Here is a 144,179-nt window from a genome sequence, read left to right as displayed (position 1 = left end):
TTATTTGCTTGTTTGAATCTTCACAACAAAAAGCTCAAAGTCTTAGTTGAGGCAACAATTCGACAGGGTTTTTGCTTAGCATATAATAGATAAATATTTACAAATGAGGCTCCTCCTTTTATAGGAAAGGAGTGGAGAGAAATGTGGGCATAGTTGACTAATTCAACTATAGAGTCCCACTTGACTACAACTACTGCATAAAATAAAAATGCATATGCAAGAAAATTTGTGTAGAAAGAAAAGATGCAACTACATGAAAACTACATAGTATCAATGACACTTAATTCTTTATTTCCCCCCCTCATTGATTTTCTGGAATTCCTCGAATCTTGCCAGTGTAGCTTGCATCTCAGATTTTTCTGGCCCTGAAGTCGCATTATAAATGACATGAACACGAGATATCGAATCTCTGACTTCTACATAAACTCTTTTATCTTTCTTCAAAACTGATGCAAGATCATCTAATTTGACTTGAATTTCAATCAACTTATTAAATGATACAAGAGAAAATTGATCATCTACTAACTGGTCGATCATGGTGAGGAATTCTTGTTTAATGGTCTCACTAGATAAAACATTATGTTCTGTATCAAATGACTGGCAATGTAATTGTGATATCCTTGATGACATATTTGTAATTGCATCAGTACATGCTTTCTTATCCTGATTCAGATCTTTTACCAGTATTTTCATTAGCTCATCCTTGTGTGCTAGTATTGATCGGATTTGGATGTACTCAACCCGAGTCAATACTACGTTGTTATCAACAAGGATGTCTACTCTATATTCTCTCATTTTATCGCAAAGCCCTAAATCTTTCTCAAGTTTAGTTATTTCTTGCGATAATAAAGATTTTACATCTTGAACCTGTACTTGTGCATTCTCAAAATCTATCTAAAGCTTGACTGTAGAGTCAATGAGATGTGACCCTTCTGAAGTCAAGCAATCGATCCATTATTCCATTACTTTGCCTCTTGTACCCAATCATTCTACTTTTTTAAGTGCTTCAGTGTCAATTGAAGAAACTATTTCCTGAACCTCTTGTGATGACTACGTAATTTTACAAAGAAATCTAGTCGGCTATTCACATTTATGTTTCCATTCAATCCTCTCATCCCTTTCCTGATCTAGTCTCTGCATGAGAGAATTGAAAGCAGTTTGAGAGTCTCGCTTAACACTCTCATGTGTTTCTACACCAAGTTCCATAGTCTGCATAACATAATCCATAGGTTGAATGTTGTCCTTGTCTTTATTTGAAGATGGCACCAAGACCTCATCATATTTCCCTTTTCTTACTGGATCAACCAATATTCTAGACCCAGTCTTGGGCTTCTCAGTGACTTTTTGCTTGATAAGACCTATTTGATCAAAATCAAAATCATCTGGTGAGATTACCTGCTTCTTTCTTTTGGCCGCCACAATATTCAACAATGGAGGAAGATCTGATTTTGTTGTTGGAGTTGTGGTACCAGTTTGCACAATCATAGATATTTGTATTGTGGCCTAGCTTGTAGTTGCAATAGGTTGGGATACTGGCGCAAGGGCAGTTGTATCGGCAACATTAAGACCTTGAGAAGAAGATGGTGTTTCCACAGTAGTAGAAACCAATGATGGAGCCGCTATAGTAACAACACTTGAAAAAGGTGGTGGAGATTCTACAGTAAAAATGCTTGAAGGAAGCATCATTGCCTTTTGTTGTTGAAAAATCTGTGACATTGCTTCTGTAAATTCTAAGATTGAAGATTCAATCATAAACACAGGTACATCATCAAAACTTGGAAGGATTGACAAAGACATAAATTCTTCATCATCTTTTCCAATGTCTAAGCCTTCATCATCTTGGTCCCGATCTTCTTCATCTGAATCAGACTCAATAGAATGAATGGTTACCTGAGTTGAAGTAGGTTCCTGTGTTGTTGTAGAAATGGTAGTAACTAACGGTGGAAGTGATTCCCCCACATCTTGCATTTCTTCTTCTTGTGGTATTTATCCCTCTTCTTGTCCTTTTTCTAGTTCTTGTAATGACGGTTCCTCAGAAACATCTTTTTGTGTAGCTTGAGATGAGGATTCTCCTTTCTTTGGCCCTTTGATAGTGAACTTGTATGTAGGTTTTTTCCCCTTTGACCTAGGAGATGAAATTAGTGGTAGCTCTTGTGGGTCCTATCTATTCTTATTTCTCATTTTTGGCATCTTACCCACATGACCTTCATCATGCTGCTCCTCACCAGAACTTGTAGGGAGTTGTTTTATCCTTATGTCTTTCTTTAGAGAGCATGCATTGGTATTTGCCATGATGGAGGCAAATCTCATAGAAATGGATTTGTTTTCCTTCCATGACTACTGAATAAGAGGAACAAGAGTATTAGCAATGTTGTTCTTGAAATAAATCGGATCCACAACATCATGAGTAGTATCCTCCCATGTATCTAGAATTTTGGCCAAATTCAAGTTTTCAATCTGCTCAAGTGTGAGATGACTGAAATCAAGTTTCCTCACATCTTCATGATCTCTACAATCTGCCCAAACATCCTCTAGCCGATGTACATGTACATAATTCCTATGGATCTTATTCTTCATTCCATGGAAATAAAAGTTATTGCAGGCTTTGAATCTTCTCATTGTCACCCTTTGCATTTCCTCCTCCATGTTCTTGGCTTTAGGAGTGGTTAGCACTGAATACCTGCCAATAGACTGGGAAGAGTTGAGACCATTCTTGTGTGAAGAGGACTTTCTCTCCTATGCATACACTAACTGATGACATAGCTTCATTACAATAATGTTATCAGATGGATACCTTGGTAGCATAAAAGGTTCACCAGTGAAGCAACCTACACAAATGTATGTGAATGTAGGAAATTGCAAGTAGACATATCCATACTCACAAACTTTGTTATATGCTACATCAGAAAGTCTCTTTTTCTGCAACTCTTTGTCAAATAAGCACTTCCATATAGCAAAGAAGGCATCATTGACCTTTGGGAAGTGACTTCTCTAATTATAAATGGTCAACTGAGAGTAATAATCCCATACTGGAGTTTTCCTTAAGTCACCATTTGTAGATAGTCCTGGAAATTGGCTCATGGAGGTGACTGGATACACAAGGTAGGAAGTCATTTAGATTTTTAAGGCGGTTCTGATTTCCTTCAACTGTTCGCAAATCGCATCACTGCTTTGCTCACCCTAGTCTATCTTGTCATTTCCTTTCTTGATGATATTCATATACCAACACATCCATGTTTGAAAGTAGTGAGAATCTGGAAGCCCTTTAACCCATGACAAGGTGACAATATCATTATACTCCTCAGTGAAATCACTCTTATGAAAGAGCTTTGGCTAACGAGATGTTGTGGAGTTTCTAGCAGTTTTTAAGAAAACATTATTGATTGTTTTCTTACACTTATCTTCATTTTCCTCATACCATTTATGTGCACTTGTCGGAGTGATATCCACAACTTCCTTTTTATAAGAACCTTTGAAAATACTATTAAAGTATTCACTATCAAGACATATGACTACATTCCCATCTACATATTTGATATGTCTAGTAGTAGGATCAAAGCGTTCTGTTGTCTTTAATACAAAGTCAAGATTATGAGCTACTACTAGGAAGGCGAGTCATCCTCGACATGGTCTCCTGAACTCTTTTCAGAAACTCCTCCATATCAACATACCCTATTTCGGTGTCCCGGATATGGTCCACATTAGATTTAATGGGGCTTTCTAGGAACATGTTCAAGTACTTATCATACTTGTACTTCATTTTCTTTCCCGTTAACTTGCTAGGAGAGGGCTTGGACATTTGCCCAAGGCTGTATTTTAACACCAAGGATAAGTGTTCAGAAAATCAACATCATTAGAGTTACATTCTTATTGATCAAACTAAAAATGAGAAGCCAAAAATTCCTAAGGATGAAAAACAACAATAAAATCAACAGGTCAGGTTTTAAAACCTGACCTGCACTAAGGAATATCAATCCTGCATATCAGGTTTTAAAACTTGATGTGCAGGATAAAACTAATGGATCAACATGTCAGGTTTTAAAATACGACATGTTTAGGGCATGACATGAATAGAAAGTCGAGAAATAATTCCCAACCTGCTCACGGGGTAGATCAACTTGCATGTCCAAAAATAAAACCCGACCTACGAGATTTGAGGGTAGGACTGGCATGTCGGGTTTTAAAACCCAACATGCATCTCATAATGAACATAAGGCATGTTGGGTTTTAAGACCTGACATGCCAATAAAACAAATCAATTGGTAGGTTGTGAAATAAAACCCGACTTGCCCATAGGGGTAAAACAAAACTTCATGTTAGAAGGGGGAAAAATAACAAGTCGGGATATAAATCCCAACCTGCCCCGAAAGTGTAGATCATTGCGTAGGTCGGGATTTATATCCCAACTTGCTAAGGGTAAAACATATCCAAGGGGCGTTGGGATTTAAAACCCAATGCTAAATCAAAAACCCTAATTGCAAAAAACAAACAAAAAATGGAGGAAAAATGCAAAGAGAAGCTTTGAACTTACCAAAAATCAGCCAAGAATCAGTGAAAACCAAAGAAGACGACAACCTAGGAATTAAATATGGAAAACATAAGATTTTCCGCATGCACTTAGCAAAAACCCGCACTTAGGAGCTTGAAAATTTAAATTAACAACTTAAAATGGCAAATTAAAACCTAAATTTGTATTTTAAAAGTTAATTTGAAGTGCAATTAATGCACTTAATGTTAACTGGTGCGCTATACAGGTCGGGAAATAAAAACCAACCTGCACTCAGAAGCTACCTGTAGGTGGGGAAATAAAATCTGATCAATAGCTAGATAGGAAGGATCTACAGGTTGGGTTTTAAAACTCGACCTGCACATAAGGCAAACCTATAGGTTGGGTTTTAAAACCTGACTTGACAGAAAATAACAACACGCTTGCACTTCAGGTTTTAAAAATTGATGTACAAGACAAAGACTCAAATATGCATTTCGGGTTTTAAAACCCGACCTACATAGAAAAGAGAAAATAAAACGCTAACTCTAGAAAGGTAAAAAGATGCTTAACTAAGACGCAAAAAGGGCATGACTTCTGAGGCAATTCGATCAATCTTGGAGTACGTGAGATATGAAATAGACAAGTTTCATAGGGGTTGTCTCACGATTCAGTCCAGTTAAAATCAATGACAACAACTGGCTCTGATTGGGGAATAGCTTTCATCAATTGAAGGTTGTAGAATCCAGAACTCCAAGTGTTGGAATCCAAGAACATTGTGAGGGGGGGGGGGGGTGAATCAATGTTCTATCGTAATGATTAATTTTAACTTTATTAAAATATGCATACACCAACTGGTATACTGGTACATCTAGAATTGAAAGAAGTAAAGCAACCAATAAGCCAATTACACAAATGAATATCGTAACACACAAAATTATATATGTAAAAACTCAAAGAGGAAAAACCACGGTGAGATTTGTTACCCACAATATCAATTCACTGACCATATGAAGAGATATTACAAAATATAGGGGCATGCACTTGCAGGAAGGCTTACAGCCTAGAGCACACTGCTCATTCACAAAAGGAGCCTCATTGACTACATACAAATCTAGACTACAATCCAGAGAAATGATTGAACTGCAAAGATAACATCTTCTATGCCTGAATATAGTTTCAGTTAAGCTCTGTCTGTTCCAGTCTGAAACCCTAAACCCTTACCAGAATTACCCCTTACATAAATATCTTGACATACATGATCTCTCTCACATGTTTCACATCTCCTTAACATTCCATAACCTTATACACTTTCCTATGATATCTCAAAATAATCTAACCAACTGACCTATATACCCTTTACAATTTATCATGCCTTATGTCGACTTAAAAAGATATTTACAATATGAATATACATGTCAGCTAGATAACATAAAACATGAATATCAAAAATAATTGCTGATGCCGGATCCAAAAGATGTCGGCCTCCAATACTGATAACCTGATTCTAAACCATGTCGACATGTATTTCTGGTAACCAAAGAAATCTATCCAACGTGTTGGTGCCGGTGAAGTGTCTGTGATGTGCCTGTCAGTACACAACTAAACTAAAATATGAAGTTGGAACAAGTTGCCTTGCTTCCATCAATGAAAACATATTGAAACCAATAAATTGACTGTCAATTTCCAACAATCTCCCCCTTTGGCATTAATGGCAACACTCATGTGAAAATGGATCATAGTTTCCAACTGCCAGTTCCATCTTGAGCCTGCTCCCCTTGAGCTGAATATCCTGAATATTTTCCACCTATACTCCCCCTAATATATACAACTCCCTCTTTTTCTTTTTCACATCAATATCTCTCCCCCTTTGACATCAATGCCATCAAAAATTCCAAAAATAATACCAAAAACTGGGATGAAGAATGAAAAATGTTGTACAATGAATATCCCAAAAGATACCTTACCAGAGCTGAATATATTTGAAATTTTTTGAATTGGCCTTCTCCAAAATCTTTAGATAAGTATCCCAACCAGATTTGAATGTGTCGGAAATAGATACAAGTCCATGTAGCATATGGGCAAATGACTCTTTCTCATTTAACTCTATTGGTGTGGGCTTACCAACCATATCTATACACTCCTTCTTATGTACACTTAATAATCCAACCAGGGACTCACCAAACCTCTAAGACTTCTGGCTCTTCTTATGATTTTGTCTTTTTCCCTCTCAAGAGTAAAAAATTGGGCTTCCAAAACCAAAATCTTACCATCAATGGATGTAGTCAATGAATTCAATCCATCAAAGGAATTGGCTATACCTGTAATCTCCTCCTGAATATCCTTAATCTTTTTATTTGACTCAGCTGTGAGCAGACCTATGTTATAACATACTCTATAGATATTTGTACACTGGCTTAAAAAATTATCTATCAATTTCAACTTATCATTGATTTCCTTTCTTTCAGACTTAATCATTTGATCAAATGTAGCTCTCTTAGCCTATGTGAATCTCTCCAGTGCTTCCTGGTTTGATATCTACTGTAAGGACTGAAAATCCTTAGAAATGTGTTTAGTGATTATCTTAAGCTTGCCGGATGGGCTCGCTTCATTTCCAAATTTACACTTTGGGAAAAGTATATATAAAACAATGATAGACTGATCAATAACACCTTTATCCATATATCCTTCCTTCATCATTTTCTATGCAGCCATCATCATAAGTTTAGTAGAACTCATCTCGGTTATGCTTTTCTTTTCAACTTGCGAGGTGTCAATTGATAACAATGATGGACTCACTACTAGTTCCCTGCTAGATTCCTCTTTCTTCTCCTCTGATGATTTAACCTTTATAGCTTCCTCACTTGCGCTGGTGGCTTCGCCACTTGGTGCAGTCTCAGTAACTGTCAGTGTCTCCCTAGGAACTTTATCCTCATCCTATACAATCTGATCCAGAGGACTGTTGTCCTCAACATTAGTAACCTATTCATTATCAACCTTTACACTCTCTGTATTTGCCAGTATCCGAAAATTTGTCTGTATATTTGTATCTACCAGGGGCTTAATTTTCACTATCTTAATGTTTTTCAAAATTGAGGGTGAAGTACCCATAATACCTTTACCCTTCCCTTCAACCGAAATGTTTGTAGTATCTATCTTAGATTCTGGTGAAGTATAAAAACCATGGTTATCTTCAAAGAACTTAACCCATGCCTTGTGGGTCTCCTTGATTATCTCATTGACGCTTCCTAACATAAGACTGATTATTCTATGCTTGCTGTTAAAGATTTTCCTATCTACAACTTTAAGTGTCTTATCCATCTCCTTTGGAGCAATAGAAACATAAACATATAACAACTCTTGAATCTTTATATGCTTGTCCTCTTGCATTGCTGATAGTCTTCCAACATCCAACATTTCATACAATTGTGTCAGTATTTGGTCTTCAATTTCTAACAGGGCTTTCTTATAAATATCCAAATTTAACAAATCTGCTTCCTCTACTTCTCTTTGTTCATCATTATCTAAATGTTCATAATAAAACTATACATTATTTAACATACCATCTTTGGTAATTTCATCAACTAACTTTGCACAAGTCTTTGGTGGAATAATAGTTACATTACCAGATTCAATTGCAAGATCAATGCCATCCTTCTTGTTCCTCCTTCTAGTACTGGATGGGGCTGAAGGTGTTTTTTTGGGTGCTTTCTTCCGTGCCGGTACCTTGACAGTAACTTTCCTAACCGGTTGCTGCTTAACCTCTACCTTAGTTTCTTCAGTTTTCTTCCTTATTACCCTTTTGAATGCCAGGGGTGTATCATCATCAGATGCAAACTCTGCTGCAATAGGCTCAATGAATATTTCTGGTTCTTTCCTCTTCCTGCCTTTCTTTGAAACAACATCAATCAATGCTTTAATGTCCTGCGAAACTTTTTCAACAAATTTACTTGCCTTTCCTTCCTGCTTCTCTCTCTTCTTCCGGTTGAACTTAGTTTTAACCTCTTGCTTCTTTTGTTTAGCAGTGCCAAAGGTTTTGACAGTTTCATCAATAGTTGCCTCAATTATCATTTGTGCATAAGCATCAAGGATATGTGCATCAACTTCATAACCCATTTCCTCAATCCAAATCTTCTGGGGTTTTACAACTTCCATCAAAGTTTCATCTTTCTTGACCATGAAGCATATGTTGGTTGAGCACTTCTTGATAATGTGGTTAGGTACCCTCATCCTAGAATTCATAGCCTTTTGAAATGCTTTAAAGTAACCCCACACTTTGTCATCTCTTTGACTACCCAATGTAGCAATAGACTATTTTAAGTGCCTGCCTACCAGGATATCGAATGCCCATTTTCTCTTCCCAAAACCCGGAGTCTCATTCATGAAAAATAGCATTAAACAGACAATTAGGCTACCATACTAGAAGGTTCCTTTCTTTTCTCCTTTAATCTTTCCTAGGTTAATCAATAATTCATCCAACATCCAACTACATAAATCTAACTTCTCATTCTCCCTCATACTTTTATGAGCTGTGTAAATGTAGGAGCTAGAAACAAAATTCAGTTGGTTTGATTGAGTTACCTTGTAACCAATTACCATGCTATCGAATTTGATATCTATGTCAGTGATAGTACTGATTCTCATTGATTGTTTGTCTGATGTTACGCTGGTAATCTTGTTAACCTGATCATTAGAAACTTTCTTCTCCGGACGTTATCCAACCTGCAGTAAATTGATGATTTCCCTGATGGTCTCCTTCATAATATTATATGGTCTATCCAACCAAATAAACTCTCCATGCACTCTACTCAAAACATACCTAACAATTTCATCTTCAAATTCTGGAATATCCAGAATGCTGGTAAACCCTAGATCAACAATATGTTGGTATTCAGGTTTGATCTTTCTAGAACCTCCCATTAACTCATTCATGTACATGCTCTTGATATCAGTCATTCCCAAATCCTCAATATGATAGTGAATATAGGCTCTTACATCTTTAACATACATGACTCCTTCCAGAACACGGGAAAAAGCGCCAACCAAATCATCTAGGGTAGCGACATGCGAATATCACTTGAAAATTGGCCTGGGACGGTCCTTGACCTCAACAACAATCGAATTTGCAACAAACATATGTATAGATGATGATCATGCTTCCTTGATTGAAGATAAATACCTATGAATCACTGCCAGTGAAAGACCCTAAAGACCTCTTCTAGTCGTTGGTGAAATCGCTCAAGACGATATCGATCATACTGATTTGCCTTAGACTTCCTCTGAATCACTCTGAATTGCTATGAATGAAAAGTGATCAGAAATGAAGTGAATTCGACCCTTTATCCTCCAAGAAACCCTAATCCATCATTGATGTTAATGACTTCTAGTGGAAGATACCAAATATCGATAAAACATCTCCATGCCAGATAAGCATCTCCAATGTCTAGAACATCTTCCAAAACCTCTTCCTGGTGCTTAAGCAGTATTATCATGAATTTTTCCTACCCCTAAGGCATCTTCCTCAGTTACCGGTTGAGCTTTCTGCCAGTGCAAGAGCAACCTCCTCTGTCATTTGAGTAACTAGAGCATTCCCATCTGTAGATTGATCTTCTGACTTCCTGACCCACCTATGGGTATGATCTTGCCAAATTTCATTAACCTTTTCCTTCCCTTTCTCATTTGATCCTCCATTACCAACTGGTGGATTTCTGCTTCTACATAATTTAGCAATATGTCCAACCTCATTACATGCATAACATGTAACATTGTTCTTTTGAATTGCTTTGCTAAAAAAAGTATAATTGCTAGAATTGCACTGATTAGCCATATATCCAAATTTTCCACATGCATAACATTTAACATTCATTCTACAATCTTCTGTCTTATGTCCATACTTATTAAATTTAAAACATTGACCGGGAGTAGAATCAGGGTTTTGATTTTCTCTATTTCTACATTGCCTAGCCATGTGACATAATCTACTACAAACAAAGCATCTACCATTAAATTTGTAAGCATTAAGCTACCTTACCAGTGCCTTCTGATTCTGATATTCATTTGCCGTACTAGAGCTCTGACCTTGTTCATATCCAAGTCCACTTGAATCTCCATTCTGCCTTTGTCTTTTCAATAACTCATCTAGCTGTGCTGAACTAATCTTGAATTTTTCTTTATACTCATTTGCAATAGTCAGATCATCTCTCAGAATTATCATTTGTCTTTCAAGCTCTTGTTCATTACTCTGGGATTGTAATAAATTAGTTCTCGACATATCATTCTCACGAACTAACCTACCACATTCTTCAAATTTGTTCTTCAGAGATACAACAAGATTTTCTTCCTTTTTCTTCCGGTCTTCAATCTTCTTAGACATTCTCATAGTTATTGTAGTGTCCACCCTTGATTTGACTTATTTTGACTAGAGTTGACTTTTATATTATGCTTGATAGACTTATCTAGACTATATTTTGATGATTTGGATGATGATTACTCATGTTCTTCAGTGACTTATGATTGATGTTAGACAATATTGGACATATGCTATTTTGATTATGTATATGGATGTTGGTACTATCATGATTGATCATGTGATTTGATGATATATGTACTCAATGGATTTTATATGCTCACTATGTGATGAATTATTCATAGATTAGATTTATCATGTTTTTGATGATGATTACGATTAAACTAACCCTACTTTATGTTTACATATGATGATATGTTTATGAGATGTGTTTGATTATTGTTTGACTGTCTTTGTAATAAAGATGACTCCACATCACTCATTGTGAGCGGGATGTGTCGTCATGATTCTCTATCATTTGCTTGTTCTATATATGTATATGTATATGTTGTATTGTCATTTTGTGGTTGCATGATTTTGCAGGTACCAGACATCGACTCCACCTGGCTTCATAGGCCTGAGCGTGTGTTTAGTTCCAATGGCTTATGTGGTTTGGAGATGGAATGAGTTTCCCCTCACATACTCTAGGTCTAAGTTGTTCATCGTGAGTAGTCAGCGTCTTGGCATAATTTGCCATGTCGGTTAGTAAGCTTGGTTCTTTGGTATTGTGAGTCCAGTTTATGCCAGTTGATTTACTTGATTATGTTAGAGTAATTATGTGGCTCTTGATGTGTGCTTTTATATTTGGTAATATTTATTTTTTATGTATTTAATTTATAAGTCCCGAATATTTAATTATTTGGTATTTACATTTATTTGATAATTAAAATTTATTGATTTTATGATTATTTTAATATTTGATAAGCTTTATTGTTGTTTAATATTTATTTAATATTTGCGATTTAATCTTTAATGGTATTTGACTATTTAATTATTTATTTGACTTTCTATGGTTTAATATTTATTTGATATCTTTTATTTATTTGGTTCCTTAATTTATTTTATTAACTTTTGGTTTATTTGATTTTAATTCCCTTTTGGATTAAATTTAGTTTCAGCTTATATTTATTTAATAGTTTGACTTTTATTCCTAAGTGGGGTGTATGAGCACAATAAATTAAATAAAGAAATAAAAACAATCCCACTTAGTTGAATAAGTATATTTTATTTACTTTACCTACCCTTCACTCTCATTGGTTAAATTCAAAATGGGTGAATAAATTATATTATATGGTGGGTTGGTAAAATATACTCCAAAATGGAATATTTTGCCGAAATTGAGGCTAGGGTTTTTGGATTATTGTTGCTTTTAATTTTCATCCCTGTGAGGTTTTTTCGGTTGGGTTGGCTATTCCCTAGAAATTTCTCCAGCAAGTTTTCTTCCTTGGTTTTGGATTTCTTCACTCTTGGTTTTGGCTGGATCTTGGTTGGATTTTGGTTTAGCTTATGGGAGCTCTTCTTTAGCTACAAACCATCACACAGGTTGCAGGTTGGAGGCCTCTCCATTGGTTTCTTGTTTTGCTTTCAAAGTTTTGAAACTTGTATGCTCCGTGTTTGATTTGGTTAAAAAAAGAGATTTGGTTTATGCATTCTCTTTAGTCTTCCTAGATTTGGAATGGGTAGCCATGGGATTCTAGATTCTTTGCTTGGTTTATAGTTTTGGAAATAATGCTTCCTGTGCATTGCCGTGAATGTTCAACATGAGGAATATCTTACAAATTTTGTATATGTCTTGTATAAAATATTTTAATAGATTTCTATCGTATATTAAGGAGATTTTAACCTGGTGGATGAGTTCTTATGGAGATTGTGAATCTGGGAGAGAGGAGAGTCTTTGTGAGCTTCCAATCTGGCTCTGTCGTAGAGGAGACTCACAGGACCTTTTCCCTTCTCATTTCACTCATCCTCTTGTGTATGGATGTTATTGTTATGTGGAATGTCCTTTTAAATGTATTTGAGTCATATATTATTCTTTCTATGTTTTAGATTCAAGGTTGTTGAGTATTGCCTCAGGTTTGTCAGTGCTGGAGATGTTCTTCATCCAAAAGTCTACTTTATTTTTTCAATTGGAGTTCCTTGGGTGAATTTTATTATTTTATTTTGTTTACATATTCTTATAGTTATTTTTGTGCCGATTCCAACGAGTATAAATACGTCATATTTGGCTGACTATATTTCGAGCATTTTTGATCCCGCACTTAAGCAGTTTTCTGCCGAAATTTACACTTTTTTTCGATGCACTAAAGGAATGATTGTATGCACTAAGATACTCACCCTACGCACTAAGAGATCACCCAGATGCGCTAAGATATTAGTCGTATGCACCATTATGTGTATTTTTAGGGTTTTCCTAGTTTGAAGTCTGTTTGATGTCAGTTGGATTTGGGGCCGTACTTGAGGCTTTTTGAGGGCATTTATGATGTTGTTTAATGTTGATTTATGATTGGTAATGTCTTCATATGATTTATTTTTAGTTTTATATGAATTTTAATCCATTTGAGTTGTTTGTGCTTCCTCTCTTATTGATGTGCCAAGAGAGAGATTGAGATTCTTTTGATTATGCGCCAGCAAGTGGATAGGCCTTGCTGAGATTATTTGATGTTTCATTTGAGATTTGATGGCATTTATTATGGCCTTGATATGTTTATTTGGTGAAGAGGCTCATTGATTTTTGGTTCTCATGATGTTAACTTTCACATGTTTCATGATTATGAGATGAGATTGTTATTTGCATATGGATTATTCGTGATTTAAGATTTATGTATGTTCTCAGATCTAATTATGATTCTAGAGCCTCTCGTGTTGTCATGTTTGAGACCATGTCAGGGGGGAGTGGGCTTCCTTGTGATGACTAGGGTCATGAGGGATAGGCTTGGATGAGGTTCCTTGTAAGGATGCATGAAGTCTAGACCACCAGGGTACATTGGAGTTTTCCGTGATATGTAAATAAGTGATAACCTAATAATTGATGGGTTGGGTAGTTAGATTAATTAATAAGATGATAAATTGATTTGTGCCTCATGACTTAGTCCTAGGGATGATGCTTTAGGATAAGCATGAGAAGGCCGTGAAGATGGTAATCTAATCTCCCTTAGTCTCTCATAGGTTGAGATGGCTCCACATGTCCATCAGGCTAGTGCCTTGTGTTATTGTGTTATTATGTTATGAGGATGGCATGTGATGACACCCCACTCCTACATGTGTTTACCCTTTATGATTTATGATTATTCTTATTGGATGCATTTATGTTTTGATGAGTTTTATGCCTCTGGGAGTTCATTCTTGTTGTATTGTGTAAGTTCTTGCTTGAGAGTCCTTGCGTGGTTAGTCTCCTTGGTTATAGGTGCCAGCTTAGGTTTAGAGTATGTGTTGGGACCTTGTGTCATCTCCTAGCACAGGGGTTGGTTTCTTTGGTTCCACATGGTGGAGAGTTTGGTACTTTTTAGCCATTGGGATGTTCTTTTGGATCCTTCTTGCATGGATGCAGATTCTTCTTCATGATGTACTATGGATGTACCTTATAGCAGATTTATGTAAGATAAAATGTATGTAATGTAATACTTTTGTATATCATAGATGGAATCTTGTAGTAGAAAGAGCTATGCTCATGATGTATTTAATGTACTTATATTTGTAGATGAATTGTAGATGCAAATTGGAATTAAGGCCTAGTTGTATTTTACTATTGTAGAGAGGTGATCTTATGAGTCATGGAAATGAATGGATTATAGTTGGAATATAATGAAATTGCATTATGGATTAGTTGTATTATCTCATGGGATGATTAGAGGCTAGTTAGAATGTTAAATAATCTTGAAAGAGGACTATTCATGGAGTAATAAATGAATATGTTATAGGATGTTAAATGGATTTAGTAAAAATGAATGATTCATATAGATGCATTGGTAGAAAGAAAATTATGCATATCATGGGATGTAAGTAATATTGTAGGTTGCATATCTCATGAGTAGATAATTATATTATGGTGCATTAATGAAGGTGAAATATACCTTTCACATGCGTAGTATGCTATTATGGAAATAAATTTAAGTAATGATGCTAAAGTACCCTAGGGAAAGATTAATGATGTTGTGTTATTTCCGCTTGCGTTAATTCATGAAATGAGTAATGATATATGTTCATATTGGTTAATTGATGAACAAATGTAAATAGACGGAGATGTTATGTGTTGCATTAGTTGTTATTAGATGTTAATTAATTTTTTTTTATCTCCATTTGTATATTATTGTTTAGTTTCTTTAGGGTATTTTTGCAGGTATTACAACTTGTTATCAGAGCCCATGTTCAACACTGGGTACTCTAGTTTTGATTGAGCCCATTGTGCATTTTAGAATTTGGCATGGGGTAGCCCAGCGGTTTTATTCCTACTATTTATTTTCTTGTTATTATTTTCTTAGATGTTTAGCTTATAGTCTCCTTTGCATTTTTCTTAGATAAGATGCCTGTTAGGGGTAGAGATCGTCGTTGTGCCAGTCGCATGGGTACTCGTAGGAACCCTTGCTCTGAGGTTTCTGAAGAGTTACACCATGAGGAACAAGAGCAGGAGTAGCCTAGAGATGATCTGATCTCACAGTTGGTGAACGTGATTCGGGAGCTTCTTGGTCTCCTAGGACCGAGACAAGAGGAGAACCATAAGGAGGGATCTCATCATTCAGAGCATCGGGAGAGAGAGCATTCACGTTCTCCTAGGAGGAGAATTAAGGTGGATCAAGAGGTGCTTGCAGCTAGTCACATTAGAGATCTGAATAGGACTCATCCTCCTACCTTTGATGGCTTAGGCAGTGGCATGGAGGCAGAGACATGGTTATTGGACTTAGGTAGGTATTTTTCTATGCACGAGTGTAGTAGTAACACCAAGGCGAGATGTGCGATTTTGCATCTTCATGATTTCGCGACGACATGGTGGAACATGGAGGAACAAAAGTTGCATTTGGACATAGCGACGATATCATGGGAGTTATTCTTGGAGCGGTTTCGTGCCAGATTTCTTTCACATCATTGGAGGTAGAGGAAGGCTGATGAGTTCCACAATTTGAGACAATAGAGGATGACTATGGAACAGTATGAGCGCAGATCCTTTGAGCTTAGACAATATGTTGGATATGCAAATGATGAGCCAATGTTGATTCAACACTTTGTTAGAGGTCTGAATGATCGTATTGGTGGAGAGGTTTAGATGTACGAACCTAAGACCTTAGAGGTAGCGGTGGAGAAGGCGAGACTAGCAGAGGAGAATCTTTCATTAGCATCAGGAGAAGCGGCTGGAGGACAGACAGTTAGTGCACCTATTACAAGATCTATGATGAGAGGACCACAACAGCAGTCTGTAGGATATGCTAGGAGCCATCCTTCTTCTTTTCATAGTGGTCAATAGTTTAAGAAGAGGTTCTCTTAGAGATAGAGCTTTTCTCGAGGTTCCAAATTTCAGGTTGATAGGAGTCACAATCATCAGCGTGATAGGAGACCTACTCCTTCCCAGCCAGCGCAGAGTTCATAGCCAACTTCTAGTAGAGGCAGTGTTCAACAGTCAAGTACAACATTAGGTAGCAGAGTGTTTGTCATGAGAGATTGCTTTGCATGTGGACAACCAGGTCACATTGCCGTTCATTGTCCTCAACGTACTTCTTAGATGTAAGGGTAGCAGAAGCCAACTACTTCTAAGCCTATAGTTGGAGATGCAGGGAGGTCTCATCGCATTTTTGCGGCGGTTGATAACAGTCAGGTTGAGCATCCGGCCACCATTGTAGAGACATCAGGTGTGATAGGTGGTATCTCTTGTTCAGTATTATTTGATTCTAGAGCATCAAACTCTTTTATTTCTCCTTTTCTAGTAGAGTGATGTGGGATTTCTACGGCAAAGCAAGACGATAGGTGGCAGGTAGAGTTAGCTATGAGATCCAAAGTGGTACTAGATTCCTTTGTGCTCAATTGTCCTTTAGTCTTAGGAGATTGCCAGACTCCTGTGGATCTTCGTGTTATGTCTTTGGAATCGTATGTTGTGGTTCTTGGTATGGATTGGCTTGGATCTCACCAAGCATAGATAGATTGTAGAGGTAAGAGAGTGCAGTGGAAGGATGATAGTGGGAAGAGTGTGGAGATTGTAGGTATTCAGAGACCTATCTCTCTTCGCATGATTTCTGCTATGCAGATGAAGAGGTGTGTGCGTAAGGGTTGCCAGTTGTTTGTGGTTAGAGTGAAGGATGTGGATGAGGGAGTTAGCTCAGAGGATTTATTGCAGAAGCATCCCATTCTTCAGGAGTTTGCAGATGTTTTTCCTAGTGAGATTCCAGGTATGCCCCCTTGGCGAGATATAGATTTCAGGATTGATTTGGCACCAGGATCTGAGCCTATTTCTAAAGCTCCCTATCGGATGACCACGCAGGAGTTGAATGAGTTGAGGGTTTAGTTGTAGGAGTTGTTGGTGAAGGGATTTATTCATCCTAGTGTGTCCCCTTAGGGTGCACCGTGCTATTTGTGAAGAAGAAGGACGGATCTCTTCGATTATGCATTGATTACAAACAGCTTAATAAGGTGTCGGTGAAGAACCGATATCCCTTGCCTCAAATAGATGATTTATTTGACCAAATTAAGGATGCCAAAATATTCTCTAAGATTGACCTTAAGTCTGGGTATCACCAGTTGAGGATTCAGGAGGCAGACATTCATCGCACAACTTTTCGTTCTAGATATGGTCATTATGAGTTCACAGTGGTACCTTTTGGTCTCATGAATGCACCTTCGGTTTTCATGAGCTTGATGAATGGTGTATTCAGGTTGTATTTGGACATATTTGTATTAGTATTTCTGGATGATATTTTGATTTACTCGAGATCGGTTGAGGAGCATGAGGATCATGTGAGGCGGGTTTTGCAGTGTCTTAGGGAGAATCAACTATATGCCAATTTGGCAAAGTGTGATTTCTTCCAGACAGAGGTGAGGTATCTTGGTCATGTGAATTCTGAAGAGGGTACCACAATTGATCCCTCGAAGATTCAGGTGATTGTTGATTGGCTAGCACCCACTAATGTGGGAGAGGTGCGTAGTTTCATGGGTTTAGCAGGATATTATTGCAGATATGTTTAGGATTTCTCCAGGATAGCTCATCCTATCACTTCTCTTTAGAGAAAAGGAAAGAAATTTGTTTGGACAGAGCAGTGTGAGATATATTTTCAGATCCTTAAGGAGCGTTTGACCAGTGCACCTATTCTAGCAGTGCCAAATCCTTTGGGAAATTTTGTGGTGTGCACAGATGCTTCTTTGGAGGGTCTAGGAGCAGTATTGATGTAGGATGGTCGTGTGATTGCATATGAGTCGCAGAAACTTAAGAATCATGAGCAGAACTATCCCACCCATGATCTTGAGTTGGCAACAGTGGTTCATGCTTTGGTTAGATGGAGGCAATTCCTTCTTGGGCATAGATTTGAGTGGCATAGTGATCACCACAGTTTGCAGTATATCTTCACGCAACCAAATTTGAATGCTAGACAAAGGCATTGGATGGAGTTCTTATGCGAGTATGAATTTGAGATGAGATATATTCAGGGTAAGGAGAATGTGGTAGCAGATGCATTGAGTCGCAAGAGGTATGAGATTTCAGCAATGTCTCTTAGTGTGGATTTGAGGAGCCGTATTCTTAGTGCCCTTTCTTCAGATGTATGGTATCAGGAGATTATTGCAGATGTTGCCATAGGTAGAGCTCTTGAGGGCAGATATGTAGGTTACTAAGTGGAATCAAATGGACTTCTTAGGCATTTGGGACGTATTTATGTTCCACCATCATACGGTCTTCAAGATTTGATCGTGTTAGAGGCACATCGTGCACCTTACTTAGCACATCCAGGTGTCAAGAAGATGCACAAGGATTTGAGATAGATATATCATTGGTCTGGCATGAGGAGAGATATTGCAAATTTTGTGGCATGTTGCCTAGAGTGTCAGCGAGTGAAGGCAGAGCATCAACATCCCGCGGGATTATTACAGTCACATTTGGTTCTAGGATGGAAATGGGATATTATATCTATGGATTTTATAGTTGGATTGCCCATGTCTTCATGCCATCATGATGCTATTATGGTCACTGTAGACACATTGACCAAAGTAGCACACTTTTCTCTGATTAGGTCTTTGTATACAACAATGATAGTAGCTCGAGTTTTCTTGGAAGGAGTTGTGAGGTTGCATGGTATTCCTCAGCGGATCATATCCGACCGTGATCCAGTGTTCACATCAGCATTTTGGATAGCTCTTCAGCATGATTTGGGTACACAGTTGAACTTTAGTTCAACTTATCACACCAAGACAGATGGGTAGATAGAGAGGGTGAAACATGTATTGGAGGATATGTTGAGGATGTACATGATGGATCAGTAGTCTCATTGGGAGGACTATCTCTATTTGGTTGAGTTTGCGTACAATAATGGTTACCATAGATCTATTGGTATGTCTCCTTATCAGGCATTATATGGTAAACCATGTCGCATGCCCTTGAGTTGGGATCGTTTAGAGGACAGAGTGCATATTGGATCAGAGATGTTATAGGATATGGAGGATCAGGTGGCTCGCATTAGAGAGCATTTGTTGGCCCCTCAGTATAGACAGAAGAAATATGCAGATGCTCATCAAGTGGACAGGCAATTTTCTATTGGTGATAGGGTATTTCTAGAGAGTTCGCCCATGAAAGAGTCTGATCTATTATGGAAAAGGCTCTAAGTTGGCGCCTCAGTTTGTTGGACCTTTCGAGATTCAGGAGCGGATTGGTCCTGTGGCTTATCGCCTTGCCTTGTCGCCTAGCTTGTCTCACATCCATGATGTTTTTCATGTTTCAGTTTTGAGGATGTATCATCTTGATATTTCACATGTGTTGGATTGGAATGCTTTGCTAGTCGAGGATGGAAAACTTTCTATGGAGCCCATGCGTATTCTTTAGCATAGAGAGATGTCACTCAGAGGCTGGAGCGTAGAGCAGGAAAGGGTCCAATGGGATCCAATTGATGATTCTTTGGCTACATGGGAGGATGCAGTGCAAATGAGAGAGCTATATCCCTATTTGTTCTCAGGCTTCTAGGAGTAAGCCTAGACAAAGGGAGGGAGGATGTAGTGTCCACCCTTGATTTGACTTATTTTGACTAGAGTTGACTTTTATATTATGTTTGATAGACTTATGTAGACTATATTTTGATGATTTGGATGATTATTACTCATGTTCTTCACTGACTTATGATTGATGTTAGACAATATTGGACATATGCTATTTTGATTATCTATATGGATGTTGGTACTATCATGATTGATCATGTGATTTGATGATATATGTACTCGATGGATTTATATGCTCACTATGTGATGGATTATTGATAGATTAGATTTATCATAGTTTTGATGATGATTACGATTACACTAATCCTACTTTATGTTTACATATGATGAGATGTTTATGAGATGTGTTTGACTATTGTTTGACTGTCTTCATGATAGAGACGACTCCACATCACTCATTGCGAGTGGGATGTGTCGTCGCGATTCTCTATCACTTGCTTGTTCTATATATGTATATGTATATGTTGTATTGTCGTTTTGTGGTTGCAATATTTTGCAGGTACTAGACATTGACTCCACCTGGCTTTACAGGTCCGAGCGTGTCTTTAGTTCCAATGGCTTATGTGGTTCGGAGATGGCATGCATTTCCCCTCACATACTCTAGGTCTAAGTTGTTCATCGTGAGTAGTCAGCGTCTTGGCATAATTCGTCATGTCAGTTAGTAAGCTTGGTTCTTTGGTATTGTGAGTCCATTTTATGCCAGTTGATTTACTTGAATACAATAGAGTAATTATGTGGCTCTTAATGTGTGCTTTTATATTTGGTAATGTTTATTTTTTATGTATTTAATTTATACGTCCTGAATATTTAATTATTTGGTATTTACATTTATTTGATAATTAACATTTATTGATTTTATGATTATTTTAATATTTGATAAGCTTTATTGTTGTTTAATATTTATTTAATATTTGCGATTTAATCTTTAATGGTATTTGACTATTTAATTATTTATTTGACTTTCTATGGTTTAATATTTATTTGATATCTTTTATTTATTTGGTTCCTTAATTTATTTTATTAACTTTTGGTTTATTTGATTTTAATTCCCTTTTGGATTAAATTTATTTTCAGCTTATATATATTTAATAGTTTGACTTTTATTCCTAAGTGGGGTGTATGAGCACAATAAATTAAATAAAGAAATAAAAACAATCCCACTTAGTTGAATACATATATTTTATTTACTTTACCGACCCTTCACTCTCATTGGTTAAATTCAAAATGGGTGAATAAATTATATTATATGATGGGTTGGTAAAATATACTCCAAAATGGAATATTTTGATTGGCCAAAATTGAGGATAGGGTTTTTGGATTATTGTTGCTTTTAATTTTCATCCACGTGAGGTTTTTTCGGTTGGGTTGGCTATTCCCTAGAAATTTCTCCAGCAAGTTTTCTTCCTTGGTTTTGGATTTCTTCACTCTTGGTTTTGGCTAGATCTTGGTTGGATTTTGGTTTGGCTTGTGGGAGCTCTTCTTTAGCTACAAACCATCACACAGGTTGTAGGTTGGAGGCCCCTCCATTGGTTTCTTGTTTTGCTTTCAAAGTTTTGAAACTTGTATGCTCCGTGTTTGATTTGGTTAAAAAAAGAGATTTGGTTTATGCATTCTCTTTAGTCTTCCTAGATTTGGAATGGGTAGCCATGGGATTCTAGATTCTTTGCTTGGTTTATAGTTTTGGAAATAATGCTTCTTATGCATTGCCATGAATGTTCAACATGAGGAATATCTTGCAGATTTTGTATATATCTTGTATGAATTATTTTAATAGATTTCTATCATATATTAAGGAGATTTTAACCTGGTAGATGAGTTCTTATGGAGATTGTGAATTTGGGAAAGAGGAGAGTCTTTGTGAGCTTCCAATCTGGCTCTGCCATAGAGGAGACTCACAGGACCTTTTCCCTTCTCATTTCACTCATCCTCTTATGTATGGATGTTATTGTTATGTGGAATGTCTTTTTAAATGTATTTGAGTCATATATTATTCTTTCTATGTTTTAGATTCAAGGTTGTTGAGTATTGCCTCAGGTTTGTCAGTGCTGGAGATGTTCTTCATCCAAAAGTCTCTTTATGTTTTCAATTGGAGTTCCTTGGGTGAATTTTTTAATTTTATTTTGTTCACATATTCTTATTTTTCTTTTCGTGTCGATTCCAACGAGTATAAATATGCCATATTTGGCTTATTATATTTCGAGCATTTTTGATCCCGCACTTAAGAAGTTATCTGCTGAAATTTACACTTTTTTTCTATGCGGTAAAGGAATGACTGTATGCGCTAAGATACTCACCCTACGCACTAAGAGATCACCCAGATGTGCTAAGATATCATTCGTATACGCCATTATGTGTATTTTTAGGGTTTTTGCTAGTTTGAAGTCTGTTTGATGTCAGTTGGATTTGGGGCTGTACCAAAGGCTTTTTGAGGGCATTTATGATGTTTAATGTTGATTTATGATTGGTAATGTCTTCATATGATTTATTTTTGAGTTTTGTATGAATTTTACTCCATTTTAGTTGTTTGTGATTCCTCTCTTGTTGATGCGCCAAGAGAGAGATTGAGATTCTTGTGATTATGCGCCAGCAAGTGGATAGGCCTTGCTGAGATTATTTGATGTTTCATTTGAGATTTGATGGCATTTATTATGGCCTTGATATGTTTATTTGGTGAAGAGGCTCATTGATTTTTGGTTCTCATGATGTTAACTTTCACATGTTTCATGATTATGAGATGAGATTGTTGTTTGCATATGGATTATTTGTGATTTCAGATTTATGTATGTTTTCAGATCTAATTATGATTCTAGAGTCTCTTGTGTTGTCATGTTTGAGACCATGTTAGGGGGGAGTGGGCTTCCTTGTGATGACCGGGGTCACAAGAGATAGGCTTGCATGAGGTTCCTTGTAAGGATGCATAAAGTCTAGACCACCAGAGCACATTGGAGTTTTCCGTGATATGTAAATAAGTGATAACCTAATAATTGATGGGTTGGGTAGTTAGATTAATTAAAAAGATGATAAATTGATTTGTGCCTCATGACTTATTTCTAGGGAGGATGTTTTAGGATAAGCATGAGAAGGCCGTGAAGATGGTAAGCTAATCTCCTTTAGTCTCTCATAGGTTGAGATGGCTCCACATGTCCATCAGGCTAGTGCCTTGTGTTATTGTGTTATTATGTTATGAGGATGGCATGTGATGACACTCCACTCCTACATGTGTTTCCCTTTTATGATTTATGATTATTCTTATTGGATGCATTTATGTTTTGATGAGTTTTATGCCTCTGGGAGTTCATTCTTGTTGTATTGTGTAAGTTCTTTCTTGAGAGTCCTTGCGTGGTTAGTCTCCTTGATTATAGGTGCCAGCTTAGGTTTAGAGTATGTGTTGGGACCTTGTGTCATCTCCTAGCATGGGGGCTGGTTCCTTTGGTTCCACATGGTCGAGAGGTTGGTGCTTTTTAGCCATTGGGATGTTCTTTTGGATTCTTCTTCATGATGTACTATGGATGTACCTTATAGCATATTTATGTAAGATAAAATTAATGTAATGTAATACTTTTGTATATCATAGATGGAATCTTGTAGTAGAAAGAGCTATGTTCATGATGTATTTAATGTACTTATATTTGTAGATGAATTGTAGATGCAAATTGGAATTAAGGCCTAGTTGTATTGTACTATTGTAGAGAGGTGATCTTATGAGTCATGGAAATGAATGGATTATAGTTGGAATAGAATGGAATTGCGTTATGGATTAGTTGTATTATCTCAGGGGATGATTAGAGGCTAGTTAGAATGTTAAATAATCTTGAAAGAGGAATGTTCATGGAGTAATAAATGAATATGTTATAGGATATTAAATGGATTTAGTAAACATGAATGATTCATATAGATGCATTGGTAGAAAGAAAATTATGCATATCATGGGAAGTAAGTAATGTTGTAGGTTGCATATCTCATGAGTAGATAATTATATTATGATGCATTAATGAAGGTGAAATATACCTTTCACATGCGTAGTATGCTATTGTGGAAATAAATTTAAGTAATGATTCTATAGTACCCTAGGGAAAGATTAATGATGTTGTGTTATTTCTGCTTGCGTTAATTCATGAAATGAGTAATGATATATGTTCATATTGGTTAATTGATGAACAAATGTAAATAGATGGAGATGTTATGTGTTGCATTAGTTGTTATTAGATGTTACTTTTTTTTTAATCTCCATTTGTATATTATTGTTTAGTTTCTTTAGGGTATTTTGGCGGCCATTACAATTATAGCTTGCATTTCATTTTTCATGACCATGTTCTTCTGACTCAACTTTAGATATCTTTCAATAAGTGCATCTTTCTCATCGTTGTCCTTATTTTGAAAAAGTTCCTTCCTCTTGGCCTGAACAAATGACAATTTCTCTTGTAGGACTATAATGGGGAATTCAATTCATCTTGTAGCTTCAAGTTCTTCATCCTTTTAGTATCATAATCTTCAAGTGCCACCTCAAGTTGCTTTTCCAAACTCATATCCATGGATTCCGGATTTAGGATCTTCCTCAAGCTGTTAAATTTCCTCCAAGGTACAAGGCTCTGATACCAATTGTTGGAATCCAAGAACACTGAGAGGGGGGGGGTGAATCAGTGTTCTACTATAATAATTAATTTTAACCTTATTAAAAGATGCATACACCAACTGATATACTGGTACATATAGAATTGAAAGAAGTAAATCAACCAATAAGCCAATCACACAAATGAATATCATAACACACAAAACTATACATGGAAAAACTCAAAGAGGAAAAACCACGATGGGATTTGTGACCCACAATATCAATTCATTGGCCATATGAAGAGATATTACAAAATATAGGGGCTTGCACTTACAGGAAGACTTACAGCCTAGAGCACACTGCTCATTCACAAAAGGAGCCTCACTGACTACATACAAATCTAGACTACAATCCGGAGAAATGATTGAACTGCAAAGATATCATCTTCTATGTCTGAATACAGTTTTGGTTAAGCTCTGTTTGCTCTGGTTTGAAACCTTAAACCCTTACCAGAATACCCCTTACATAAATATCCTCACATACATGATCTCTCTCATACATTTTGCATCTCCTTTACATTCCATAACCTTACACACTTTCCTATGATATCTCAAAATTATCTAACCAAATGACCTATATACCCTTTACAATTTATCATGCCTTATGTCGGCTTACACAAATATTTAAAATATGAATATACATGTCGGCTAGATAACATACAACATGAATATAAAAAACAATTGCTGATGCGGGATCCAAAATATGTTGGCCTGCAATATTGATAACCTGATTCTAAACCATGTCATCCTGTATTGCCGGTAACCAAAGAAATCTATCCAACCTGCCTGTGTCGGTGTTGGTGCCGGTGAAATGTCTATGATGTGCCTGCTGGGCTATAGAGTCAGGCGACAAAAGATGATGCAAAAGGACATATGTACAAAAACTTACACATTTACATAAAATTTACACAACTCCTCATTGAGTGAAAATCTTGAGGTGTTATCCACTATGAGGAAGTGAGTACGGAGTTCTGTCAGTATATGCAAGCAAATAACTATGCTCCCCACAAACTTGGTGAATGGTGAAGGGACCGGTCCATAGAGAGTCAAATTTCCTATGCATTCCTTTTGGTTCTCTCCTCTTGTCCCAAATCAAGACTTGATCACCTACATTGAACTCACGAGATGTTGCCTTCTTGTCAAATAACACCTTCACCTGACTTTGATGAGAAAAAAAAATGATCTACCACCTTAGCCCTTACTTCTTCCAATTGAGAAAGAAACATGATCCGCTTATCAAGCGAACTTTGGTAGGTCTCATCTTCAATAGGCTTGGCAAGCTTCAAAGCTGGAAGTTCCAATGTGATAGGAATTTTAACATTTGTCCCATACAAAATTTGAAAGGGAGACAAACCGATTGCCCTCTTAGGTGTGATGTGATCTGCCCAAAGCACATCAAAAAGAGCTTTGTGCGAAGTCCTTTGTTTTTCATCAACAAGCTTCTTGATAATGATAACCAAGATCTTGATGCTTGATTTAGCCTGACCATTTCCTTGTGGATAATAGTTAGATGAATGTGAAAGGGTAATACCATGATCAAAACAAAATTAAATGATCTCATAAGATAAAAAGCAAGAAGCATTATTAGTGACAATCTTACAAGGAACACCAAACCTTGAAATAATGTTCTCTTTCAAGATTTGACATACCATAGCTAAAGTAGCTTTCTTTGTGGGAATTGCCTCCACCCATTTGGTGAAGTAATTTATCATAGTGAGTATATACATATGACCTGCACTGGATGATGGATTCATTGGTCCAACAAAATCCAACCCCCACTACCGAAAAGGCTATTCAATTACTATCGGCTTGAGAGGTAAAGCATCCAGCTTAGGCTTACCAGCAAACTACTGACATTGCTCACATTTTCAGACCCAATTGTATGCATCCTTAAACAAGGTTGGCCAATAGTATCTTGCACATAATATTTTATGTATCGTGACAAGAGTTGAAAAGTGCCCTCCACAAGTCAAATCATGGAATGCTTCAAGTAGTCTAATTTGCTGTTCCTTATCAATGCAAAAATTTCTATCTATGCGTTTCTTATACAACCGATTGTCCCAAAGGACAAAGTTTACTGCTTTAAGCTTCAAAGTATACTTTTCATTGCATGAAAAATGTGAAGGATACTCACCATATGAGCAGAAATACACTAAATGAGAATACCACTCATTAGTGGTGCTGATAAACAAAACTTTGGGAAGATCCTCAATCATGCCTTCATTCTCAAGCACTATTTATTCATTAGACTTATTATCAAGAATTAACTAACATAAACCTTTACCATGAACCAACTTAGTAGGATTTATCTCCATGTCATATTCCTGAATTTTTTCAACCTAGTTGCCTCTTTTGGTTCCAAATTCCTACTGTGTTAGAATAGACTTGACAACAATATCAAGAACAAGAGCAATGACATGAGCATTGATAATTTAAAATCTAAAATATTTTACTGCTTTTACTACTGTAAAGGCATGCTTCTCCATTACAAAGAATTTTAGCTCACGAGTTTTCAAAGGGTAACTCATAAAAGCGATGTGTCTCTCAATACCTTCATTTTTTTTCTGCATCAATATAGTTGAACAAGTGTGATCTGATGCATAACTGTACATTATGAACTACTTTGTACAATCTAGACATACCAAGATCGAAGAATGAGCAATATCGTCCTTAATTTCATTAAAATCTTTCTTCCCTATAGAATTCCATTTGAAAAGAGATTTTCCTTTCATCATGTCAACTATGTGATGAGTCTGTTCGGAAAAGTCTGGAATGAACCTTCACTAAAAGTTAACTTTATCGAAGAAGGAATGCACAACAGTTTTACTTGCAGGCAAGGAAAGCCTACTGTTAGAGTATTCGGGTATTTACTTGATTCATTAAACATTATTTGTTTAATTATTTAAGTTCCCTTTATCTCTTTTACACTTAAGCTAACTTTAGGTGCATATAATTAATTATTTTAATTAATTATTATGTGCAAACCTAGGTTTTCCCTTTTAGGGTTTCTTGACCTATTAAAGGTTGAGTTCTTTCTTTTCATTGTATGAAGAAGGATTATTATTGACAATACATTTTGGATATTATTGAGCTCTCATCTTTTAGAGCATATTTTTCCTGTGTATTCTTTCCTTATGTGATTTGCTTCATTGCTTCTCCTTGTAACAGGTTTTTCAGCTTGCAGAGATTATTTGGGCTCCTGTGGTGTTGTATTTTCTCAACTCCTATATGGTATCAGAGCTTCAGATCTGTAGCTACCTATTCTTGTTTTGAGAATTTTGCTTTGGAAGTAGATCTGGGGTTTCAAGAATTTTTTATGTACTTACGGTTTGACCTTTTTTTCTGAACACTTTGGGCCTAAACGGACCTCACCATCGTGCTCAGAAGGCCCAAAAACCCCTATGGTCATATAAAATTTGACCTATTTTGGTTCCTGAGCCTCTGGGAGTATTTTTTTTCTCAGATCTAGGTCGTACGGCCCTGGCACACAGTTCGAGAAAAAAATTAAAAAAAATAAAATTATTTTTCTTTTTTACGGCATGCAGGCCGAATTTTGATTTTTTATTAAAAAAATCATCAAAAAAATTCAAAAGGAAAAAGGCGTAAGGATTTTATTAAAAAATCTCAACAAAATTTTTTGGGGGCCCCCACGATACACCCCCTTGTCTTGTTGCAGGCCTTGCGGCGTTGGTACGGTGCCGTCACCGTCCGTGGGGGCCTGGCCCCACCGGTAGTTACCTCCAACGACCGGCGGCCCTGTGGTTTCCGCACCCCCCCCGCCGCTTTCCGGCCCCGCCGTTGCTGTAGCTACCAGTCCTCGCGCTCAGCCTGGCTCCCCCGGTCGCCGCCCAGCCACTCGTCGGCCCCCGACCTTCCTGCTCTGCCAGCTACCACTACAACACCGCTGGCCCAGCTCTGCCCACCCTGACCTCCTTTACCGTCGGCCCCCTTGGCTCTGCCCGGCCCAGACTCCTCCTTCGCCACCCATGCCCAGCCACTGGGAAATCTCCACCCGGCCGATGCAGCTCCCTGGCTGCCGCCTGCGACCCACCGTCGCCTCAGTGGCCCCGTTCCGCCTGAACGCAGTGTCGCCCAGTGGCTTTGCCCCGCATGCGAGCGCCGCTCTGCCCGGGCTACCACCAGAGCTCCTCTCCGCCACCAGAGAACAACCAGGTTGCCACCAGAGCGCCACCGAAGTGCCGCTCCCTGGCCTCCTCTGCCCAAGCAAGCCACTAGACCTCTTTTTTGGCCTTTTTCAGGGGGGGTTTGGTTTTTCGGTTCTATCTTGGGCATACAGAGTCATTTTTTTGAAAATGAATAGGCATCGGAAAGCTGGTTCTGAGCTTGACCTCTTGGTGTTGCTAATTGTTTCCAATTTTTCTATTTGACTATGTTTTTTTCCAGTCAAAGTGAAGTCTAATTTTTGCACTCCGGGAGCCAGAGAATGAGCATCCGACCTCCATTTTTTGTAAACTTTATATTTTCAAAAATCATGTGCTGTGTACTTTCCATCCATCTAAGTTTTATTTCTAGATTATGCTCCATGCATATTTTATTCAATTTTTTGCTTTTCAGCACTCTGGTGGATATCGTGGTTGTCTCAGGTCCTTGGATCTCTTCTTTGAGTAGGATGTCTCTATTTTGGTTCACATTTCTATTTCCAGTCTTCTTATCATTGTAGCTTGTATTTATGTAAGCACACTGAGATAAAGTGCCATCATGCATTGTTTACTTGGAATCTTGCATATCTTGTGTCTTGTTGTACATGCACTATTGATGAGGTGCCATGAGGGGGTTGATGTTTGCCTATTGTTTGCCATCTTCCTTTGTCCAGTGAGTGTTCCTTCCATGACATTTGCCTCATGATGATGTGTCTCACCACCTTTGATGTTCTTGGTTCTTCGTCATGCAATTTTTTTTGGCTGTCCTTTTCAGTGTTCCTGTCCCTCTCCCACTTCCGCATTATGGGGAGGTTTATCCTGTTGGTTCTACTACTTCCGTGGTTCGATTGATCATCTCTTCAGGCTTTGGTTTCTCATTCCATCAGTATCTTTGTTTTTAGTTGTTTTTGCCTTTATTTGCCATCTGATTCGAGTAGTGTCATTTGAGGGCACTCATGCAGATTATAGTCTTCTCTACCTGGTCATGTTCTATTTCAGTGGAGGTTCTCTAGATCAGCAATTATTTTTTGACAGAGTTTGCAGGTTCCTCATGCTTCAGTGATATTCTTTTTCATCTCTTTTTGGAGTAGAGTTTTGTTCCCACGTGGTTTTCTCTATTTCTCCAGTTCATAGAGATTTCATTGTATTTGGGTACCTGATCAGGCCTTGTTGCTGGGACCCATCTTTATTGCTTTCAGTAGCTGTTCTAGGTTTTAGCTTCCCCCTAAGTCTATCTTAAGGGGGGGTGTTAGAGTATTCAGGTATTTACTTGATTAATTAAACATTATTTGTTTAATTATTTAAGTTCCCTTTATCTCTTTTACACTTAAGCTAACTTTAGGTGCATATAATTAATTATTTCATTAATTATTATGTGCAAACCTAGGTTTTCCCTTTTAGGGTTTCTTGACCTATTAAAGGTTGAGTTCTTTCTTTTCATTGTATGAAGAAGGATTATTATTGACAATACATTTTGGAGATTATTGAGCTCTCATCTTTTGGAGCATATTTTCCCTGTGTATTCTTTCCTTCTGTGATTTGCTTCATTGCTTCTCCTTGTAACGGGTTTTTTAGCTTGCAGAGATTATTTGGGCTCCTGTGGTGTTGTATTTTCTCAACTCCTATACCTACAAATAGCTTTTAACTCTTTCAACATCGATCTTGATACCTTCCTTAGACACAATATGTCCAAGCATTTTTCCCTCCGTAACCCCAAAAAATGATTTCTTGGGATTGAGAGATATCCCATGCCATCAACACTTCTCTAACACTTTTTGCAGATTATGAAAATGATTCTAACACTGTTTAGAGAAAACAATCAAATAATAAAGATAAATCACAATGAACTTACCAAGGAGGTCTCAGAAATCTAGATCCATTGCACGCTGAAAAGTTGCTCCTACATTTATTAACCCAAAATGCATTCTGCGGTATGCAAAAGTGCCCCATGAGGTTGTAAGAGAAGTTTTATGTTGATCTTTCTTAGCAACCTCCACTTCATTGTATCCAAAGAATCTATCTAACATAGACAACATCTTAGACTCGGTAATGATTTGCAAGACTTGATCCATGATAGGCAACATATAGTTGTCCTTCAAAGAGACTTGATTTAAATTTTAGAAAATAACACAAATCCGGATTTCTCCATTTTTCTTGTGCATTGGTATAATGTTAGCTATCCAAGTGGAATGATGAATAGGAAAAATGATTCTTTCCTTTAACATCTTCTGAATTTCATTAAAAATACTATCAGATATCTTTGAGTTATACTGCCTTTGTTTTTGTCTGAAGGGAGGAAAACCCGACTTGAGGGAAATTTCATGACAAAGTTCTTCAGGATAGAAAGACTTCAAGTCGTCATAGGAATATCCAAGAACATCAAAATTATCGCAATAATGCAAATTTTTTTTTCTTTTCCTCACTAGAACAACATTTCCCAATATTAATAATTTTTTTATTATCAATTGTTCCTAAATTTACCTACTCATATGCCATTGTATTGGCAACTATCTTCTGTTACTTCTTGACATAACGGTCATGTTTGTCAAAGAGATTTTCAAGAGATACAAGACCCTTAGGAATTTTGTTTCCCTTCAACTGTAAGAACCTCCCACCAGTTTGAGAATCAACATCTTCTACAGCATCTCTTGAAGGAAATTGACTGCCTTCAAAGTAAAGATCATCAAAATTATCAACAGTTTGCAAAAAATTAATAACATGTTGATCATCATTAAACACTTGCCAATTTTCAGAATTATCAGGAACACTTGATCGAAACACCATATCAATAGTGTACTTTGGACTTGTGAAATCCTTATGTAGAATTAGCAAGGTAGAAGAAACTGCCAAGGAATCAGCTCTATCATTGATTTCTCTTGGAAAAACAGATATATCAAAGGCATCAAAAGCTTTTATCGAATCCCAAACAAGGTTTCGGTAGTAATTTAGCCTAACACTTTTTGTTTGATAAATACTCCTAACTTGACACACTATAAGCTCCACATCTCCTTGAGCATGCAAATTTCTGATTCCTTTCTTTTGAGCAACATTCATACGCAAAAGGAGAGCTTCATACTCAAAAGTATTATTAGTGTTGTCAAATTGCAATTTGAAAGAAAATGGAAAAAATTTACCATCAGGAGACACCAACACAATACCTACCTCTAATCTAGTAGAAGAGCAACTACCATAAAATTCCAACGTCCAAACATTATTTGGACCACCTACACTGATTCTATCAAAAATGAGAGATTCTTCCTGTGGGGTTGAAGAACCCACGAAGTCAGCAATAATGCTTTCATTATCACTTGTATTCTCTTCAAGTGAAACCACATCTTCTGGCTCAGATACAACTACAAATTCATTATCAGAATACAAGAAATAATTTCCCATACTAGATGACTCAAAAAGAATTTGAGCCCATTGATCATCAGACTTCACAACTGTGTATTGTGATTCTTTCTCTGGTTGCAACCTCTTGATTTCCCCTTTCACCAGAATAGGAGCCTCTCTCATATCCATACTAACTCACCTCCAACATCTCTACAAAAATTTCTTCCAAGAAGAATCTTGTACGAAGCTGGCACATCAACTACCAACACTATCATTTTAATCTTGTTCTCTGGGAATGCAACAAATGCAAATTGTGCATCTTTTATCTGGCCTATCAATGATACTTGTTTATTATCCATAGAAAAACACCTACCAAAGGTCTTAGTCAAAGTGAGACCAATAGAATTCACAACCTTTGCAGACATCACATTATCTGATGCACCAAAATCTATGACACAATTGCTTAACTTGTGACCATTAATCAATAATGAAATATAAAATGGTTCAATTTTATCCAAAGGGGCTAGAGAAGTCACTAAGTTATTTTGAGAAACTTTGGACTTTTGTGGAGGATTTGGGGTATTATCTTTTTCTTTGACAAAATTAACTAACCGATCAATCTGATTCAGATTAGACCTCAAGTATTCTACTTTAGATATTTGAACCTTTGTTTTCTTAGAATGATCTATAATGTCAACGGATTGAAAATACTTTATTAAAAATTGAGAAAGATTCCCACTTTGAGGTTTTGAAATATTTGGTGCACTAGTCTTTGGTGCAACTGCTGAAAAATTTGTAGGAGTTGAAGGAGCACTTACATATTTATCCTTTGTTCGAAGGATTTGAGTTGTCCTTTGGTGGATTTGGAAAAGGTGTTCCATGCTTAACGATGGTTACTGGCAAGTGTTGAGAATCATTCACTTGTGTTGGATCATCACTCTTTGCATTAACTTGCAACTAATTGGCCCGAGCTTGCAAATGAGTGAATACTGCACAAACATCTCCATCATGTCCTTCACACATGATCTTCTTCATACTACATGTATTGAATGTTAGATTCACCAGCCAATTACACCTCTTCATCTTGTGGCATATTGGCATCTTCTTCACCAAAAGGTGGAAGATCATTTTGTTTCGCGTCATAATAACCGGTAGCTGAATTTTGAGGCAGTGCTTCCAATGCAAGTTTCTCCCGAGTTGGAGGTAACTTGTTTTGATTACGAGCAACATAATTGGAGGCATTGGTAGGGAATGTTCTCCTTGGAACATCATGGTACGACACATTCCCTTGCATGGAAATTTTCTTCTTGACTGCTAACATTTCATTTGCTAGCTTTTGAATCATAGGATCTACAAAATTTGTTGAAGAGGAAAATGCATCAACAATTTGACTATTCCTAACCTTGTTAGGATCCTTCCTTATCTTAATAGAAAGTATAAGATCATCTTCAACTGATATGGCCAACTGTTGTGCAACAACCAAATCTGCAGGATTATTCCTATGCAAAAGAAAACTTACTTCTGACAATTGAGCATTAATAAAGAAATATTTTAAGTTTCCAGTAGTAGGTTGTGAGGCAACCAGAATGCAGTTGTACAACTTATTGAACTTTGGCACAAATTATCGTATAGGCTCTTGTGGTTCCTTCTTCATTTGAGTCAATTGCGCTAAAAGCACATGATCATCTTCAGCACGCTTGAAGCTTTCTTCAAACCTTGTTCTGAGGCTAGCCCAATTTGTAATACAATTATTTGGAAGATGATAAAACCAATCAGCAACTCCACCTTACAAAGTTTCAATAAATAACCTTAGAGAAACGTCTTCATGTTCAACCCCAAGAACACCAAATGCAATATAAAAAGCAGCGATGTATCTCCCAAAAACTTAGGAAAGTTCTTTCTTGTTCCCTTTGGAAGTTCATGTAGAAGTACCGTAAGATTCAAGGGACCAAATGTGGTACACCAAGGACCTTGGGATGCCATATTTATTGGATTGTATGGGGGAATTACAAAATAATTGACGGTTGGCATAACTGCAACTTGCAAACTTGATACCTCATTCAGAATAGGAGATCGTTGTGTCATAGGAGGAAACCTCCTTGTTTGCTGCTGTTACCAAAATTTAATCACACCTAAAATTTTGGTGACCTATTATAGGTCTTATGTATTGCAGAAAAAAGGTACACAATTTTTTTCCAAAAAGTTTACTATCTTTATTAGATAAATATGTATGCCATACAAGTATCTCATTCCAATGTGCAATGTTTTAATTGAGAAAGATATACATGAATAAAACATCTGCATGTAATACATTTTTATTTATAAAGAATAAACTATTCACAAGATCTCACACAAGACGTGGGAATAACTAAGAAAAGATCACACTGATCATAGAAATATAAACACAAAAGAAGTAGAATAATGTATGGAGAAAGGAAAGAAAGAACTCATCATTGCCTGGATAGGTTGATGAGTTCTGTAGAAATATTTTCTGGTTAGCTTCGTTGATCCAAGCATCTCATTGTCTGCTCCATGAGATGATTTGAAAAAGAGAGAAAAATGATTTAGTTACAACTCTGGGTTATTCCTTTCACTCCTACATGCACAAACCTATTCCTACTGTGCATACATTGCTATATCATATTCAGATCAAAGAAAAGATGCAAAAAAGATGCCATTGTTGGCAAATGCACACTCCAATGAGATATTGTAGGTGATTGAAGGTTTTGTCATTGATGGCAACCTTACAATCCTATGACACCGACAAGACAATTTACCGGCACCAGCAAGGTCAGACTCTACACCGGCACATAGACCACCGACAGTGAAAGGAAGTATACTGGCACAGAAGCCGACATTAATTTTGTTTATAATATATCTTGTAAATTATTGTAAAATCATTGTAAGCCGACTTGGCAAGTTGTAAAATGACTCATATATATAAGAGATCATTGTAGAACATTTTATAGATAGATAGAAGGAAGAAGATAGGCAAAATAAGGCAAACCTATTATGCGATTTATAGGTTAAGGGTTTATGTATAAAGAAGAGCTTAAACCGGTACTAGATCTAGTATAGTAGATGCTATTTTGAAGTAGTACAAGACATTGGATTTATATAATCCATTTTGTAAGTCAGTGAGACTTCCCATTTTGTAATTGAGCAGTGAGCTCTAGGCACTTGGCCTTTCTGCATGTGCAGGCCCCTCTTGTAGCAGTAATATTCTCTTATTGGCCAGTAAATGAATATTGTGGGTCACAAATCCCATCAAGGTTTTTCCCACACCGGGTTTCCTTGTTAAACTACTGTGTTATGGTGTGTTTTTCATGTGGTTGTTGTTATCTCTGTTTATTGCATTATTTCTTATTTACCGATATACAATATTGATATGCTTTACATGTTTTAAGTTAAGAAAATCTTATAACTGGTTAGGTACTGATTCACCCCCCCCTCTTAGTATCTATGGGAATCCTAACAATTGGTATCAGAGCTTGGTCCTCTATTTTCAGAAGCCTAACAACTTGAGGAAGATCTTGACATCGATAGAGATGGAAAACCTGATGAAGCAATTAGAAGCAACTCTCTCAGACTATGATACAAAAAAGTTAAAAAATATCAAACTTGAAGATGATCTAAAAGCTGCACAGGATATTATTCAAGCACTTCAAGAAAATCTCACCATTGCAAGGAACAAGAGAAGAGAACTTTGTGAAAAGATGCAAAATGAGAATGATGAAAAGGAAACTCTTAGTGATATGATGAATAAGTTGAAACAAGAAAACATGACAACAAAGAATGAGATGCAGGATATGACTATGAGATTTTGTAAAGAAATTGAAGATAGAAAGAAGAATGAAGAAGACTTGACTAGAAGACTGAATGATACTGCAAATGAAAACACAAGACTTAGTTATGAAAATGATATGTTGAAGATAGATATGATGCATGCACAAAATAACTCAAATGAACTCATGAGACAGAAAGGTATCTTGGAAAGAGAACTGGATACTGCAAATCAGTGCAAAGAAAAATTCAAGAAAAGCTCAGAAGAACTTGGTGACTTGTTGAAGAATCAGAAACCTAATGGTGACACTTGTGGCCTTGGCTTTGAAGCTGGTGAAAGCTCCGGTATTGCAAACACATAGGATCAAGGCAAACCAGTAAGACAACCTACTGCTTATAAATTTAATGGCAAATGCTTTAACTATAACAAGTATGGTTATAGAGCAAATCAATGTAGATCTAGAAATTATCAGAGCACTAATACACCCATCGGTCAATGTTCCAAATGCAACAAAGTTGGTCATAATTCAGAGAATTGCAGAATGAATGTAAGATGTTATGTTTGTGGAAGGTTTGGACACTTATCTAATCAATGCAGAACACAAACCGACATAGGATATGGAAAAGCTATTTAGAAAAATAATGTGACTTGTTATGCCTATAACAAGATTGGACATATTGCTAAATTTTGTAGAAGCAAGTCCTCACCGGTAAGGAACAAAGGTCCTAGTTTGAAAGGTAAAGAAAAAGTTGAAGAGGTAAAGCAGGAATTCTCAAAACAATGGATCAAAAAGTCAGATCTAAATGGTGATAGGAATACTCCTCCACCAGTAGAACAGAGTAACACTCCACCGGTAAGAGACTCTTCATCTAACTGAAGAAAATTCCTTTGAGGGTTTGGCAATCAAATGTGAAACATGCTATTATTCCCTCGGTTGATGGTGAGAAGTTGAAATTACTTCTATACCGGTAGATAAGTTAAGTCATTACTTAATCGACAAGCATTAAATGTGGTGTTTGGCAAAATTAACATTATAAAATAGTGTTTTGGCTCCATTTTCATTTCACCGAGCATTCAAACCTTTGAGAGCGTGAATATTCCAGAGCAAAGGCATTCCGAGCAAAGAAGTGAAGCAACTCATCAAGAAATCATTCCTAAGGCAGATAAAGGTATTTATAATCATGGCTTCTTCATATGTTCCTGAATTCATTGCAAATCCCACTGTTGTTGAAGTAATCAAACGCCCTAGACCCGTATTTCACTTAGTTCCCGAGATTGCCAAGAAAGATGATAATATTGGTGTTTTTTCTCAAATTCCTAAAGGAGTAGTTTTTTCTAAAGACCCTGGAATGTACATTCATTGTCACATAGAGGAATTAGGTGATGAGGAAATCAAGAGTATGTATAAAACTGAAATTTGTGATGAAACTGACAATATCAAACCCGAACACAAGATAGTGGAAACCCTAGGTTTCACTAAAATTCTTAGTATTCTAGATTTTCCTAAGGATGTTATAAGGATAGTACTAAGCAGGGTACATGGTGCATTCTTCTGGTTGGAGTCAGTTCACAAAATCACTAAAGAAGCAGTAAAAGCTATGACAGGGTTACCCTCCACTAGTAACAGACCTGATAAAACAAAGAAGGTCTCAAATGACCTAGTGATTAACCTAACTAGTGCAACATTTGACAAGAGATCTTTAAGGGTAAATGATGTAATAGATATCAATGTCAGATTCATCAGTATGATCTTAGGTTATAAAACCACACATGCAAATAGGATAAACTCAGTCTCGAGCCTATGCATAAAGAGTGCCTATGACATGGTTAATAATAATGCAAAAATAGATGTGTGCAAATGGCTTAAAGATGAACTAATTGACAATTTGGGAAAGATTAAGAAAGACAAAAAGGGGACATTCAGATTTGGAAACCTACTTGTTTGTCTAATGCTACACATAACCAAACAAGTACCTGGTATCGGTAACATAAATCTTGGTTTTGACATACCGATAGGCAAACAGTTGACAGATTTACTAAACAACATGGGAGAGAACAGAGAAAAGAACATAGATGAGTATTTTCAGGCATTGAAGGCCCAGATGAAGACCAGAGTCAGATTGTCACAAGAAATTGTAAATAAGTATAAGGATGGAATTTGTTTTGTTATAAAGTAGGATGGAATTTGGATGGAGGCAGTTATCCCAAGAACCATTTGGGTTACTGAAATGGGGTATGAAACTGATGACCACATAATAGAAACATATGCAAAAGCCCTCCTGGAAGCACCTAAGGAACCTAAAGAAGAGGTATTTGGTAGTGCTGAGACTATTAAAAACCAAATTCAATCAAAGAAAAGGGTTAAGAAGGTTGAAGTAACAGTTAGAAGAGGATCTGGGCAAGCAAAAGCTATTAAGGATGATGTACTCAAACAAACTGGTATTACTGAAGATGAGTTAGAAGCACATCAATCAGAAACTCACCTTTCACTGGTTGGAAATTCTTCAGAAAGTGATATACCAGCTGAATTCAAAAGGGTTGTGAGAAAAAGGAAACCTTCACCAGTATCTACACCTTCTCCTAGAAGAACCAGACCGAAACAACTAACAGTAAGGCCCACAACTAGGAAATTAACTCCAAAGAAGAAGTTAACCCCCAAGAAGAAGCCTCAACAATCCATTGCTCCATTTGACAAACTTCTCAATGAAATAACAGAGGATGGAAAACTGAAAAACATCAACAAATTATATGACTCATTATCAATTGATGACAAGAAAAAAGTTGAAAACAATGTAATCCTACACTTGGATATTTTCAAGAAATTTTTGATTCAAGTTGTGGATGAATTATCGACAGAATTGCTCAAAAGATTTGAAGCTAGAAGGCAAGCTATTGTAGAGCTTGATAAGAAAATAAAAAATTGAAAAACTACTTGCTGTACATCCTGTCAACTCACCAAAAGAGATAGATGATCTGATCTTTGAGGCTAACCGGTCAGTATTTTCAACTGCACACCGACATGTAGCACTTATGGTTGGTAGAGTGAATGAGGTTGCAGAGGAAACAACTAATGCTTGGGACATATTCCTTGTAGAGAAGGAAAAGCAGGAAGAATATCAAAATCCTAAACCCATCAAAGTATACCAAAAAGATAAGGATAAAGGAAAAGGTAAGGTTGGTGGTCCACCCAGCATAAAAATAACAGATAACTTATCCCCACCGCCTCTAGATACTCCACCGGTAGTTACCACTGATAATCAACTGACTAATGAGAGTATGGACACATCACATGAGAACACAAATCCAGATTCTGAGGTATTATACACAATGAATATTGACACTCAGAAAGTCAATATTGTGGTAGATAAGGATTCAATAGGGAAAACAAATGTGGCAAATGAGGCACCAGAAATAGATAGCACAAAAGGTAAACCAACAGGCGACAACACTGAGAAATAGGCAGAGCAACAAGCTCCCTCATAGCAACAGGTTCATGCAGAGACAGTGCCATCGGCAACAACTGAGCAATCCAAACCTTTGTTTAAAGAAATGCAAACACAAACTGACCTACCAGAGGTCACCACAAGCAAAGAAATTTCTCCCTCCAATAGTATATAGATTGTTGGTTCCTCCACTGCAGATTTCAAATCAACAAATGTGATAGAAGTTCTTTTGGATTCTATCAAGAAGATAACAAAGTGTAGTTCACAAGCATACAAAGCAATTGATGACACAATTCCAATTTTGAAAATGATAGCACCTAAGTGCAATGTAGATAATAAAGATTCTTTGAAACAACTTGACACATTGTCTAAGTATATTACTGACAACACTGTGACAGTTGAACAAATAAAAGAGGAAGCATTCAAGGAGAGACTAGAGAAGGAAAAACACAAATTCTTTGAAGAAGAAATAAAGAAGTGTACAAGACAATTTGACACTCTTTTACTGGAACTATGTACTACATTGAAGGAATTTAAAACCTTGTACAAAGATACATGTAAAACTAACTTCTTGATAGTAGATATAGACCGGAAGATCAACAAGATACAAGAAGAAATAAATCAACTAGCTGATAATTTCATCAATTCATTTGAACCATTATCAGCTTTTGAGCAGAAAATAACAAGTTTTGAGGAGGAAATTCTAAAGTTGGAAAGAGAAAAGGAGAGAATTAAAGGAAAGGCTAAAGATCTAAAATGGAGACTAAATCCAAAATTGGACTACCTCGCCTCCTTAAGAAAAGAAATATTTGATGCTTTAATTCAAGGACAAAAAACACCGACAAAGCAAATGCAACAGCTCACTGGTACAATTCAGAGGATAGAGGCCACACTAAAAGATAGAAAATAGTTCATTAAGAGCCTGAATCTGGTACTGGCAGATCTTTTTTAGATTATAACCAATCGATTACAAGGATAAAGCTGGAAACCACACTCGATTGACACTTTGACAACCTTTGTCATTGATGCCAAAGGGGGAGTAGTGGTATGAGAAAAATAATCAACAAATGGCTCATCAGCTCAGGGGGAGCACATATTCTTTTGGTACACAATTTTTGGCAAGACAATTATGGCAGAAACTCTTTGGATGACAATTTTTGGATTTTTCTCATGAGTGTTGCCATCAATGCCAAAGGGGGAGATTGTTGGCAAATGCACACTCCAATGAGATATTGTAGGTGATTGAAGGTTTTGTCATTGATGGCAACCTTACAATCCTATGACACCAGCAAGACAATTTACTGACACCAGCAAGGTCAGACTCTACACTCACACACAAACTACCGACAGTGAAAGGAAGTATACCGACACAGAAGCCAACAAGAATTTTGTTTATAATATATTTTGTAAATTATTGTAAAATCATTGTAAGCCGACTTGGCAAGTTGTAAAATGACTCATATATATAAGAGATCATTGTAGAACATTTTATAGATAGATAGAAGAAGAAGATAGGTGAAATAAGGTAGACCTATTATGCAAATTATAGGTTAAGGGTTTATGTATAAAGCAGAGCTTAAACCGGTACTGGATCTGGCATAGTAGATACTATTTTGAAGCAGTACAAGACATTGGGTTTATATAATCCATTTTGTAAGTCAGTGAGACTTCCCATTTTGTAATTGAGCAATGAGCTCTAGGCACTTGGCCTTCCTGCATGTGCAGGCCCCTCTTGTAGTAGTAATATTCTCTTATTGGCCAGTAAGTGAATATTGTGGGTCACAAATCCCACCGAGGTTTTTCCCACACCGAGTTTCCTCATTAAAATACTGTGTTATGATGTGTTTTTCATGTGGTTGCTGTTATATCTATTTATTGCATTATTTCTTGTTTACCGATATACAGTATTGATATGCTTTACACGTTTTAAGTTAAGAAAATCTTATAACCGGTTAGATACTGATTCACCCCCCCTCTCAGTATCTGTGGGAATCCTAACAACCATGAGATATTAGTGAGAACCATGTTTTTATCTAACTTGTTTGTTTCATTTGTAGATACATGTTTAGATTTCAGAAAATATCATGTATGTGGATTAATATGGGCTCCCGAAGCGGTTGAGCTCAGCATACAAGTCATCATTGGCAAGGTGACACTAATCAACTGCCACATATCGAGTACAATCATATCCACAGTCTCATATACTGTTGTAAAGGGGAAAAATCAAACCCTAGTCGTTCTCCCCTCCCCAACTCCAAGGAAAGAGAAGGGAGAGTCACTAGGGTTGATGGTTTTCACTTAGGGGAGACTTTACATTCAAAAGAGGGGTTAAAACCCACAAGATCCAATCCCACGCAATGCAAGATTGGATTCTAAATGAGTTTCAAGGGTTAAGACATCAAGGATACCCTCTTTTGTAAAGAATGTAGATAGAAAGATTGAACTAGGAATGCATGTAAAGTAGGAAAGATTCGCTTATAAACAGAGATAGGGATTTGGGATGAAGCTGCAGACCTGGAATTAGCAGTAAAATGTCAAGATGGTGCTGTTCTGTAAATTTGAGCAAAATTTGGCGGGACGATGGCGCCCGGCGTGCACACGGTCCTCTAAAAAATCCGCAAAACGATGGTGGACCTGTTCATCTCTGCAAAAGGATTCCAGATCTTCAATTACAGCTGCGTACCTGCAACCTACACACAGAAAAGAGAAGATGATTGGGGGGTTAGGGATGAGGGGTTTGCCTTTAGGTCAAACCCCAGTTTTGGAATTAACCAAGAAATGAGAATGTTGTAAATGTAAATGTTTGTAATGTAAACAAGTACTGATACCTTGTTGTAAGAATGTTTGTATTCTTACATGCGAAGGTGTAATGTATGTAGTATGTTGTATGTTGTATGTGATCTCCTCTTCAATGGTTGAATCCTTGTCTTGAATGCAACACTTAGCCTTGAATGGAAACTTAGAATGCTCAATTGCTTGAAGGAATGCTTGAATGCTTGAATGCTTGAATGTTTGAATGTTTGAATATTGCTTCCGCCTTTTGCACACATATGTCCTCCTTTTTCCTCCCTTTCTAGGAGAGGAAAAGTAGTTTATATACTTGTCAATTAGGGCTGATAGATTGATTTTCCTAACCTTAGGCTGACCAAAAAACATTATTTTCCAATTTGCAAACTTAAAGACCTGATGCCCACAAGAGACCGGGCCCAAAATAGGGCCAGGGACCAGGGCGCTGGGTGCCATGGTCCTGGGGGACCAGGGTGCTGGGCGCCCTAGTCTTGAAGGACTAGGGCGTTGGGCGCCATGGTCCCACCTCCCGAGACAGCAGGGTGCAAGGAGGGATCAGGCCAGGGTGCAGAAAAATGCAGTTTTTGGTGTTATAAACAGATTTCGGGGTCTCCATTCAGGTTCAACGTTGCGTCGCCATCGTGAAGACCCAAATGCAGTCAAAATTGCAAGTGTCACAATTTTAGGACGCTACATTTAGCCCCCACTTTAGATGGAGTATAAGTGTACGCTCATACTTCTGGTAAAGTACAAGGAAACAACATTGAAAAACTTTCACCACGTCAAGGAGGCAAGATACACCAAGCTCCCAGTGGACTAAGGATCTTATGACTTCGATTGACAAAGTAAAAGGGAAGATCACAAGGGAGAACCATGATTGTTAGTAGTAAGGTTCCCTCACTATGAGTCATGCAAGAAAGATATCAAAAATTTTCAAGGCAAAGCTAAATTTGTCAAAAAATTTTCAAGTATCTTGAAAAGATATGAACGGGATGTATGCCCCCCTATGTTAAAGAGATTGCACATGCCTCACCGGGGGTGATTGCTTTAAGGTAGTGATACATATAAGAAATGAGAAAGGAGCACGTTATCACAAGGATTTAGCCCCCAAGTGTGAGATAAGCCCAAGGATAATAGACACAAAACCCAAAGCACAAGGTGACTTTGCTTTCCTCGGGGTCAGTATGCTGTATGATAATTCATGTATATGATATGTATGTATGCATAATTGTTCTTCATTCCCCAATCAAGGAAGGTCACCTAGAAGAAGGGAACACATGTGTCTTTTGAGTCAACATGAGAGAGACCAAAAGAGATCTTAATGTTTTGCATCGTCCTCAAGTAGACAACACTAAGGACAACAAATAGAAGAATGAGAATAACACATAGAAGAAGTAACAAAAGAGATCAAGAGAGGAGGAGAGAGTCTGCTATGCTAATGAAACTAGTATAGCATGTCATCTACCCCCCGATCTTGCTGATCAATATTTCAGGAAGGTAGGAAACATGCTAGAGGAGGAACATCCAACACAACAGATGGAGCTATCACAAGATCCAAACAAGGGCTATGTTCATATCCCAAGCCACGGTGTTCTTGTCTAGGAGCTAGGATAAGTGCTTTAGAAAATTCGTTAGATAAATGGTTATCAACATCAACATATTCATACTCACTATCAGAATGAATAGGAGTAACATTTTCATCATGAATAACATTTTCATCTATATCATCATCAAGATTTATAGAAATAGGATCTTTAACTCGCACAGGATCAAGACCATCATGCATCTTATGTTTAGGAGATTTCGGCTCAATCGTCGGCTGAGGAGAAAATGGAATAATATTGGCTGAAGGTGTTTTTGGGGGTTGCAAAGTTTGAGAAGCAACTACCTAAGCTCTAAGATGACGCTTTCGTCGACGTTCACGTGCAGAACGATTCCGTCTAGTCTTAGTAGGAAGTTGTGAAGATTGAGGAGGAGGAATGTTCTCATCCTTTTCACTTGGGTGTTTAGGTTGTGGTCTCTTAGGTTGAACAATAGGAGAAGAGGAAGGTCTCTTCTCTCCATAAGAGGAAGGAGGAGGAACTGCTCCATATAAGGGAGGGATATTTGGTTTAGGAAGGAGACCAAGTCCATCATGACGAGGAGGTATAGGTCTACTTTTAGGAAGTTTATTAGTCATAGACGTAGTCACATTCATAGGGATGGGTTGAGAATCTTCTTGAGGAAAGACATTAGTTTTATCTTTCAAAGGAAGAACTTCCTTCTCAAGAATGATAGGAATGTCAAGTTTGGGTGTTCTAGGTTCACTTAGAGATAGGATCATATCTTTTTTCCACTTTTGATAAGATTTGAAAAGATGATCACTTCACGGAGGAAGAGATTGGAATTGTTTAGGCCAAAAGTAATCAATAGGAACGCTAGAAGTTCTTTCAGCTGGTTTAAAGAGGCTATGATTGATAGTAACAACTTCACCATTATGGGGAAATTTCAAACACTTGTGAATAGGAGAAGCAATAGCTTTCATGGAAGATAGCCAAGGATAGCCTAGCTTCATACGAAATTGTTCGGACGATGGAATAATAGCAAAGTCCACATCAAGGGATTTGTTATGGACCTCAATAGGTAATGTAATAGAACCAATTACAGGAGAAGAAAATGCATCAAATAGTTTCACAACCACATTTGTTTCGTCATAGATCACTTGATTCAATTGCAAAGTAAAAAGTAATTCTTCAGTAATGACATTAACCATGCAAGAAGGATCAATAAGCACTCCACGACAAGGTGTATTTTTGACTTTTGCAACTATATATAAAGGACCATCAGGTGCCTTGATAGTTTCACTGGAATCAAAGGTGATGGAAGGTTCTTTAGGGATTTTCTACTGCTCAACAAAGTTAATCACATTCGGAGTCATAGACACAAGATCATCAGGTGAGACAAAGGAGTCATTAGTATCAATTGCATTAGAGGTATGAGAAGGTAATGGATCAGTAAAAATCTGAAGATTTTGGTTAGGAGGAGCTACAGATGTGTTGCCTTTATCATTCACACCAGAAACAAAGATAGTATTATTATCAATCAAATCTTGAATTTTACCCTTTAAAGCAAAACATTTTTCAGTATCATGCCCAGGATGACGATGAAATTGACAAAAAGATTTGTTATCAAAATAGGGTGAATTAATCTTTGCAGGATCTATTTGCCTTATAGGGGGAAGAGTAAGCACATTTTGTTCCAATAACTTATTCATAATACTATGCAATGATTCATTCAAAGGAGTAAACTTTCTTTCTTTCTTGAAAAATTTAGAAATAGGAGGCACACCTGATGCTGCATTCACATTGTTGTTGATGATGTTTTCATTGAATGTAATAGACTCTCTATTCGGTTTAAACTTCCCAAATGGTTGTTGACTACTATCACCCTTATCACTCGGAGCCATAGGATTTGCTTGTTCCATTTGACTCACAGTCAGTTGATAATTGTGAAGAGTTGCACACAACTGTTGGAAAGAAGTAAACTCAGAAAACAGAAGTTTTTCTCTAATATCTTTTTGTAAATTAGAAATAAAGATTCTTTGAATATCATTGTCAGGTACTGGAAAGGAAATTTGAGCATACAAATGCTTATATCTACCAATGAAATCAGTCACTTTTTCTTTAACACCTTGTTTACAATGCATTAAACCAATCAAAGTCACTTTAGGACTTATATTGTTTTGAAATTGTTGAATGAAAGCATTTGCAAGTTGTTGAAAAGAAGTAATAGAATAAGAAGGCAACGAGCAATACCATTGTAGGGCTTTATCTCTTAATGTTCCAGTAAATAGTTTTGCAAGCAACCTTTGGTCATAAGCAAAATCGGTACATATTGTTTGAAAGGTCTTAACATGTGTTAGAGGATCACCCTTACCATTATAAAGCTCCAAATGCGGAATTTCAACATGTTTAGGGGGGATAGCTCGAACAATGTCAAGAGAAAGTGGGCTCGCGACATCAAATGTGGGCACGCTAAACTTAGATTGATTCATAGAGGCAATTTGTTGCTATAAAGAAGAGACAGTTTGTGCAAGATTGTTAATGGTCGCTTCATTCGAAGAGTTCATATTAGACGTGTTAGATTGTGATGGAGGTGTTATGTTATTGAAAGAAGGTAGAGAGTAAGGTGGTGGGACACTATGATAGTTAGTCATAGGAGATGATTGGAAAGGAGGAACACTACAAGGAGGAATGGAAGGGTTAAATGAATTGCCCCCTTGTGTCATGTTTATTTGTGGAGATATAATAGGAACACTCATTGAAGGAATGAACGAAGAAGTCGGATTGAATGAAGGAAGAGGGTTGATTGAAGAAGAAGGATTGCCCCCATGACTGGTGATCATAGGAGGAATGTCTTGTATTGAAGTAGTCATTATGTTTGATGTAAAAGTAGGTATACTAGCAATAGTAGTTGTCAAAGGAATAGAATGATTGACTTGAGTAGGAGGTTGTGTATAACCTAAGGTTTCGGCACAACTTTTCATCGACATCACATTCGAATCCACAATGTGTGCAATACCATGCAAAATATCGATTCCATTCTTATCACTTTGAACCATACGTTTTAGACCCTCAATTAATGAAAGAGCTTCACTATCAGGGTATTCTTGAGACAACCATTGTCAAAAATCATCAAATTGGTTATCCAATTTCGAAAGTTGTTCTACAGAAACCTCATGGAGAGCTTCTTCATCATTAAGAGGATTAGAGGAATTACCCATGTCCTCGTTAAATAGGCCATTCAAATTAGGTTCCATCTCCTCAGTAATTAAACCTTGGAAGGACTTAATTCTAAGGCTTCGTCTAACGGGAATAGTGTAAGTAGGGCTTATTGTTGTAAAAATCATGCACTAAAGAGAGAGAGAAGATTTTGAATTTTAGAGGTAGCAAATTTCAATAAAATCAGCCAATCTCCTAGATTTAAGCTGTTAAATGCAATCAGGACAATCTCCCGAAATTTCAGAAAAAATGTCGGGGACCGTGGCGAACGGAGTGCACACGGTCCTCGCAACTTTTTTTGAAATTTTCAAGGATGAAAGTTATGATGATTTTAAAGCTAATCTGAAAAAATTGAGTGATTTAACGATTTGTAGATAGGCCAAATTAAAGTTGCAATCTCAAAATTGAACCCTACCAAGATTGTTGAAAAATGTAAAATTTGAATTTTGAAAAAAAGAGAGGGAAACCGAAATTTTGAATTTTATGATTTTAGAGGGAATACTAAAAGCAATGCAAGTTTTGAAATTTAGAAGTTGACTCAATTTCATGCAAAATTCAAATTTGAAAGTGGAAATCAAAGATGTTGCAATTAAACACTTAATTTCAGAAGTCACAAATTGCAAAAACTTGAATAAAACACTGAAATTTCGAATGAATGCCAACACACTTTTCAGATTTAGGACTATAAGAAACACAATTTTGATACAAATTTCAATTTCAACAATTTTTGACTGATTAGAAGCCTCAATCCAAGCAATCGCTAGACCAACTTTGACTTTAATTTTGAAAGTGTTAAAATTAATAAAATCAGCCAAAATTTTGGTTTTTAGCAGAAAAATACAGTAAGATCTAGCTCCCGAAATTTCAGAAAAAATGTCAGGGACGATGGCACTCGGGGTGCACACGGTCCTCGCAACTTTTTTCCAAATTTTCAGGGATGAAAGATATTGTGATTTTATTGCGGAATCCAAAGTTACAGCTGATTTGGAGGTGTTTTGATTAGTGAAATTATCAGTCAAAGGTTGAATCAAGAAGGTCTTAAAAATTAGGGTTTTGACATTTAACCACTTAATTTTCAGAATTAAAGCACAAATATGAATTGACAATTTGCAATAGAAGGGTAGATCTGAAACAAGCATTAACAATTAAACATTTCACAAGTTTAATTACTAAAAAGAAAATTTTAGGGTTTTTATGCAATTAGCCTCTAAAATTTGCAAAAGATCAAACATGAAAAATGTAATTAAGGAAGCAAATTTTTCAGATCTAACCATGAATAATCAAAATGAGGATGTTCACGTCGGGTTCACCAAAATGTAAAGCGGAAAAATCGAACCCTAGTCGTTCTCCCCTCCCCAACTCCAAGGAAAAAGAAGGGAGAGTCTCTAGGGTTGATGGTTTTCACTTAGGGGAGACTTTACATTCAAAAGAGGGGTTAAAACCCATAAGATCCAATCCCATGCAATGCAAGATTGGATTCTAAATGAGCTTCAAGGGTTAAGACATCAAGGATACCCTCTTTTGTAAAGAATGTAGATAGAAAGATTGAACTAGGAATGCATGTAAAGTTGGAAAGATTCACTTATAAACAGAGATAGGGATATGGGATGAAGCTGCGGACCTGGAATTAGCAGTAAAATGTCGAGATGGTGCTGTTCTGCAAATTTGAGCAAAAGTTGGCAGGATGATGGCGCCCGACGTGCACACGGTCCTCCGAAAAATCCGCGAAACGAAGGTGGATCTGTTCGTCTCTGCACAAGGATTCCAAATCTTCAATTACAACCGCGTACCTGCAACCTACACATAGAAAAGAGAGGACGATTGGGGGGTTAGGGATGAGGGGTTTGCCTTTAGGTCAAACCCGGGTTTCGGAATTAACCAAGAAATGAGAATGCTGTAAATGTAAATGTTTGTAATGTAAACAAGTACTGATACCTTGTTGTAAGAATGTTTGTATTCTTACATGTGAAGGTGTAATGTATGTAGTATGTTGTATGTTGTATGTGATCTCCTCTTCAATGGTTGAATCCTTGTCTTGAATGCAACACTTAGCCTTGAATGGAAACTTAGAATGCTCAATTGCTTGAAGGAATGCTTGAATGTTTGAATGTTTGAATATTGCTTCTTCCTTTTGCACACATATGTCCTCCTTTTTCCTCCCTTTCTAGGAGAGGAAAAGTAGTTTATATACTTGTCAATTAGGGCTGATAGACTGATTTTCCCGACCTTAGGCCGACCAGAAAACATTATTTTCTAATTTGCAAACTTAAAGACCTGATGCCCACAAGAGACCGGGCCCAAAATAGGGCCAGGGACCAGGGCGCTGGGCGCCATGGTCCTGGGGGACCAGGGCACTGGGCGCCCTAGTCCTGGGGGACCAGGGCACTGGGCGCCCTAGTCTTGAAGGACCAGGGCACTGGGCGCCATGGTCCCACCTCCTGAGACAGTAGGGTGCAAGGAGGGATCAGGCCAGGGTGCAGAAAAATGCCGTTTTTGGTGTTATAAACAGATTTCGGGGTCTCCATTCAGGGTCAACGTTGCATCGCCATCGTGAAGACCCAAATGCAGTCGAAATTGCAAGTGTCGCAATTTTAGGACGCTACAACTGTCACTCAATGACAGTATAAAACTGCCATCCAATGACAATATATACAACAATGAACATAATTATATTCAATAAAAATAGTTAACTAGAGGCATCATATGAAAAAAAATGAAAAGGAATGACTGTGCGAATCAATGAGGAGGGAGAGTTTTTGGTCTTTATCACAAGTAACTATCACAAAACAATAAAAGCTATCAATTTCATAAAGTAGAACACCAAGGAAGGTTAGCTTTGAATCCAAATACTCCAATTGTGATAGCCACTCATGTAAAAACCAAAAACCCAACCTCTTTTGATCTGCACAAATACCTTCCAGCTAAATGAGGAGGACAACCCCATATGTCAATTCATGGAGTCCTTAAGAGAAACATAAAGTAACACTATTATAATGATAGTTTACAAAAATTCAATGGTTAACATCTAGCATGGACAAAAGACTATTAAAAGATCAAGGACAACTATAGGTTCACAAAAGTTCAACAGAGAATGTAAAGCTTGTAATAGGTAGCATTCACAAATGTTACTATCATCAACAAGTATCGAAGGACTTGTAAAGATATTAAACAACTGTTACATAGATATTTTGATGCAGACCCAACAATACACTTTTAACATTCAAGAGATTCTATAATACAGTTATACAACTAGAGCATCAAAGATAGATTATACATCTTTGAGCTATCACTAAACTATAAAAAATGGGCATTATTCTAGCTAAAGGGATTATGGCAGATAATGAAAGGTATAAGAAGTATAAAAGATGCTTATTAGACAGGAAACACTACTACCAAACAGAGATACAGTCATAGCTATCATAGTTTCAAATATCATAAGTTTATAAAGTAATGAATCCAATGTATGTAGCAGATGAATTTCAAGTAATGATAATGCACACTTGACCAAGTCAATATAGGTATGAGAATAAAGGTTGAGTCATCTCAGAATACCTTTTTGGTCTTGGCATAAAGATATCATTCAAAAGGTACTTAATGTTAACTGAGATCCAGTCATCAAGCAAAAGACTGTGCAATATCATGAGACCAAGATTAGTAGCAATAAAGGGCAAGAAAGGAGCCAATACAACTAGTCCAAAGGTATGAAAGATCGAATTCTTGTAGCCACAGATATGAGGAAGCAATCATAGTGGCAATATACAGTCAAGGACTTATGTGGCAGTCATTCTATAGAACAATAACAACATTAAGCTACAAATTTACATAAATATTATGTCACTATGTATATTAATGTCATAAAATCACAAGAGGTGCTAGTAGCCCTTGGAACACAAATAACAAACTAGTCATAAAGTGTGGCCAAGGGAAAGATCATCAAATAGAGGTAACTTTTAGTACATGGACAAATTTACAAATGTTTTTCTCACATAGAGGTTACTATCACAACTTAGTTACATTCAAGAGCTCAAATAAGTATATTGAACCAACTCCTAAACGACAATTTTGTGTCAAATTTTAGAAGAGCTACAAACAAAAAAAAGATAAGGAGAGGTCAAAGATCATATAAGGCAAGTATACAGTTAAGAGCAACAGGGAATATGAATGCAAATAAACTACAACCTTCAAACAATGAGTATAAACTATCAAATCATAATCTAAAAGGTGACAGACATTAAGCATTATTCAATAGAACATCTTTTACTCAGATATTTACCATGCCAAAGTCATAGAGATATGAAGACAATGTTGCTATGCAATATACAAATAATAGTCTCATACAACTATTGAGAAGTGCACATAGTATCTAATCATATGGGCAACATAAATATTTTGATATAGCTCAAAGGAAAAGAACCAAAAAGAGATAGTCATAGTGAACAAAGAATTAATTTTTAATGATAATCACATAATTCTATATAGACCATATAAGGGAAAACTCAGTCATAAAGACAACCAAAACATTATCACAATGAACAGTCAATTTTTGTAGTCATAATAGTGATGAAATCCCTTGAGACCATGTTCATTGCAAATGTGGCAATGTTGGAAAGCCATTGAAAGAGAACACAAAGGTTGATACTCATGCAAATACAAAGAACAGTGTATGATTTCATGAAAGTAATTAATGATTCCAAGAGGAAAACAAAGATAACAAAGATAGTTTATAGTTGTTCTCATATTGTAATTCTCTTTCATTAATACATAGAGATAACAAAGATAGTTTATTATATAACAAATCCTCATGATCAAAAGATGACGATTCAAAGTTCAAAACCATGCATCAACATAGTCTAGTGCAACATTTTGAGGCCACAAATAGAGAAAGATTGCAACCTTACATTATTCCAAGGTATATAGATTGCGACAACCACTAAACACAATGAATACAAGCTTCTTAACAAGGTTAAGACTAGGAAAGTAAAATAATATACAACTCAAATAGCAGTCATGAGAGTATAGAGTGATAATTTTGGCAAGAAAGAAGCTTATATATGATGAAAGCGTTAAGCCAAGAACTTCCAAATAAATGCAAAGGAAACTTTAGCTACAAGAGAACAATAACCTTAGAAAGCACAAGATAAAAGAAATGGTCATTGAAAGAGATCTTAGGGCTAAGAAAAGTAATGGTGCAAGGTCATTGACAAATATTAATAGTGAAATGAAGGACTACAAAGGTGCAGTGTGACTGCCAAAACTTGCAGCAGAAAAAATTAAAAAATAATAATAAAAAACTATATAGTCATACTGTTTCACTTGTTTCTCCAAAACCCAGATTCTGATTTTGCTAAGTTTTTTACATAATTGCTAAATTGTTAATTCACCAAAACTCAATAAGTTTGGTAAAAACCCAGTTTTTTTATTACAAGATACGTTCATCAGAAAGAAAAACTAAGCACTTTAGAAAGCTAGAACAATATAGTAGTGCCAGGGTACACTCATCAAACATAACATAGTATTAATGAAAGAGAATTACAATATACAGTTTCAGATTTAAGAAGCCTCTTATTTCATTGTGTATGTATCTTGAGTCTCTTGCAAGCTATAAATTTCTCAAAAGAAGGATATATATAAAGTGTCAATAACCATTCACAAGCATAGAGTCATGAAGACCCAGAAAAGCTATGACGACCATGACCATAAAAAAAACTACATATACGTGCATAAAGGTAGAAATAACTTATGATTTTGAAACCCTAAGTTATGCACGTAAATCTGCAATTATTTTCTTATAAGGAAATATGCATGAGAATAAAAGGCATCATAGACAACGAGGACAAGATATACATGTATTCTTACTCCTGACAAGTATCACAGTAAATGACAGAGCTTACAATAGTGTATCCATGCTAGAACACAAAAATACATTCATCATCATACATAAAAGCACAAAAATATCGGTTCTATAGTTTTATTCCTATATGTATAAAAGATTTATCAGAAAAACCCTAATGTACACATGATTTTTGAACAAATAAAATCTTCTGAGAATGAGTAAGGAATGGACAAGGCATAAAAGAGAGTATAAACATGCATACCTGCTTCAAAGTCATACAAGCCATAGTTCCAGCAAACCCCGGTTGAAACCCCAACTTGAGTAGAGAAGAGTGCACGTTAGAAACAGGGAGCTTGTCATCGAATGCAAAGAATGAGGATAATAATTTATAGGGTTTTTTTTTCTTGCTTCTTTTATCTCTTATGCCCTAATCTTTTTGAGGTTTTGTTGGGATTATTTTATTTTAGAAAAGTTGTTGTCTTTTATTTATTAGTGGTTGAGTTATTTTTTACTCCCACTTGGGACTTCAAATCCTAGTGCATGCAAGCTGTGGGGGCTTTAAACCCTGATTTTATTGTTAAAAACTTTTATTGTTATATTTAATTACAAATAATGGTATTAAAGCATAAAAGAAAATAAAACATAAAAATACCATTATTAATATTTAAATATAATAATTAACAATTAATTGATTTATTTTTATAAATAGAAGCATATTTTAAATAATTATTTAAATTAAAAGCTTCTATTTATCTAAATAAAATAATTAATTTAATAAATGCATTGAGAGTGCTTTTTTAGTCCATGAGCTATTTTTGGCTCAAGTAGCATGCAGTTTCAACAAAGAGGGAGTCACTTTCAGTTGAATTATTATCAACAGTACACATATCATGCAACTTTGAGATGGGAGTATTTGCTTTTTTAGTTCTATATTTGGCACAACGGGGCATGCAGGTTCTTCAGACAGGGGTTTTCTTTTTTAGAGCTATTTTGGGTAGTGTGGCAGTTCTTTTTTTTAGCAGAAAAGTCTTTTTTTCATGTAGCATCAGTTGGGGTCTTGTTTTGAGCATTGGAGGCTTTTTTTGGCATATTTAGGCATGAACTTTTTAAGCTTTTTTGGGCAAATTTGCCCAAAGATATTTGCCATGCATCTTTTTCTATTTAGGGTTTTTGAAGGAGATGAGCATCATGGGTTCTATATATTATTTCTCCTCCTTTTTTCCCTATGGTTCTTTCTTTTTTGTATACACATTTTTGCAAAAAAACATTTTATCTTAGCACTTTAGTATTTCAGTTTTATAGCAGATTTCCTTTGATATTTCAGAGTTTCATATATTTGCTTTTGTAATTGTGCATGTTATTTGCAGATTTGATAGAAATTTATTGTATTTTAATTTAAAACCTTTGAATTTCAGTCTCTTTTATGTGCATGTATCTTCCGCTTTTCGTATAATCATAGGTTTTAGGTTGTGTAAAAGAGGTTTTTTGTCAATTTGGTTGTGAAACTAGTTTTCCTTCTAAGTTTACATTCTCCTTGGCTTTCTTAGGAAATATTTATGTGGTTGAAGAGTAAATTGCTTTGTGTGGATGAAGTTTTGACATGTTTCTATGAGTTATAGGACTATTATCATAATCATTTTTGGTGTATCACCTCCTAGTTTAGTTGCAGATTTCAGTATTTTTCAGATTATATCTCACTCTTTTCCACATCAGTCATTTATTTTTAGGAGGGATTCAAGGGAAGCTGACCCATAACCTAGAGATTCACCTTCACTTTGAGCAACCCACAGGCTCAAAGGTGTTTCTATGTTTCAAAGGATTGCTTGGTTTCACACCTAGCATCACGGGTGCAATCCTTCATGACAAAATTTTTTGACACGCCTGATGGGACACGCTTGAGCTGTTAGAGCTCAAAAAAGCTCCATTTTTGCTGCTGTTTTGGTATTGAAAAAATATTACAGCCTTTTGAGGTTATTTTTCTAAGTACTCGAGGACTCTATTTTCTGGTTTTATGTGCAGAACAGGTCTTAATAGCATATGAGAAAGTATTAAACTAGATAGAGCGAGGATCGAGTTGAGCATATTGAGCTACCACTATTGTAGAGAAGATTGAGGACAGTGAAAAAGACAAAAAAAATAACAAATTCAATAGTTGAATTTAGAGCAGATTCATTAGTTGAAGTTTTTCTTGAAATTACAAATTTAGATTTTCTGTCTAATTCTTCTCCTCTATCTAATTCTTAGCCTAATTTTGCCACCTGCATAAATCCTCTATTTGCAACAACCCTAGTTCAACCATCCATTACCTAGAGTCCACTAGTAAACCCTCTTGTATTTCCAATAGCCGTACCAAGAGCACATGCTTTTGTACCCTTTAATGGAGGCAACCCTTTGAATTTGACCCAACATGATCCTATACCAAGAGCAACTCTGAAAAGTCTACTTATCTTCACTGGTAAAGACCGCGTCACACCCATTGAGCACATAAGGGATGTTGTATTTCTATGTGTCGTTCACCATATAACCATGGAGAACACAGCACTCAGGTTATTGACAACATCATTCAAAGGCAAAGCCCTTCAATGGTTCAGGGGTTTGCTAATTAATTTAGTTAATGATTGAGATGATTTGGGTGATGAGCTGACAAAGCAGTTTGCAAATAAATCAGATCACTTGTCATTAGTTGAGCAGATGACCACTATAAAGAGGGATTCACAAGAGCAGATGACTGATTTTTACTATCATTTTGAGCAAACTTGGAATAGAATTCCTACAATGGTAAAACCCTCTCCCAAACATGCTTTTTTTATATTATTTAAGAGCTTTAAACAATGATATTGCTGTTATGATTCAGTCTATGGGCGGGGTTACATTACCAACATCTTATGATGTATCTATTATAGTAGAAAACAACCTTATATAAGCTAGTAAAATTGCCCCCACTTTTCCTATGCCTATTTTTCCTGATATACAACCATTGATGCCTTTACAAATACCTCCTATAGTTGTAATACCTGTTGTTCCAGCACTAGGTTTTCAAAATTATACACAAAATAGTGTTGTTTCAGACTTGTCAAAGCAAATTCAAGAGTTAAAGGAGATGTTTATTAAGAATATTGAAGAAAATCACCAAATTGACCAGACTATGCAGAACTTTGGTAATGAATTGATGAGCCTCAAGAAAAATTAGACCCAAAATCAAAGGTATCAAGCCCCATATCAAGCTCCTTATCAACCCAATAGGCCTAACTACAAAATTGATGTCTAGATTCAAAGGAGGAACTACAACAATAGGCAAAACCAACAGTATAATCAGAATACTACCAGCAATTGAAAATAGATTGTACTTGTTTAGAACAACATGGCACAAGATTGGCGTTTTCCGTGCCAACAACCTCATAATCAAACATCATGCGAAAATGCAATGAATGCTCAATCACAAGCCTTGATGGCACAAAACAACATGTCTTATTAGGATGCAGGTAGAAATGAGGAACCAAAAGGTCTTGAGGTGGCTATGATGAATTGGCAGGGTGAGAAATTTTGTGGAGTTAATCATCCACAAGCACAAAATAGACCTTTTTTACCTGTTGCAACTAATACAAGGTCAAAAAAGCATGCTATTGACATTGGACAACAAGCTACAAATTATCAACAACAAGCTATAAATAATGGACAACATGCTGATAAGTCCAAACAACAGCCAGATAAAGTAAAACAACAAGATTCTACAAGTCAACAAGCTATTATGATACCTTCACCTGTCCAAAACATACAGATTTTACCTAGAGGACAACCTCTAGCACCTAAAGAACAACAGAAAGTTCAGTTTCAGTCAAAACCAGCTCAGCCAGAGTCTGCTGTTCTAAAAGTACAACAAAAGGTTAGTGGCATTCCATTTAATATTATTGAATCTATGACCAAAACCACTTTTTCCATGACAATGATTGATGCATTGCAAATTCTTGGACAAAAGAAATTGCTAAGACACAAATTAGATAATCTTTCCTTGACTAATGAGCCTCAAAAAGATCAGCCCAGAATTGCATTAGCTAATGATATCCTAGTTAAGAATAATCAACCAATCCAAACACCAAAGCCTCCTCCATTTTTTGTAACATTGATAATTGACAACCATCTAGTCCACAATTGCTTGATAGACTCAGGAGCCAGTAGTTCAATTATGCCCAAAGACCTTGTAGACAAACTTGGTCTAATTTATGAGCCTATTTCTAGAGGAATTGTACATTTAGATGGAACAATAGGTAAGTCAGTTGGATTGGTCAAAGATCTTGGTTTGACCTTGCATGCTTGTCCTAATTTTGTAATACCTCAAGACATGTACATAGCTGACTTACCTTCACACTTTTCTATTTGCCTCTCTAGAGATTTCACAACAAAGTTAGGAGGAAACCTTTCTGCAGATTGGTCACACCTATTTTTCAGAACCCGATATGGTACTAAAGTGACCATTAAATCAGAACATCAAGCCACTTGCCACTTAGAACCATACACCCCAAGTCCTATAAATGTAGATCTTGCTATCGGAGACCATGAGGAGTTACCACCTATCCAAGATCCTGATACACCTGTTTAAGGCATACTTGATGTCAATTTGGATGAGTGGGCAACCCATAATACTACAGAAGATCCTTTCATCAGCATGGATGGAATAGGTCTTGGAGTTTATATGATTCATGAGGAGGATGTTTTTATTCCTAAGCTTGAAAAAGAGGATATTTCGTTGGACTAGCAGTCAGAGCAGCAGAAAAATCAAGTTTGGCAACTCTATTTTGATGGTTCAAGAGGTAAAAATGGTTCTGGAGGTGGTGTTATGCTTTTTTCATCCGAAGGTATGAAATATTACACATCTTTCAGATTTTCTTTTAGCTGTACAAATAATATAGCAGAGTATGAATCATTAGCACATGGCTTGGAATGGGCTAGGCGGAAAAAAGTTAATTGTTTACAAGTTTTTGGTGATAGTGAACTAGTTGTGAACCAAGTTAGAAATATCCATGTCACCAAAAATGATGTTTTGAATATGTACAAGCATATAATTTGGGATTTAATTGAATATTTTGATGCATTTAATCTACTGTCCATACCTAGAATTCAAAATAAAGAAGTAGATAGACTTGCTGCCTTAGGAGCTAGGTTTGATATTCTAAAAGAGAGAGAAAATATTGATAGACAATAGTATGTTAAAGTTGTCGTAAGGCCCTCAGTTCCAGATAACAGTGTTAATTGGTAGGTTTTTGACTCAGATGAGCAGATTGCTAATTTCCTAATTGAAGAAGCTGAGTTTTCTGTTGAAAATCAGCGTAAGTTCAATGAACAATATGAAAATCAGTTTCTCCAACTGAAAAATAACAAGCTGGCCAAAGGTTTGGTAACCCTTGAATCTATTTTTAATACAGATGATCAAGTCAGAAAGGACAAAGGCAACATATTTGTGAAAGAAGAACATTATGAGCCCATTGAAATATTCAAGGACAAGCTCTTGAAAATTGGCAAGGTATATACCCCTTAAGAAAAACATGCTTTCGTATTACTTTTCCAAGAATTCAATGACATATTTGCATGGAGGTATGAATATTTGAAAGGATTTGATCCTCATTTATCTCAACAAACCATAGAGTTGGTAGATAATGCAAAACCAGTAAGGCAGAAACAAAGGCCTCTTAATCCAAAATTAGAACATCTTATGAAGAATGAGTTAAATAAGCTGATTGAAGGAAATATCATATTTCCAATCAAACACACATCCTGGGTGTCCAATCGAGTTCATTTTAGGAAGAAGAATGGTGAACTCAGACTGTGTGTTGACTTTAGAGACCTAAACATAGCATCCTTGAAAGACCATTATCCACTACCCTCAATGGAGTAAATTTTGCAGGCTGTATTAGGTTCAGAAAGGTTCTCATTACTTGATGGTTATTTAGGATATAACCAAATTATGGTCAAAGAAGAAGACCAATACAAAACAACATTTACCACCAAGTGGGGTACAATGACTTATAATAAAATACCATTTGGATTGACCAATGCAAGGACAACATTTCAACTTGCAATGGACATGGCATTTTAAGGGCTGATTAATAAGTTTGTTTTGGTTTACCTAGATGATGTAATTTTTTTTCAAAAAAGGCTAATGAACATCTTGACCATCTCAGACAAGTATTTGAGAGATGCAGGGAGTATGGAGTTTCACTGAATCCCAAGAAAAGCATATTTGTTGTCCATGAAGGCAAATTGCTGGGATATATTGTTTCAAAGCATGGGATTTCAATAGACCCTGAGAGGATCACAACCATACTTGCATTGCTATTACCAACACATAAAAAAGGACTCCAGAGTTTCATAGGTAGGATTAATTTTATTAGAAGGTTTATTCCTAATATTGCAACATTGATGCAGCCACTTACAACTATGCTTAAGAAAAATATTCCTTTTCAATGGACTAAGGAAGGTAAGAACAGTTCTGGAGAAATTAAAGAGGCAATTGTAGCAGCCTCTACTCTCATTAATCCTAATTTTAAGAAAGATTTCATTCTATATGCTTTTGGGAGTGAGGATACTATTGCTTTCTTTAGTCAGATTTTGCATGATTATGAGACTAGGTACTCATTTGTAGAAAAGCATGTGTTAGTAGTAATAAGAAGCCTTAAGAAATTTAGGCACATGCTCTCTAACAATAGGATTAAACTTATGGTTTCTCATCCCACAGTGAAGGAGTTTTTGCTCAACAAAGACATAAATGACAAAAGGGCAGGTTAGATTACCAAAGTAATGGAATATGACATCTCAATCAAGGTAACCAAGCTAGTTAGAGGCAAGGGTTTATGTGAACAACTTGCTGGAAGTGAAAAAAATAACAAAGAAGAGGAACAACAAGTTGAAATAGTGCTAAATAATGAAGAATGACCTGTTGTCCCAACTACACCAGCCACTTGGAATCAACAAATTGCTCATTATTTACAAACTGGTGACTATCCAGAAGGTTTAGACAGGTCTAAACGAAGGTATTTCAGGCTACAAGCCAGTCCTTATGAATTAATTGATGATATTTTATACAAGAAATATTATAATAATATTTTATTAAGATGCATAGAATCAAATCAGATTGAAAGAATTCTGAAAGAATTTCATGAAGGACCTATAGGAGGTCACTTTGTAACAAGAACAACAACACTGAAAATTATGAGAGCTGGTTATTATTGGCCTGAATGTTTAAGGATGCTCACTCATGGGTGAGAAAATATGAAAAATGTTCATTGTTTGTAGGCAAACAAAGGCTTGCAGCCTTGCCTTTGTAGCCAATCAAAGTTGAACAACCCTTTGCAAAGTGGGGGCTTGACTTTATAGGACCTATTAATCCACCTTCTAGTGCAGGTCACAAGTGGATTCTTATAGCAACCGATTATTTCGAAAAGTGGACAAAAGCAGTTCCATTGAAAGAAGCTAATGAAACTTCTGTCCTAAATTTCTATCAAGACTTAGTGTCTAGGTTTGGTACCCCAGAATCAATCATTTCTGATAATGCTTTAGCTTTCATTGGTCTTAGAGTTTCAGATTGGTCAGTTAAGAATAATATATATTTGAATACTTCACCCAATTATTACTCCCAGGGCAATGAACAAGCTGAATCAACTAATAAAAACTTGATCAAAATCATTAAGAAGACCATTGTTGAGAATCAAAGAACTTGGCATGATAAGCTCAAGTTAGCCCTTTGGGCTAATAGGATTACACCAAAAAGATCAACTTGTAACTCTCCTTATGTTTTAACTTATGACAAAGAAGCCAAGTTACCTTTTTTAGTTGAATTGCAAACTTTAAATTATGTAAGAGAGATTGAGTTACTTGAAGAGCAGCCAATGCAAATTAGACTTGCTCAGCTTATGGAGTTAGAAGAAACTCGCAAGGAAGCATACGAAAAATTAGAAATTCATCATGCTCGGATGAACAGAGCCTTTGATAAGAAAGTTGTACCACACATATTTAATCAAGGTGATCTTGTTTTCAAGTGGGATGAGTTAAAAAATAGACCTAGTAGACATACCAAGGTTGATGCCATGTGGGATGGCTCGTATGTTATCAAAAAATGCAAACAGAATAATGCATTCCAACTTGCAAAGTTGGATGGAGCGGTGTTGCCAATCCCCATCAATGGGATTCACCTCAAACTATGCTATTGAGTACTAACAGTTTTCATATGTACATATTAGAATAGTTTCAGTTTTGTTTTCAGCAGTTTGCCAGGCCCAACTATAAGCGGAGCTGTAGTAGTTTGATTTGAATAAGTGTTGTTCAACACTCTGTAGATTCAATTTTTCTAGTTTTGAGTGTTTATTTTCAGTTTTCAGCAAGTTTTCAACTCAATAAGTGCTTCCAACACATTGCTGTTTTCAATTTTCAAGTACAATTCATTTTTGCTTCAGTTTTCCATAAGTGCAGATTGCACAGTGTGCAGGCTTAGCTGTATGCAAAGCCTTTGTAGTTTCATTTTCAGTTTTGTTTAGTGTGCTGAGATGTATTTTCAGATTTGGAAGAACGAAAAATTAATTCAATGCCCAATGGATATGATAGGCTACTGGTCTACTACTGTTTAGCAGGTAAACATCCCTGAGAGGTCACCAAAAATGTTACCAAATTTTTATCACACCTAAAATTTTGGTGACTTATTACAGTTCTTATGTATTGCAGAAAAAATGTACAATTTTTTTTCCAAAAAGTTTACTATCTTTATTAGATAAATATGTATGCCATACAAGTATCTCATTCCAATGTGCAATGTTTTAATTGAGAAAGATATACATAAATAAAACATCTGCATGTAATACATTTTTATTTATAAAGAATAAACTGTTCACAAGATCCCACACAAGATGTGGGAATAATTGAGAAAAGATCACACTGATCATAGAAATATAAACACAAAAGAAGCAGAAGAATGTATGGAGAAAGGAAAGAAAGAACCCATCATTGCCTGGATGGGTTGATGAGTTCTATTGAAGTATTTTTTGGTCAGCTTCGTTGATCCAAGCATCTCGTTGTCGGCTCCATGAGATGATCTGAAAAAGAGAGAAAAATGATTCGGTTACAACTCCAGGTTATTCCTTTCACTCCTACATGCACAAACCTATTCCTACTGTGCATACACTACTATATCGGATTCAGATTAAAGAAAAGATGCAAAAAAGATGCCATGAGATATTAGTGAGAACCATGTTTTTATCTAACTTGTTTGTTTCATGTGCAGATACATGTTTTCATTTAAGAAAATATCATGTATGTGGATTAATATGGGCTCCTGAAGCGGTTGAGCTCAGCATACAAGTCATCATTGACAAGGTGACACTAATCAACTGCCACATATCGAGTACAATCATATCCACAGTCTCATATACTGTCACTCAAGGATAGTATAAAATTGCCATCTATGACAGTATATACAACAATGAACATGATTATATTCAATAAAAATAGTTAACTAGAGCCATCATATGAATAAAAAAGAAAAGGAATGACTATGCGAATCAATGAGGAGGGAGAGTTTTTGGTCTTTATCACAAGTAACTATCACAAAACAATAAAAGCTATCAATTTCATAAATTAGAAAACCAAGGAAGGTTAGCTTTGAATCCAAATACTCCAATTGTGATAGCCACTCATATAAAAACCAAAAACCCAACCTCTTTTGATCTGCAAAAATACCTTCCAGCTAACTGAGGAGGACAACCCCATATGTCAATTCATGGAGTCCTTAAGAGAAGCATAAAGTAACACTATTATAATGATAGTTTACAAAAATTCAGTGGTTAACATCTAGCATGGACAAAAGACTGTTAAAAGATCAAGGACAACTACAGGTTGACAAAAGTTCAACAACAGAGAATGTAAATCTTGTAATAGGTAGCATTCACAAATGTTACTGTCATCAACAAGTATCAAAGGACTTGTAAAGATATTAAACAACTGTTACATATATATTTTGATGCAGACCCAACAATACACTTTTAACAGTCAAGAGATTCTATAATACAGTTATACAACTAGAGCATCAAAGATAGTTTATACATCTTTGAGCAGTCACTAAATTATCAAAAAATGGGCATTATTCTGGCTATAGGGATTATGGCAGCTAACAAAATGTATAAGAAGTATAAAAGATGCTTATCAGATAGGAAACACTACTGCCAAACACATATACAGTCATAGCTGTCATAGTTTTAGATATCATAAGTTTATAAAGTAGTGAGTCTAATATATGTAGCAGATGAATTTCAAGTAATGATAATGCATACTTGACCAAGTCAATATAGGTATGAGAATAAAGGTTGAGTTATCTCAGAATACCTTTTTGGTCTTGGCATAAAGATATCATTCAAAAGGTACTTAATGTTAACTGAGATCCAGTCATCAAGCAAAAGTTTGTGCGATATCATGAGACCAAGATTAGTAGCAATAAAGGGCAAGCAAGGAGCCAATAAAACTAGTCCAAAGGTATGAAAGATCGAATTCTTGTAGCCACAGACATGAGGAAATAGTCATAGTGGCAATATACAGTCAAAGACTTATGTGACAGTCATTCTATAGAGCAATAACGACATTAAGCCACAAATTTACATAAATATTATGTCACTGTGTATATCTATTTACGTTCAAGAGCTCAAATATGTACATTGAACCAACTCCTAAAGGACAATTTTGTCTCAAATTTAAGAAGAGCTACAAATAGAACAAAGAGAAGGAGAGGTCAAAGATCATATACGACAAGTATACAGTTAAGAGCAACAGGGAATAATGAATGTAAATCAACTACATCCTTAAAACAATGAGTATAAACTATCAAATCATAATCTAAAAGGTGATGAACATTAAGTATTATTTAATAGAACAACATATTTTACTCAGACCTTTACCATGCCAAAGTCACAGAGATATGAAGACAATGTTGCTATGCAAGATTCAAATAATAGTCTCATAGAGCTATTGACAAGTGCACCTATTATCTAATCATATGGCCCACATAAATATTTTGATACAACTCAAAGGAAAAGCACCAAAGAAAGATAGTCATAGTGAACAAATAATCAATTTTTAGTGACAGTCACATAATTCTATACAAAGCATATAAGGGCAAACTCAGTCATAAAGACTACCGAAACATTTTCACAGTGAATAGTCAATTTTGCAGTCATAATAGTGATGAAATCCCTTGAGACCATGTTCATTGAAAATGTGGCAATGTTGGAAAGCTATTGAAAGAGAACACAAAGGTTGATACTCATGCAAATAAAAAGCACAGTGTATGCTTTCATGAAAGTAATCAATGATTCCAAGAGGAAAACCTGATAAGTATATCACTGACACTCTTATTAACCAAGGCAATAAGCTATCAAGGTGAGATACAAATAACATATAGTGCCAAGTCACAATAGCTACAATATATTGGTGAGATAACAAAGATAGTTTATTATACAACAAATCCTCATGATCAAAAGATGGCACATTCAAAGTTCAAAACCATGCATCAAGATAGTCTAGTGCAGCATTTTGAGGCCACAAATAGAGAAAGATTGCAACCTTACATTATTCCAAGGTATAGATAGATACAACCATTGAACATAGTGAATACAATCTTCTTAACAAGGTTAAGACTAGGAAAGTAAAATAATATATAGCTCAAATAACATTCATGACAGTCTAGAGTGATAAGTTTGGCAAGAAAGAAGCTTATATATGGTGAAAGTGTTAAGCCAAGAACTTCCAAATCAATGCAAAGGAAACTTCAGCTACAAGAGAACAATAACCTTAGAAAGCACAAGATAAAATAAACAGTCATTGCAAGAGATCTTAAGGTCAAAAACACTAAAGGTGAAGGTCATTGACAAATTTTGACAGTGAAATGAAGGACTTCAAAGGTGCAGTGTGACTACCAAAACTTGTAGCAGAAAAAAATAAATAAAAAAATACAGTCATATTGTTTCGCTTGTTTCTCAAAAATCCAAATTTTGATTTGGCTAAATTATTAATAGAATTTCAAAATCTTTAACACGCAAAAACCCAATAGGTTTGGTAAAAACCCAGTTTGTATATTGCAAGATATGTTCATTAGAAAGAACATCTAAGGACTTTAGAAAAGTAGAACAATATGGAAGTGCCAGGGTACACTCATCAAACATAAAGAGTATTAATGAAAGAGAATTATGATATACAGTTTCAGATTTATGGAGCCTCTTATTTCATTGTGTATGTATCTTGAGTCTCTTGCAAGCTATAAATTTCTCAAAAGAAGGATATATAAAGTGTCAACAGCCATTCACAAGCATAGAGTCATGAAGACCCAGAAAAACTTTGACGACCCTGCCCACAAAATATAACTACAGATATGTGCATAAAGGTAACAATAACTTATGATTTTGAAACCCTAAGTTATGCACATAAATCTATAATTATTTTCTTATAAGGAAATATGCATGAAAATAAAGGGCATCACAGACAATGAGTACAAGATATACATGTATTCTTACTCCCGACGAGTATCACAGTAAATGACAGAGCTTGCAACAGTGTATCCATGCTAGAACACAAAAATACATTCATCATCATACACAAAAGCACATAAATATTGGTGTTATGGTTTTATTCCTATCTGTATAAAAGCTATATTAGAAAAACCCTAATGTACACATGATTTTTGAACAAATAAAATCTACTAAGAATGAGTAAGGAATGGACAAGGCATGGAAGAGAGGATAAATATGCATACCCACTTCAAAGTCATACAAGCCACAGTTCTAGCAAACCCCAATTGAAACCCTAACTCAAGCATAGAAGAGTGCACGACAGAAATAGGGAGCTTGTCATCGAATGCAAAGAATGAGAATAATCATTTTTAGGGTTTTTTTTTCTTGCTTCTTTTATCTCTTATGCCCTAATCTTTTTGAGATTTTGGTGGGATTATTTTATTTTAGAAAAGTTGTTGTCTTTTATTTGTTAGTGTTTGAGTTATTTTTAACTCCCACTTGGGACTTCAAATCCTAGTGCATGCAAGCCGTGGGGGCTTTAAACCTTGATTTTATTGTTAAAAACTTTTGTTATATTTAATTACTAATACTGGTATTAAAGAAAATAAAACATAAAAATATCATTATTAATATTTAAATATAATAATTAACAATTAATTGATTTATTTTTATAAATAGAAGCATATATAAAATAAATATGTATCTTACAAGCTTCTATTTATCTAAATAAAATAATTAATTTAATAAATGCATTGAGAGTGCTTTTTCAGTCCATGAGCTATTTTTGGCTCAAGTAGCATGCAGTTTCAACAAAGAGGGAGTTACTTTCAGTTGAGTTATTATTAGCAGTACACATATCATGCAACTTTCAGATGTGAGTATTTGCTTTTTCAGTTCTATATTTGGCATAACAGGGCATGCAGGTTCTTCAGACAGGGGTTTGCTTTTTTAGAGCTATTTTGGGTAGTGTGGCAGTTCTTTTTTTTAGGAGAGGAGTCTTTTTTTCATGGAGCATCAGTTGGGGTCCTATTTTGAGCATTGGAGGATGTTTTGGAAGATTTAGGCATGAACTTTTTTAGCTTTTTTGGGAAAAATTTCCCTGTTTTTTCTCATGCAACTTTTTCTATTTAGGTTTTTTGAAGGAGATGAGCTTCATAGGATATATATATTATTTCTCCTCCTTTTTTCCCTCTGATTCTTTCTTTTTTGCATACACATTTTTGCAAAAAAGCGTTGTATCTCAGTACATTAGTATTTCAGTTTTATAGCAGATTTCCTTTGATATTTCAGAGTTTCATATATTTGCCTTGGTAATTGTGCATGTTCATTTGCAATTTTGATAGAAATTTACTGTGTTTTAATTTAAAACCTTTGAATTGTAGTCTCTTTTATGTGCATGTATCTTTCGCTTTTTGTATAATCACAGGTTTTAGTTTGTGTAAAAGGGGTTTTTTGTCAATTTGGTTGTGAAACTGGTTTTCCTTCTAAGTTTAAATTCTCCTTGACCTTCCTAGAAAATATTTATGTGGTTGAAGAGTAAATTTCTTTGTGTGGATGAAGTTTTGACATGTTTCTGTGAGTATAGGGCTATTATCATAATCATTTTTGGTGTATCACCTCCTAGTTTAGTTGCAGATTTCAGTATTTTTTAGATTATATCTCACTCTTTTCCACATTAGTCATTTAGTTTTAGGAAGGATTCAAGGGAAGCTGACCCATAAACTAGAGATTCACCTTCACTTTGAGCAACCCATGTGCTCGAAGGTGTTTCCATGTTTCACAAGATTGCTTGGTTTCAGACTTAGCATCACGGGTGCAATCCTTCGTGACAACAATTGCAAAGGAGATCTTGATTGTGGAGGAGTCACAAATTAAAAATTATGTTGTTTCAAAAACTCAAATGTAGGATAAAAAATCCCTTGTGCTCTTCGACCCAAAAGGGAAAATATCGGTTGCACGTCGCTCCCCAATAGAGTTGCCAAAAACTATTGGGTGAATATTTTGTCACCAATGCACCAATGGCAAAATATGTATTTCACACATAGCTATGTTGAGACAAAGTCTCTCCTCTTATCCAGGGGAGGTTCCTTGGTAGAATTTGGGTATTTCAACAACTTTGAAATTAAATTCGGGGGCAAACTTAGGGCGTACAGTTCTCTTTTTTTTTTTAGAATTAACTTATGTCCCTTTACTTGATGAAACTTCTTATAAAATAACCAGCTAATGAAACTTGCATACAATGACTAAACTATATCTCTAAAACTGCATAAGCACAAAGTCTTATGTGAATACAACCTAACTTTCAAATAAATTACAATTATAACTAATATAGCTTGCAGCTCAAAGTCTTCAAGATATATATATATATATATATATATATATATAAAAGAAACTTCTAATAATCTAAAGTAACCAACAATAGTGGCTAATCACTGTATCACAATAATAATTCCTAAATATGAAAATAGCTCAAAGTCTATTTGTCACAATTTAGATGCTTCCTTAATCACATGAAGAAAAATGCCACAAATATCACATAATTAAAGAACATATATAAGAAATGAACATAGGAACACCCACTCATATAAACAATCTTTGACCCAACACACAGTTTGGAATCAAAAGGAATTTCTTTTCTTTATTTGCTTAGTTGAGGCAAGAATTCGACAGAGTTTTTGCTTAGCATATAAAAGATAAATATTTACAAATGAGGCTCCTCCTTTTATAGGAAAGGATTGGAGAAAGATGTGGGCACAATTGACTAATTCAACTGCAAAGTCCAACTTGACTAAAACTACAACATAAAATAAAAATGCAACTGCAAGAAAACTTTCAGTAAGAAAAGATGCAACTACATGAAAACTACATAGTGTCAATGACACTTAACTCTTTATTTTCCCCCCTCATTGATTTTCTGGAATTCCTCAAATCTTGCTAGCATAGATTGCATTTGAGATTTATCTGGCCTTGAAGTCGCATTATAAATGGTATGAACACGAGATATGGAATCTCTGACTTCTACATAAACACTTTTAGCTTTCTTCAAAACTGATGCAAGATCATCTAAGTTGACTTGAATTTCAATCAACTTATCGAATAACACCAGAGAAAATTGATCATCTACCAACTGGTCGATCATGGTGACGAATTCCTATTTTATGGTCTCGCTGGATAAAACCTTTTGTTCTGTATCAAATAACTGGCAAGGTAATTGTGATATCCCAGATGAAATATTTGTAATTGCATCAACACATGTTTTTTTATCCCGATTCAGATCTTTTACCAACATTTTCATTAGCTCATCCTTGTGTGCTAGTATTGATTGTATTTGGATGTACTCAACCTGAGTCAATACTATGTTGTTATTAACAAGGATTTCTACTCTATATTCTCTCATTTTATCCCAAATCCCCAAATCTTTCTCAAATTCTGTTATTTATTGGGATAATAAAGGTTGTACATCCTGAACCTGTACTTGTGCATTCTCAAAATCTATCAAAAGCTTGAGTACAGAGTCAATGAGATGTGATCCTTCTGAATTCAAACAATCGATCCATTCTTCCATTACTCTACCCCTTGTACCCAATCATTCTACCTATTAAAGTGCTTCTGTGTTAGCTAAATAAACTATTGCATGAACCTCTTGTGATGACTACATAATTTTATGAAGAATGCTAGTCAGTTGTTCACATTTCTGCTTCCATTCAATCTTCTCATCCCTTTCCTAATCTAGTCTATGCATGAGAGAATTGAAAGAAGTTTGAGTCTTTCTTAACACTCTCATGTGTTTCTACACCAAGTTCCACAGTTTGCATAGCATAATCCACAGGTTTAATGTTGTCCTTGTCTTTATCTGAAGATGACACCAAGGCCTCAGTGTATTTCCTTTCTCTTACTGGATCAACCAAGATTCTAGACACAATCTTGGGCTTCTTGATTACCTGCTTCTTTCTTTTGTGCCCCACAATATCCAACCATGAAGGAAGATCTGATTTTGTTGTTGGATTTTTCAACTGGTTTGCGCAGTCACAAATACTTGTATTGTGGCCTGGCTTGTAGTAATAACAATTGAAACAAGCGACGAAGCTTCCACTATAACAATGCCTGAAGGAAGCATCATTTCCTATTGCTCTTAAGAAATCTCTGTCATTGCTTCTGTAAAGTATAAGATTGAAGATTCAATCATAGACGTAGGTACATCATCAAAACTTGGAAGGCTTGAAAAATTCACAAATTCTTCATCATCTTCTCCAATGTCTAAGCCTTCATCATCTTGTTCTTGATCTTCTTCATTTGAATCAAACAATAGAATGAATGGTTACCTGAGTTGAAGCAAGAACCTGTGTTGTTGTAGAAATGGTAGTAACTAACAGTGGAAGTGATTCCCCCACATCTTGAATTTATTCTTCCTGTGGTATTTCTCCCTCTTCTTGTCCTTTTTCTAGTTCTTGTAATTCCGGTTCCTCAGAAACATACTTTTGTGCAGCTTGAGATGAGGATTCTCCTTTCTTTAGCCCTTTAATAGTGAACTTGTATGTAGGTTTTTTCCCTTTGACCTAGGAGATGAAATTGGCGGTAGCTCCTATCTATTCTTGGTTCTCATTTTTGACATCTTACCCACATGACCTTCATCATCCTTCTCCTCACCAAAACTTATAGGGAGTTGTGTCATCCTTATGCCTTTCTTTAGTAACCATCCATTGGTATTTGCCATGATGGGGGCCAATCTCATAGAAATAGATTTGTTTTCCTTCTGTGACTACTAAATAAGAGGAACAAGTGTATTACAAATTTTGTTCTTGAAATAAATGAGATTCACAACATCATCAGTAGTCCTACCATGTATCTGGAATTTTGGCCAAATTCAAATTTTCAATCTACTTAAGTGTGAGGTGACTGAAATCAAATTTCCTCACATCTTCATCATCTCTACAATCTGCCCAAACATCTTCTAGCCAATGTATATATACATAATTCCTCTGGATCTTATTCTTCATTTCACTAAAATCAAATTTATTGCGGGCTTTGAATCTTCTCATTGTCACCCTTTTCATTTCCTCCTCCATGTTCTTGGCTTTAGGAGTGGTTGGCACTGAATACCTGCCAATAGACTGGGAAGAGTTGAGACCATTCTTGTGTGAAGAAGAATTTCGCTCATGTACATACACTAATTGATGACACAGATTCATTACAATAATCTTATCAGATGGATACCTTGGTAGCATAAAAGGTTCACCAGTGAAGCAACCTACACAGATGTATGTGAATGTAGGAAATTGCAAGTAGATGCATCCATACTCACAAACTTTGTTATATGCTACATCAGAAAGTCTCTTTTTCTGCAACTCTTTGTCAAATAAGCACTTCCATACAACAAAGAAGACATCATTGACCCTTCAGAAGTGACTTCTCCAATTAGAAATGGTCATCTGAGAGTAATAATCCCATATTGGAGTTTTCCTTATGTCACCATTTGTAGATAGTCCTAGAAATTGCCTCATGGAGGTGGTTGGATACACAAGATAGGAAGTCATTTAGAATTTCAAGGTGGTTCTGACTTCCTTCAACTATTTGCAAATCTCATCACTGATTTGTTCACCCTAGTCTATCTTATCATTTCCTTTCTTGATGATATTCATATACCAACACATCCATGTTTGAAAGTAGTGAGAATCTGGAAGCCCTTTTATCTGTGACAAGGTGACAATATCATTATACTTCTCAGTGAAATCACTCTTATGAAAGAGCTTTGGCTAACGAGATGTTGTGGAGTTTCTAGAAGTTTGCAAGAAAACATTATTGATTGTTTTCTTACACTTATCTTCATTTTCCTCATACCATTTATGTGCACTTGCTGGAGTGATATCCACAACTTCCTTTGTATAAGAACCTTTGAAAATATTATTAAAGTATTCACTATCAAGACAGATGACTACAATCCCATCTACATATTTGATCCTTCTAGTAGTAGGATCAAATTGTTCTGCTGTTGCTAATATAAAGTCAAGATCATGAGCTACTACTAGGAAGGATGCATAATTGTAGAGATCACTAGATAAGAGGTGGGTCATCCTCGACATGGCCTCCCAAACTCTTTTCAGAAACTCCTCCATATCAACATGCTCTATTTCGGTGTCTTGGATTTGGTCCACATTAGATTTAACGGGACTTTTCAGGAACATGTTCAAGTACTTATCATACTTGTACTTCATTTTCTTTCCTATTGACTTGCTAGGAGAGGGCTTGGACATTTGCCAAAGACTGCATTTTAACACCAAGGATTAGTGTTCAAAAAATCAACATCATTAGAGTTACATTCTTGTTGATCAAATTGAAAACCAGAAGACAAAAATTCCTTAGGATGAAAAATAACAGGAAAATCAGCAGGTCGGGTTTTAAAACCCAACCTGCACTAAGGAATATCAATCCTGAATATTAGGTTTTAAAAATCGTTGTGCAATATAAAACTAATGGATCAACATGTCAGGTTTTAAAATCTGACATGTTTAGGGCATGACATGAATGACAAGTCGAGAAATAAATCCCAACCTGCTCACAGGGATAGGTCAACTTGTAGGTCAGGAAATAAAACCTGACCTATGAGATATGAGGGTAGGACTAGAAAAGCCGACATGCATCTTAGAATGAACATAAGGCATGTTGGGTTTTAAAACCTAACATGCCAGTCAAACAAATCAATTGGCAGGTCGAGAAATAAAACTCGACCTGCCCATAGGGGTAAAATAAAACTTCATGTTAGAAGCGTGAAAAATAACAAGTTGGGATATAAATCATGACCTTCTCCAAAAGGGTAGATCATTACACAGGTCAGGATTTATATCCCGTCTTGCTAAGGGTACAACATATCCAAGGGTGTCAGGATTTAAAACCCATCACCTCCTTAATCAAAGACATAGATCAGGATTTATATCCCTAAAATCTAAAACTCTAGTCCAAAAGAGAAAATAACAAGAAAAGCGATAAACAATGTTAAATCAAAAACCTTAATCGCATAAACAAAAAGAAAATGGAGGAAAAATGCAAAGAGAAGCTTTGAACTTACAAAAAATTGGCCAATAATCAATAAAAACCAAATAAGACGACAACCTAGGAATTAAATCTGGAAACCACAAGCTTTTCCACACGTACTTAGCAAAAACCTGCACTTATGAGCTTAAAAATGCAAATTAACAACTTAAAATGGCAAATTAAAACCTAAATTTGCATTTTAAAAGTCAATTTGAAGTGTAATTAATGCACTTAATGTTAACTAGTTCTCTATGCAGGTCAGGAAATAAAACCCAACCTACACTCGGAAGCTACCTGCAAGTCGGGAAATAAAATCTGATTTGCAGCTAGATAGGAAGGACCTGTAGGTCGGGTTTTAAATCCCGACCTGCACACAAGGCAGACCTATAGGTCAGGTTTTAAAACTCAACCTGGCAGAAAATGAGAGTAAGATTTCACTTCGGGTTTCAAAACCCAATATGCAAGACAAAGACTCAAATATGCATTTCGGGTTTTAAAACTCAACCTGCATTGAAAAGACAAAATAAAACACTAACTCCAAAAAGGTAAAAAGACTCTTAACTAAGATGCAAAAAGGGCATGACTTACGAGGCAAGTCAGTCAATCTCGGAGTACATGAGATACAAAATGGACAAGTTTTGTAAGGGTCGTCTCATGATTCAATCTAGCTGAAATCGACGACAACATGATTTAAATCATTCATATTATAGAAACAACTCAAATGTCTAATTCCATTGCACACAAAATAGGGTTAAAGAAAGAACTTTAATGTGAAAGGGTTTAAATTATAGATTGAGAAACTTGTATTATGACTAAAAAAAGATATATAAAGTTAACTTATATCATCTCTTGATGAAACATAAGAGAAAACAATGTAAGATTTTGGTGAAGTAAGAGAAAATAACTTCCAACAATTTACTTATGTGAAAGGGGTCATACAAGCTCAGTTGTTGGTAAACCACATAGGAAACTATAGTAATACCATACTACATACTCTTCATATGGTTTTGAAATTCATGATGGATAGTAGGAGCATTGTCTTCTCCATAATAATCATCACAATACATTTCCCTTAGGAAACTACCAAATCCAAATAATTCCATGCATGTTACATGACATTCAATTACAATTTATTCCATTGCCCTAACTTTAAACTCTCTGAGATCACATGTACAAGAGCTTGTTACTTTGACTTGTTCAACGGTCTAACTACAATTAAGCGAAAGAGAATGTGCAAAATTTTGGATGTCTATTTCATTAAACCCACTATATTTCACAAACACATTTTCCAGTTGATGGTAATGAAGTATTGACTTCTAAATCACTACTTGAAATCAATTATTTGAACTCGTTGTTGAGGATTTGTAATGACCTAAAAAAATGAAAAAAATGTTAATTATAAAGTAAAAAATTGTTGAGATTTTTTACAATCTTTGATTATTGACAAAGAGATACTTTCATGCACTAATTATTCTTTGTCCTGATTATCATAACATTTTTTGTTTTCTAATATAAATTATAAATAGTAAATATGAATTTTATCTTTTAACAATGAATCAAATAATTAAGTTCATATTTTAATATTGAATAAATAATCTACATGGTTACATCCAGAAGTAAAATATTGAAACCAAATCACATATTTAAGTGTAAACAAAAGGTATTTAAAAAATACAATAATCATGTCCAAATTAAATAAATCAAATACTGGAAATAGGAATTAGTTTGCAAATTTATTAGAAGTTAGGATAATGTAAGGTGTAGTAGATATTACAAATAGAAACATATGAATAAATTGGAATAAATACAAATTACTATCGAGAGTCATTTAAATAAATAACAAGGAAATGCTTCAGTTTGAATAAATATACAATATAAAAAAAATTAAGTTAAGAAACTTCATATATATTTCTCAATTGTAAAATAAATGAAAGATTAACAAACAACTCCACATTAAGTATCGAATATTAGAACTACAAAATGATTTTTTAAATATAGATGGTTTAAAAAAATAAACATGTTTTAAAATACACAATCATATATACATTAAGCATTGTACAGTAGAGATATAACAAAAAAATTTCAAAAATAATTGGTCTAAAAATATGTACATGTTTTAAAAGACATAATAATAAGCAACCACATTTTAAAAAGATGAATAGCTAATACTTTATCCTTCCACAAAATTTACAATTTAGAAATCAAATCAAATTTACACTTCACAAATGGTAACAACATATCAAAATGGGACTAAACAAGATATAATATAAATCTCAACAAGTTTCTCTTACTAAACATGCCTTAGTGTCGAGACAACAAGATTGAAATACATTTAATACCTTACGTGTTATAAATTCAATTAAGTTAATAAATTTACTTTTCCACAGACATTGTCAATTTTCTATAACATGTTATGTTTTTTTTTACATATTTGGCTATTTACAATATTGAAGCAAGAAATGAGATTCAATTGCAAATCACCATCTTAAACAATTATTAAGTAGCCTCAAAACTGAAAAAGTTCATAAATATTTCGAAATGAGTATCTAACCTCAAAACTTAAAAAGCTCATAAATATTTCTACAAGAAGATTAAAATTTTCATAACAATAAATCATTAACAAAGCAAGAAAAATTAAAAATGTCACAAAGCTAGTATGAAAAAAAAAATCTTATCATCCTACCTACACAGAATTCAGTAGAAAAAAATTACACTACAAATCTCTATCTCCACTAGAATGAAATCTATGTATTGGGCTATAGCTTGAATATCAGATATCCTACTTCCCTAAGTAGGCAAACATTGGATCCATTTCCTAACTATATAATGAGACAAATCACAATTATACTTAACTATGAGTGAGAACTAAAATTCATTAGAACAATCAAATTATAAAAAAGATTCAAATAAGAAAAAAATAATCAAAAAATAAAAAATCTTGCTTAATAAACCTTAGATCAAGCTTCAAAATATTATATGCCTATTAAATAAATAATTCACTACCCACATTATGTTCTACACACTTAACTAAACACATTAAACACACCGCAACGCATTGAAATTATCATATCAGCCAAAGGCCCGAATAAATTGAATTGAAAAAAATTATTTGCTGAAACTACTGAACAACAAAACCCACCTCTTTTCAAATAAAACTTCAGAGTCATAATTCAAATGATAGAATTCGTACTTTCCTTTAAGCACTTAAAGTTATAAGCATATCTTAGTTATAGAAAAATAAGTCACCTTTGTAGTTAAAAAATAATTTAGGTGCAACAAAACATTTTCATTTGGGAAAAATAATCAAGATTTAATGAATCTTGCTTCTTCGACATTCAAAATTTCTAGTAAATCAAAATTTGAAAACTTTAGAAACCTAATAATAACAATTTTATCTCCCTCAAAAATGTCCAATTACCTAGCTGAATGATAAAACATGTAAAATTTTAAAATTAATATTCTCCTTCTCCCCAACAATAAAATTACTAGTGGTTTTAAATCAATGCCTTATTCATGTTCTTGAGCTTGCAATTGTTATCACGTGATGAATATTACTAGTTTCCTATTACAAATAGCTTATAAACTATGTGGTATTCTCCTACTTAGTTCTAGAAAATCAAAATTTGAAAACATTAGAAACCTAATAATAACAATTTTATCTCCCTCAAAAATCTCCAATTACCTAGCTGAGTGATAAAACATGTAAAATTTTAAAATTTATATTCTCCTTCTGCCCAACAATAAAATTAGTAGTGGCTTTAAATCAATGCCTTGTTCATCTTCTTGAGCTTGCAATTGTTATCACATGATGAATATTACTAGTTTCCTATTACAAATAGCTTACAAACTATGTGGTATTCTCCAATAGCTTACAAACTATGTGGTATTCTCCTACTTAGTTCAAGAATTTCTTCAACTATAACACTCTAACTAACAACAACTAATCAAAATAGAGTCAAAAACATCAATCAAAATATGAACAAATATTAGCTTTTAAAAATTATATAATGCGAAGAGATCAAGCTTTGAACGCATTGCATGTCATGCCTAATGTGTGTAAATTAGAGTTTTTTTAATATGACACAATTTAGGAAAATGCATTCACCCAACACGGTAGATGACCAAAACAATAAATACCAAATTAGAAACAAGCACAGACCCATCATTTGTTAAAATTGATCAACTATTTTAATTAGAGACTAAAAATTGACTAATGTTGATCAACAAGTGAAGCGAAAAGTTTTCAATGTAATGTTTTTATTCTAATTACATTTTAAATTTAATTTTCAACTAAAGAAATGTTTATACTAAAAAATTATTAGTAGATTAATCCAAGTCCAATGTAATTCAAATTATGAGTCTCTAATTATAGAAAACATACAATCTATTTCTGGTAGACTTCTTAGAAATTTTTTAGCCAAATTGTGTGCTTTCTGTGAGCTTTCTTGTGATGAATTATGTTACTATTTGGAATACTTTGAGAGATTGAAGGAAAAAAAGGGATGGAGGTCCAACATTGAGCCCATTATAAAGAAACCATATGGCATTAAAAAAAAGGAAAAGAAAAAAAAAGAATAAGGCTCAAGGTTGCATTGTCTTAGCATTCTATTGCATTGTTTTGTTATACTTACAACTACTTTTATTCTTGTTTAAATTTTTTCTGGTGCTTCAGTGACGGTTTCAAAACCCTAAAACCAATTTTTTTTTTGATATTGTAGAAATAAACACCTAACTACAACTTCAAAGGAAAAATTACAAACCCTAAATAAATGTATTTAAATAAATAAAATCAAACTAAAAGAAGAAGAAAAATAACAATGTACATTGTTGAAATGCTAGTTAAAATTTTTCGCCACAATTGCTCACAAAATCTTAAATTATTCTCCTAAATCTCTTTAAAACGTGAAAAGATTTAGCATTAATTTCAATGGAAATGAAATTGCAGTGAACATAATCATTCTCATGCAATTTTTTAGTCTCTAATCAAAATATGAACAAAGATTGGTTTTAAAAATTATATAATGCTAAGAGATCAAGCTTCAAGCGCATTGCATATCATGCCTAGTGTGTGTAAAATTAGGTTTTTTTTAATATGACATAATTTAGAAAAATGCATTCACCCAACAAGGTAGATGACCAAAACCGTAAATATCAAATTAGAAACAAGCACAAACCCATCATTTGTTAAAATTGATCAACTATTTTAATTAGAGACTAAAAATTGACTAATGTTGATCAACAAGTAAAGTGAAAAGTTTTCAATGTGATGCTTTTATTCTAATTACATTTTAAATTTAATTTTCAACTCAAGAAATCTTAATACTAAAAAATTATTAATAGATTAATCCAAGTCCAGCAATAACTCGAATTATGAGGCTCTAATTATAAAAATACATACAATTTATTTCTGGTAGACTTCCTAGAAATTTTTTAGCCAAATTATGTTCTTTTTGTTAGCTTTCTTGTGATGAATTATGTCACCATTTGGAATACTTTGAGAGATTGAAGGAAAAAAAGGATGGAGGTCCAACATTGAGCCCATTACAAAGAAACCATATGGCATAAAAAATAGAGGAAAAACAAAAAAAGAAAAAAGAATAAGGTTCAAGGTTGCATTGTCTTAGCATTCTATTGTATTGTTTTGTTACACAATTATATTCTTTTTTCTATGTTACACTTACAACTACTTTTATTCTTTTTAAAGTTTTTTTCTGGTGCTTTAGTGACGGTTTGAAAACCTTAAAACCAAACTTTTTTTTGGTATTGTAGAAATAAACACTAAACTACAACTTTAAAGGAAAAATTACAAACCCTAAACAAATGTATCTAAATACATAAAATCAAACCAAAAGAAGAAGAAAAATAAGAATGTACATTGTTGAAATTCTGGTTAAACTTTTTGGCCAAAATTATTGACAAAATATTAAATCATTCTCCTAAATCTCTTTAAAACATGAAAATATTCACCACAAATTTCAATGTAAATGAAATTGCAGGGAACAATCATTCTCATTGCACAATTTTTTTCTAAGAAAAATTCTCCACTCACAAAATTTTGTTCACTCAAACTTTATAAAAAAAGGAAGTGCTCAACGAAATCAATGGCATTGCGACAACAATAATATCTTAAACTAATTTATAGAGACCTAAACAAATTGCAGTGAATAGAAGAAATTGATGTAAATAGCTTTGAAACAAGAAGTCACCTCAAATCTTGTTGAGCTTATTTTTTTCTTGCAAATGTTTTTGATTAAGGAAGAAATGGATTTTACAGGGACCCAAAACCACAAAGTTATAAACAAAAGATTAAAACATGAAGTTCATCAGACAAGAAAGCTGCAAATCTAGGAAGAAAAGCCAACAACAACAGAACAAAAACCAATTAAAAGCAAGCACAAAAATGAACACTCTAACCTAAAGTATTAAGAGTTTTAGACACCTTTGCTTCAAAGAAATGCATATCCTGAGCAACTTTCTTTAGGTCCTGAATCTCCAGAGGCATCGTATCTGTTTTCCTCTTCAGGTTGGCTCTGGTTGTTTTATAGGGTCCAAAATCCTCTTTTTTGTCATCGTCCTCTTCAAGGTCCACGATCAGAGTACCCTGTTGAGTTGTTTCCTATTTCTCCACCATGTTACTTAGAGTAGAGGTCATTTTATTAACTATCTTATGTCTGTGCTCCATTATAGTAATCATGATACCCCTAATCTTCTCCATTTCCCCTTCCATGCACTTCAATTTTTTCTCATTATCAATTTTCATTTTCTCCATAACTTGAATTTTTCTTTGTAAACACTTAGCCATCGAGACCTTCTCCTTTTTTGTCCATAAATACCCATTAGCATTTTGATTCATGCCTTTAGTTTCCAAATCTTCCATCTTGCTAGAGATGACTTTGTTCTTGATGTTGAGTTCTTTAATCTCATGAAAACCCAATTGATCAATCAAATTTAATCAACCACCCCATTTCTTGCAATAGCCAAGATATCATTTGGGAATTCCCTGTCCAATTTAAAATAATGATCATCCGGGTTGAGGTTACTTGGGAATCTAGGGTGGTTCTCCCTATCAGTGACCGTATTCAAAGAAAAGGAACCCTCAACATATTTAGAGAAAGAGAAACTGTCATCAGGGGTTCTTAAGAGTAGGAAACCAATTTCTTCTGAGAAGTGTTCTTCTCCTCTTCCAACACATCTTTAGAGGAACCCTCAGGAGTATCTTTAGGAGTAATAGCATAGACCTCATTTTTGCCCAAGGGCATACTCTGTTTAGTTTTCTTGGGCACCTTCTTGGAAGAGGGGGTCTCCTCGTCCAAAATAGAGGTCGAATCCTCATCATTCTGAGACATACTAAAATTAGTAAAATAACCTTCAGAGGCCAAGACAAAGATAGGGTTGGAAGGGGTGGGAATTTGACTATAATGCTAAAAAATCAATCTAATTAGGCCTGCATGAATAACAAGGTTTTTCCTAGAACTCTTTCTATGCATCTTAATGCTATGGTTCAAAGAACAAAACAAATAATGGGGAAAGGAAACTCTCACCTTATGATGGAGGTGGTTGAGAAGGGAAAAGTGATAGCCATAAAACCTAGTGAATCAACCATCCAAAGTGATGTACTCCATGATAATTCTTAGAACTTCCCTCCAAACAGTCTTGACAGTCCCAACATCAAAGTAATTGCTAGAAATTTTTACAAGAGCCTCCCTCTCTTCCTTTGTTTTCAAAAATTTAAGGACCGCTTCATCAGAGAACTTTCTATCCCTAAAGAATTTATCCCCCTCCATAGAGAGACCAATAACTTCTCCAATCACATTCTCATCAACTTTTATCCTCAAACCAAAGAGAACAATTTCACCCTCCTTCCAATTCTTCACAAAATACTGGATGATTTTAGGGTCTGGGCCATGAAGCTTATCAATAAAGGGGACCAATGGACCCCTCTTTTAATCCGTCTCTAGACTTTGGGCTTCTTCTTACTCTTGTCACATGTAGTCAGCTCAACCCGTTTCCTACTCCCTCCCATTTTGGTAGTGATATTTCTTTTGTGTCTCGCAACTTGAATGAATAGAGAACAAATCCAACAGCAAAGCTAAAACGCCCATAAATGTGTCAAGCTCTGCCATCTTTAGGTATAATTAAAGCACCTTCATTATGACAAATGAAGGCAAAGTACTAATCATTTTCCATATCAATCATCATTAAAAGTGGAAGCTTTCCCATGCATAATATCATATCCAATTAAAATTCTGACCTCAACACGAAGATCATTGTAGGTATGCCACATATGTCATCCATTTAGCTTTACCCCCTCGTTGGCGAAAAAATCAGCCACCTAATTAGCTTCCTAATAAATATGGGTTATCTTAACTTTGTCAAAGTTGGTGAGGATGGCCTTAGCCTCATCAATCTATCTTTTGATCCTCTAGGATGGGGGAGAATTCCCTTGCAGACAATCAATTATATTTTTTGAATCTCCCTCTATCCAAATATTTTTGAAATTCCTTTTATGAGCTAGGTCAATAACATTGTAAGCACCTATGGCTTTGGCAATGTCCTTGGACTGAGAGCCTAGGGAGAGTACCACTGCTGAAATAAAATTGCCATTATCATCTTGTAACACTCCCCCACTCCTAGCCGGCCCTGGGTTTCCCTTATCTGCATCATCAAAATTGGCTTTGATCTAGCCCCTTGGGGGATGAATCCAGCGAACACCTTCACGATTCTCTTTAGCAGGTTTTGAAGTCATGGAGATATCATCTTTAACCATCCAAGCCCTTGCCATATTAAGATCATAGTCTGTGCAGATCACAACCTCATTCCTTTTCTCCTTCTTACGGATATTATTGATATTATCCACTACAAGCCTGATTTTCTTTAATCAAAAACCAAGTTCTCCTGAGTTTCCTTATCCCTGCAAATTTTGTTGTTCTGCTCCTTCCAAACTCCCCAAGCTAAAAATGGGAAAGAAAAGGACCAGACAATGTGGATGAATGGATTCAGAGAGGAGAAATCCATTGAGAGAAGAGGTCTTCAATAGAGGTAGGAAAAATGATAGGGAGATTGCCAGGTAAGTGCCCAATAAGGATGTTTAAGTCTAAAGGTTCAATTTGTTTCCCAAAGACTTGTTTGAGGCTGTTGTATGTGTTTACAAAATCATTCTTGTTTTTATAGTGCCAAGCACTTCATGTATCACTTTCCTAACAAACTCCCCTTTTTTGGTGAGCTCATTCCCTAGCTCCTCCAATATAGGCTATGTCCAACCATTACAACTTTCCTACACATTCCCCTATCCTTTGGGAATTATTCAGATTGTTTTTTGTCATCATAAACTCCTCCAAGTGGTCTAGAAACCTAAGCAAAGGTATTGTTTTTGATCTTGTGTAATCTTGGGGTAATTAAGCATTTTTTGGTCTTCTTACTCAAGCCCTTTGCTAGACTTCAAACCGCAAATGTCTCTGCCATACTGTCAAGGAGGTGGATGGTTGTCTTTCAATGTCCTTAGACATCTATCCTTAGGTTCTTCAAGCTTTACCAACCCCAAACCAATTGGGTTCTCAAAAGTGTGTGTTATGTAGTCAAAAGGGCTACTAGCCCGTGAAGGCCTAATTGGCACCTTTTTGCTCACCCTGCCCAATGATGGGCTTCTCTTCCAACAAGATTGGTTTGGATGGTGTTTTAGAGGTATGTGTTAATGTATTTGCTTGGTGTAGGCCACTGTTGATGCAAAATCATAACTACCCACTATTTGTGGCACTTTTGAAGGGTTTGGACAAAAGAACATAGAAAGGTCTTCCCAACTCCACTAATCAAGCCTCCAAACTGGCTTAGGACTTCTGCCACACCAAATAAAACCTTCCCCTATTACTTCCCTGCAAACATAATGCCAAACACTTGGCACACATCTGAAAAAGGAAGTGGAATACCACTGTCACTGTCAAAATGTTGCCTTTTACCAGTCAGCTGCTGCCACCTCTTTGGACCTGCATAATGAAGAGTTTGAATTGGAAATATACCTCAATGAGGTATGAAAAAAACTAGAGAAACTTCCTATTACATTGCCTTCTCAGTTACAAGGCTTGGATGATTCTTTTGAAGCATTCTATGAGCATTTGACAAATACAATTCACAAAAATAGTGAACTCACTATTTTGTTTACAAAGTGAGAATATTCAATAGGAATGAGCTGCTCTAACAAACCAAGGTGATTCTAAACACCCTTGTCCATATTTCCAGACCTCTGCCTCATACATTTGTTCACTCCAAATTTCTTTTGGGTGCAAATCTTGAGTTTTTGATCATGCTACTAGCCGAGTAATCAATACTTGCCTAGTATTTACTCAAGTCCTCCTTCCAAACACAATTTTGGCATAAAGTAAAGCATATGTAAATTATATACATGAGTTCCAACTTGACTAAATCCATTTTGTGGGATCCCAGACCTAGATTAGTCAAGTGGTGGCATTTTGGAACTTCAAACCCTTGGCAGGGCAGTGAGCACACATAAGTAAAATAATTTTGTACAAAAAAATGCCAAAGGAAACCAGTACTAAAATCACTTGGATAGAATTGTACAACTATTATGCACACTTTCCAAAGGTACAGTACGGACTGTTACTCCAAAGAAGCAAAAAACAGTGAATAAAGCCAAAATTTCATGATTTTTATTAGGAATCTCTTGCTCATACAATCACCAACCTTTCTGCAAGAAAAGGGAGGCCTTTTTATAGAATTTCTAATTATTTACCAATCCCTGTATGGACATGAGGCTTCCACAACTGCATTTTTCTTGAAAAACCAAAACATGACAACTTTGACAACTTTGGCAAGCCAAATGACAATATTTCTTGCTCCAAAAGACATTTTTGACACTCTAACCTTATCAACTTGTCTAAACAACTTTGATATTCTTAAAAACACTTATCAAACATGTTTCAATTCTTTGGAAAGCATTAGAAGACCTTTTTGGCAATTTTGCACATTTTTGCCAAAAATTGTCAACTCAAAGCCTGAAAGGAAAAACTTGATCTCTTGAGCCCAAAATGAGATCAAAACCAAAAAAAAAGACACATAACAACCTAGAAAAACATTATCAACCTAACACAAGACATTACAAACATGTAAGCTTAAAATACTGAAAAAGGAGAGTTTTGCTCAACTAGGTGCTCCTGCACCATACTCCCCCCCCAAAAAAGAAGTCATGTGACTCCTTGAGGCAGAAAAGAAGAAAGGATGCCAAACTTTTGAAAGTCAGTATCAGGTATCCATGTGGCCTCTGAGGTAGGCTTATCCTTCCATTTGATTAGATGCTCCATGTAGGTGTGATTCCTTGTCTTCTTGAGAATCCTGGAGTCTAGAACCTGTTCTGCAGAAAGAGAAGGGAGAGATAGATCAGAAAGGGACTGTGCAACATCTGAAACTCTTTGAATCTCCTCAGGTGGCTTCCCTTTGAAAGCAATCAAATCTATAACATGAAAAATTGGAGACAAAGAAACATCAGTAGGCAAATCAACTTTGTAAGCATTAGACCCATACTTAGCCAAGATTTTCCAAGGGCCTATTCTTAGCAAATCAACTTTGTAAGCATTAGACCCATACTTAGCAAATCAACTTTGTAAGCATTAGACCCATACTTAGCCAAGATTTTCCAAGGGCCTATTCTCCTCATCTGAAGTTTGCTTGGAACTCCCTTTTGTAGCATTGCTTTGTTCAAATGAACCATCACATAATCACCGATGGAAAACTGAACATCCCTCTTTGTAGCATCCACTCTTGCCTTGACTTTTTGGGAGGTATCTTGAAGAGCTTTTCTCACTTGCTCATGAACCTCCTTCATGGATTGAGCCATGTCATCTACTGTGCCACTCTTATGCTAGAAATTAGTGATATCCCTCAACTCCATTATACCCCTTGGATGCATACCATAAACAACTTCAAAAGGTCTTTTACCTGTAGACCGGTTAACACTATCATTGTAGGCATATTTTGCTTGATGAATGAGCTGACCCCAACTCTGCAAATATTCCTTTGTCAAGCACCTAAGCATGTTGCCAAGAGACCTGTTCACAATTTCAGTTTGGCCATCCATTTGTGGATGATAATCTGAACCAAAAGAGAGATTAGTACCCAATCTCTTCCACAATGTTTTCCAGAAATGACCAAGAAACTAAACATCCCTATCTGAAACAATGCTAGTAGGAAAACCATGTACTCTAACAACTTCTTGGAAAAATAAGTAAGCAATATGACTTGCATCATGTGTTGTCTTGCAAGGAATAAAATGAGCCATTTTGCTAAATCTGTCAACTACTACAAAGATGCTATCAAATCTTGCTTGAGTTCTAGGTAATCCTACCACAAAATCCATACTAATGCAGTCCCAAGGCCTATGTGGAATGGGAAGAGGCTGATATAAACCAGCATTGGAGGAATTAACTTTTTCCTTCTAACATACCAAACATTGCTCAACATACGTCCTGATGTCTCTCTGCATCTTAGGCCAATAATAGAACCTTTGAACTAGCTCTAAGGTCTTGTTGAGACCGAAATGTCCACTTAAGCACCCATTATGCTTCTCCTGAATGAGGTTCTCCCTCATAGAACCTTTTGGAATACACAACTATCCATCCCTAAATAACAAACCATCCTACAAAGTGAAATCAACATATGCACCATGGAAATTATTCTCAAAATCTTGACAAAGTTTATAAGCTTCAACAAAATCATCATCAGTAGGATACATATCTTTAAAACTATCAATACCAATGCTTTGTACTTGAATCTCATGAATAGTTAACAACCTTCTACTCAAAGCATCTGCTACTTTATTCAACTGACCCTTCTTATGCTTAAGAGTAAAAGTGTAATCTTGCAAGTACTCTACCCATTTAACATGCCTATGATTCAGTTTATCCCGTGAGTTCAAAAAACTTAGTGCCTGATTATCTGTGTATACAACAAACTCTTTAGGAAGAAGATAGTGTCTCCATTTCCTAAGTGCCTATACTAATGCATAAAGTTCTAAATCATAGGAAGAGTACTTTTTCTTGGCATCATTCAACTTCTCACTAAAGAATACAACTAGTCTATTTTCATGACTTAAAACAACTCCTACAGAAATATTACTAGCATCACATTCAATAGTAAAAATCTTATCAAAACTAGGTAAAATGAGCATTGGTTGAGTAGCTACTTTAGTTTTCAATAATTCAAACCCCTTATTGGCTGCACTTGTCCACTAAAATTTTACCTTTACACCCCCTTTGATGGTGTCTAACATTGGAGCACAAATCTCACTGAATCCCCTGATGAATTTTCTATAAAATTGTGCCAAACCATGGAAGCTTATGACATCACTGGCTGTCTTAGGAGTTGGCCAACTGGTTATTGCTGCAACTTTAGATTGATCCATTTTCAGATTGCCTCTTGATACAACAAAACCAAGATAGACCAATTCTTGCTTCAAGAAATCACATTTTTCTAGATTAATGGTTAGCTGCTCATCAGATAACTGTCTCAAAACAATAGCTAAATGCTTCAAATGCTCTTCCTTAGTCTTACTGAAAATAAGAATATCATCTAAATACGCAACAACAAACTTGCCAATGAAATCATGTAAAACTTCATTCATGAGTCTCATGAATGTGCTAGGAGCATTAGAGAGTCCAAATGGAATGACAAGCCACTCATAAATATCCTCATTGATTTTGAAAGCTGTCTTCCATTCATCACCCTCTTTGATTCTTATCTGATGGTAACCACTCTTCAAGTCAATCTTACTAAAATACCGTGCACCCCCCAAACAATTCATCAAATCCTCTATCCTAGGTATGGGAAATCTATATCTGATGGTGATCTTGTTTATGGCTCTAGAATCTATACAAAGTCTCCATTTTCCACCCTTGTTAGGTGCCAACACTGTAGGTACTGCACAAGGACTAATACTTTTCCTAATCAGCCCTTGGTCTAAGAGTTCTTGTATTTGTCTTGCTACCTCTTCATTTTATTCAGGGTTCATCTTATAGGTTGCCTTATTTGGTAAAGAGGCTCCAGGTATAAAATCAATTTAATGGCTAATGGCTCTAGGAGGTGGTAAAGCCGCAGGTGTACCATCACTGATTATTTCTTTGAAGTTATCAAGGATTTTCTACACCTCATGTGGTATCTCAACTTTCTTTTCTACCTTTTCTTCCTTGGGTTTCACTATGAGTGCAAATCCCACTCCTTCACCTTCTTCTAGTGTTTTTATGAATTCTCTCATTTAATAACAAGATGTTAGGCACTTTATTGCTGCTCTCTCCTTCTTCATTGAGGGATTGAATCTAATAGGTTACTCCATCTTTCTGAAATGAGTAGGAGTTTCTTTTCCCATCATGTTGTGCTTTTCGGTCAAACTGCCATGGTCTACCCAACAGTAGGTGGCAAGCATCCATAGGAAGGATGTCACCTAGGATCCTATCTATATATCCACCTATGTGGAAATCTACCTAGGCTTGCTCATATACTAACACATGTTGTCCCTTATTTAACCATGTGACTTTGTATGGCTCCTTGTGTTGTATCCTAGATAGTTTCAATTTACTCACTGCTTCCTTTGATATGATGTTATCTATGGACCCTGAGTCTATGATAACCTTACACACCTTTCCCATGATTTTACACTTAATCCTGAACAATGCTCTTCTTTGTGAGACCTCTGTACTATGTGGCTTCTTCATTAACACTCTCTTGATCATTAAACTCTCACCATCTTCTGAAGCTAGGTGGTTGAATGCTAAAGTTCTGGTATTACCTCCATCTTCCTAAATATAGTTTACCCTCTTTTCACCACCATAGGATGAACTGGGCTTACATTGCCTTCTCAGTTACAAGGCTTGGATGATGCTTTTGAATCATTCCATGAGCATTTGACAAATACAATTCACAAAAATAGTGAACTCACTGTTTTGTTTACAAAGAGAATATTCAATAGGAATGAGCTGCTATAACAAACCAAGGTGATTCTTAACACCCTTGGCCATATGCCCAGAGGGAGATTGCCAGGTAAGTTCTCAATAAGGATGTTTAAGTCTAAAGGTTCAATTTGTTTCCCAAAGACTTGTTTGAGGCTGTTGTATATGTTTACAAAATCATTCTTGTGGTTATAGTGCCAAGCACTTCATGTATCACTTTCCTAACAAACTCCCCTTTTTTGGTGACCTTATTCCCTAGCTCCTCCAATATAGGCTATGTCCAACCATTACAACTTTCCTACACATTCCCCTATCCTTTGGGAATTATTCATATTTTTCTTTGTCATCATAAACTCCTCCAAGTGGTCTAGAAACCTAAGCAAAGGTATTGTTTTTGATCTTGTGTAATCCTGGGGTAATTAAGCATTTTTTGGTCTTCTTACTCAAGCCCTTTGCTAGACTTCAAAACACAAATGTCTCTACCATACTGTCAAGGAGGTGGATGGTTGTCCTTCAATGTCCTTAGACATCTACCCTTAGGTTCTTCAAGCTTTACCAACCCCAAACCAATTGGGTTCTCAAAAGTGTGTGTTATGCAGTCAAAAGGGCTACTAGCCCGTGAAGGCCTAATTGGCACCTTTTTGCTCACCCTGCCCAACGATGGGCTTCTCTTCCAACAAGCTTGGTTTGGATGGTGTTTTATAGGTATGTGTTAATGGATTTTCTTGGTGTAGGTCACTGTTGATGCAAAATCATGACTGTCCACTATTTGTGGCACTTTTGAAGGGTTTGGTAGGGTTTGGACCAAAGAACATAGAAAGGTCTTTCCAACTCCACTAATCAAGCATCCAAACTAGCTTAGGACTTCTACCACACCAAATAAAACCTTCCCCTATTACTACCTTGCAAACATAATGCCAAACACTTGGCACACATCTGAAAAAGGAAGTGGAATACCACTGTCACTGTCAAAATGCTGCCTTTTACCAGTCAACTTCTGCCACCTCTTTGGACATGCATAATGAAGATTTTGAATTGGAAATATACCTCAATAAGGTCTACAAAACACTAGAGAATCTTCCTATTACATTTCCTTCTCAGTTACAAGGTTTGGATGATGCTTTTGAAGCATTCCATGAAAATTTGACAAATACAATTCACAAAAACAATGAACTCACTATTTTGTTTACAAAGTGAGAATATTCAATAGGAATGAGCTGCTCTAACAAACCAAGGTGATTCTAAACACCCTTGTCCATATTTCCAGACCTCTGCCTCATACATTTTTTCACTCCAAATTTCTTTTGGGTGCAAATCTTGAGTTTTTGATCATGCTACTAGTCGAGTAATCAATACTTGCCTAGTATTTACTCAAGTCCTCCTTCCAAACACAGATTTGGAATAAAGTAAAGCATATGTAAATTATATACATGATTTCCAACTTGACTAAATCCATTTTGTGGGATCCCAGACTTGGATTAGTCAAGTGGTGGCATTTTGGAACTTCAAACCCTTGACAGGGTAGTGAGCACACATAAGTAAAATAATTTTGTACAAAAAAATGCCAAAGGAAACCAGTACTTAAATCACTTGGAGATAATTGTACAACTACTATGCACACTTTCCAAAGGTACAGTACAGACTAGCAAAGCTACAGTACGGACTGTTACTCCAAAGAAGCAAAAAACAGTGAATAAAGCCAAAATTTCATGATTTTTATTAGGAATCTCTTGCTCATACAATCACCAAGATTTCTCCAGGAATAGGGAGGCCTTTTTATAGCATTTATAATTAGTTTCCAAGCCCTGTATGGACATGATTCTTCCACAACTGCATTTTTCTTGAAAAACCCAAAAATGAGAACTTTGACAACTTTGGCAAGCCAAATGACAACATTTCTTGCTCCAAAAGACATTTTTGACACTCTAACCTTATCAACTTGTCTAAACAAATTTGATATGGTTAAAAATACTTATCAAACATGTTTCAATGCTTTGGAAAGCATTAGAAGACCTTTTTGGCAATTTTGCATATTTTTGCCAAAGATTGTCAACTCAAAGCCTGAAAGGCAAAACTTGATCTCTTGAGCCCAAAATGAGATCAAAACCACAAAACAAGACAAATAACAACCTAAAACAACATTATAAACCTAACACAAGACATTACAAACATGTAAGCATATAATACTCAAAAAGGAGAGTTTTGCTCAACTAGGTGCTCCTGCACCAAAAAATCTAGGATATGTTCCAAAGTGATAGGATTCTACTCTAGATTGAAGTTGTTTAAGAGTAGTGAATGAAAAGATGGTTCACAAATTTTGCATCTTCCTTACATAGGTAACATCTATACAAAATTTTGAAGCCCCTCTAACAAATGTTATCAACTGTGAGCACTTTGTTCTCCAAAAGATTCCAAAAAAATGTTAATCTTGGGAGTCATGTTTTTAAACCAAGCTTTCACCCAATAGGGAGAAGGGGTAGGATAAAAGGACAACAAAGAGACAACAGAGGAAACAAAGTAATTACCATTAGGATTAGCCATCCAAACTATAAGATCTTCCTACTGATCAAGATTCATATTGACTACCATCAAAGCAGACCGAATAGGAATAAGATCTAAGCTGACCTGACAAAGATCCACCCATTCACCACTTCTCCTATAATCATTAACATAAGGCCCCAATAAGTCCTTACACATTTCAGCCCATCTAGCAAAGAAATCACAAGAAATTAAAGGTTCTTTCATTACCCATGTATCCTCCCAGAAATTAACCTTATTCCCTTTTCTTATACTCCTACCTATTCCCAATTCAATCAAATTTATCCCTTTAATCATATCATTCCATAGGGCAGAACCATGGGGTAGATCAAGAGAGTCCACAAAAGTCTTAAGAGAGTCGATCTTTTCCAAATACTTGCTCCTTAATATACTGTTCCATTCTCCATTAGAAAATAAAGCTCTCCAAATTTGTTTAGCGAGCTGATCTCTATTCATCATCTTTATTCTTCTCAGTCCAAGCCCTCCCATATGTTTAGGTCTACAAACAACTTCCCAACCATTAAGTGGTATTCTTTTCCTTTCTTCCACCCCCGACCAGAGAAAATATCTTTGGATCTTATCAATAGCTTCCGCATATTTAGCAGGGATTTTTAAAAGACTTAAGGCATTGTGAGATTTTCCAAGATCAAGGGCACAATGAAAAGCACATAAAAGAGAGACAATAATATGACAAGAACAAACTGTATTCTCATCAATATACAAATGATCAACTAGATTAACCAATATAATGAATATAGGCCTGCATATATAGGCAAGGCCAAATGGATATGTGATAACACAATCATGACATGTGGCTCACTGAGATACAAGTGTAGGTAAGAAAAAGTAGGGGTAGGTAGGAGAAATAATATAATATTCCACAAGAGGTGGATGACCCACCGAATGTGGAATGTAACAACAAGATAAGACCACAAAAGGTGGAATTTCTCCTACAAGCTACATCCCTATGTGCACACTTCCCTCAGTGTCTCTTATCCAAACTATGATGAGATGCATTATCCTAAGTTAACTTAAGTAAATAGTAATTATATTTTTATAAGAATAAATAATTACACCAACATCCCCCCTTAAGTGCAACTTAGGGAAATGAAGACTCAAGTCAACAATGCAAGATGGGTCCCTGCTTCTAGGCCATGATAGGTACCCATGTACAATATGTAAATGCAAGCAAACCTATGCAATGCAATCTCTCACAAACGAAGAAAGGGAGAAAAACTAGTGGGAAAAAACTCCCCCCAAAAGAGAGATAAATGTACAAAAGACTCTCAAAGAAGGAGGACAAAACCTCAAAGAGGAAAAAGTCCCCCCCATAAGAAAGGAAAGAGATGTTAGCTGACCCCCCCTAATGAAACATCCCACACCCCCAAGAGAGCTCACAACTGCTGGAACTTACTCTCACTGAAGGTTTTGGTGAATATGTTTGCAACCTGCTCCACTGTAGGACAATACTGCAAATCAGTGACCTTCTCCTGAATCAGCTCTCAGATAGTGAATATGAATCTTGATGTGTTTGGTCTGCTAATGCTGAATTGGGCTCTTCAAGATTGCAATAGCACTTTGATTGTCATAATGCAAAACTGTTGGCCATGGAGTGGAGAACCCAAACTCTGTGAGAATATGCTGAAGCCAAATAGTCTCAGTCACTATGTTAACAACCCCTCGATACTCAGCCTCAATTGAAGAGAGAGGAATACCATGCTACTTATTGCTCTGCCAACAAATGGGGCCCTAACCAAGGTGGAAGCTGTAACCATAAGTAGACTTATGATCATCTCGATCGCTAGCCCAATCGGAGTCTGTGTATCCAACCAAGTGAAGTCCTGTGCTTGTTGCATAGTGAATCCCATAATGATGTGTACCCTAAATGTAGTGTAGGATGCATTTGGCAGCTTTCCAATGAAGCTCATGTGGTTCCTGCATGAAGCGGTAAACCATACCAACCACAAATGAAATGTCAAGGTGCATGTGAATCAAGTAAATGAGACTACCCACAAGCTAGCGATACAATGTGGCATCAACTGGTGGAGAAAAGCACTTAGCCTCAAGCTTGACTCCTAAAAGAAAGGGAGTCGATGCAAGCTTACAATCAGCCATATGAAAGCATGCAAGTAGATCAAGAGCATACTTGGGCTGTGAAAGTGTAATCCTGGAAGGTGACTGTGAAATCTCTATCTTGAGAAAGTAGTGCAAAAGACCCAAGTCAGTCATCACAAATCTGTCATGCAAAGCAGATTTGACACTTCTAATGATGGATGAGGTACTCCTTGTAATGATCAAATCATCAACATAGAGCACAAGTATAAAGTGTGAATCACCCTATTGCAAAATGTAGACATTCAGATCAAAATGATACCTGGTGAACCCTGCTGAGAGAAGGAAGGAATTCATCTTGGTGTACCAAGTCCTAGGGGCCTGCTTAAGGCCATAGAGAGATTTCCTCAGTCTGCAAACCAATGAAAAGAATCCTGGATGAAACCCTGTGGTTGTTCCATATGTATCTCCTTATCAAGATCCCCATGAAGAAAAGAACTCTTCACATCCATTTGATGTACAACCTAACCATGAGCTACAACAATAGCAAGTGTCAAACGAATGGAGTTCATCTTGGCTATGAGTGCAAAGGTCTCAGTATAGTCAACACCTGGAACTTGTGAGAAACCTTTCGCAATGAGTCGAGCCTTATACTTATCCACACTACCATCTGCTACAAAATTGGTTTGATAGATCCACCTACATCGAACCATCTTTCTCCCCTTAGGGAGAGGGACTAACTCCCATGTGTTGTTCCTCATCAATAAACTATAATCTTCCTTCATATCTTGGTTCCACTTGGGAACCTCTGATGCTTCCTGAAATGTCTGTGGATCGAAAGCAGTAGCAATGTATGCATGTGGAAGGTCCTGATGCTGTGATCGAGTCCTTTATGTATTTGAAGGATCCCTAACAAGAGAAACTGCTAACTCAAATGTCTGTCGAGTCCAACGAGGTCTAGGTGGAGGTGGAGAACAAGGCTCCTCAACTACAAGTGGACCCTGTAGAGGTGTAACCCTGCGAATTAGAGTTGAAGGACTCTCATAATGTAAATCACTCTCATCACTATCCACAATGGAGGAAGGTAGAGGAGGAAGTGAGGCTAAGCTAGGAGAGCTTTCCTCAAAATGAACACTCCTCTCAATAAAAATCTCATGTGTCTCTAGATCCATCAATCGATATGCCTTAACACCCTCGTGATATCCAACAGAAATACAAGGCCTACTCTGAGGTTCCAATGCCTTGCATTTCTATGGAAGAATGTGACCCATGCTGGAGACTTAAAGACTCTGAAATGTCTCACAATTGGTTTCCTACCATCCCAAGCCTCAAAAGGAGTAGAACCTGTCAAAGATTTGTGAGGAACCCAATTTTGGATGTGTGTGGCACAACTGATAGCCTTTGCCCAAAAGGCGGGATCAAGAGAACATGGATGTATCATATAACTAGCCATTTCTTTGAGAGTTCTATTCTTGCATCCTACAACTCCATTCTATTGTGGAGTGTAGGCAACTAAATGCTAAAGATCAATCCCCTCAAATGTACAAAAAGCCTCAAGTCTTTTGTTCACATATTCCCTTCCATTATTAGTGCGAAGAATCTTGACCGCTTTCCTTGATTGCTTCTCCACATGAGCCTTGAAGTCTAGAAATTTGTCAAACACTTCATTCTTATGAACAAGAAAGTAGACCCAATTGCACATTTTGGAGGCATACTAGAGTTTTTTTGACCTCACCATTGCATTTGGGAGGCCATTTCTATATAAATCAAGTATAAACTCGACCTATTTTGGCGAGTCAAATTTTGGGTGTTGGAGGAATTTTTTACCCAATTCGGGTAGTACGTCGACGGGGCCATAACTCCACCCCTGACATGTACTGTACAACCTATGATTGTAGGTTTCTAACCATACTGACCAGACGGTGTCCTCTTCCATTCCCCGACCGTCGACTAGCCCATGCCGTGAACACGCCGACTAGAGTCTGCCACTGAACATCGTGTAGCCTCGCTGGTCGAACACCGTGGAGCCTTGCCAGTCCTCGCCGTCATTCCGTGCAGCCTCACTGGTCAAACATCGTGGAGCCTTTTTAGTCCCCGCTGTCATGCCAACCCCGCAGCTCATCTGGTCACTACCACCGCCGACTGTGCTTGTGTTGCTACTGGCCGACCATCGACCACCCACCGCCCATTGACGACCTCCCACCTCGGCCGCTTAGCAGCCCCCGCCGACTAGAGTTTGCCATCGGCCTCAGCCATTCCCACCACCACTGGCCTCGGCCACTAGCAACCACCCCACTTGGGCTGCCCTACTCTGGCCATATTGACAAATTTTCCACTGCCCTCGTGGCATCACGTAGGCAAGAAACCTTGCCACATCATCTGCACAATCAACAGACCGTACTGTGCCACATCAGTGCCATGTCACCCATCCGCACGGTCAGGGAGAAGGGTGCGATGACCATTTCGATGGTCATACGACCATGAAATTTAACATAGATAACTACTGACATTAGCCTGTGTTAGCACTTTTTTGAAAAATTTAGACCCCTCTGTTGAGTAGTTTGATTTTTTGGGTCAACTTTGGAGGCTCATAACTTGCTCAATTTTGCTCCTTTTTGGGTGCATTTTTTTTATTTGGGCTAATTTTTCGTTCTCTCCACAGTGGTGTGGTTATTTTCTGATTTTGGTGCATAAGATTTTTAGAATTTTTAGATTCTCTCAGCTGTACCTATCCAATCCTCAATTTTACAACTTGAAAGGCTTCATTTGGGCTCATACGACCTCCTTTTCAGGTGCTGTTTTTTTTAAAATGCATATTTTTTCGTCTACTTTCATAATATATCTTCAATTCGTAGAGATTTTGAGTGGATATTGTACTTTTAGATATTGGTTTTTTTTGGCCTACTTGGTACTTGTAATTTTCTTGGATCTTAGTTTAGATCTCTTGCATTTTCAGTTTGAGTCTCCTTCGGCCTCTTTGAGGCAATTGTAAAGTTGAAATCAAAATTCCACTTTGCCATTTTTTGCAATTGGCCCATTGTACACACACTAAGTATAAAGTGCCAAATAGTCATTTTTTTGGGGGGTTCTTTGATTGAGTGAATTTGGGGGGGTGTCTTGTGTGATTGTGCCTCTCTTTCCTTGTGCTCTTTCATTTTTGTTGCTACGAGTCCTCATAAATTTCCACCTTTAACTCCACATAACTATGCATCTTGGAAAATTAATGCATGGAGAAAACTAATGGAAAAATAACTCACACATTACATAGATGGAAAAATAGCAATACCAACAGATCCTAAGGCTGATCCTAATGCTTAGTTAGAATGGCTCACTAAGATTTGCATGGCTCTTGGAACTTTGCATAAGTATGTATTGAATGACCTCATTTTTCACATCGAGAAGTGTTCTACAATCAAAGAGGCTTGGGATATCTTCCAGAAATTGTATGGACAAGTTGATGAAATCAGAGGCTACAAGATTGGCAATGAGCTATGGGGTTGGCGTGACGGCGGGGGCTGGCGAGGTTGTACGAAGTTCGACCGATGAGGCTGCACGACATTCGACGATGGACTTTGGTTGGCGTGTTCATGACATGGGCTGGTCGGCGGTGAGGAAATGGAAGAGGACACTGCCTGGCCGGTACGGTTGGTAGAACCTACAATTGCAGGCTGTACAATACGGGTCGGAGGTGGGGTAATGCCCCCCTGACTATAATAATTTTTTTTTTTCAATATAATATATATATATTTTTTAAAAACTGCAAATTTATTTTTTAAAATAAATCAAAGAAATTTTTTTTCTTCGCAGAAAAAAAATATTATGAAAATCCGTACCATACTACCCAAATTGGGTTAAAAATTCCTCCAACACCCAAAATTTGACTTTCGCCAAAATAGGTCGAGTTTATACACAATTTTTATGGAAATGACCTCCTAGACGCAATGGTGAGGTTGAAAACGCTCTCGGATGCCTCCAAAACATGCAGTACCTCAGATCTGAAATCAGAAGCCTTGCAAGATGTCTCCCAAAACCAATTAATGGAGCCCCAATGGCTCTGATACCATGTGAGATTTCGCCAAGATCAAGGGTACAATGAAAAGCACATAAAAGAGTGACAATAGTATGACAAGAACAAACTGTATTCTCATCAATATACAAATGATCAACTGGATTAACCAATACAATGAATATAGGGCTGCATATATAGGCAAGGCCAAATAGATATGTGAGAACACAATCATGACATGTGGCTCAATGAGAAACAAGGGTATGTAAGAAAAAGTAGGGGTAGGTAGGAGAAATAATATAATATTCCACAAGAGGTGGATGACCCACTGAATGTTGAATGTAACAACAAGATAAGACCACAAAAGGTGGAATTTCTCCTACAAGCTACATCCCTATGTGAACACTTCCCTAAGTGTGTCTCATATCCAAACTACGATGAGATGCATTATCCTAAGTTGACTTAAGTAAAGTGTAATTATATCCTATAAGAATAAATAATTACACCAACATGCATAAATAGGAAGATTCTGAAGAGTAGCTTTTAGCAGCTGAATTTTACTTGCTTGACTTAGGAGAGCTCCCTTCCATCCTGCAAGCTTCTTACTAAATTTGTCAATTAATGCATTCCAAAAATATTTAGGAGGCTTGACACCTAGAGGCAGGCCAAGATAAAGTGAGGGTAAAGACTCAATGTTGCAACCAATAATTCTAGCAATTTTATTTTGCCTAGGCTCATGAGTATTGAGAAAAGAGAGAGAACTCTTTTGCTTGTTGACCATCTGACCAGAAGCCACCTCATAGTCATCCAAATATTTTTTCAATTTACTAGCTTCATTCATAGTTGATCTCTCCATCAATATGGTATCATCCACATATTATTGGTGGGAGTAGACCAAGTTGCTGGAAGAGAGTCTTAAACCCATTATAGAACCTTGATCAACCATTTTCTTCAAATTTTTACCTAGACATTCTACCATTATGGTAAAAATGATGGGGGATATGGGATCACCTTGCCTTAGACCTCTAGACTTCCTAAAAAAGTGCGAAGGAGATCCATTAACAATGATAGCTATGGATGCAATAAAAATGAGTTGCTCAACCAACTAAAGAGCTCTTTCACTGAAACCAAATGCCCTCATAATCTTTATCAAGAAATTCTAGTCAACACGATCATAAGCTTTAGAAATATATAGCTTAAAGAGAAAACCCTTTGTTTTGGATTCCACAAGAGAATGTATATTTTCATGGATAATAGAGTCCAAAATCTACCTTCTAGGAACAAAGCCATTCTATTGGGGGAAAATCACAAAAGGCAAAATAAGCAACATTCTAGAGGTCAAGACCTTCGAGATAATTTTATAGAAGGAATTGCATAGGCTGATAGGCTTGAGCACTTCAAAGTCTGCAACCCCATGGAATTTGGGTATAAGGGCCAGAAAAGTGGCATTGAGTTCCTTGAGGAGGCTTCTAGACCCAAAGAATTCTTTAACAAAATTCACAACATCTTCAGCCACAATGTCCCAAAAATGATGAAAAAAGAACATGGGGAAGCCATATGGGCTTGGAGCCTTATTACCTTCGAAAGAAAAGACAACTTTCTTAACTTCATCCTTGGGAGGAATAGCAGTGAGCATCTTATTATCTTCCCTAATAATCTTTGAGATTTCCTCTGAGATAAAGTCCTGCCTTTCCTGATTAACTCATTCATTAGATGAGAGGAGATTACTAAAGAAGATGACAACTTGTCTTCTTATATCTTCATCCTTATCATAGTGGCTGCCATTGTACTCAATGAAATAAATTATGTTAGCAACCCCATACTTAAGAGAAGTCATGTGGAAATACTTGGTATTCTTATCCCCTTTCAAAAGATAGATAGCACTTGATCTTTGCTTCCAAAATTCTTCCTCCTTAGAGATAACATCATGCAACTTAACTAATATCTCATTCTCTTTCGATTTGTTATCTTCAATATATCCTTCCTACTGAATTTTGTCTTGGATAACTTTAAGTTCAAGCTGTAACTCAGATTTGATACCAAAAATATTACAAAAAGTTTCTTTATTCCATCTTCTCACTTTGTTTTTAACTTTACTCATCTTCTTCACCAAGTTGAACATCGTCATCCTAGATACCGAGATATTCCACCATTTCTTAACCTCTTCCTCAATTTGCAGATGGGAAAAGCATAGTTTTCAAACTTGAAAGGGGAGCTTCTCCTAGGTAAAATGGGATCCACCACAAAATTGATAGGAAAATGATCTCAGCCCACTCTAGAAAGAGCCTTTAAGGAGCAGAAGTAATTTAAGAACCATTGATCAGATATTAAAGCTCTATCTAATCTGACTTGGATTAGATCCTTGCTAAATCGCCGATTTGACCAGGTTAAGGAAGCTCCCTACAGCTCTAGATTGAAAAGAGCCTAATTATTAATGAAGTCCATGAGATCCATTCTACTCTCTAAATTCCCCTGAGAAGCCCCAAATTTCTCATTTTCCTGGAGAGGAGTATTATAGTCTCCCATGAAAACCCAAATATCATTTATATACTTCTTGCGAAAAACAACAAGCTCTTGCCAAAAGATTTTTCTGGCCCCTCTCAGATTAGGGGCATATATGTTAGACTGTATCTAGCAGAAAATGTCTCTTATATGGGTAAATTTGGTTGCCACATGATTAGCACTCTCAAAAATTATCTCCCCCTTAATAAAGTTCAGGTTCCAAAAGGTAACACCTCCACCAAAAGCTCCCTCAGAGCTGCTACCATGCACCCCACAAAACTTGTACATTTTTATTTTCTCAACTCTTTCTTTAGGCATCTTAGACTCTTGAACCAATAAGATATCCGGTTTATGGTCCCTAACAAAATTGTGCAGGACATCTTGCTTGTGGAGGCTATTTAACCCCCTTATATTCCATGACATGATCTTCATGTTTAACTCGAGGAGTGAAATTTATAAATATCAGGTATGGTTTTTTGAACACTATCTCCTATATCCTAAGAACTTTCATACTCTATGTGCCATCTTGTTGACCTTCTTCATTCACCACTTTTTTCTCCCCCACAGTCTGCTCTGGCCCAATTTCTGGTAGCAACCCCATATGGGGTATTCTATTGTTTGTTCTTCTTTTTCTGTCTCCTTTTCTTAGAAAAGTCTTCTTCTCTATCTATATTTTCTTGGATCACATACTCTCTTCATGATTCCCATTCCCTATCAGATAGACCCCTCTGAGATGACATAAGAGTGTTCATTCTACCATTGAAATTTTGAAATGTGTTCTCACTAGATTCTTCCTGAGTGTTACTTGAATCCCCATAAGTATCTTTCACAAATTCTTACAACCCCACAAGATCCTTACTATGGGTAGAGTCCTAGCTAGATAAGCCTTTTCCTTCAGTTTCTAGGGGCTTGTTAGGGACCTTCAAAACCACATTCAGTTCAACTTCCTTGCGGAGCAATAAACACTTGACTCTGAATAGATTCCAAACCAATCACGCCCACCCGTTCCTCCACTAAGTCATTCTCAGGCATTTCTAAAGCTAGTTGTTGAGATCCCAAAACACCTTCTTGATCGGGGGCCTGAATAGGTTCCTCAATATCCTTTGGGATGTTTTGTTCAGGTTGTTTCTCTTTATCTTCATTACCTTCTCCTCCAGGATTCAGCTTCCAGATTTTCTTTGTTTTAGGTTGAAGTCTCTCTTTCTCCTTACTTTCTCTTAGAGGACATTTCTTAGCCTAATGCCTAGATTTTCTGCATATAAAGCAAGCAAAAGGGATTGTCTCAAACTCAATAGTCTGTACCCAAGAACCTAGTTTTGAAGTATTTCGATAGAAGATGAGAGGTCTATATTCTGAGACACACCCACACAGATTCTAGAAAAAAAAGCCTTTTCCTAGCCGCTGTCATAGGATCTATGGATAGAAGCTCACCGAAAGAGTTAGCCATTCCACTAAATATGTCCTCATTCTAGTATTCCAGTGCGAGGCTGGGAAGCCTAACCCAAATTGGGACTCTTTCAAAGATAGAGTCTGAAAGGTCCAGATTCATTGTCCATTTCTTTAGAGCCAAGAAAGACTTACCTATAACCCATGTACCACCACTCCTAACTGCCATGATGTCCTTTGTACATGAGAACTCAAAATAAAAATAACCATTGGGGAGAGTAGAGATAGAAACTTGTCCTTTCAGTCTCCAGTTCTTTTTTGCAAAATCCCTAACAATTTCAATGTTTGGCCTTGGACCCATGAATTTACCAAGTTTTTTTCCATTCGAGATATATTATGATCAATAATTGGATCAAGAATAGAGATGAAAAAGTTACCCTTTTTGGGATCAAAGATATTATGAGCCAGAGGAAAATTAGGCTTACCAATAGGCTTTATTCCAAACAAAGATGACCAAGGTTTGTGAAGACCTCTAGATCCCCCAACCGCATCCTCTTTTGAAGAACTCTTTTCATTCAATTTCTCTTTATAAGTCCCACCAGGAACATTATACTCTTTAGAACTAGGAGAGGTCTCCTGATTTGTCATTTCCTCATCCTTCTCCCAGTGAAACACCTGTGTCTATCACTATCAGACCCACTCTTACCATCGGTGTCCACCTGAATGTTTTTAGCTAGGACACAATCTTTGGGTTCTTACTTCCCCTTTTGTCCACTCGAATCTTGTGCCACATCACCCTGCCTGGATTGTATCAGCTTCCGATGTTTCAAACTATCCGCTTCTCCCACTCATCTTCTCTTTGTTTAAACCCTTGTTGTTGTTTTCTTGCAAATGTTGATGGAATGAATGTTTATATAATTTCTAGGTGGTGCCAATAGTAGGAATGCATTAATGAAAACATCTTTTGAAATGATTGAATGCAATTGAGAAAATAAATGCATGTACGTAGCTAAAAAATGTTTCATGATCAAACAAACAACTAACAAACCATGTCGAGGGTGCATTATGTTAATATTGATTAGATGAGGAACAATGATTCTATTAGTGAGACAGGATTTATCTCATTTTAAAAGAGAGTAGACATGAGAAGTGAGAGGCTGGTGAGTTGGTCTATTTTCATCCGATACTATGCAGTTTGCCCACATTGGCAAAAAATTGTTTAAAAGTTGCTTGTTTCAAACATTGACAAGAACAATTGCTTCTTTCAAACATCAATAGGAACAATTGGTTGTTTTAAATATCTACAAACAGAAAGAAGACGTAATGACCAATTTTCAAGCAAGAGACAAAATTGTCAAGCTCACCATATGCAAGCTTTCTTGCAAGTGTAGCCTATTGACTAAAAGTGATTAAATTTTTTATTTAATTATTTTGGGCACCTTAGGTACAAGGTTAGGCAAATCCAACATTTAAAACTTTCCATTCTCTCTCCAACAAGATATTATAACCAATATGCCCATTAAATTGTTTTAATTAAATCAGTACAACCTTTATAAAATTAATTAAATATAGCTCAACATTACAACCAAGTTGTAAAACTGGTTTAAATGCATTAAAATCAAAATTGGCTGCATAGGATTGATGATAACCAAACATAATTGAGACACTTAGTATAGATAGATTCTCTCTCCAAGAATCTTGGAGAGCACACCGAAAGTCAAAAATAACCTCAAAAACTACCCTCTAAGTCCTCTAGGCCATCCAAACCTGTTGGTAACATCAAACAACTACTCTAATATGGTTGATACAGACGCATAATATTAGATCCAACTACAAAGCTAGAGAACATGAAAATGGGGACATTACAATTCTCCCTTCTATAAGACTTATTTTTGTAATGTCCCCTTTATTTGGACCTTAAATTTAATTAAATAATAAAAAATTAAGTTGTCAAAATTAAATAAATTTAATAACAACTTAATTTAATTATCTAATAAGGTTATAAAAAACACGTTAATTTAAAGGTTCGCTTTATTATTTCCCATTTTAAAAAGACAAATATTAAAAGGTAAGAGAACTTTGAAAGGGTTTCTAGAAGCTCCTTTGGTGAGTTATAAAAAGACAATTTGAGTCTCTATTGGGTATGCTTAGTTTATTATTTCTCTAGTATATCTCCAAAAGCTTTTGGATTTTAGTTGAGAAGCCCTAGGATGGAAACCCTTGGGTTTGGAGGAATTGGATGAAAACCTAGTTTCATTCTTGACGCAGATCATTTAGGATTTGTGGTTGCATTCTATTGACCTTAGATTTTTAATGGTTTATTAGAGATTTCATAGTGGAGTTGCAAATAAGTTTGATAAATTTATGAAGTCCTTTTAAGAGACAAATTTAAAGGTTGGAGATTAATACTATTTTTTTCTCTATTTATTCCATGAGCATTATATTGCCTTTGGTAATGATATACTTTCAATATGAATGAATCGATTCATAAAGTCCAAAGATGACTAATAAGATTTAATATTTAATTTGAGCATATGCAATATTGTTAATTCCTTGGCAAGAGTTTGTGAAGTTCTAAATATGTGATTTGATTATATTATAAGTCTAAGGCTTTTGTTTGAGGCATGGGGACTACAATCTGGATAAATGTTGAACTACTAAGATAGCATCTTCTATGCCAGAATACAGTTTTGGTTTAAGCTCTGTCTATTCTGGTCTGAAACCCTAAGCCCTTTACTAGAATAACTCTTACATACATAATCTCTCTGATATATTTCACATTATATCACATTCACATATCAATCACCATATCTATATCAAAATGATCTAATCCAACTAACCTATATATCCTATACAACTTATCATGCTTTATGTCGGCTTACAAAGATAATTACAATATCAAATTACATGTCGGCTAGATAACATAAATGCATTAATATCAAAAATAATTGTCGATGCCGGATCCAAGAGATGTCGGCCTCCAATACTGATAACCATATTCTAAACCATGTCGGCCCGCATTGTTGGTAACCAAAGAAATCCTTTTGTCTTGTTGGTGTTGGTGCCGATGTAGTATCTGTGAAGTGCCTACCAGTACACAACTAAACCAAAACATGAAGTCGGAACAAAATAGCATGTTTCCATCAATGACAACATAGTGAAACCAACCAATTGAGTGTCAATTGCCAACAATTCTTTTCTATCTGATCTAGTTCTTCTTCCATAGCTTTCATCCAACATTCATCTTTACAAGCTTCAAATACTGATGCTAGTTCAATTTGAGAAATAAAACATACCTCATCAGTTTCCAACCTTCTTCTTGTCATCACTCCTTTGCTTTTGTCTCCAATGATCTGATATTCTGAATGATTCAAGCTTACATACCTTGGAGTCTTGTGATTTTTTGTTCCTCTGTCCTGATCTTCAGTCACTGTTGAATTTTCTAATACTATCAGAGTAACTGGTTCAACATTTTGTTTCGGTGTAGGTGCTATTGATTCAGTTATGATCATTTCCACTACTGGCTCTCTCTCATAAGTTCTAATTTTACTTATGTTCGACTCATCCACCCTGACATTTGTGCTCTCCATAATTCTTTGCAATCTTTTGTTATAACATCTATATGCTTTGCTTTCATTTAAATAACCAAGAAATATTCCTTCATCACATCTAGGATCAAACTTTCCAATGGAATCATCTCTTTTGATATAGCATTTACTACCAAAGATTTTTAAATACTTAACTGCCGGTGTATGACCAAACCATAACTCATAAGGTGTCTTACCGATAGCTCCTTTGATATGAAATCTATTGATTGTGTATATCGTCGTAATTATAGCTTCTCTCCAGTAGATATGAGGCATATTAGCTTCCATCATCATAGTTCTAGTTGCATCCAAGATAGTTTGGTTCTTCCTTTCCACAAGTCCATTCTGATGAGGTGTCTAAGGTGCAGACAACTATCTCCTTATCCCATTCTTCTCACAGTAGTTGTTAATTTCACTGGATGTAAATTCTCCACCCTGATCTGACCTTAAGCATTTAATATTTAATCCTGTCTCTATCTTAATTATAGCTTGAAATATTTTAAAATTTTCAAATGCTTAAGATTTCTCCCTTAGAAAAGTAACCCACATCCTTCTTGAATAGTCATCAATCATTAGCATGAAATATCTATCACCTTGAAAACTTTTGATTCTAGCAGGACAAAACAATTCAGTATGAATAAATCAAGAACATCATTAGATTTGTCTTGTATACTCTTAAAAGAAGTTCTGACTTGCTTTTCCATTTGACATTCCTTACATACCAGATAATAGGGATTTACAATCTTAGGTATATCTCTAACTGCCTTAGTAGAACTGATCTTCACAATGCAATCAAAATTCACATGACACAACCTCTTATGCCATAGCCAACTCTCATCAATCTATGCAATCAAACATGTCTTTTCATCGGAGTTCAAATGAAAAATATTACCTTTAGTCTATGTACCGGTTGCAATCTCCAATCCAAATCTGTTGATAATCTTGCATTTTCCATCCTTGAACTATAACTAAAATCCCTTATCCACCAACTGTCCTACACTCAAAAGATTATGACTTAAACCTTCAACATAATAAACATTATCAGTGTTATACTTACCATCCAATGATATTGTTCCTCTTCCCTTAATCATGCATTCTTTGTCATCTCCAAATCTAACCAGACCACCATCAAATTATTTCATAGATAAGAACTTCCTTTTATCTCCAATCATATGATGTGAACATCCACTCTCAATTACCCATTCAACCCTATCTTCAATTTTAGTAGCAAGGGCCTTCTCTTTAGGTACCAGATCAACTTCCTTGATAGCAAAAAATACCCATTCCTTTCCATTATCAGATCCACTAGCTGAATCTTGTGTTGTTTCATCATCAGAATTAGTCACACCTTCCTCATCTGCATAGTAACATGATTTGTCTTTGTTTCTCTTATACTTATGCTTGTTCTAATAATCATGGTTAGGCCTAAAAGATATTCTAACTCTTTCTTCAAAACTTGAATCCTTTCAAGACATCTAGATGCAAAATGACCTATCTTAATACATGCAAAGCATTTAAAAGGTGATTTTCCTTCATACTTACTTCCTACTGGTCCTTTAGGTACTCTTCTAGAAAATAAGGCTTCAAGTTGCTCAAACTCTTCATCTTCTTTCTTCATATCCTATAGTTCCTTTGCATATAAATCTTTCCAATCACTCTTTCTAGAAGATGCATGAAAAGTAGGTTCATATTTCACAGCTTGAGAAGGTCCAAATTCCTCAAGCTCAAAAGTAGATAACTTACCAACCAAGGTATCCCTATTAACAGACGTGTTTTCCATAGTTCTCAACTCATTAATTGCAGTGGCCTTCATTTTATAAGTTGGTTGTAAAGCTCTCAATACTTTAGAAACTATTTCATCTTCTCTCAGAGATCCACCACAACATTGAATTCCCAAAACAATCTCATTAACTCTCTCCATAAAAGCAAAAATCCTTTATCTTCTTCCATCTTCAGGTTCTCATACCTCACCCGGTAACCATCATGTTTAGCAATTTTAACAATAGGGTCACCTTCATTCGGAGTCTCCAATTTGTCCCATATAGCCTTTGAAGTTGATTTATTGGTTAGTCTCATTATTTGTTGATTAGAAAGTGCACACAAAAGGGCTTCTCTATCTCTACAATCATTCTCAAGCTCTTTATCCAAACCTGTTAGAGGAGGATTGCCAGATGTCGGATTAAATGATGTAACACCATTCTCAGTGATCTCCCAAATTTCCTTTCCAAGAAATCTTAGATGAGTCTCCATCTGAATCTTCCATACCCTATAAATTTTTCCATCAAGCCTAGGAATTTCTCTTTGGAAAACAGTTGCAGATGTATTTGATGAACTTGAATTGCTAGATGCCATAGGATCTTCCTCAAGTAGTTAAGATTCTACAAAGAGGGCCAAGATCTAATACCAATTGTTAGACATCTCAAATAACTAGAGGACAACTGAGAGGGGAGGGGGGTTAATCCATTGTCACCAGATTATAGAACTTTAAGCATTCAAATCCTTATTAGCGGAACACATAAACTCAATACTAGAATGCATAAACCAAATACCAAAATAATTTTTATACAAATTAAACATAAATATAAATCATAGAATAGTTACCATCCATCCACAATAAATGACACAAAGATTTCTACGTGGAAAACCCAGTAAAGGGAAAAACCACAGTGGGAAGCCTAATCACAGTCGGATAATACTTCTGTAGTAAGTATGTGATTACAATATGAGGGGCCTGCAGATTCAGAAAGACCAACAGCCTAGAGTGCACTACTCATCACAAAAAGGAGCCTCACTGACTACAAAAACATCATATTATAATCCAGAAAGAAGAGTGAACTGCAAAGATAGCATCTCCTATGCCTGACTACATTTCCGGTTAAGCTCAAGACTGAAGGCCCTAAACCTCTCTTACAAACCTAAATTGATCAACCTTCTGCATATGATTACAACATTATTCACACACAGATAGACCTATATCCCACATACCATATACCCATTATCTAGAAAGAGATCTTACATCATATTTATACAAACCCGAGACCAAAACAATTAGGTCGGCTACCTAAAAGATAATACAATAATTTCATAACATAAACCTGCAATCCAATGATCAACCGAGTCATCTTAGGGAGAAAACAATGTAAACCAATCATTAAATCATGTCGATAATGCATCAGGAACATCCTCCAACATGTTACATAAACCGATCCATAACCTAGATAACACCAGACCCAAAATAGGTCGCCATAAACCAAATCCAACACCACCGATGAAATAGAACATGAAAAAGATAACCAATAGCATCCTAAAAGCCATCTAGAATCTGCACCAATACCACTTATCACGTGCATCAAAATATCTTCAACAAAGCTCTATCAGTAAAACCCTTATCGGTGACCAAAAGGCTTACTAGAACAAATGATATCTCCTGAGTCATCAAATCCCAAACCAACTGATCATGATACACATCTGAATAACATGAATGATGGATCCAAAATAATTTACACAAACCAAAGCATATTAGATCATACTTGATCAATATCATAATCAACCACTCTATTGGAACCAATCAAAAACCGGTAAACAACCAAAACAGTCGGTGTTGCCATCAATGACAAAACACAAATGCAACACATAATCAATTTCTCCAATGCCAATAGGTTGTAATGGGTTTATTTATCCCATGGGTTCTCCTCCATTTGTTTATGATTCAAACCCTGGGTTTTATCATACTAGCATGTATCCTAGTAATGCTTCATTGGGTTATGGTTATGATTCTACACATTTTGTGAAACCAAATATGCAAGTACCTATGCACAAACATGATAGAGTAGTCATAATATTACAAGCCTTATCCCAAATTCATAAAAAGGATTGAGGAGTTAGATAAGTCTCAAGTATGTGGAATCACAAATGTCATGAATCTAAGAGTATGTGCACATGTGTCGAGCCAAAGAGAGAAGGCAGTGACTCATAAATATATTGCAGATTTGAATGAAAGATTAATGTTTCTACAGGTTTGGTTGAGTATTGACCATGATATGCCTCCCATCCAAACTGTTGAAACCCCTATTAATTTATTTGATCCATTGTATGATCAATTGGACCTATCATGGGTTGACTATGAGGTTCAAAGTATGCCATCTCATACTTATAATCAAATACCCAGATTTGATGGATTCAATATATGTGAAGGGGATGCACATGTCAAAAGGTTTCATAGTTTCATGAAGGAACATTTGGTTAGAGAAGAGGACATGTGTATGAGGTTTTTTGTTATGTCTCTTGATTAGAGAGCTAAAGATTGGTATTTAAGTTTTCCTACGAAGTCCTTTTCTTGTTGGGATAAACTAATGGGTGCTTATAGGGAATAATTTGCAAGAGAACTTGTTGATCTTGTCACAAAATTAACTCAAATTAGGAGGCAAGATGGATAGACCAACATTAATTTCAGCCATAGGTTTGTGGTTACCTTGTGACAAATCCTTGAAAATTTTAGCCCTGATATGTCATCTTGCATTAGTATGTATTTTGAATCTTTTGAAGAAGGTTCTAGTGCACTGCTTAAAGATTTCAGAACAATGGATATGCAGATGGCCCGACTTCTTGGATATCATGGAAAAAATGAGAAATGAGTACATGCAAAGTTTATTGTCCATAAGTAGTAATGATGATAAGTATGTTGAAGTTATGAACAATAGTATGGATGCAAGTGATCAAGTATTTTCAGCCTCAAAAGAAGAAAAGTGTATGGTTGATAGGGTAGAGGTTGAAGATAGAGCAAGGTGCAGCATTGGTACTAATGGAAGTGAAAATATTTGTGCTTATTCTAAAGGGGGTTACCTATCACCAAATGATGTTAATAAGAAGCTTAATGATAACACACAATGAAATATTGAAGAGCATGAGAATGAGGATTGCAATCAATCCATGATAGACCAATGTGCAAGTGTGAGCTACTACCATGAAGACTCAAGTGTAAATCAAAATGAACACATAGAAATCTTTCTTTGTATGGAAAACTGTGATCCTTTTTGGATAAGGTTGTTGGAGATTCAATCTCCTATGATATTGAAACACTTATTTTGTGATCAGTCCATTGAGTTTTCATAGTTTGATGATGCTAGTAGTGCAACTAATCATGATTTACAGCTTGGTGACACCGGCAATAGTTATAGGGATCAAGAATAGAGGTAGAGGTAGAAGATATAGATCATGATAATGGTTTATTAAGAAGTGAGGATATTTCAAATTTATTGTCAGTGGAATATCAAAGGTATTTAAGCAAAAGTGACCATGAATTCCTATGTTTTTCTCAAGCCAAGAATGACACCTTTTGTAAGGCAATATATGACACATGTATCTCTTATTTTTCATCTACTAGTGAGTTGGTTACTCTGCAAAGTGACAGTGCACATGAGGGTGAGACAATATTTGATTGCCATACTCAAAGTGGTGATAGGTCTGAAAAGAGTGATGATGATTCCAATAACTTTGGTATGTGTAAGGTGTCAGCCCAACACATTGACTCTCATGATGACGTGTCTTCCTATGAATTGGAACCTTATTCTGAGAGTTTTCATATGGATATGGGAGTTTATTGTAAGGAAGTTAAGTAGCAAAACAAATTCCTATACTAACCTTGAGAGGAGGGTAATCCAAATTTTTTTACAGATTGTTACGGTAGTTACAAAAACTTAACAAAAATAAACAAAATATCATGCATACCACAACACAACAACATGGTGATTTACATGGGGAAACCCCTTTCAAAGAAAAAGCCCACACTCCAAAAGTAGCTCAATATATTATTCAACAATCAACAACAGTTTACAATATACTTGCAGAGAAAGCTCTTCATAAGAGTACCACTAATCAGAGATTCAGAGGTAACTCAATAGTCATAAGACTCTTACACACAACCTCTATCTCACACACCTCATATAGAGGAGATACAATACAAGAAACTGTAAAACGATATTATAAAACCATGGGCTAAAACCACCCAATAAAGTAGAACTAACATTATCTCCATTCTAGATGCCCTATGATGTGTCAAAACACACATCAACATGTGTTCCTCCCTTTTACAGCTCATTTATGTGTCTGATGCAATTTATACTTCCTATTTCAAGAGTCCAAACTTTTGGAGGCCATAACTTGTGAATCATATGTCTGATTGACAAATTGTTTGAAGCATCAGAAAGCTCACGAAGTGCCCTATCAAATTGTAAAATGCTATGCTATTTACACCCACTTTTCAAGGCATTTCAAAGCCTCTAAAGTCCTCAAAACTAATTTTAAACCTTTCATCGCACCCTCCAAAAATGGAAACTTTAATATCTTCAAAACTAGTTATGATCTTGCGATGAAAATTTAACGACATGCTTATCTAGCCAACCAGAAGCTTCGGGGAGATTTCACACCATTTCGTGCTTAAACTAAAACTTAATTTAAATAGTAACCTCATGTAAATATAAGGTTGAGAAACCATTTTCCCAACATTGATTGTGAATCTGAATCAGAATTTCCTTGTGAACCGGAACTCCATACTTGTGAATGTTGTGATGAAATTTTTTTGAATGATACTAGCTATATGTTAGTGCAAGAGTTCCTTCTTTTTTAGCTAGAAGAGATTTTCATGAAGTGTGAGAGTGTTTTGAGTCGTGAAGAGTGTTATGATCAATATGCAAGTGTTTTGCTTAGTGAGCAAACATACTTTTGTCACGTAGTTATTAGTATTTTTCAGAATGTACTTGAGTTAAAAACATTTAGTGATGATGAAAGCACTTATAGTATTCAATATAGCAGTTGGATGAGAGATGTCACTATGTTTGATCAATTGCATTCTAGTTGTATCTTCAGATTGGTCTCAGTGAGATCTAGGGAAAATTATGTCTATGACAGAGGAAAGAGTGGGCCTTTCTTTCTTGATGGCCTCGGGCCATCACATGTGGTTTGATGTTCAAGCCAAAACAGTTAGGGGCAAAGATTACCTTTTGACTCTTCTCCCAATGGAGTAGGCACTAGGTCTGTTTCCTAGCAATATGAATTCTTGGCATGCCCACAAGGGGCATGCATCCCCAACTAGAGCCACTATTGGGATGCTTTTTGAATTTTTTTGTCTACCATGGGTATGTAACGTCATAAATTGTACGCACTTGCTAAAGCGGTACAATTTAACACCTAGTTTAGCACCCACCTTGGCGCAGTTGCATTTTGCATTTCATTTCCCCTTTAGCACTTAATTAATCAAATTAATTAGGTCTAAAGGTTCTATTTCATCATTTTCCACATCATAAAGTCGGGCCCTTTCATTAAAGTGTACCCCTTTCATTTTATTCCTCCAATACATCACTTAATCAAAAACCCTAATTAGGCCCTATTCTGAGCTTGGGGGCTTGATTTCAGGGGTCAAAACATCTCGAAATCACCTGTAACTTCGGGATTCTCTCTAAAAACATCATATCTGACGGCCCTGAAAATTTGGTGAAAAGTTGTCAGGATCGTGGCGCCCGGAGTGCACACGGTCCCGGACATTTTTCCCGAAATTTTAGGAGCGCGATCCAATCATAAAATAAAGCTTAACCCCAAGAAATTGGCGGGATATTCAATCTCTAGGTCGGCCAAAAGACGAAATTGCGACCTAGGGTTTCATACATAAGAGCTCTCTTTCTTCATTTGAAGGGATCGGATTTTTGTTTCCAGGAACCTCATATGTAGTGAAAGAGCAGATCTTTGAAGACTTCAACACCTTGCAACATCCCTCTATCAAGCATTTATCAATTCCATTCATCCATTTAGGGCTTGGAAGACATTGAAGAACAATAGGAGATTACCGACTGAAGATTGGCTTGTACCTCTCCCTTGAGGGTTGGGTATGATTTCATGTTGTTTTCATGTCTTTGCATAAAGCTTCAATATCTCATTTATTCATGCTTTAGATCACTTTGCATCTTGATTTAGAGCATTTACATTATCATTTACAAGCAGTTAGGGTTTACTTTCTAGGTTGCTCTAGTTTGCTTTCTTGCATTTTAGGACCTTGCACACACACTAGGTCTGCACACACAATACATTTTACAAAACAACTTGGCTATTCGTGGAGGTGGAAATCACCGAAGTGGGGGTTTGACTAAGGCAAAACCCTATATAGCCACCCATACACCCTTTTTCAGATATAAGTGCAGGTTTCGGGACTCGGACGACGCCGCAGGATACAGATCCGGAGAGAACAAGTCAAGATAACACTCTGCATCAAATTGCAGAGCAAAAGACTGGGACAGGGGCGCTGGGCGCCCTGGTCCTCCAGACAGACAGCATTTTTGACAGTTTTCGACAGTGTTCCAGAGTGCAAAACAGCAGTTTCTGGTGCAGTTTCAGGTGCAGAATCAGGACAGTGGCACCCGCGCCCCCGTCCCGAACATTTTCAGTCCAATTTTGACTCCGGGTACGCATTTGCATTCTTGTTTTATCCTTGTGTTTATAGCTTTCCATTATCTAAGTTCAATTCTGCAATCTTGTTGTTAGTTCATACTTACATTTTAGGGTTAGGAATTGGACTTGCATAATCTTACCTTTCAATTACAACAAAGGAATAGAAACCCTAATAGGTAGCCCGTGGCTCTCCCTTTCACAAAAAAGAAGTAGCCAATTGTGCGATACCTCTAGGCTCTTTCGTATTCCGTAGTGTGTGACAAGAGGTAGGATTAGGGCATGATAATCTAGTCTTGCTTTTTCCCCCACACATTTTGGTGAACCCGACGTGAAACTATCATTGCTTCTTCTTGCATTGCATCTATTAGATCTAGATCTAGATTTAGTGTGTTTTCATTTCATTTTCATTAAAAAGAAAAAAAAAAAAGAGTGTGTTTCTTTGCATTGTGTGTTTAAATTTCATGCACTTTTTTTATTTCAAAATGTCAGACTTTTATTTGCAAAATGTTCATGCTTATGATGATTATTATGAGTATAGCCAAGATGAATTAGATGAAGCTTTAGATGAGTTTTTGAACCCTAAAGATGCCAAACCTTCATTTTACCAAAAACTCATAAACCTTGTTACTATGCCATTTCGTTGTGATGAGAAAGATAAGTTGAATGAATCCTCTCAAGGGTACATTCCTATCAACTCTTCCACTAAATCTAGTAACATGGTTGTTTTCAACAATCCCCTCTATGAGGAGATGTCTCCTTTTGAATCAAAAGATAAACCTTTTAATAGATATGATCATGCTTTGTTGGATGATGCTCTTGATGACTTTGTGGCTTTATCGAAATCTTTAAACAAGAACAAGACTTCTAAATTAGTTAACATGATAAACTTGAATGAGCATAAAAAGCCTCTCTTTGAAGTCCAAGGTGCTTATCCTTCTCCCACCTTTCAAGGTCCTAAATCACCTCTCCTTACTGTCCAAGGAGGGTATGATCATGATTCCTTTCGTACTCCGAATAAACCAATCATCACTGTGCAAGGAAGAAAACCTATAAGTCCTTATAATTATGCCAAGCAAATAACTAGAGAGAGTTATCATGCGGTTGCCCATACTTATCATACCAGAAATAATAGGCAGCCTAGTCCTCCTCCTGTTATCCCAGTTTCTCTTCCGAATCCTCAACCGATTCTTCCACAAGCTCCTCGTATTTCGCAAGTTCTTAGTAAGGAATATGATCTCATAGAACAACTTAAAGCTACCCCTACTAAGATTTCCCTTAGGGATTTGATTCAAACTTCTTCTGCTCATCATGGAATGTTACAAGATGCCTTGAAAGATTTGAATGTTCCTCCACCGAATACATCTAGTAATATAGCATCTTTGGTTAACTCTATGATGAATCCTAAAGCTCAAATTATGTTTACCCAAGATGAGTTGCCTACTAATGAAATCCAACATCAATATGATCCCTTGATGATTGTGGTTATCATGAAAGACACTGCTATACGGCGATCACTAGTAGAGAATGGCTCTGGTCTTAACGTGTGTAGCATTAATCTTTTGCATAAGATGAATGTGGATACATCCTTAATTGAACCAGATTCTCATCCTATTCGAGGCTTTGATAATGTGGCTAAAACTTCATTAGGTACTATCACCTTACCCATCACAGTGGGGCCTGTTACTTTGCCTACACCTATCCATGTTATGTCGGGAAATCTAACGTACAACTTGCTACTAGGGAGACCTTGGATTCACAGTATGCAAGCTGTCCCCTCTACATTGCATAGACAAGTTAAATTTATTTATAACAATAAGACATATACCTTGATAGGTGATACTAATTTTCAAGCTTGTTTGCAAACATCTACTTCCAAGGGGGGTTCTTCTAAGCCGTCCTCATCTAGTGATGACTCTTTAAATAAGATACCTATCGGTGAATCCTCGCTCTCTGATGATCAAAATTCTTTGGATGAGTCTAGAGCTCTTGAAGAAGATTCTTCTCGATTTGAAACTACACATAAGAAGGATTTTGATCCTGAGAAAGTTCTCGTGGAAGATGATTGGGGATCTCTTGATTTTAATCCCACCTTTGTAGGTGAATATAAGGTTCCTTCTAGAGAGCTTAAAGTTGAAAAGAAGGAAGAAGCTAAAAATCAATCAATCTTACCCGAACCTATGAGTAATAATTTTGTGGCCGCTTCTCAAACTTCTTCTCCTCACACCTTTAATTATGAAGAGTTTGATTCTTTGTCTTATGAAAAACCACCTTCTCTTCCTGAAATGGCTGATCGTTATGGTCGTGGTTTTCGCATTTTTGCTAAGCATGGGTATCATGGAAATGGTTGCGGTGTTCATGAACAAGGGATAAAAGTTCCTCTAGAGACTAATTTTCACAGTTATGCCTTTGGACTTGGCTATAATCCCTACAAGCGCACTAAAGCTTCTAAAAGACCATGCATTAGTGTTAATGTTATTTCTACCTCTCTATTAATGCAACACCCCAAGTACATTGATGGGGATCCTTCGTGTGCTTGTGCTTTTGATGTTTTCCCTACCGATGATGCTTTAGCTTAATTTTTAGGAGCATATGACACTCTTCCTTGTTATCATCACAATAGGGGACTCCCTTATTGTTTGAACACTGAAGCCTACTTTGGAAAAGAGATGGATAATGATGAGATTGTGAAAGAATTCCCTCAGCTAAAGGATACTCCTCAACAAAGTAATCTTCTCATAAGTGACACCACTAATGTTAAGATGGATCCTTGCAATGAAGAAAAAGTTATTAAAATTGGAAAATGTTTGGATGAAGAGGAACAAAAACAATATGAAGATTTATTGCATGAATTCCCCGAGATCTTTGCTTGGACATACTCTGACATGCCTAGTATAGATCCTAAGATTGTTACTCATAACATTGTCTTAGTTCCTGATGCTAAGCCCGTGAAACAAAAGATTCGAAAAATGAATCCTAAGGTGGCTCTGCTTGTTAAGGCTGAGATTGAAAAGTTATTGGAGGCTGGATTTATCCGCCCTATTGATTATTCCCCATGGATTTCAAATATTGTTGCCGTGGCTAAACCAGATAACAAAATAAGAATGTGTACCGACTTTCGAGATCTAAATAAGGCTTCTTTAAAAGATGATTTTCCTCTTCCAAACATTGACATGATAGTTGATTCTACGGCAGGACATGCCTTGTTATCCTTCATGGATGGTTTTTCAGGATACAATCAAATTTTTATTAACCCTCAAGATCAATTCAAAACCGCTTTCACTACTCCTTGGGGTACGTTTTGTTGGATAATGATGCCTTTTGGACTTAAAAATGCCGGTGCAACTTATCAACGAGCGATGACCCTTATCTTTCATGATTATATGCATAAGACTCTAGAAGACTATGTTGATGATGTTTTAGCCAAATCCATTCTTCGCATAGATCATATTAAGATCCTTCATCAAATCTTTGAAAGGATTCGTAAATATCACATGTGCTTGAATCCCCAAAAATGTGTTTTTGGTGTGGATAGTGGAAAACTATTAGGATTCATAGTTTCGCATCATGGGATTGAGGTGGATACTAAGAAAATAGATGCTATTGTCAACATGCCACCTCCTAGAAATGTGTCTCAACTCAAAAGCTTACAAGGAAAAATTCAAGCTATTCGTAGGTTTGTATCTTAACTTGCGAATCGTACTTTTCCTTTCACTCAACTTCTCAAAAAGAATATCACTTTTCAATGGAATGAGGATTGTCAGCAAGTATTTGAAGATTTAAAAATGTATTTGGCTAATCCTCCTATCCTTCGACCGGCTGAACCTTCTAAACCCTTCCTTCTTTATACGGCTGCGTCCTCTCATGCTCTTGCAGCATTATTGGCACAACATGATAAAGATGGTAAAGAATGTCCGGTTTATTACATAAGTCGTACCTTACTCAATTATGAGACCCGATATTCTACGATAGAAAGACAATGCTTGGCCTTGGTGTTTGCGACTCAGAAATTGAGACATTATCTCTTAAACTCAGAAGTCCATGTCATGGTAAAGTTTGATCCATTGAAGCATCTTTTCTCTAAAACTGATTTATCAGGACGCCTAGCTAAGTGGGTTATGATGTTAATTGAATTTGACCTTAAATTTGTTTCACAAAGAGCAATTAAAGGGCAAGCGTTGACCGATCACCTAGCTGAGGCCCCTTCACCTTTCTCCTTCCCTAACCTTGAGTCTTTTCCTGATGACTTCATTCTTTCTATAGAGAGAGATGAAACTTGGGAGTTATACTTTGATGGCTCTAAGTGTCGTACAGGATCGGGGGTAGGCGTTGTTCTGATTTCTCCTACAAAGAAACCCATTCCCTTATCCTATCATCTAAATTTCCTATGTACCAATAACATTGCTAAGTATGAGGCTCTTATAGCGGGAATAAAAGAAGCCTTAGCTCTGAACATAAAACACATACATATCTATGGAGATTCACAATTGATTATAAGACAAGTAACAGGAATATATCAAGCAAAATAAGACAAATTATCACAATATAAAGACCTTGCCATCTCTTTATTACAAAAATTTGATTCTTATACCATGGAACCTGTTCCTCGAAAAGATAATCGACATGCGGATGCAATGGCATGTGTGGCTTCTCTTGTATCTTTAGAGGACCCTGTGGTTGATCTTAAATTTGTTATTCACAACCTTATTTCTCCAGCTATTGTAGACGATCCTAGTCTGGTAACATGTTGTGACTTTGTAGACTCAGATGAATGGTACTCGCATATCGTAAGATATTTGACCAATGGTACCTTTCCTGATTCTGCTAATAGAAACACTAGGGCTAGAATCCGCAAGTTGTCTGCTAGATATATCATTCTTTCTAATGTCCTGTACCGAAGGGGTTATGATGGTCTTCTCCTTCGCTGTCTTAACAAATCAGAAATCCCCGTTGCTCTTGAAGAGGCGCATTCAGGTGCCTGTGGGGGGCATTTTGGAGGCAAATCCTTGGTTCATAGATTGCTTCGTATGGGATACTATTGGCAAACTATGTAGAAGGATTCTTTTTCATTTGTTAAGAAATGTCATCAATGTCAACAACATAATAATTTGATTCATGCTCCTACCCAAGAAATCCATTCTCAAGTAGCTTCTTGGCCTTTTTCCGCATGGGGTTTGGATCTTATTGGTAAAATCTCTCCTCCTTCATCTCAAGGACACACCTTCATTATAACCGCAACAGATTTCTTTATGAAGTGGGTAGAAGCTATTCCCCTTCGCTCTACCACTGCTGAAGTGATTTGTCAATTTCTTCTAGAAAACATCATTTCTCGATTCGGGATACCTTCTACTATAATCTCAGATAATGGGACATCATTTAAGAACAAGGACGTGAAGAAATTCCTTGAGAAGTATCATATCAAATATCGATTTTCTACACCATACTATCCTTAGTCAAATGGTCAAGCCGAATCATCCAATAAAATAATCGAACAAATTCTTCGTAAAACCATGAATAAGCATGGTAAGGATTGGAGTAACTAGCTAATCTATGCTCTTTGGGCCTACCGAACGAGTGTGCGAATTGCTACAGGAACTTCTCCTTATAATCTTGTTTATGGTGCTGATGCTATTATGCCTTTAGAGCTAGAGATTCCATCACTTAGGGTTTCTCTCAAAGGTATAGTAGATAGTGACTCTTATAGAGAACAACGACTTCAACAACTGGAGATGCTTGATGAACAGTGTATAAATGCTCTTGAGCATATTCAAGCGTATCACAAAACTCTACAACGAAGCTATAATGATAAGGTTATTCAACGTTCCTTCTCAGTAGGTGACTTAGTCCTTTATGAGAATCAGCACAATGTGAATGCCTTACCTGCAGAAAAAGGAAAATTTAGTCCTAATTGGCTTGGACCATATATCGTTATTGAGGATTATGGATCAGGTGCTTACAAAATAGCAGATGTAGACGGTACGCCTCTTAAAGAACCTATAAATGCTATGCACTTGCATAGCTATTATGCTTAATTCTTCATTCCTTATTTATCTTCTTTTCAGTTCTTCATCATTGGGTAATATGTTAGTATCTCCTAATTAGAGCAAAATAGAATTAAATGTTATGATGTTTAATCTATATTGCTTCGTTCTTGACAAGCGTGTTTCCTTACTTCATAGTTTGTCTTGAATTCATTTATGTAAGTTGTAAAAGATTTACATTTCCATTATGCTAGCATATTATACAGTGTCTTTATGTGTTAAGTAGAATCGTATCATGTTGTGTTTAAGTTCAAAATTCACGTTAGTTATATGATTCTTAGACTTAATGCATATTTCTTCCCTATCATCAATGTAGTACTTGATTAAATATTTAATTAAGTCACACATGTATCAATTTAATCATAATGCATTGAGAAATCAATCATATGGAAATTAAATTCTGAACATACATGTACATTTACCAAATGTATTAGATTTAATCAAAGCAAAATATACATTGTTTTAAGCATTAAAGATAACACATTTGAGACAAAAGAGAAGCATGTATATATACATATATATATATATATGTGTGGATCGTATACAAATATAGGTCACTATACATCCAAAATGTGACCTCTCCTACATCATAAAATCATCTCCTATCCTTAGGACTAGTGGCTGGAGAGTGTCGACTGGACGCTCCCTCCTGATCTGGTCGTGAAGGTGGACCCATGGGTGTGTAGCGAGATACAGACCGTGAGTGACTCCGAGAGGAACTCCTATGATCCCTATCCATAAGGATCACGCGATAGGTGGTAGCCTCGGCCTGAGCTACTGCTAGATCTCGCCGCACCCGCTAAAGGTCCTCTGATAGGACTCTCTCTCTCTCCCTCCATATGTCTACCTGAACTCGGAATGGGGAAAACAAGTCCTCATGCCGACCCGCGTTCCCCTGAGGCCTATAGGCAATCTGTGAGGAACTGGGGATCTGTACTATCGTGGAAATATCTGTCACTGCCTGCTGAATCAAGGAACGCCACTCCTGCACATTAGCTGTGGCAGTAGAATAGATTTTTGTATTAGTACCATTCTATATCATCAAAACATTAATAATCAATTTAAACCTACTATACCTGGGTCTCCCTCGTGCCAGTAGGGATCATGATACAGTAGCATCTGTGATTGGGATCTACTAGGCTCCCCTCGCTCGACTAATCTATGCACGATGGGTGTCGGCTGGACGGTACTAGGAACAGGTCTCTGTATCGCCTCATGTTCCCCCTGTTGGGGAATAAGAGGAGGATCCAAAGCTATGGTATCATCCCCTGAATGGTGAGGAGCTGCATCTGACTCCTCCTCATCATCTCTATCCTCATCTGCATCCTCATTATCATCTGCATCCTTGTTCTCCTCATCATCAGTTCTCTCCTCCTCGTCCTCATCTCCATCTGTGTCCTCCTCCTCCTCGGCGCTGGGCTGATCACCTGTAGGTGGATCAGGATCTCCCGCCTCCTCATGACCCTCTCCCTCCTCTGGCTCCTCTGACCTGGATCCCTGGTCCTCATCTCGGTCTCCATGTCTCCATGGGCCTGGATGGCCTGTCGGGTGATCTGGTGGAAAGATAGGACCTAGATATGATCTCATAAACCATGAGACATACCTACGCTGTGCTCCAGGCTCTGCAGAATAATCAGTGACTACATCCTGATCAGATCCCTCTATATCTGTAGTCTCGATGTCATCTATCGTCGGTCTCGCTACTGCTCTAGGTCTGTGAAGGACCTGTGAGTGTCAAGTATAGATGGGCACATCGGCTGGAACACACTGCTCTAGCCCGAACTGCCTCCGTACTCGGTCAAAGTAGAAAAGGACTATGATGTGTGAATATCATCCCTGCAGTAGGCGGTTCCTCTGTAAGCATGCTAACTGTCTCTCCATCCCATCCCATCTGTGCATCCGCAGGTAAGGTGTCCACACTGTCACCTCAGCTATCAGTCTATCAAAAATCACTCTCCAATATAACAGATCTCCAAATCTCCACTCGCTGGTAAGTGGATAAGCAAACACCCTAGGTCGCTTGCTAGCCGTACTCAGTGGAAAGCCAACAGGCCTGGTGCATGTGAAGTGCTCTAAAATCCATACCTGTAGAAGTGTGCATGTCATCAAACTGCAACCCTGTCCAAATACATACTCCTCAAGGTCGTGATAGAGATGTGCAAGCATACTCCGACCCCAAGCACACACTCTCCTGTGTCTCTCCATCGCTCTGATGCACCATGTGAGACCCCCATGCATGTGCGTGCCTCACCCATTAGGGCAGACGGCTAGTGCTATGATGGCGATCATAAGGCATCTCAGAAGGGGTACCTCCCCTGTAGGATGTAAGAGCCAGCTGACCATGATGCGACCTCTCATCTCGCTCAGCATGACTCTCCCTATGCAATATACCTGCTCCCTCTGATGATCCTCCGCTGACCGATCGATCGCGTATGTAACAGTTGCTCCTCTGATAGGAAGACGAAGTATACGGTACGCATCCTCGAGTGTAACTGTCAGCTCCCCTACTGGAAGATGAAATGTGCATGTGTCAGGATCCCATCGCTCCATCAATGCCATCAGCATTGCAGGATGGAACCGAATGGCTAGCATGAGGATCACATACCATAATCCTACTATCGACAATGTGTCTCTCTCTGCCTGAGTAAGCCGCGGAATCTGATCTCTCAAATTGCGCAGAATATGTCCCGCTATATGCTCTCTCATGTATGGAAGGCCCTGCAACACAAAAACATAACCGTAATCAGTACTCGATCATCAAAATCGCTCATGCAAATTGTTGAACATTGTATGCCAAGCCCTGATTGGGACCATGGCACCCTGTCAGGGACCATGGCGCCCTGGTCGGGACCATGGCGCCCTGTCAGGGACCATGGCGCCCTGAGGGGACCATGGCGCCCTGTCAGGGACCATGGCGCCCTGGGGGGACCAGGGTGCCCCACAGGGACCATGGCGCCCTGGGGGGACAATGGCACCCTGGGTGGGGCCCGGGTCAACCTTCAGAGCCTGCAAACGATCACAGAAAAGTCAAAATGCGAAAAAATCAAAAGTCAAATGTTTAGTCAACTCACCTCGTCCAGTGGCTCGTCGTCAATCACGGCCTGTCGCATGATCTCAATCCTTGTGGGATGCTCTGGTCATTGTGAAGGCATGATGATGGCTATGTGGGCTCCGCTACAATGAACAGTACTCAGAATCAACAAAGTGACAAATGCAAATGTCTCTTTCAAGGTATATACGTTCATTCCTTTACCTTTACTTTCAAAACCCTAATTTTCCTCTTTCACTCATTTCATCATAACTTGAGTTTGGGAGATGTGATTTTCGAACCGTTTGTTGCGTAGGAATTGAATTTTCATTCCCCTACTCTCAGGATGTTCCAAAAAGTGCTTTGATGAAGCTTTTTCAGTGAACATCCCTCATCAATACTTTCTTACACAACTTGTCGTAAGTAAACATGCTACCCTGTTTCACCTCCCTAATAAGCAAGTTGAAACAGGGGGGGGCATACAGCTACTCACAAATTTCATCACTTTCCTTAGTAAGCATTAGGTGATTTTTGTGATCTAACATGTGTTTTGTAGGGTGCGGTTCCTAACTGTGTACTGCAGATACCGTTGGGGGCTTCGTCTGACAACTTATGGATATATCCTTTTTTCAAATGATGTTTACTTTTCTGTACTTTAGCTTGCATATGCACATAGTACTCATATGACCGCTAAAGTGGGGGCTAAATGTAACGTCATAAATTGTATGCACTTGCTAAAGCGGTACAATTTAACACCTAGTTTAGCACCCGCCTTGGCCCAGTTGCATTTTGCATTTCATTTCCCCTTTAGCACTTAATTAATCAAATTAATTAGGTCTAAAGGTTCTATTTCATCATTTTCCACATCATAAAGTCGGGCCCTTTCATTAAAGTGTGCCCCTTTCATTTTATTCCTCCAATACATCACTTAATCAAAAACCCTAATTAGGCCCTATTCTGAGCTTGGGGGCTTGATTTCAGGGGTCAAAACATCTCGAAATCACCTGTAACTTCGGGATTCTCTCTAAAAACATCATATCTGACGGCCCTGAAAATTTGGTGAAAAGTTGTCGGGACTGTGGCGCCCGGAGTGCACACGGTCCCAGACATTTTTCCTGAAATTTTAGGAGCGTCATCCAATCATAAAATAAAGCTTAACCCCAAGAAATTGGCGAGATATTCAATCTCTAGGTCGGCCAAAAGACGAAATTGCGACCTAGGGTTTCATACATAAGAGCTCTCTTTCTTCATTTGAAGGGATCGGATTTTTGTTTCCAGGAACCTCATATGCAGTGAAAGAGAAGATCTTTGAAGACTTCAACACCTTGCAACATCCCTCTATCAAGAATTTATCAATTCCATTCATCCATTTAGGGCTTGGAAGACATTGAAGAACAATAGGAGATTACCGACTGAAGATTGGCTTGTACCTCTCCCTTGAGGGTTGGGTATGATTTCATGTTGTTTTCATGTCTTTGCATAAAGCTTCAATATCTCATTTATTCATGCTTTAGATCACTTTGCATCTTGATTTAGAGCATTTACATTATCATTTACAAGCAGTTAGGGTTTACTTTCTAGGTTGCTCTAGTTTGCTTTCTTGCATTTTAGGACCTTGCACACACACTAGGTCTGCACACACAATACATTTTACAAAACAACTTGGCTATTCGTGGAGGTGGAAATCACTGAAGTGGGGGTTTGACTAAGGCAAAACCCTATATAGCCGCCCATACACCCTTTTTCAGATATAAGTGCAGGTTTCGGGACTTGGACGACGCCGCAGGATACAGATCCGGAGAGAACAAGTCGAGACAGCACTCTGCATCAAATTGCAGAGCAAAAGACTGGGACATTGGCGTTGGGCACCCTGGTCCTGCCAGGACAAGGGCGCTGGGCGCCCTGGTCCCTGGGACAGAGGCGCTGGGCGCCTTGGTCCCTGGGACAAAGGCGCTGGGCGCCCTGGTCCTCCAGATGGATAGCATTTTCGATAGTTTCCGACAGTGTTCCAGAGTGCAGAACAACAGTTTCCAGTGCAGTTTCAGGTGCAGAATCAGGACAGTGGCGCCTACGCCCTCGTCCCGAACATTTTTAGTCCGATTTTGACTCTGGGTACGCATTTACATTCTTGTTTTATCCTTGTGTTTACAGCTTTCCATTATCTAAGTTCAATTCTGCAATCTTGTTGTTAGTTCATACTTACATTTTAGGGTTAGGAATTGGACTTGCATAATCTTACCTTTCAATTACAACAAAGGAATAGAAACCCTAATAGGTAGCCCGTGGCTCTCTCTTTCACAAAAAAGAAGTAGCCAATTGTGCGATACCTCTAGGCTCTTTCGTATTCTGTAGTGTGTGACAAGAGGTAGGATTAGGGCATGATAACCTAGTCTTGCTTTTTCCCCCACATAGGGTATAAGGTTTATTTCTGCTACAATGTTTTACTCTAAATCCTATAAACCTTAAACCCTAATCTTTATTACCCATCATTTTTACTAAGTCAAAATATCCCCTTTGGTCTCAAAGTCCCTTTTCATTTTGGATCACATTTCATACACTTTAGCTCCAAAAATGCTCTATCAACCGATCAACCTTATTTTAGGTGTCAAGTTTCACTTATGTCTAAAGGGGCACCACCCTTGCTTTATCACCTTATTTCCACCCAATGGAAGTGTAACTCATTAGTTCTCATTGTCATCAAGCTTTGTTCCACCCAATCTCTGATCCCCAATAGTGTTGTGTCAGTGGGCCCCTCATAGGTCTCATATCGGTCAATTTTGTAAACACGTTCTATTATTCCATGGTTCTTAAAGAACTCGATAGCCTGATAGGGCCCACAAGGGATGATACAAAACACTTGAACCAATAAGAGTGTGGAAAAATGGATGATTGAGCCATGTAATAAGGGTGTGGGTCCTATGTTCCCGTGTTCTAAGTCGAGTAGAAGGAGACACATTTGAAAAGCTTCTAGTGAATAAAAAATAAATAAAGTTTCTACATGAGTTATAATGACTGACTGACTGACTGACTGACTGAATGACTGACTGAGATTTTGTTGTAGTGGGCCCAATGTTCAAACGTGAGTTATAATGACTATCTTCCACCATCACACCAGCCTATATGCCTGTCACAAATGAATTCAATTGCTCGATGATAATTCCACATTTACAGTGCTCTAGATATGCTTTGAATCTCTTTATAATTCTTTTCTATCACAGTTAGGATTTATGTGATAAGGGTTATTGCAGTGTTCTTATTGTTGTCACTCAAATTGCAACCGTAGTGCACAAGCTGAAATTTCAAGCAACTTGGTGACACATGGGATAAGTTTTAGGCCTATGGGTTGCCTATAGTGAGAATGAACCTCTAGATGAAGGGATGGTTCCCTATGAATAACTCTAAATCTTCAATGAGAAAAGGGGTAGAAAAACTAAAAAAAAGAAAATAGAATGACTTGCAAATGCTAAACCAAGGTGAAGCATCAATAAGATATCTCAAAATGATAGAGATACACTCCTAAAAACACCAATCTGCAAAAATAGAATCTTGGTTCATAACACATAAATATTTCATGCAGAGGATTTAAACTTCAAGAAATTGAAAGGAAAGAAAACTTTCACAATCAACCAAATGAGCCAATTTATCACAATGCACAACCTGTGTCTTACAAATGAGACAGAAAATTCAAAGGTTATCTAGACAATAACACAATAAATTAAATCTCAATCAAGGATAAGAAAATGAATTGTAAAGACATAAGGCACAAACTGGTAATTTTTATTCAGAATTTTGTCATAAAACTGCATATGAGCTACAAGAATGTATTCTCTTCTAAAACTAGCCTGAGAATCATCAAGAACTAGTGAAGAAAGATAAATTTTTTTTTACTTTATACAAAAACCTTCCAAAAGGTAGAGGAAAGATAACTCCAGAATGATTGAAGATGAACTCCCACTGAAAATATCTCCTTTGAAAACTGGTCCTCTCGTAGAAATAAAAAGCCACCAAAAAAGGCTCAAAATCATGAGAAAAACTCATGTAATTCAGTTACTCAAAATCATTCCTTATCACCTTAAGATCATGAGAAAGACTCATGCAAACTTGCTCTGAGCTTAATAATCACCTGCATTAACTGGATGACATTTTATTTTGCATGGATCGCAAACTCCCTGATGACTTCCTTTTATTTCGCATGGATCCCTGGACGCTACCTTGCCTGCCACCACTTTCGGCTTCTGAGTGTAACTTGCATTTCTTTTCTTCATTGGGTCATCGGGTTAGCACTGAAACACTTATTTTGATGGCCGATGATATGCTCCATTTCACCTACTTTTCTATTAGGCCAGCCACATGTCACATCCTGGTTGGTTCCGGGGTTCCTACCCTGCCATCTTAGCATGGCCTAGACTCACTGCCGGAATGAAGCTCTTCCGTCTGATCAACCACTTTGAACCAATAAGCTTTGAACCATTGAACCACTTTGAACCAATGAAATTTGAACCAATGAAATTTCAAGTTCAAAGTGGACTTAAAAATATATATATACATCCGCTCGTCTATAGCCTTTTGCCACGTGTCAGCCTCTGATTTGCTCGCGGGTCTACCTTATCTCGCCACTTGGACCTGCCACTAGACTTGGTCTGCCTTGATTCCTCAAATACTCACTATCCCGTGGTGCATACTCATTCTCTCTTAGCCCACCTGGACAACCACCTCTACTTCCACGTAATCAGTCGCCAAGTCGTAGGGAATAACTATCAAGCATCTTCATCATGCGATGTAGCGACGATCATTGATCTGCCCTCAAATTGCTCAATCTTTAATCTCTTAACCGCTCACCTTTCCTTTGTCTTTTCCACACATGCTTAGTCACCAATTCGCTATGATAACTGGTGAGCTTCTTTGTATAGTGGTATAATGACCACCATCGGATCTGTGCGATCACTGCTAGATCTTTCTTCAACTTGCTCAACCTTTAGTCCCAGCTGATCTTCTCTCTTATGTCACGTGCCAACATGTGTCACCCTCTGATTGGCTCATGAGATCCACCTGGGAACCATCTGTCTGTCGGGCTGCCATGCATCCTGCTCTATTGGATCTCATACTTTCGGCCAAAGTATTCCTTCGATGAGCCGCTTACCAGTTTCATCGATATTATTATGTCGATGAAATTGAGCCTTTGGTGAAACTTTTTTGGGACTCATCGCGAGCAAGGTCTACTTGATAAGTCACCCATTCATGCCATTTCACCAGCCACTGGACTGCCACTTGTCTGCCACATATCTTTGGTCTTATACCCTCTATTCTTCCATGTCATCAGTCGCCAAGTCGCGGTGATAATCCGATGTGCATCTTTTCATAGCGACACAACGACATCCATTAGATCTATGCGATTATCGTTGATCTTTCTTCAACTTTCTCTCTCTTTAACCTCTTCTCGCTAGCCAATCACAAAATTTAGAATTCCTTGAGATGCGTGCGCGTGGGGTCCACAAGGTCATGAGCTGCCTCTTCTTGCCAAAAGCCTGTAAGATTTGACACTATAGTTATATGTGACCTTGGCTTTAAATACTAAAGTTCTCCTCCTCGTGACCAATGTGGGATAAATGTTCTTCCTTCCTAGCAACTGAAAATGCTTGGAAGTTCTCTAATGGTGCAGGAGCACCTAGTTGAGTAAAACTCCCATTTTTGAGTATTTAATTCTTTCATGTTTGTAATATCTTATGTTAGGTTGATAATGTTTTTTTAGTTTGTTATGTGTCATGTTTAGTGGTTTTGATCTCATTTTGGGCTCAAGAGATCAAGTTTTGCCTTTCAGGCTTTGAGTTGACAATTTTTGGCAAAAATGTGCAAAATTGCCAAAAAGGTCTTATAATGCTTTCCAAAGCATTGAAACATGTTTGATAAGTGTTTTTATGCATATCAAAGTTGTTTAGACAATTTGATAAGGTTAGAGTGTCAAAAATGTCTTTTGGAGCAAGAAAAGTTGTCATTTGGGCTTGTAAAATTGTCAAAATTGTCATTTTCTTGCAAAATGATGTTATGGAAGCCTCATGTCCATACTAAGGCTTGATATCCAATTGGAAAAACTATAAAAGGCATCCCTTTCCCTTGGAAAGGGTTGGTGATTGTATGAGCAAGATTTTCCTAATAAAAATCATGATATTTTGGCTTTATTCACTAGTTTTTCCTCCTTTGGTGTAACAGTTAGTATTGTAGCTTCATAGTCTGTACTATACCTTTGGGAAAGTGTGTATATTGGTTGTACAATTATTTATAATTTATTGTAGTACTAGTTTCCTTTGGCAATTAGTTTGTACAAATTTATTTTACTTCTGTGTGCACACTGCCCTGTCAAGGGTTTGAAGTTCCAAAATGCCACCACTTGACTGATCCAGGTCTGGGCTTCCACAAAATGGATTTAGTCAAGTTGGAATTCATGTATATACTGTACATATTCTTTTCTTTATGCCAAAAGTGCCATTGTAAGAAGGACTTGAGTGAATACTAGGCAAGTATTGGTTATTTGGCTAGTAGCATGAACAAAAACTCAAGATTTGCACCCAAAAGTAATTTGGAGTGAACAAATGAATGAGGTAGAGGTCTGGACATATGGCCAAGAGGGTTGAGCATCATAGTGGTTTGTTAGATTAGCTTGTTCTTATCAAACATTCTCATTTTGTAAACAAAACAGTGAGTTCACTGTTTTTGTGAATTGTATTTGTCAAATGCTCATGGAATGTTTCAAAAGCATCATCCAAGCCTTGTAACTAAGAAGGAAATGTAATAGGAAAGTTGATTAGTGTTTTTCAGACCTCCTTGAGGTATATTTTCAGTTCAAACACCTTGTGATGCAGGCCCAAAGATGTAGCAGCAACTTGATTGGTAAAGGGGCAGTTTTAACAATGATAGTGACATTTTCAGTTGTTTGCCAAGTGTTTGGCATTTTGTTTGCAGGGCAGTTGCAGGGTAAGGTTTCATTTTGATGTGGCAGAGGTTATAAGCTAGTTTGGAGGCTTTATTGGTGGAGATGCAATGATTTCCCAATAAGTTTGGGTCTAAACCCTACTAAACCCTACAAAGGTGCCACAAAAATTGGACAGTCCTAAATCTGCATTAACAGTGGTCTAAAACCTAAAAATATATGAGCATATACCCCTAAGACACCATCCAAATCAATTTAGAGGGAGGAAATACCCATCGTAGAGTAGGATAAGCAAAAAAATGACAATTAGGCCTCCACGGGCTAGTAGCCCTTTTGACTATAGAACACACAATTTTTAGAACCCGATTGCAAGGAGGATTTGGGGTCTTAAGAAACTTCATGAGATCTTCCCAAAACAATTAAATACGAAACATATAGGCCTTTGGACAATTTGTAGTCCCTTTTTGAGGTTTTGACCCTTGGTTGGTGTATTGAGCAAGCCAAGTCTATGGGCCTAGAACTAAGTTTTGTTGTCAAACTTGAACAAAACCTTGCTGCCCCTACATTCCATGTTGAAGACTCCTAATGCATTCTTAAATAGAGGGTTGAATGCCAAAAGAATAGAGATTGAGGATGTGTAGATGGGTGGAGAGACTAATTTGAGTAGGTTTGAGCATGGGTGTGAGCTATCACCAAAAAGGGGAGTTTGTTAGGAAAGTGATACATGAAGTGCTTGGCACTATAACCATATGAATGATTTTGTAAACACATACAACAACCTCAAACAAGTTTTTGGGTAACAAATTGAACCTCTTGACCAAAATTGGCCTTTTGAGCACTTACCTAGCAATCTCCCTATCATAGTGGTATCAGAGCCAGCAAAAGATTCAGGAGGAAAGGAAAATTAGGGAAAACATGGTGACTAATTCCGTGTTAGCCAAGAAGGTTGAGGACCAAGAAGAGGAAAATAGGGCACTTAGAGAAAGATTAGATCAACTAGCAATGAAACTAGCTGAAGTAGAAGTCAAAACTGAAGAAGTCCATGATAAGGTTGGAGATCAGGGTAAAATGATGGCAATAGAGGATGAGGTCCCCATGCTTGACCCTGTCATTGAGCAAGAACCATTCTTGAAAGCCTTGAGAGCTATGAGTGGTAAAACCTTAGAGGGAGTGGCTCTTTTCAGTGGGAAGATGGATCCAGATGCTCTTATAGAGTTGATTGAAGGTCTAGAAAACCATTTTGAATGTGATGGAGTAACTGAAGCACACAAGGTTAAGGTAGAAAAATCAAGGCTAAGAGGGGCAGCCTTAACTTGGTGGAATTTCATCCAAGAGGAAAGGGTGAAAGGAGGTAAGCAACCAATAGCCACCTGGAAAGAAATGGTACCCAAAATAAAAGAAACCTACCTTCCAGAAGACTATGAAATACAACTTCATAGGAAAACACAAAATTTGAGACAAAAAGACCTAGATGTCAGTAGCTTTGAGGAGTTTCAAAAATTGTGCATGAGATCCAAAGTAGTAGAGGATGAGAGTTGTAAAGCGGAAAAATCGAACCCTAGTTGTTCTCCCCTCCCCAACTCTGAGGGGAGAGAAGGGAGAGTCACTCGGGTTGATGGTTTTCACTTAGGAGAGACTTTACATTCAAAAGAGGGGTTGAAACCCACAAGATCCAATCCCACACAATGCAAGATTGGATTCTAAATGAGTTTCAAGGGTTAAGACATCAAGGATACCCTCTTTTGTAAAGAATGTAGATAGAATGATTGAACTAGGAATGAATGTAAAGTAGGAAATATTCGCTTATAAACAGAGATAGGGATATGGGATGAAGCTACGGACCTAGAATTAGCAGTAAAATGTCGAGACGGTGCTGTTCTGCAAATTTGAGCAAAAGTTGATGGGACGATGGCGCCCGGCATGCACACGGTCCCCCAAAAAATCCACGAAATGAAGGTGGATCTGTTCATCTCTGCACAAGGATTTTAGATCTTCAACTATAGCCGCATACCTGCAACCTACACACAAAAAAGAGAGGATGATTTGGGGGTTAGGGATGAGGGGTTTGCCTTTAGGTCAAACCCGGTTTTGGAATTAACCAAGAAATGAGAATGCTGTAAATGTAAATGTTTGTAATGTAAACAAGTACTGATACCTTGTTGTAAGAATGTTTGTATTCTTACATGCGAAGGTGTAATGTATGTTGTATGTAATGTGTTGTAAGTGATCTCCTCTTCAATGGTTGAATCCTTGTCTTGAATGCAACACTTAGCCTTGAATGGAGACTTAGAATACTCAATTGCTTGAAGGAATGCTTGACTGCTTGAATGTTTGAATGTTTGAATATCGCTTCCGCCTTTTTCATACATATGTCCTCCTCCCTTTTTGAGAGAGGAAATGTAGTTTATATACTTGTCAATTAGGGCTGATAGACTAATTTTCCCAACCTTAGGCCGACCTAGAGACAATATTTTCCAATTTGCAAACTTAAAGACCCGATGCCCAAAAGAGACCGGGCCCAAGATAGGGCCAGGGACCAGGGCATTGGGCGCCATGGTCCTGGGGGACCAGGGCACTGGGCGCCCTAGTCCTGAAGGACCAGGGCACTGGGCGCCATGGTCCCACCTCCTGGGACAGCAGGGTGCAAGGAGGGATTAGGCCAAGGTGTAGAAAAAATGCAATTTTGGGTGTCACAAGCAGGTTTCGGGGTATCCATTCAGGTTCAACATTGCGCCGCCATCGTGAAGACCCAAATGCAGTCAAAATTGCAAGTGTTGCAATTTTAGGATGCTACATTTAGCCCCCACTTTAGTGGGAGTATAAGCGTACGCTCATACTTCCGATAAAGTACAAGGAAACAACATTGAAAGACTTTCACCACGTCAAGGAGGCAAGATACACCAAGCCCCCAATGGACTAAGGATCTTACGACTTCGATTGACAAAGTAAAAGGGAAGATCATGAGGGAGAACCATGACTGTCAGTAGTAAGGTTCCCTCACTATGAGTCATGCAAGAAAGATATCAAAAATTTTCAAGGCAAAGATAAATTTGTCAAGAAATTCCCAGTATCTTGAAAAGATATGAACGGGATGTATGTCCCCCTACGTTAAAGCGATCGCACACACCTCACCAGGGGTGATTGCTTTAAGGTAGTGATACATATAAAAATGAGAAGGGAAAGGAGCACGTTATCACAAGGATTTAGCCCCCAAGTGTGAGATAAGCCCAAGGATAATAGACACAAAACACAAAGCACAAGGTGACTTCGCTTTCCTCAGGGTGAGTATGATGTATGATAATTCATGTATATGATATGTATGTATGCATAATTGTTCTTCATTCCCCAATCAAGGAAGGTCACCTAGAAGAAGGGAAAACATGTGTCTTTTGAGTCAACATGAGAGAGACCAAAAGAGATCTCAATGGTTTGCATCGTCCTCAAGTAGACAACACTAAGGACAACAAATAGAAGAATGAGAATAACACATAGAAGAAGTAACAAAAGAGATCAAGAGAGGAGGAGAGAATCTGCTATGCTAATGAAACTAGTCTAGCACGTCATCTACCCCCCGATCTTGCTGATCAATATTTTGGGAAGGCAGGAAACACGCTAGAGGAGGAACATCCAACACTGCAGATGGAGCTATCACAAGATCCAAACAAGGGCTATGTTCATGTTCCAAGCCACGTTGTTCTTGTCTAGGAGCTAGGATAAGTGCTTTAGAAAATTTGTTAGACAAATTGTTATCAACATCAACATATTCATATTCACTATCAGAATGAACAGGAGTAACATTTTCATCATGAATAACATTTTCATCTATATCATCATCAAGATTTATAAAAATAGGATCTTTAACTCGCACAGGATAAAGACCATCATGCATCTTATGTTTAGGAGATTTTGGCTCAATTTTCGGCTGAGGAGAAAATGGAATAATGCTAGCTGAAGGTGTTTTTGGGGATTGCAAAGTTTGAGAAGCAGCTACCTAAGCTCTAAGATGACGCTTTCGTCAGCGTTCACGTGCAGAACGATTTTGTCTAGTCTTAGTAGGAAGTTGAGGAGATTGAGGAGGAGGAATGTTCTCATCCTTATCATTTGGGTGTTTAGGTTGTGGTCTCTTAGGTTGAATAATGGAGAAGAGGAATGTCTCTTCTTTCCATAAGAGGAAGGAGGAGGAACTGCTCCATATAAAGGAGGAATATTTGGTTTAGGAAGGAGACCAAGTCCATCATGACGAGGAGGTATAGGTCTACCTTTAGAAAGTTTATTAGTCATAGATGTAGTCACATTTATAGGGATGGGTTGGGAATCTTCTTGAGGAAAGGCATTAGTTTTATCTTTCAAAGGAAGAACTTCCTTCTCAAGAATGATAGGAATATCAAGTTTGGGTGTTCTAGGTTCACTTAGAGATAGGATCATATCTTTTTTCCACTTTTGATAAGATTTGAAAAGATGATCACTTCGCGGAGGAAGAGATTGGAATTGTTTAGGCCAAAAGTAATCAATAGGAACACTAGAAGCTCTTTTAGATGGTTTAAAGAGACTACGATTGATAGTAACAATTTCACCATTATGGGGAAATTTCAAACACTTGTGAATAGGAGAAGCAATAGCTTTCATGGAAGATAACCAAGGATAGCCTAGCTTCACACGAAATTGTTCGGATGATGGAATAATAGAAAAGTCCACATCAAGGGATTTGTTATGGACCTCAATAGGTAATGTAATAGAACCAATTGCAGGAGAAGAAAATGCATCAAATAATTTCACAGCCACATTTGTTTTGTCATAGATCACTTGATTCAATTGCAAAGTAAAAAGAAATTCTTCAGTAATGACATTAACCATGCAAGAAGGATCAATAAGCACTCCACAGCAAGGTGTATTCTTGACTTTTGCAACTATATATAAAGGACCATCAGGTGCCCTGATAGTCTCACTGGAATCAAATGTGATGGAATGTTCTTTAGGGATTTTCTGCTGCTCTACAAAGTTAATCACATTCGGAGTCATAGACACAAGATCACTAGGTGAGATAGAGGAATCAGTAGTATTAATCGCATTAGAGGTATGAGAAGGCAATGGATCAATAAAAATCTGAAGATTTTGGCTAGGAGGAGCTACAGATGTGTTGCCTTTATCACTCACACCAGAAACAGAGATAGTATTATTATCAGTCAAATCTTGAATTTTTCCCTTTAAAGCAAAACATTTTTTAGTATCATGCCCAGGTTGACGATGAAATTGACAAAAAGATTTGTTATCAAAATAGGGTGAATTAATCTTTGCAGGATCTATTTGCCTTATAGGAGGGAGAGTAAGCACATTTTGTTCCAATAACTTATTCATAATACTATGCAATGATTCATTCAAAGGAGTAAACTTTCTTTCTTTCTTGAAAAACTTAGAAATAGGAGGCACACCTGATGCCACATTCACATTGTTGTTGACGATGTTGTCATTGAATTTAATTGGCTCTCTGTTCGATTTAAACTTCCCAAATGGTTGTTGACTACTATCACCATTATCACTCGGAGCCATAGGATTTGCTTGTTCCATTTGACTCACAGTCAGTTGATAATTATGAAGAGTTGCGCACAACTGTTGGAAAGAAGTAAACTCAGAAAACAGAAGTTTTTCTCTAATATCTTTTTTTAAATTAGAAATAAAGATTCTTTGAATGTCATTGTCAGGTACTGGAAAAGAAATTTGAGCATACAAATGCTTATATCTACCAATGAAATTAGTCACTTTTTCTTTAACACCTTGTTTACAATGCATTAAATCAATCAAAGTAACTTTAGGACTTCTATTGTTTTGAAATTGTTGAATAAAAGCATTTGCAAGTTGTTCGAAAGAAGTAATAGAATAGGAAGGTAACGAGCAATACCATTGTAGGGCTTTATCTCTTAATGTTCTAGTAAACAGTTTTGCAAGCAACCTTTGGTCATAAGCAAAATCGGTACATATTGTTTGAAAGGTCTTAACATGTGTTAGAGGATCACCCTTACCATTATAAAGCTCCAAATACGGAATTTCAACATGTTTAGGGGGGATAGCTCGAACAATGTCAAGAGAAAGTGGGCTCGCAACATCAAATGTGGGCACACTAAACTTAGATTGATTCATAGAGGCAATTTGTTGTTGTAAAGAAGAGACAGTTTGTGCAAGATCGTTAATGGCTGCTTCAGTCGAAGAGTTCATATTAGACGTGTTAGATTGTGATGGAGGTGTTATGTTATTGAAAGAAGGTAGAGAGGAAGGTGGTGGGACACTATGATAGTTAGTCATAGGAGATGATTGGAAAGGAGGAACACTACAAGGAGGGATGGAATGGTTAAATGAATTGCCCCCTTGCATCATGTTTATTTGTTGAGATATAATAAGAACACTCATTGAAGGGATGAATGAAGAAGTTGGATTGAATGAAGGAAGAGGGTTGATTGAAGAAGAAGGATTGCCCCCATGACTGGTGATCATAGGAGGAATGTCTTGTATTGAAGTAGTCATTATGTTTGATGTAAAGGTAGGTATACTAGCAATAGGAGTTGTCAAAGGAATAGACTGATTGACTTGAGTAGGAGGTTGTGTATAACCTAAGGTTTCGGCACAACTTTTCATAGGCATCACATTCGAATCCACAATGTGTGCAATACCACGCAAAATATCAATTCCATTCTTATCACTTTGAACCATACGTTATAGAGCCTCAATTAATGAAAGAGCTTCACTATCAGGGTATTCTTGAGACATCCATTGTCGAAAATCATCAAATTGGTTATCCAATTTCGAAAGTTGTTCTACATAAACCTCATGGAGAGCTTCTTCATCATTAAGAGGATTAGAGGAATTACCCATGTCCTCATTAAAAAGGCCATTCAAATTAGGTTCCATCTCCTCAGTAATTAAACCTTGAAAATACTTAATTCTAAGGCTTCGTCTAACGGGAATAGTGTAAGCAGGGCTTATTGTTGTAAAACTCATGCACTAAAGAGAGAGAGAAGATTTTGAATTTTAGAGGTAGCAAATTTCAATAAAATCAGCCAATCTCCTAGATTTAAGCTGTTAAATACAATCAGGACAATCTCCCGAAATTTCAGAAAAAATGTCAGGGACCGTGGCGAACGGAGTGCACACGGTCCTCGCAACTTTTTTCAAAATTTTCAAGGATGAAAGTTATGATGATTTTAAAGCTAACCTGAAAAAATTGAGTGATTTTACTATCTGTAGATAGGCCAAATTAAAGTTGCAATCTCAAAATTGAACCCTACCAAGATTGTTGAAAAATGTAAAATTTTAATTTTGAAAAAGAGGGGGAAACTGAAATTTTGAATTTTATGATTTTAGAGGGAATGCTGAAAGCAATGCAGGCTTTGAAATTTAAAAGTTGACTCTATTTCATGCAAAATTCGAATTTGAAAGTGGAAATCAAAGTTGTTGCAATTAAACACTTAATTTCAAAAGTCACAAACTGCAAGAATTTGAATAAACCATTGAAATTTCGAATGAATGCCAACACACTTTTCAGATTTAGGACTGTAAGAAACACAATTTTGATAGGAATTTTAATTTCAATGATTTTTGAATGATTATAAGCCTTTATCCAAGCAATCACTAGACCAACTTTGACTTTAATTTTGAAAGTGTTAAAATTGATAAAATCAGCCAAAATTCTGGATTTTAGTAGAAAAATATAGTAAGATCTAGCTCCCGAAATTTCGAAAAAAATGTCAGGGACGATGGTGCTTGGGGTGCACACGGTCCTCGCAACTTTTTTCCAAATTTTCAGGGATGAGAGATATTGTGATTTTATTGCGGAATCCAAAGTTACAGCCGATTTGGAAGTGTTTTGATTAGTGAAATTATTAGTCAAAGGTTGAATCAAGAAGGTCTTAAAAATTAGGGTTTTGACATTTAACCACTTAATTTTCAAAATTAAAGCACAAATATGAATTGACAATTTGCAATAGAAGGATAGATCTGAAAGAAGCATTAACAATTAAACATTTCACAAGCTTAATTACTAAAAAGAAAATTTTAGGGTTTTTATGCAATTAACCTCTAAAATTTGCAAAAGATCAAACATGGAAATGTAATTAAGGAAACAAAATTTTCAGATCTAACCATGAATAATCAGAATGAGGATGTTCATGTCGGGTTCACCAAAATGTAAAGCGAAAAAATCGAACCCTAGTTGTTCTCCCCTCCCCAACTCTGAGGAGAGAGAAGGGAGAGTCACTAGGGTTGATGGTTTTCACTTAGGAGAGACTTTACATTCAAAAGAGGGGTTGAAACCCACAAGATCCAATCCCACACAATGCAAGATTGGATTCTAAATGAGTTTCAAGGGTTAAGACATCAAGGATACCCTCTTTTGTAAAGAATGTAGATAGAATGATTGAACTAGGAATGCATGTAAAGTAGGAAATATTCGCTTATAAACAGAGATAGGGATATGGGATGAAGCTACAGACTTGGAATTAGTAGTAAAATGTCGAGACGGTACTATTCTGCAAATTTGAGTGAAAGTTGATGGGACGATGGCGCCCGGCGTGCACACGGTCCCCCAAAAAATCCGTGAAACGAAGGTGGATCTGTTCGTCTCTGCACAAGGATTGCAGATCTTCAACTACAGCCACGTACCTGCAAGCTACACATAGAAAAGAGAGGATGATTGGGGGGTTAGGGATGAGGGGTTTGCCTTTAGGTCAAACCCCAGTTTTGGAATTAACCAAGAAATGAGAATGCTGTAAATGTAAATGTTTGTAATGTAAACAAGTACTGATACCTTGTTGTAAGAATGTTTGTATTCTTACATGCGAAGGTGTAATGTATGTTGTATGTAATGTGTTGTAAGTGATCTCCTCTTCAATGGTTGAATCCTTGTCTTGAATGCAACACTTAGCCTTGAATGGAGACTTAGAATACTCAATTGCTTGAAGGAATGCTTGAATGCTTGAATGTTTGAATGTTTGAATATCGCTTTTGCCTTTTTCATACATATGTCCTCCTCCCTTTTTGAGAGAGGAAATGTAGTTTATATACTTGTCAATTAGGGTTGATAGACTGATTTTCCTGACCTTAGGCTGACCTAGAGACAATATTTTCCAATTTGCAAACTTAAAGACTCGATGCCCAAAAGAGACTGGGCCCAAGATAGGGCTAGGGACCAGGGCACTGGGCGCCATGTTCCTGGGGGACCAGGGTGCTGGGCGCCCTATTCCTGAAGGACCACGGTGCTGGGCGCCATGGTCCCACCTCCTGGGACAACAGGGTGCAAGGAGGGATCAGGCCAGGGTGTAGAAAAAATGCAGTTTTGGGTGTCACAAGCAGGTTTTGAGGTCTCCATTCAGGTTCAACATTGCACCGCCATCGTGAAGACCCAAATGCAGTCAAAATTGCAAGTGTTGTAATTTTAGGACGCTACAAGAGTATAAAAGTGGCAAGGTACTTGAATGGGTTAAGATGGAACATCCAAGAAGAGATGAGCTTGTTATGCCCACAAACAGTTAACAAGTGTTATCAACTAGCACTTAAGGTGGAAGAGAAAGGTAGGAGAAAGCAAGAACAAAATAACAGAGGGAGAGGTAGGGGAAGAGATGGAAGAGGCCATAGAGGCAGTTTTGGGGGAAGGAGCATAGATCAATGATCCCAGGGAGATTCTAAACTTCTAGAGCAAAGTTGGGATTCTCAGAGCAAACCCAACTATAGGGGTAGGGGATCAAGCAACCCGAGTAGGGGTAGATCTAATGGACTAGGGAAAGGGTCCTACTTCTCAACCATGAAGTGCTATAACTGCCAAAATTTGGGCCACACTACCTATAGATGCCTAGAGAAGCCTAGTTCATCCTATGGTGGTGAGAAGAGGGTAAACTATGTTCAGGAAGATGGAGGTAATACCAGAACTTCAGCATTGAATCACCTAGCTTCAGAAGATGGTGAGAGTTTAATGATCAAGAGAGTGTTAATGAAGAAGCCACATAGTACAGAGGTCTCACATAGAAGAGAATTGTTTAAGATTAAGTGTAAAATCATGGGAAAGGTGTGTAAGGTTATCATAGACTCAGGGTCCACAGATAACATCATATCAGAGGAAGTAGTGAGTAAATTGAAACTACCTAGGATACACCACAAGGAGTCATACAAAGTCACATGGTTAAACAAGGGATAACATGTGTTAGTAAATGAGAAAGCCTGGGTAGATTTCCACATAGGTGGATATATAGATAGGATCCTATGTGACATCCTTCCTATGGATGCTTGCCACCTATTGTTGGGTAGACCATGGCAGTTTCACCGAAAAGCACACAATGATGGGGAAAGAAACTCCTACTCATTTCAAAAAGATGGAGTAACCTATCAAATTCAATCCCTCATTGAAGAAGGAGAAGCAACAAACTACCTAACATCTTGTTAGTGAATGAGAAAGAGTTCATAAAAACACTAGAAGAAGGTGAAGGAGTGGGATTTGCACACATAGTGAAACACAAGGAAGAAAAGGTAGAAAAGAAAGTTGAGATACCATATGAGGTGTAGAAAATCCTTGATAACTTCAAAGCAATAATCAGTGATGGTACACCTGCAGCTTTACCACCTCCTAGAGCTATTAGCCATCAAATTTATTTCATACCTAGAGCCTCTTTACCAAATAAGGTAGCCTATAAGATGACCCTTGAACAAAATGAAGAGGTAGAAAGACAAATACAAGAACTCTTAGACCAAGGGCTGATTAGGAAAATCATTAGTCCTTGTGCAGTACCTATAGTTTTGGCACCTAAGAAGGGTGGAACATGGAGACTTTGTATAGATTCTAGAGCCATAAACAAGATCACCATCAGATACAGATTTCCCATACCGAGGATAGACGATTTGATGGATTGTTTGGGGGGTGCACAATATTTTAGTAAGATTGACTTGAAGAGTGGTTACCATCAGATAAGAATCAAAGAGGGGGATGAATGGAAGACAACTTTCAAAACAAATGAGGGTCTCTATGAGTGGCTTGTCATGCCTTTTGGACTCTCTAATGCTCCCAGCACATTCATGAGACTCATGAATGAAGTTTTACATGATTTTATTGGCAAGTTTGTTGTTGTGTATTTAGATGATATTCCTATTTTTAGTAAGGCTAAGGAAAAGCATTTGAAGCATTTAGCTATTGTTTTTAGACAGTTATCTGATGAACAGCTAACCATTAATATAGAAAAATGTGATTTCTTGAAGCAAGAATTGGTCTATCTTGGTTTTGTTGTATCAGAAGGCAATTTGAAAATAGATCAATCTAAAGTTGTAGCAATAACAAGTTGGCCAACTCCTAAGATAGCCAGTGATGTCAGAAGCTTCCATGGTTTGACACAATTTTACACAAAATTCATCAGGGGATTCAGTGAGATTTGTGCTCCAATGTTAGACACCATCAAAGGGGGTGTAAAGGTAAAATTTCAGTGGACAAATGCAGCCAATAAGGGGTTTGAATTATTGAAAACTAAAGTAGCTACTAAACCAGTGCTCATTTTACCTAGTTTTGATAAGCTTTTTACTATTGAATGTGATGCTAGTAATATTGCTATAGGAGCCGTTTTAAGTCAAGAAAATAGATCAGTTGCATTCTTTAGTGAGATGTTGAATGATGCCAAGAGAAAGTACTCTTCCTATGATTTAGAACTCTATGCATTAGTACAAGCACTTAGGAAATGGAGACACTATCTTCTTCCTAAAGAGTTTGTTGTATACACAGATAATCAGGCACTAAGTTTCTTGAACTCATAGGATAAACTGAATCATAGGCATGTTAAATGGGTACAATACTTGCAAGCTTATACTTTATTTTTAAGCATAAGAAGGGTCAGTTGAATAAAGTATAAGATGCTTTGAGTAGAAGGTTGTTAACTATTCATGGGATTCAAGTTCAGAGCATTGGTATTGATAGTTTTAAAGAGATGTATCCTATTGATGATGATTTTGTTGAAGCTTATAAACTTTGTCAAGATTTTGAGAATAATTTCCATGGTGCATATGTTGATTTCACTTTGCAGGATGGTTTTTTATTTAGGGGTGGACAGTTGTGTGTTCCAAAGGGTTCTATGAGAGAGAACCTCATTCAGGAGAAGTACAATGGGTACTTAAGTGGACATTTCGGTCTCAACAAGACCTTAGAGTTGGTTCAAAGGTTCTATTATTGGCCTAAGATGCAGAGAGACATCAGGAGGTATGTTGAGAAGTGTTTTATATGTCAGAAAGAAAAAGGTAATTCCTCTAATGCTTGTTTATAGAAGCCTCTTCCCATTCCACATAGGCCTTGGGATTGCATTAGTATGGATTTTGTGGCAGGATTACCTAGAACTCAAGCAAGATTTGATAGCATCTTTGTGGTAGTTGACAGATTTAACAAAATGGCTCATTTTATTCCTTGCAAGACAACACATGATGCAAGTCATATTGCTTACTTATTTTTCAAAGAAGTTGTTAGAATACATGGTTTTCCTACTAGCATTGTTTCAGATAGGGATGTTAAGTTTCTTGGTCATTTCTGGAAAACATTGTGGAAGAGATTGGGTACTAATCTCTCTTTTGGTTCAGCTTATCATCCAAAAATGGATGGCCAAACCAAAGTTGTGAATAGGTCTCTTGGCAACATGCTTAGGTGCTTGACAAAGGAATATGGGCAAAGTTGGGATCAACTCATTCATCAAGCAGAATATGCCTACAATGATAGTGTTAACCGATCTACAGGTAAAAGCCCTTTTGAAGTTGTTTATGGTATGCATCCAAGGGGAATAATGGAGTTCAGGGATATCACTAATTTGCAACATAAGAGTGGAACAATAGATTACATGGCACAATCCATGAAGGAGGTTCATGAGCAAGTGAGAAAAGCTCTCCAAGATACCTCCCAAAAAGTCGAGGCAAGAGTAGATGCTACAAAGAGAGATGTTCAGTTTTCCATAGGTGATTATGTGATGGTTCATTTGAACAAAATAAGGCTACAAAATGGAGTTCTAAGCAAACTTCAGATGAGGAGAATAAGCCCTTGAAAAATCTTGGCTAAGTATGGGTCTAATGCTTACAAAGTTGATTTGCCTACTAATGTTTCTTTGTCCCCCATATTTAATGTTGCACATCTTATTTCTTTCAAAGGGCAGCCACTTGAGGAGATCCAAAGAGTTTCAGATGTTGCACAATCCCTTTCTGATCTATCTCTCCTTTCTCTTTCTTTTCCCCAAGCAGAAATGGTTCTAGACTCCCGAATTCTCAAAAAGACAAGGAATCACAACTACATGGAGCATCTAATAAAATAGAAGGAAAATCCTATCTTAGAGGCCACATGGATACCTTAAGCTAACTTTCAGAAAGCTAAAATACCTTCTTCTTTGCTGCCTCAAGGAGTCACATGACTTCTTTATTTTTGGGGGAGTATGGTGCAGGAGCACCTAGTTGAGTACAACTCCCATTTATGAGTATTTAATGCTTTTATGTTTTTAATTTATTGTGTTAGGTTGATAATTTTGTTTTAGGTTGTTATGTGTCATGTTTAGTGGTTTTGATCTCATTTTGGGCTCAAGAGATCAAGTTTTGCCTTTCAGGCTTTGAGTTGACAATTTTTGGGAAAAATGTGCAAAATTGCCAAAAAGGTCTTATAATGCTTTCCAAAGCATTGAAACATGTTTGATAAGTGTTTTTAGGCATATAAAAGTTTTTTAGACAAGCTGATAAGGTTAGAGTGTCAAAAATGTCATTTGGAGCAAGAAAAGTTGTCATTTGGGCTTGTAAAATTGTCAAAATTGTCATTTTCTTGCAAAATGATGTTATGGAAGCCTCATGTCCGTACTAAGGATTGACAACCAACTAGAAAAACTATAAAAGGCCTCCCTTTTCCTTGGAAAGGGTTGGTGATTGTATGAGCAAGAGTTTCCTAATAAAAATCATTATATTTTGGCTTTATTCACTGGTTTTTCCTCCTTTGGTGTAACAGTCCATACTATAGCTTCATAGTCCGTACTGTACCTTTGGGAAAGTGTGTATATTGGTTTTACGATGATTTCTAATTTATTGTAGTACTAGTTTCCTTTGGCAACTAGTTTGTACAAATTTATTTTACTTCTGTGTGCTCATTGCCTTGTCAAGGGTTTGAAGTTCCAAAATGCCACCACTTGACTGATCTAGGTTTGGGATTCCACAAAATGGATTTAGTCAAGTTGGAATTCATGTATATATTGTACACATTCTTTTCTTTATGCCAAAAGTTCCATTGTAAGAAGGACTTGAGTGAATACTAGGCAAGTATTGGTTATTTGGCTAGTAGCATGAACAAAAACTCAAGATTTGCACCCAAAAGTAATTTGGAGTGAACAAATGAATGGGGCAGAGGTCTGGACATATGGAAAAGAGTGTTGAGCATCATCTTGGTTTGTTAGATTAGCTTTTTCTTATCAAACATTCTCATTTTGTAAACAAAACAGTGAGTTCACTGTTTTTGTGAATTGTATTTGTCAAATGCTCATGGAATGCTTCAAAAGCATCATCCAAGCCTTGTAACTAAGAAGGCAATGTAATAGGAAAGTTGATTAGTTTTTTTTAGACCTCCTTGAGGTATATTTGTAGTTCAAACACCTTGTGATGTAGGCCCAAAGATGTAGCAGCAGATTGACTGGTAAAGGGGCAATTTTAATAGTGATAGTGACATTTTTAGTTGTTTGCCAAGTGTTTGGCATTTGTTTGCAGGGCAGCAGTAGGGGAAGGTTTCATTTTGATGTGGCAGAGGTTCTAAGCTAGTTTGGAGGCTTTATTGGTGGAGATGCAATGATTTCCCAATGAGTTTGGGTCTAAACCCTACCAAACCCTACAAAGGTGCCACAAAAAGTGGACAATCCTAAATCTGCATTAACAATGGTCTAAAACCTAAAAATCTATGAGCATATACCCCTAAGACACCATCAAAATCAAGTTTGAGGGAGGAAATACCCATCGTAGATCAGGATAAGCAAAAAAGTGCGAATTAGGCCTCCACGAGCTAGTAGCCCTTTTGACTGCATAGCACACAATTTTTAGAATCTGATTGCAAGGAGCATTTGGGGTCTTAAGAAACTTCATGAGATCTTCCCAAAACAATTAAATAAGAAAAATATAGGCCTGTGGATAGTGTGTAGTCCCTTTTTGAGGTTTTGACCCTTGGTTGGTGTATTGAGCAAGCCAAGTCTATGGGCCTAGAATTAAGTTTGGTTGTCAAACTTTGTACAAAACCTTGCTGCCCCTACATGTCCATGTTGAAGATTCCTAATGCACTCTAAAATAGAGGGTTGAATGCCAAAAGAATAGAGATTGAGGATGTGTAGATGGGTGGAGTGAGCAATTTGAGTAGGTTTGAGCATGGGTGTGAGCTATCACCAAAAATGGGAGTTTGTTAGGAAAGTGATACATGAAGTGCCTATAATTATAACCACAAGAATGATTTTGTAAACACATACAGTAGCCTCAAACAAGTTTTTGGGTAGCAAATTGAACCTCTTGACCAAAATTGGCCTTGTGAGCACTTACCTAGCAATCTCCCTATCATCTAACCTTTTAAAACCCTCTTTGGCACCCAAGTAAAAACTTTACACAGGCCGATTGCATTTGCTATGAGCTCCTTTTGGCCTTTCATCAACAATGGAGCATAAATATCTCTGTGGTCTACAACATGCTGAGTTCAACCCTTGTGGGAGCCACATTTTAACCCACATGATATCTTACTTTCCTGTATCTACACATGAAGCAAACAGTTAAACAAAAACAGTGCATTTCTCCCTGGTTTATGATTTGATCTTTTCAAAATGAATGAATGCAAGGCTTCATTAGGGCACTAAATTTGGCATGTGCAAAATTTGGTAACATTCTTGGCGACTTTTGTGGAGTGTTTGCCTGCTAAACACTATAGGCCAATCATGGCTTATCCATTGGGCTTATGGAGTCATTTCAGCCCTTCCAACTCTGAAAACTTCTTGAATTTTGGAAACCCTCTTCTGTAGCTCAACATTTCACAACAAAATAAACTAAAAACAAACCTTCATAACTTTGTTTAAGATAGAGTCAGAGAACATGTGCATCATGTGCACTTATGGAAAACTCAACTGAAACTGAAAAAACTACTCTATCCTACCCTAACCAAGTGTGAAACCTGGTTATACAAAACCATTCACTGGTTTTGAGAAATAACATCATTTTCTTCCCAGTTTAGGAAGTTTCAAAATCTTATGAACAATTAAGAAGAAATATAGTATGAAAGGGTGCCTCACATAATGTTGTAAGAGTATTGTAAGTATGAAAATAACATGGTCTGCCTCTTTTGTTTGCTCATATATACTGCTATCTGTGAGGTTATAGGTAAGATGATAACCTTTTACTGAAGCTTCATTTTTAGGCATAAGCTCATCCTATATTGTCTTTTTGGCCTCCAATCTGGAAAG

Source organism: Cryptomeria japonica, chromosome 10 (genome assembly GCF_030272615.1).
Source record: "Cryptomeria japonica chromosome 10, Sugi_1.0, whole genome shotgun sequence".
NCBI classification, from domain to species: Eukaryota; Viridiplantae; Streptophyta; class Pinopsida; order Cupressales; family Cupressaceae; genus Cryptomeria; species Cryptomeria japonica.
Note: the sequence above shows the minus strand (reverse complement) of the source record.